General features: G+C 32.4%; 10 protein-coding genes, 5 long non-coding RNA genes and 1 pseudogene across 17 annotated transcripts; 12 read left to right on the forward strand and 4 right to left on the reverse strand.

Moving 5' to 3' along the window:
* The first annotated feature begins 17,226 nt into the window (after positions 1-17,226).
* On the forward strand, positions 17,227-19,034 carry LOC25498443 (dof zinc finger protein DOF5.1). Its single transcript, XM_013593358.3, has 2 exons — positions 17,227-17,544; positions 17,711-19,034. Exons 1-2 carry the CDS (start codon positions 17,491-17,493, stop codon positions 18,701-18,703), a joined length of 1,047 nt encoding a protein of 348 aa, XP_013448812.1. The 5' UTR covers positions 17,227-17,490; the 3' UTR covers positions 18,704-19,034.
* Positions 19,035-31,682: 12,648 nt separating this feature from the next.
* On the reverse strand, positions 31,683-37,781 carry LOC25498444 (U-box domain-containing protein 13). Its single transcript, XM_013593359.3, has 5 exons — positions 37,420-37,781; positions 36,537-36,653; positions 35,345-35,821; positions 33,518-33,797; positions 31,683-32,901 (listed from the first exon to the last, which is right to left on the reverse strand). The coding sequence occupies exons 1-5, from the start codon at positions 37,684-37,686 to the stop codon at positions 32,138-32,140; spliced, it is 1,905 nt and encodes a 634-aa protein (XP_013448813.1). The 5' UTR covers positions 37,687-37,781; the 3' UTR covers positions 31,683-32,137.
* Positions 37,782-41,618: 3,837 nt separating this feature from the next.
* On the reverse strand, positions 41,619-45,105 carry LOC25498445 (uncharacterized protein At3g17950). Of its 2 annotated transcripts, XM_013593360.3 has the most exons (4): positions 44,991-45,105; positions 44,617-44,735; positions 44,196-44,345; positions 41,619-42,248 (listed from the first exon to the last, which is right to left on the reverse strand). In XM_013593360.3, exons 2-4 carry the CDS (start codon positions 44,626-44,628, stop codon positions 41,964-41,966), a joined length of 447 nt encoding a protein of 148 aa, XP_013448814.1. In that variant the 5' UTR covers positions 44,629-44,735; positions 44,991-45,105; the 3' UTR covers positions 41,619-41,963. The 2 variants fall into 2 exon arrangements, with proteins under 2 accessions (XP_013448814.1, XP_039683225.1); XM_039827291.1 differs by lacking the exons at positions 44,617-44,735; positions 44,991-45,105 and having other exon boundaries at positions 44,196-44,510.
* A 9,396-nt stretch (positions 45,106-54,501) lies between these two features.
* On the reverse strand, positions 54,502-55,667 carry LOC120577191 (uncharacterized). Its single transcript, XR_005643262.1, has 2 exons — positions 55,571-55,667; positions 54,502-55,097 (listed from the first exon to the last, which is right to left on the reverse strand). It is a non-coding gene; the product is annotated as an uncharacterized lncRNA (long non-coding RNA).
* A 6,102-nt stretch (positions 55,668-61,769) lies between these two features.
* Positions 61,770-62,732, reverse strand: LOC120577142 (uncharacterized). The gene is made up of 2 exons (XR_005643196.1): positions 62,602-62,732; positions 61,770-62,351 (listed from the first exon to the last, which is right to left on the reverse strand). It is a non-coding gene; the product is annotated as an uncharacterized lncRNA (long non-coding RNA).
* A 7,009-nt stretch (positions 62,733-69,741) lies between these two features.
* LOC120577133 (uncharacterized) lies at positions 69,742-70,426 on the forward strand. The gene is made up of 2 exons (XR_005643186.1): positions 69,742-69,848; positions 69,941-70,426. It is a non-coding gene; the product is annotated as an uncharacterized lncRNA (long non-coding RNA).
* Positions 70,427-73,244: 2,818 nt separating this feature from the next.
* LOC120577139 (uncharacterized) lies at positions 73,245-74,219 on the forward strand. Its single transcript, XR_005643193.1, has 2 exons — positions 73,245-73,384; positions 73,712-74,219. It is a non-coding gene; the product is annotated as an uncharacterized lncRNA (long non-coding RNA).
* Positions 74,220-79,497: 5,278 nt separating this feature from the next.
* LOC120577115 (uncharacterized) lies at positions 79,498-80,582 on the forward strand. Its single transcript, XR_005643146.1, has 2 exons — positions 79,498-79,634; positions 80,111-80,582. It is a non-coding gene; the product is annotated as an uncharacterized lncRNA (long non-coding RNA).
* Positions 80,583-85,335: 4,753 nt separating this feature from the next.
* On the forward strand, positions 85,336-86,831 carry LOC25498453 (macrophage migration inhibitory factor homolog). Its single transcript, XM_013593369.3, has 3 exons — positions 85,336-85,533; positions 86,208-86,408; positions 86,509-86,831. Exons 1-3 carry the CDS (start codon positions 85,423-85,425, stop codon positions 86,557-86,559), a joined length of 363 nt encoding a protein of 120 aa, XP_013448823.1. The 5' UTR covers positions 85,336-85,422; the 3' UTR covers positions 86,560-86,831.
* Positions 86,832-91,419: 4,588 nt separating this feature from the next.
* LOC25498455 (UPF0481 protein At3g47200) lies at positions 91,420-92,903 on the forward strand (the record flags this gene model as incomplete). Its single annotated transcript, XM_024770917.2, has 1 exon — positions 91,420-92,903. A coding segment is annotated over one exon (762 nt), but the record flags the coding sequence as incomplete, so codon positions are not given.
* A 3,315-nt stretch (positions 92,904-96,218) lies between these two features.
* LOC120577165 (involucrin) lies at positions 96,219-97,949 on the forward strand. Its single transcript, XM_039828251.1, has one exon. The coding sequence runs from the start codon at positions 96,307-96,309 to the stop codon at positions 97,936-97,938; it is 1,632 nt and encodes a 543-aa protein (XP_039684185.1). The 5' UTR covers positions 96,219-96,306; the 3' UTR covers positions 97,939-97,949.
* A 100-nt stretch (positions 97,950-98,049) lies between these two features.
* LOC25498456 (UPF0481 protein At3g47200) lies at positions 98,050-99,793 on the forward strand. The gene is made up of 2 exons (XM_024769378.2): positions 98,050-98,677; positions 98,921-99,793. The coding sequence occupies exons 1-2, from the start codon at positions 98,072-98,074 to the stop codon at positions 99,638-99,640; spliced, it is 1,326 nt and encodes a 441-aa protein (XP_024625146.2). The 5' UTR covers positions 98,050-98,071; the 3' UTR covers positions 99,641-99,793.
* A 15,922-nt stretch (positions 99,794-115,715) lies between these two features.
* LOC25498458 (UPF0481 protein At3g47200-like) lies at positions 115,716-117,216 on the forward strand (annotated as a pseudogene).
* A 3,838-nt stretch (positions 117,217-121,054) lies between these two features.
* Positions 121,055-122,084, forward strand: LOC25498459 (putative UPF0481 protein At3g02645). The gene has a single exon (XM_013593376.3). It carries the CDS (start codon positions 121,059-121,061, stop codon positions 121,695-121,697), a length of 639 nt encoding a protein of 212 aa, XP_013448830.2. The 5' UTR covers positions 121,055-121,058; the 3' UTR covers positions 121,698-122,084.
* A 3,841-nt stretch (positions 122,085-125,925) lies between these two features.
* Positions 125,926-127,503, forward strand: LOC25498461 (uncharacterized). The gene is made up of 2 exons (XM_013593378.3): positions 125,926-126,102; positions 126,585-127,503. The coding sequence occupies exons 1-2, from the start codon at positions 125,926-125,928 to the stop codon at positions 127,272-127,274; spliced, it is 867 nt and encodes a 288-aa protein (XP_013448832.1). The 3' UTR covers positions 127,275-127,503.
* A 5,450-nt stretch (positions 127,504-132,953) lies between these two features.
* LOC25498462 (uncharacterized) lies at positions 132,954-136,340 on the forward strand. 2 transcript variants are annotated; one of them, XM_013593380.3, is made up of 2 exons: positions 132,954-133,764; positions 135,483-136,340. In XM_013593380.3, the coding sequence occupies exons 1-2, from the start codon at positions 132,997-132,999 to the stop codon at positions 136,125-136,127; spliced, it is 1,413 nt and encodes a 470-aa protein (XP_013448834.1). In that variant the 5' UTR covers positions 132,954-132,996; the 3' UTR covers positions 136,128-136,340. The 2 variants fall into 2 exon arrangements, with proteins under 2 accessions (XP_013448834.1, XP_013448833.2); XM_013593379.3 differs by having other exon boundaries at positions 132,956-133,764; positions 135,453-136,340.
* Positions 136,341-144,179: the final 7,839 nt, after the last annotated feature.

Here is a 144,179-nt window from a genome sequence, read left to right on the forward strand (position 1 = left end):
ACAACACACGTAAAGAAAGTTTAATCTAATTTGCACACACCTGTTGTTTTAAGCTTCCGACATTATTGGCCAATTCTTCGAATAGCTCATATGTACTTACATTTTTCCTTAAATACCGGAATTTTGGAGGTGATGTTGGTAGAAATTATGAGATGGCAGCATCTCTCACACAAGTATAAACATTCAATTAAAAAAAATATATATTAGAGAAATAAAATATAACAAAATCAAAAGGTAATATTGGGTTACTCTTCAAAACAAAATGAGTATTACACACAAAGGAATAAATTTTTCCAGCAACCTTTATAAATAACAATTATAAACTATCCTAAAAAGAGTTTGGAGAATAGCAGATTTAATTGCTCCCCAAAAGCTATGAAAGTAACTTTGGCTAGAATCCCTAAGACTAGGACCTATCGTGGATTCTTACTGTAATATTCACATAGAAGGTAAGGGCAAAAAGTATTTTGCCACTTAACACAATAAATGCATGTAAAGAGTGAAGTATAAAAAACTATAAATAAAGAGGAAGAATGTAAAAAGAACCTTTGAATTCATTAGTTCCCAAATATTTTTCAACAAGATCGATTCAGAATTTACCGCTGTATTTAAACTTAAAGTGCAAGTAAAGTAAAACAACAAAATATAAAACAAAAGCAAAGAAATAATGAATGCATAATGAAAATGGTCAAAAGTTTCGTTAAAAAGAAAGAAATATCGACCTTCAACTATGATGCCATGAATCTAAGCCATTAAAACAGGCTATGCCAGATTCTTTTGATCAATTTGTCGTTCCATGAAGCTCATTCACCATCTGAGCCCAATTACTTGGTTACACAAATTGTATCTTTAAATCAAAAGTGTTTTTTTGAACAGAAAAAACAATATTTGGTGGTATAACTAAGAATAAACCAGAAATAGAATAAGATAAAATAAAACTTTTGAATTCAATTCAGTCAACAAAGATATAGATTTGGAATTAATTAGAATTTATATATTTTAAACATTCAAAGTTGTGGATATGGGTATATTTTAGAAATGGAATATGATTAATTACGAATTTTAAAAAAAAAAATATATAGGTCATCGTTTTTCTTTGACTAAGGAATCAGGTATGTTTTTAATAAATTGACTAAACTTTAAATGAAACAGATGGGCTAATTGTTTAGAACTCACTAAAAATATGAATTTCTTGGTCTCTCATATTTTTAAAGAAGGAAATTCCTGTGCAGATGGTTTAGCTAGCCTAGGCTTAGATTGCAATGAATTTGTTTGGTGGAACTATCCCCCTACTGTCATTAGAAGTGAAGTTGTTAGAAACATGTTAAGGATGCCCAATTTTAGAGTTACTAGCTCCTAGTCTAATTTGTTTTTCTGCTTTGCTTTCTTGTACGTTTCTTCCTTTTATTGAATGAATTTGGGTAGTGTGCTTTGCACTACTCTTGTTTTAAAAATAAAAAAAAAATGAAATCAATATTTTCACGCTTAAAGTCTATATTAACATTTTCATACGGGTACAAATTAGTTTCCTTGTTGGAATGAATCAATTATTTTTTTTAAATAAACTAAATTAACCCACCTCAATTAGCACTTGGAAGGAGGAGTAGCACACTCTCAAATCTCAAGCTAATACCACCAAATCAACCCAAATGAATTTCGTTGGGATGAATTAATTAAAATTAAAAGGAGACTAATTTGTATCCCGTACTAAATTTAGTTTTTATAATAATCAAAGCACATGAAAGGGTAAATTTTCTGATTTTTGAGTTTGGCTAGGAACTCAAACTCCTTAATCTTTAGCTTAAACCGGTTGAATTATCCAACTTTCAGATAATTGCTTTAATGATAAGTTGTATTAGAAGTGCCTCTAAAAATTGCAGTAGAAGAGGGTAATTTTTTTTTTTAAGCAAATTAATTGAAGTGCAAATGTGTTATTCTATACTAGCGTTGTGATGGACATTCTTTTATTGTCTTAATGCATATAAACTACAAACAATACTCTCTCTATTCCTTTTTAAATGTAGTTTTATAATAGTAATGCCAATTTAAAGAAGTGGATGTTTGCAACTTTTTTTTCTCCTATTATACCCTCATTTGATCATCCAATAAATTCCTATTTTTTACACAAAATTTCTCACATAAATTTAATGTACTATCTTTCTCTCATAACAAATAATTGTTAGTGACTCTCTCCTTCTCCAACAATTTTCTTTTTTGCACACATTTTATCTCAATCCCATAACAAACAATTATCAATAATCTAAGTATTGTACACATATTTTTTAATAATTGTTAAGCAAAATAAAATTTATTCCAACTTCACATTAATCAAAGTTATGAAAAATTTAAATTTATTTGAAATCCTTTAATTGAAAGCATAGTAGTCAATAGCGGCCGAGAGTGGCGCTATAACATCCGCGCGTAGCGTAGCAACAACGAGTCTATGCGCTAATCGTTGCAGTGGTGCCGAATGAGATAGCGGCCGCTTCAGCAGCTATAGTGGCGTAGCGGAGTGGAGCGAATTGAGGCTGCTTCAGCCGCTATTTGATTTTAGTTGAAATTTACCAAATTGACCATATTTTTAAAATATTTTGAATGGTGTCCCAATTTCTAAATTGATTTTAGGGGATTTTGGTGATTCTTAAAAGCAAATTGACTCTGTTGAATGGTTTCTATGTTCTTTTCTTCTTCATCTGTTTTCTTGTTTTATGGTTTCTCTTGTCTTTATGATTTTTTTTTATTTGTTCCTCTATCTTTTGTTTTTTGATGTTTTGTTTCATAAATGAGAGATTTGAGTGTTATATTTAATTTTATATTAAAGATAGTTTTGTTTTAGAAATATATAAGTTTGGTTATATTGTTACACAAATACTTTGGAAGCACTCTTCCAAATACTTCCAAACACAAATACTTTGGAAGGTTCTATTGTTACAAATGAATGAGTGCTGACAGGTTTTGGTGTTTTAACTCAGACGTTTTACGTTGAATCCTGGTATTTGTTTGATATGTTATAACATAGATATCATCAAGGCAATTTTTTGAAATTGAGTACAAACACTTGTTCAAATATAGCCCCTTGGAGCCAAAATGTTAGAATTTGCATTAATTCTGGAAATATCAAATTCGTTGGGTGAGCCAATTTCAAACAATGAACCTACCTTGTTTTGAAAAAAAAAGTTCTCTTTTAAATTAAAATGCAATTTTTTATTCTTTTGAAATATAAAACCCTAAACCATCATTGTTTAACAAGTGACCAAGCCCTTCAAATACTCTATTGCTCACAGTAAAATAGTTTGCACCTCTTCTCTCTCAATGTTCACCTAGCTTTACGATGAATTAACACAATGGATTTGATCAATCTCTTGAATCAAAATCCTTTCCTCAAATTATAATCCCTCAATCTCTTAAGTTGATTCATAACCGTTGGAAATTTTACTAGTCCATTAATTCTTATATAATAACTCAACAACTATCTATCTCTAACTTAATTTGTAAGTCAATCAGATTTCCTACATCAGATTTAATAACTATGGCTAGTAGTTAATTAAATTACAAGATCAATTTATATAACTAAGATGCTAGGGCAAGTAGTCATACATAACCATATAAAATGCATTAAACTCAAGTGAAACTCAATAATACTAGGATTCCATTGATGTAAGAGGGAGTTTATATAAATCACGTGAATACAACTTACACTAGATTCATCTCATGGCTTTATCAAAAAGGACTTAGCTACTCATAACTAAGACAATCAATAACAAAGGATAATTGAAACATACATAAATTAGGACCATTTATTACTTGGCTTGAGATCCAATGCGTGTTCCTAGGTCCTTGGCTGCAAACTATGCTCTCAAGTCTCCAAAATTTCGAACCCTTACTCGAAATTCACGTCTGGCTTTTATAGAGGCACTTTTATAATGCTTCCATCGTGCCACGTTACAAGTCCAACGTCCCACAATACGTTCATTAATCATATGTCACATCTTCATTAAGGGATACACCTTACATATATATGAACGTAACACACACTTTTTACTTGTGAGGATTGTGTTAGGTATATAGTTCAAACACAATCATGCTATTGACTTGGAATTTATGAAATATTACTTGTATTTAGGAGTTGTTTCATATTCATGTTATGATCCTAGGATAGTTATGAATGTGAACCTTGCAAAGCAATCTAGTTTTATCATGCATGCTTTAAGTTTTCAAATTATTTGATTTATTAAAAAAAAACTTGAGAAATCTATTATGCATTCAACATTAAAGTGTGAGAAAAATTATATTTTGAGTCCTTTTGTCTGAGGAGAAATAAAGTTCTAAGTTGGACATAGTTAATTAGTGCCAAAAATCATGTTGATTTCCATATCACTTATTGACTTGTTTTGCAAGTAATCTAGGTAAAAGCCCACCAATTTACTGTAAATAGATAGCAATTATAGTATTAGGCCAGGAAACTACTATTATCAATTTTTAATCACTTTTTGTAGGTCTTTAGTTTGATTTACAAAAGAACAAAGAATATGTGTTCAAAGCAATTCGTGGGGAGAGCCAAGGCAAGCTAGAAGCGAGCATCGACAGAGAGTGCCAAGTGTTTATGAGCTAGAAGATTTGCAGAGCAAGCTGGGAGAGAGCATGGACAAAGAGTTCTAGGGAGAAAGGCAATAGGAGCTTTGATGGGCGAGTAACATTTCACCCAACAAAGTATGGCAGTTTTATTGACTTTCAAGATAAGATGGCTTTTACCTCCATTTGAAGAAGCATTTTATCGATCAACAGGAAAGTGCACTAAATCGTACCAAATAATAAAGTAGGAAGTTAATCTTCTCCACTGGGATTTTCGTTAAACTCGGTAATTAGCGGAACTTATTTAGAAAAAAAATAAAAGAGAAAAGACCAAGTGGTTGTAGGCTTTTAATTGTGCAGCCCAATGCGAGATTAGGTTTGGCTGATTAAGATGTTTAACAACGATTAAGAATCCTTGAATCCTCCGTCTTCTTCGTTGGAAATTAAATTAAGAAATCATTCATTTACAACTTGTCTTATGTTGGATTTAAGAAAGTAGAACATAACCCCGTTAAGGATCTGTGGACTTAGCTTTCCCCACAATTCACCCTTGCAAATTACAAGGGTCCCGAAAGATGAGTTATAACCCTAAATTCATGCTTAGATTCAATTATATTAAACTAAGAAATTCACTTTTGTTTTGTTCGCATGGAGATAAGGGTTGTCAATCCTAATATTGCTCCATCTAAGATTTTGATAAAAGCAGACATATACAAATTAAATCATAATTTAGATTATAAACTGAATAAGAACTTTAGTAATGGAATCCATCAAATAAGAAGGAGTTCATAATGGAACCCTAATCAAATAAGTTTAGTTGCTCATGGCAACTGATATCATTACAAAACAATAGAAAACATGTTACAGACAACAACAGGAAGATGGAGATCCTCTCCATTGAAGCTCTTGATGCTTTACCCTTTCCTTGTACCGCTAGCTTTTTGAATGAATAAAATAGTGTGTGATGGTTGTAACAGCTCGATTTTCGCTAGATTTATTTTAATTATTTTCATATGTGTTTGTGTGTGATTATTTATCATTGGGTGCATTTTAATGAGTTTTAGTGCAAAAAGGGTAATTTGGTCATTTTGTGAGTAAGGGTAATTTAGTAATTTCATGGTGAGGATTATTTTTAGATTATCTTACTAAGTTACTAGTGTGGTAATTAGTTGTGAGCCGGTAAGTGATCATTACTATTATTTTTACCGTGAGTGGATAGAAACTTTGGGAGTTAGTTTATAAGAGTTTTGAGCCCATTAGACTTTAAGGGTTAAGCCCAATAGTGTGGACACTATTTAAGCCTTAGTCTTTAAGAGAATTCGGGTTCACATTCATTTTACAAAATTTTGAGACGAGGTAGAGAGAGAAAGAGCAAGAGAAAGGGGCAAGAGGAAGAGAAGAGGTTGTAGAGAAAAGCTTGAAGAACCAAGAGGAGCTAGAGATTCTAGGAGCTTAATTGAAGCTTTGGCTAGGGTTATTGCTTATTGAGGTAAGGGGGTTAAATTTCAATCATAATCTTTAGTTGTAGCTTCTTCCCCAATTCTATGCATAAGTGCTTATTTGTGAACTTAATTGTTGAAATTCGTGCTCTAGTTGTAGTGATATGTTTCGGTATGAGAAATTGATAATAATTGAATTGTTGATGTAGAATTGCATGCTCAAATGAAATAGAAATTGGTACTTTGTGAATTTTGTTCAAATTGGTGATATATGTTGTTGTTGTTGTTGAATTGTGTACCTATTCATGATTATGTAATATGATTGTTGTTGTTGTTGATGAAATTGTAGAATTATGACTTGAATGATGTTGTGATATAATAGTAATGAGGAATTATGTTATGGGTGTTAGAGATTACATGAGTTTATTCATGTTTGGTGTGTTGTTGAGTTTTGATGAAAATGGTGAATTAAGTTGAAAGTGGTGTCGATGATTTTTAATGAATGAAACAAGTTTATTATGATGAGTTCTGGTATAATGATTTTCTGTTTTTGGTTGTTGTTTGATAATGAGGAATGGTTTGGGAGAAAATTGGGATTTTGAGTAGAAGTGATTTTAAGTATTTTTGGGAAATAAGTGATTCTGGGATGAGTTGTTTTGGAGATTTGAAAATACAATTTTTCAGTAAAATATGATAGGATTTATTGAATAGGGTTAACGATTGAGTTTTTACGGACGAAACGGTAAAACCGGGAAAAAACTAGGACTGCACAGAGCTACAATGCATGTCACTGGCTACTGCCTGCCCACGCCAGGGCACAGCAAGACAGCCCCTCATGGGTGACTACTTTGTTGTGCCTTCGTTTGCGTGCTGTCACGACTTTGGTTTTTGCGTTTTTGTGATTTTTCTCACATTTCTATTTTGAATTGGCCTTTGGTGTAAACATGAAAGTTTTAGATAATTTTGTTAGTTTTCCAGTGGCTTTGGTTTGACTTGAAAATGATTTTTAAATTTTGAGTTATGATGAAAACACTCCAAGGAGGTCTTGGTGAAATTTTATGAAAATTCCGCATAATCATTTCTAAGTCAACCCAAAACTTATAGATTGTTTCCAAACTTCAAAACTTGTGTACTATTAGTTCAATTAAGGTGTTTAAGAGTATTTAACCTATGTTGTGATAGATCTACTTGGTTTTGTTTTGAAAATGAATTGGTTTTGCGTTATGAGTAAAACGATATGAACTTTGCAAAACTTTGAGATTTGAGTGAGTTGGCCTATGAAACGTTGATGTATACACTACTGCGCTCATATACGATTTGTGTATATACTTAGTGGAGGTTTCCCAACTTGTTTGTTTTGTTTTGTCGGATAACTTGGAAAATGGTAAAATGATATGAACATGTCATATCGTTGTGAGGTTGATGATTTTGTCGTGGTCAGCCAGTGAAATGCACATGTATATTCAACTACACTCTTATGTGATCTAAGTCTATACATAGTCGAGGTCCTAGAGTTTATTTACTTGGTTTTGGTTCATTTGTCTCAATTATTTTAAAGTTGTAAAATGAGAGACGAACTTTGTTGAAAATAATCTTTAAGACCTAATACTTGGCAAATCTTTGGTGGATAGTTGGTTATGTTTATATGAAGATATGTGAATGATTGCTAGATATTGAATATGATATTTTATCATGATGTGATGTATTTTCTCCTTACTTGGATTTGTGAGAAATTGTATGGAGTTGTTGAACTATATGATATAGTTGATGTTGATTAATGCATACATGTTAATTATGATGATGGTGATTTTGATGTTTGTTGATAATTATGATGATGATTATGTTGATGATAATGTGGTGATGACTCTTATTTAAATTGTGACTTGTTGATTGTGTGGACGTAAATACTTGATAATGCAATTGTTGTTGGAGTTGATCAATGTAAATGGAGATGATCTCTTAAATTGACTTCTAATTTGCCTTCTGTTATACCCTGTTTTTGGACCTAAAAATACTGGGCCCAATTTCATTTCAAACTTTGTCAATTATCAAATTTCAACTGTACAGTTCAATTTGTCTCTGCCTCGCAGTGTTTTCAATCGCATTTTTACCTATGTTTTTCTTGCATAAAACCTTTCAAAATATCTTTACTTGTCTTGTAAGTCATTCAAAAGTGTCTCTGAATCATTACATTGCTTTTTCTACAGTTTATTTCAAAATTTGCAAAAAAGTCATAACAGAAGGGTATTTTGGTCATTTCCTGCAGTGGGACCCATTTTCATCCTTGTGACTGTCTCTGAGTCTTTTCAAATTGTTTTTTTTACATTCCATCAGTAAACCTTGCTAATTTCATTTCAAATTTGCGTCTGAGTCAGTGTCAGGTCAATTTGAATCTGTTTAGGTCATTTTTAGCCCTAGGGGCATTTTGGTCATTTCACATAAAATTTTGGCATGGGGAGGTTACTTTGAAGTACCTCATTTAGGCCATTGGTTCGTTTTAGTCCGTTTTGTCAATTTTATTTTTGTTTCACTTTACGTTTGATCAAATTACGTTTTTTATCCAATTTTATTTTTTAATTGCATTTTGGTCCCTCAAGTGAGGTCCCAAAATTGCATTTCAGTCCAAATTTCTTTCTATTTGCATTTTAGTCCTTTTTGTTATTTTCATATTAGTCCCTTAATTTTTCAATTTTGCAGAAAGGTCCCAAATTAATTCTAAGTCCAAAGCCGTGCCATTTTCTTCTCCAAATCCAGGTGTCCTGTTTTCATTGGTTCAGATGTACACTTGTCAGCTATAAAAGCAACACAGTGGCATTTTTTTTGACACGTTTTTCCATTCATCAAGTGCCAACTCATAAACACAGAGTCACACTCTCTCTCTTGTCAGTTACAAATCAAAACAGAAAAAGCTTCAACATTCATCAATGGCGTAAACCTAACCTTTTTCAGAAACAGAAACTACACAAATTCAAGCTATTTTTCATGGATTCTCAGTGATTCTTTGAAGAATCATCATCATTGAATCAGTATCTTCGCAATTCAAGGTGCGAATTCGCCAAAGGCAAACTCCAGCACCGATCACGAAGATATAGTGAGGAAGACGAAGAAGAAAGAAAGACAATGAAGGTTTAAACCGGCGAAGAAGACGATAAAGCAAGAAGCCAGCAAGAACACCGGTTTATTTCCGGATTCAAAGCCAAATCACATAGCATCAGAGATTGAAGTTTTCCGAAGAAATACGTAACAGCGTCCATCGAAATTCAGGTAAAGAACTTGAATCTCTCTTTTTTTTCTCAAGCATAAGAACGAAGGTGAAACGATGTAGATTCACAGGCAAAAACGTTTTGGTCCAAAAGATTGAGAAAAACAGTAAAACAGTTTCAAAATCGAAGCAAAACCACAGGATCTACACCGTTTAAGCCTTTGAGTTCCTTCGTTCCTTTCAAAAACATCTATCAAAGTGAATCAACAAAGATCTGTGCCAGATTCAAAGAGTTTTTACCAAAAATATTGAAACCCTAGCTTTTGAAACCGCAACATAAAAGCGCAGATCTACGTTGATCCACGCCTTGCATGTAAAATCCAGTGCCATATTCGTGTTTAGGATGAAAAAGGATATCTGAAAATGTAAGTTTTTTTGAAAACGGTGAAGTTCGTTCAACTCCGGCGGCGGCGCCGCCACCCTTGGGCGGCCGGCCACCACGCCGGAGGATCAAACCTCACCGGGGAAGATGAAGATCTTCCGTGTTTTCCAGAATCCGGGGAAAGGTGAGAGGTGAGTAAAGAGAGAAGAGTTTAGAGAGAGAAGGACTTAGAGAGAGAAAGCCAAGTAAAAAATGAAATAAACCGGAGCTCTGCTGCTTTTATAAGCCAGTGAACCGGACCGGTCCAAGACCGGTCCAGTCCCTTTGTTCCTGGCCGTTTGATCTAGGGTTTCAGAACCCTGGATCAATCGTACGTCCCCTGTGCATCCGGATCTTTTGAGTGTGGGCTTTGGGTTTGGGCTTAGTCTGTTTTCACGTTTTTTTTGTTTTTTTGCTACCTGCACCATACTTGCCTGTTGTTTGCACCCGTTGTTCATGCTAATTTTTACCAATAAATTCCAAGAAAATTACCATGTCATTTTGCTATTTTTCTTGATAATTTTCAGTGGTATTTTACTTGGAAAAGTTGGTAAAATTTTGGTGTTGATTTGTCAAGGGTTTTTACTATTTTAAGTCACTTTTCTCGCATTTTTTACCCGTTACCTCGTGTGCATAATGTTTGTATTCGTCATGTTTGATTTGCATACTATTTCATATGAATTTTGCTACTGTTTGCTATGCATATGTCACTGTTTTGGTGTGTTGGGTTTTATTCTTGCATCATACGCATTATTCATCACATGTTTCCGGCTTATTTTCATCGTCACTCTATCGTCTTATGCCATACTTTCTTCTATCACTTTATGCCGTATTCTTCTTTTGCCATTTTCTACTAACATTTCCTTTCATGTTGATCACTTCATAGCACTTCATTATCCTCACTATTGTCTTCTTTAGTTTAGTTTTCTCTTTTACAAATTGTAATTCATTTGGTGATGTAATATTTTACCATTGGTTTGTAGCTTGGCAAAGAGGCCATAGAATGTATTTAGGAAATGTTGTAATATGGACTATGGACACTATGACGCACCGACACGCACACACTCACCTTAGATGTATGCATAGGATTGCATGGTTAAATAAGCGTTTAGGTTTTAAACACTTAGAGAAAATCCATCTTTTTCCAAAAAAAAACAATTGAACTTCACTTCAAAAAATTTCATAATAAATATGAAGTCAACACTTCATTTTTTTCTTTTCTTTTTTCTTAAGGAAAATTCAATTCATCTTAACCATTTAGACTTTCTTTCTAATCACTAATCAAACCTCACTTTTTTGCTAAATCTAATGCTCATGAAGCCTCCCAATCTCCTTCTTCAAAACCATTTTCAAAACTTAAAATCAAACAATTAAAACAAAAAACAAGTTTTTTAGCAAGAACTACGAGCGGTTTTGATCCCTTAAAAGGGTACGTAGGCAATGAGTCAAAACTCATCCAAGCCGAAATAAAAATCAAGTCTTACAACTTCTCTCCCCCCATTCTTAACTAAATAAACATCCCATTTTCAAAAGTAAGTAAAAATAAGCGTGAATATAGACTTAGGAAAACGGCTCCTATAGAGGACTATAGTTACTCCGGGTGCCTAACACCTTCCCGTAGTAAAACCGACCCCCGAACTTAGAATCTAAGGGTTTTTTCTCAATTTTTCCCTTCCCAAGAAAAAAGAGAGATATCAACGGTCGAAAGGTACAAGTCCAATTAATGGCTTGGCACCCAAAAACCATGATAACACCTTCAAATGAAAATAATTACACTAAAAACATAGCTAAAAACATCATATGTTATTCCATGACCATCCAACAAAACTGCACTTTATAGTCCTCTATAAATAGCTTTGTAAAACATATTTCTATATCACATTTTAGTTCCATACACTTGTTTTTAGAGACAATGGATACATTGAGGGGGGGGGGGGGGGGGGGGGGGGATTGCACTTCATTTAGAGATTGGTTTCAAGCATCTGGATGTTTCTCCTTCATTCATCTTTGTACTAGTTACTCCACTCATGGGTAACTAATTATCTCTTTGTGCTGTGAATAGGTTTAGTTAGATAGGGTTTCAAAGCAATACTCTTGTTATTGATGATTATATATGATCGATCTTCAATATTGTTTATGATTTAATTATATTTAATGCTTTTTTTGACGTACAATCCAAAAACAAACTTTTGTTTTATAGTGTTTCATCATCGATTTTTTTCAAAGAGATCCGAATTAAATCATTTGTAGATTCTAATCTCTAGGGTTATGTTTACAATCATGTATACTGTCTGATCATATGTCATTAAATTAATTAGCTATTTTATTTTGCATCGGAAGTTTGATACAATGAATTTTGTGTCGTTTCTCATACATGGAAACATACGATGATGAATAGGTGAAAATATAATTGAGTTTTAGAAAGTATATAATCGATCAAGAGAATGAATTGAATGAATAATTGACGACGTCTAATCAATAGGAAAACATTTTATTCATATTTTCAATATTTTTTTATAATATTCCAATCATTGATTTAGAACATTAAATTAGAATATTCTCTAAAGGGCTTGTCGTTCTGACTAGGCAACTAACTAAACTTGTAAAAACAGTAAATTAAAAAGCAAATAAATAGGGGAAGTTTGCAAGTTTGATTTGATTTAGAAATCATTCATTTACAACTTGCCATATGTTGGATTTAAGAAAATAGAACATAACCCCGTTAAGGATTTGTGGACTTAGCTTTCCCCACAATTCGCCCTTGCAAATTACAAGGGTCCCGAAAGATGACTTATAGCCATAAATTCAAGGTTAGATTCAATTGTATTATAAACTAAGCAATTCACTACTTTTTTGTTCGAATGGAGGTCAGGGTTGTCAATCCTAATGTTGCTGCATCTAGGATTTTGATAAAAGCACACATATACAAATTAAATCAGAATTTAGATTATAAACAAAATAAAAACTTTAGTAATGGAATCCAACAAATAAGAAGGGGTTCATCATGGAACCCTAATCAAAGAAGTTTAGTTGCTCATAACCTATATCATTACAAAACAATAGAAAACATGCCTTAAAAGTTACAGAGAACAACAGGAGGATGAAGATCCTATGCATTGAAACTCCTAGGGGAAGTTTGCAAGTTTGATTTGATAGCGCAAAACAGTTGAGTTTATTGTTGAAAATAAAAGGTTTTTAATGTAGAGTTTAGCGGCGATTAGGATTCTTTGAATTCCCTCTATTTTATTTTTGGTATTAATGCAAATAGTTATCAATTATGAAGTAAGAGTTCTATTTAAGTGATTAATTCATAGGATATTAACGTCCCTGTAGATGTCATATTGCTTGATGGACGAAATTGGCAAGTGCACCAAATCGTAACAAGTAATAAAGTAGTAAGTTTACCGTTCTCCACATGGATTGTCATTCAACTTAGAAATTAGTAAAACTTATTTGAAAGAGTAAAATTAAAATATATTTGAATAGAGTTGCAGGGTTTAATTTCCCTATCCAGTGCAAGATTAGGTTCGTGATTCAGAATCCTTTAATCCCCCTTCGTCTTTGTTGGAATTAACCTAGAAAACCATAATATATGTAATGACTACTTATGATTTATTGAAACTCATATTTAAAAACTCCATTAAAACATCTTACGAAAACGTATGTTCCGAGTTAACTTAGTTATATTGTGGCGTTCCCCAAAGAAGATAGTATAAAAATTTAGATTTCAAACATGAATTTCATTAACATATTTATTAAATAAGTAATTATAACTGCCACGAACAAAGAAATACTTTCAGATTGTCAATCCTACTAATTCTATATGGATCAATTTTCAAGATTACCGGAACAAATTCTTAATTGAAAAATCATTAAGCGCAAACAAGAACTATTTTAAATCAGACACAAGAAAACACAATTGAAAGAAAACTTTATTAATTAAATCCAACAAATAAGAAGGGGTTCATCTTAGAAGCCTAATCAAAGAGGTTTACTTGCACATGAACAATCATCATAACAAAACAATATAAAAACATACCCTAGAGAGAACAAGAGGATAATGGAATCCACCATTAGATCTTTGATGTTTGACCCTTGACTTGAAGCGCTAGCTTTCTGAAAGAATAATAATGTGTGTACGGGTCTCTATTTATAGAAAATGATTACTTAGGGGTTAAGAGAAGAAAATTGGAATTTTCCACCGTGTTAGCTTGAAAAACAAGTTGTGGGCAATTATTGCACGTAGCCATGTGCTATTGGCGAATATAGGGGTGCAAGAGGCGCATGAGGCAGCCCCTGTGTGAAATCTTGCGTTTTCATCCTGTTTTCGGTTATTCTTTCGTCTGGAAACTCCTAGAAACTTGAAATGAATTTTCTTCACTTTTTATTGTCTTCAAATACTTTCTAAGAACCATTGATCTTCAATCTTCATATCCTTGATCCTTCACGTGATGTCCTTCATTACACTTAAAAAACCTATGTAGTTGCATGATTTAGGATAAAAGTGAGTTACAACGACTCGAGTGAAAACAATACAATATGTTCCTCAAACCATTGACAACTTATTTAATTATCATCTTGTTGTCTTCAATGGAAAAGAAAAGTACTAAAAACATAGTCAAAAATATCATATGATCATGCTCCGTCATCATTGCTCCTCAATAACCCTAAAGGTTATGTAGGCTATATGGCAAATGGTCGTCAATCCTCTTGGTTTCCATATGCTCTAAAAATTGGGCTTTACCCACAAACGCACAATGAAAAATCAACATTTTGCTATTTTTTCACAAAACCCCCTGCTCCCCGCGCCTGGGGCACGCGCGCCGCACATGATTGTTGGAAACAATAATTTTGTTCCTTGTTTGGCAAACCCAAGGCGCGTAGTTTCAGCTCCTAGTTCGACTTTGCCTTTTTCTTGGACTTTGGACTGCTTTCTTCTTCAAAATTGGTATTAGGACTTGGGACAGAATTCCCACATTTTGTAATGTCTTTAGAGGCCTCTTGAGTCTTTATTCAACGTCTTCCATTTTTTCATGATATGTCTTGATTAGCCGAATTACATGATTTTTCAAGAGAATATTTACAAAACACCTAAGAGTTCCTTAGTTTAGGGAAGAACTAGAATTACATGACTTGATATGAAAACATTACAAAATGTCCCTTAAACCATGAGAAACTTCCCTAAACTCCTCTTTATTGACTCAACTCACTACTAAAATGACTGAAAAACTTACTGAAAATAACGTAAGAAATGGTTTTAGTTTGTTCTTTGTTATTTGTGAGCCACTCTTGTATCACGTTGATGCATAGAGTGGACTTTGTAGTTGAGTTTAAATCTTAGAAATCACTCAAAGATTGTAAGCACTAGTTGATTCTTAGAATTAAGAGAGTGTCTCCATTTTTGTTATTACTATAAGGACGATCACTCGATCCGTGATTAAGAGGAAGTGAGCGGAGGTTCTCATATCTAGGACTAGGAGAGTCATAGGTAGAAATTGCACGGGTAGTGATTAAGTGACAAACTAGTAGACCAAGGGTTTTTATGTAAGCTTTGAATTGATACTACTTTAGTGAATTTCCTCCCTAACTTGGTAGCCTCCAGATGTAGGTGAAGTTGCACGGAACTGGGTTAACAAACATCTTGTGTCTCTTTATTTCCGGCCTTATTTATTATTAGTCATCTGTGTTATCTCAATGTCTTGGCATCATTCTTGACAACACACTTGTCTTGACATTGTTTATAAGATCTTTATTGCGTGCTAGAATTTCAATCTCATCTGATTATATTTTTGAAATGATTACTCACTTCGTATGCTCCCATATGACTACTTGCACACTACTCTTTGTTCGGTTGGATAATAGGATGACAACTCTTGAAGAGGAGTTTAAAGACAAAGAGAATGAGTAATTGGCATGCCACCTTCACAGTAGATTTACATTTAGTTTACATTATCAATAAATCTATTATATTACTTATGCATGTGACATTTCAATTTAAGTTCAAAGCCACTTTTGTACAATGTGACAAACTATTTTGATTGTACTCTTTAAATTTTCATGATATTCCCCAAGTTCATTTATGTTATTCCATGGGTTTATTATGTGATAGAATATTATTGAATATTTATGGATTTTTTTTTCCATACACAGTAATACTTCCAAATCAACCTAATTGAGATACTAACAAATTTGATCTAATAAAAAATCCCTACAAAGGTGGCTACAAACACTTTGTAGAGACCTTAATACCTAAGCATGAAGTCAATTTCAAATCTAGTATTCTAGTAAGAAATATTCTAAAAATAACAAGACGTAAACTACAATATTTGTTTAACATAAAGCTTTTATTTTCATGTTGATTCTTTCAAAGATCTATTTAATAAATTATATCCATATAATTTTTCCAAACTAACTTATTCTTTTTTTGTCCTGTAATACATTGGATTTTTTTACCCATTCTTTATACATTGGTTACAAAACATTCATGCAATCATTGACCAACCATTAGTAACTAATTTACCCATTATTATTATCCATTAGATGAACAATTGCAAGTTGCAAATAGTTTACTTAATTATAGTGGGTCCCTACACTTACCTCTAACTATATATTATGAGAAGAAAAAAAAGTTAAAATTGAGTTTGACTGATTTGTTCACATGGTGGCGCGTGAATTGCAAAGGAAAATAATTTCCATGCAAAAAGAAATTGAAGAGTGGGGAAGGGAACAGACGAGACCAAGAAAAGGTTCACTTGGTCGGGACACACTAAAAGCACAAATAGACCACCTTTATTTATTTCATTCCAATTTTCCAATATATATATAAAAAAAAAAAAAAAAAAATCATTAAAAATATGAACCACATTCTTTACCTTAATCTATCATTCATTCACCAACTAATGTTATACTATTTTATAGTAGAATCATAATTAAAGTTTTGTTGGTCATTCTACCTCAAATTGCTAGCATAATGTATAGGTTGGTCAGCATACACAAAACCCTACCTTTTTTTTATTGAATAAAGATCGGTAGACACCTTTAATATATACACTTCTTTGTACCACTCTTGAAAATTTCAGTTAATCAAAATATGGTATGTGTGACCATATTTTTTCAGTTGTGTGACCAATATTTAAAAGCTGAAAAATGTGGTCACGCAACTCGAATGCGCGTAACCACTGTTTTTCCACTTAGTTAACCAAATAAATTCTGGAAAAATAGTGGTCACGCAACTAAACAAATATGATCACACAGACCATATATTTAGTTAACTGAAATTTTTTAGAATGGTACAAGGAATATACACATTAAGGATGTCTACTTATCATTGCTCTTTTTAATTTTCTCTCTTATTATAATAAAACATGACATATCAAGCTCAATACTTAGCTTTTTTCATGCACAAGGAGGGAGAGAAAGAGAGAGAAGCACTATAACAATCTCTTTTTCTAAGCACACTGTACTTACAAGGCATCAAAAAAGAAGCTTATGGGTTAAGAAACATCACCTTCTCAAAATCCTGAAAAGCAATAAAACAAAAAGAGAGCTATCGGGGAATGGGAGGGAAAATAATTAACTAGGAAAAAAAAATACATGAAATTTTATATATAAGTACTCAAAAGCATCTTCCTTTATTTTTAGCTTCTCATCACCACCTCCTTAACCCTTTGATCCCTCTCTTCTTTCTTTCTTTCTTGCTTTCTTGCTTTTTCTTTCTCTCTTCTATGTTCAACTCAACCACAAACAAAACACACACACAATCTCTCTCTAACTTGTTGAAGTGATTCTCTTCACTATTCTCTCCCTAAAAACCTTTCAACCTTTACAAAAGATAAAGCTCTTCAAGAGGAATAACCATGGTTTATACTTCTCTCCCACCATATATGGATCCAGCCAATTGGCATCAACAGGTAAATCAACAAGGGTTCTTCAATTAGGTTTCATAAAGAAAGGAAAGAAAAAAAAAACTCAAAAGATAAATATTCGAGCTTTACTTTTGTTTATACCCTTCTCTTGAATATACCAAATATTTGATTTTATGTATCTTTACCATTAATTTTATTTCCTTTTTTGCAGCAACCAAATCATCAAGTTGCCAACACTAGTGTTAACACTCCTCTACTTATTCCACCACCACAGCCTCCACCATCGAACCTGACACCATCGCAACCTCATGGAGGCTCGATCAGGCCAGGTTCGATGGCAGATAGGGCAAGGATGGCAAACATACCTATGCAAGAGCCTTTACAAAAATGTCCAAGGTGTGATTCCACCAACACAAAGTTTTGCTACTTCAACAACTACAGTCTCTCGCAGCCGCGACACTTCTGCAAGGCTTGTCGAAGGTATTGGACAAAGGGTGGTGCCCTTAGAAGTGTCCCGGTTGGCGGTGGTTGCCGAAGAAACAAAAGGTCTAAATCAAGCAGCAACAACACCTCCAAGTCGCCGGCTAGCTCAGACCGCCAAACTAGCTCTACAAACAACTCTCCTGCCGTACTCAGTTCCCCAACGCCACCACCGATGAGATTCATGGCTCCTTTGCATCATCTTGGAGATCACCTCAGTGAAATAGGACTAAACTATGGTTTTTCTGGTCCAATGGGAGGTGTTGGAGACTTAAATTTCCATATCGGAAGCTCTTTAGGTGGAGGCGTTGGTAACGGTGGTGGTTCCGCTTCGATTTTACCTGTTAGTAATTTTGAGCAATGGAGGATGCCACAAACTCATCAATTTCCCTTCTTGTCAACTTTAGAAGCTTCTTCTTCACATGGATTGTTGTATCCATTTGAAGGTGGTGGTAACGGTGGTGGTGCTAATGATCAAGGCCATGCATATGGTGGTGTGTCTAAGGTATTATCAAATAATTCTAGTGTGAAAATGGAAGAGAATCAATCTAGACAATTCTTGGGAATGATCAACAACAACAACAACAACAACAATAATAATCCTAATAGTGAACAATTTTGGAGTTCTTCTGCTGGTGGTGGTGCTAATAATTCACCTTGGACAGATCTTTCTACAGCTTATAACTCTTCTTCAGCTACTACAAATTCCAACTATAGGACATAGCTTTATTATGCTCTCTTTTGAAATCTATGTTTTCTTTGTTCTTCCCTATTATTATTATTAACCCCAAGACAAAGTTTCAAACTACACATATATGGTTTAGTACTTTGATTTATTTTAAGATAGAATGAAAACCCTAGGGATGTTACTTAGATTCTTATTTTTCCACTTTTGAAGTTTTAATCTTTATATTTTTATGTTTCATTTTCTTTCTTTTTTTTACTTTAATTTTTCTTCTAATTATTAGGTCTAGGTTATGGTCTGTATGAGAATGTTTACTATAAGGAATATTAATATTGTGAGTTGAAAATTAAGAATGAATATTATTGTAGTAGATGAAAAATTATGTTTGTTCATTGGTTATCACTTATCACAAATCTATGGATTATTTTTTTTAATTTCTAATGGTGAAACATTTAAATTGAATGAAAATGTTTATGGTATGAATTTTTTTGTTGAAGGTGTTTCATTGTCAAGAAGATTTGGAGGATATAATGTTCTACACTGAAAACCGCAAACACCAAAATCAAATATATTCTGAATGTTGATTTCAACGCAATTTTTTTTTCTGAATCGAATTTTGACTGGTCTTAATCAAAATCATGAATCATTGGTTGGTTTGGTTTTCATAGTCAAATTGAGCACATTTATACTGTTCTTTTTAAGATTCAGGAATTTCCTTGTGAACAAATAGTAATAAAGCATGAGTGGTTGTTAAAGAATGTTAATTTATTAAATTTAATATTATAAACCCATGTTGTCTTTCTTAGTATATGTGTACATTTCTTTCTCATGTACATTTGTGGTGAAAAAGTGTTATTTTATGGCGTTAAAAAATGGATTTTATGTTAATTTTTTCTTTCAGAAAGTTTATGTAACGACGACAGAAACTTTTTCTTGATGTTAATATCAAGTATCATTATGCCTTTAAATATAATTCTCTAAAAAGATTGTTTTTTCAACTTAGTATGTTGTTTTATTCACTTGTTTTTTATTTTTAGCTCTTTTGGTTCTTAAACTGCTTTACTAAGCATACAAGAATATATCTAATCCAATATGCAAGAAAACTTTTAAGTTTTAACCATTTTTCTAATATAATTAAAGACAAATATGTGTTGCTTGTTACGTACATGATGCTAGATATATGAACTTTTACCAAACTGGTGTGGTCCAAATGGTCCAAAGACTAGATATATGAACGTAAGTTCTTGTCTTTTAAATATGTGATCACGAGTTTATTTTCTATAGTTCATGTCTATGTAATTCACCATTTGAATTTCTCAAGATTCCTAAATGATTAGTCATGTTAAACAAATATTTATATTTGCTACAGTGAGTTTAACTAAGTTGGTAGAGACAATGTATAATAAATGTAAAGTCTAGGGTTCGAACTTTAACCACCATAAAAATATATATATTTATGTTTGATTTTCAACATATTCCGTAAATGAGGTAATATTTTAAGGGTATTTCTAATATGCACCTCTTAGAGATGGTCTAAAGGTGGACCATTGTCAGTTTTTAATAAAAATTGTATTTTATAATAATAAAAAATAAAATAAAAATATTTTACTAAAACTTATAAGGTTCACCTTTGGACTTAGTTCATATCAGACGAACCTATGTTTAAAATATTGTTTGTTATTAAATATGAACATCTTTTTTCAATTGGACGGGACTCTTCTCTCTATTAGTTGCCCAACAAAGAATATTTTTTTGACAAAAAACAAACGACATTCATTCATTTAAATTGATAGAGTATATTGATGTAATACAAATTTGCTAAAAACAAAAGGGATGAATCTATGAACAAACTCACATCATCCATGTTAATAACATAAAACAGCAAAGTACATAAGCCTACAAATATGACTATATTAAAATCTCCGAAATAGTCATGCCTTCGGATCTGCAACGTTGATGACGCCAAAGTCATTGGTTGGATCTGCAGTGGATCGAAGCGGATCTGACAATCTGAACCGATCAAACACTTAAACAAGAGGGAAAAGACAAACAACGTCACATAAAGACGACAAACGAAACAACGTCGCACTAAGACGACGAAATCACGAAAGAAAAACCTAATCCGATGTGAAAATCATTTATTTAAATAAAAGAGAAGGAGAAAAACGATTTAGAGAGGTGATTTGGGTTCAAAAATTAACCCTAAACCATCCTTCTTTAATAAATAAAGGAGAAGAAATTAAGGTTTTAGTTGACGATAAAAGAGTGGGAGAGAGATATGCTATGCGCCCAACAAAGAAATTTAACAACCAAGAGGTTAATAATTGATAACTTTATCACAATTTAAAGACTTTAAAAGTAGTTGAATGTTTTCATGCAAATATACCTTTATCATGTTTAGGGTGTGAATGAAAGATTTACATAGTACGTAGTTTAAGAATTTGAATAGTAAATTAATTAATCATTTTACTCAACAAAAAACAACCAAAATATCCCCTCAAAAAACAACCAAAACATAATTTCAATTGGTTATGATTACCTCATAGTCAATTAACTTGAGCAATTATTTGACCAATCAGTGGCGAATTATACATAGACCCCTGCTTGGGACAAACTCCAACAACCTTCTCATCAAAAGGTTGTACTTGTCATATTTGCAGTAAATGTTTAATCAAATTTAGAATTTTCTGTTGCATTTTCATGAACAGGGTAATATTGTAGGATTCTTATTCTGCTAAGGTGTCATTTAATTTGGACCACTTGAAGAATTGGTCTATACGGAACCTTCTCCTAAACCCTAGTGTTGTTTTTACATGATAAGAAGCTCTTGATCATAAGAGTTTGGACACAATATTTGGCCACACTCATATAAATAAAAGTACAAAAGAAAAAAAAAATTAACTAATGTTTATTTTTTCAAATAACTATATGATATATATTTTGATGTGCGTTCAAATCTCATGTGCAATTGTTTATGATCATTCAAGTATTTTTCTTATATGATACTCTCTACATCTCAAATTATATGTCGTTTTATAAAAAAATATTATTTTCAATTATAAGCCGTTTTACAATATCTTCATTAATGTTATTTTTTATATTATATCATTAATTATTTATTATTCTCTTCTTTAAATTATATAATTTATCGTTTTCATATCATTTATTAAGAATGATATTGTAAAACAATTAATAATATCTATTTTTCATACAAAATTAATTATATTTCTTAATAAGTATGAAATGTTCAAAATGTCTTATAATTTAGAACGAACGGAGTAGAAGAAAAATGATTGTGATGTTTCATCCTATCCAACCAAAACCAGCTAGAGATAACTAATTGAATGAAAGCCAAATTTAGTACTTCAAGAAATTGCAACTGTTGTATAATTCATGAATGATTAAATATATTTTTCCAATGGAGATTCAAATCTCAGTTTCCAATTTAATATATAAAATGTTTGAATACTGTAACTTAACAAATCCTTCTTGAGTTTAGTGACTTCCAACACAACAGAGAATATTTATATCATTAAAAATTGAACAAGTAGAATTTTGCATGAGAGCAAGCCTTCCCTTGCCTGCTTTTCCTTAAATATATAGTAATCAAATATTGAGCATTTTTGTCCCATGAAAAATGATTTTAGATTCCCCATTTCTAAATTCAGCATATTATTCCTTTTGTTAAACAACTTTCAATAATTATTTTCACAACTTACATTTTTGACATAAAAAAATATTTAAGAAATCAAGACCTCTAACTTTTGTCTTAAACCATTTGAACTATCCAACATCTACGTAGAAATCTAGAGCTATTCAAGTAATCTTGCAGTTCACTGAATCATCGTGTTAACGATGACCATATGAATAGTCTTTTAAGTGCTTGAGATCAATTGGCTATGCCTTTTTTTGTTCAAAGGAATTCATATTTAAGAAGGGCCAAATCTTCAAGCCAAACGACATCAATATATCTCAAACAACTTTGACCAAAATATTATGTTTTTTTGGTTACTCCAAAATATTATGTTGGCTAAAATATGATTTTAGTCCCTGAAAATATGCCTCGTTTTGGTTTTAGTCCTTGTAAAAAAAAATTGTTTTTGGTCCCTGCAAAATCTTTTGTTTTTTAAAATAGTCCCTGGAGGGACTATTTTCAAAAACAAAAAATTTTGCATGGACCTTTTTTAAAAACAAAATATTTTGCAGGGATCAAAAACTACAAAATTGGTTCAGTTATAATGTGCCACCTATGCAAACCATCACAAAAGTGGGGTCAGGGACTATTTTCAAAAACAAAAAATTTTGCAGGGACCAAAAACAATTTTTTTTTTTACAGGGACTAAAATCAAAACAAGGCATATTTGCAGGGACTAAAACCATATTTTAGCCTATTATGTTTGATTGAGTTTTGGATTGCTCACCATTTTCACCATGATTGTATATAATGTTTTATATAATGGTCATATGTAAATTAAATCTTTTAAAATATTTTTTGACAGTACAATAAATTTTCTCTCAAAATATGTAAAATAAGTTTATACCAATGTTTTTTTTTTTTTGTGGTGGTCGGGGTTTGAATCCTGGACCTTGCATATATTAAGCATTATCCCTACCAACTAAGTTAAGCTCACGACGACAGTTTATACCAACGTTTAATCAAGTATCACTATTTAAATATGTAATAATACTATTTTTTTAAAATATTTGTACAAATATCTAAATCGCAAGATCTAATTAATTGGACGTCTATGTAAATTTTTTTGTGCCGTTAATACAAAAAATTAAGTTATTTAAATTATTGTTTCGTAATATATATTTTATGTCGAATAATTTTATTTTTTTGAATGAGCGTCGAATAAATTATTAAATATCATTAATTTTGAAATCATATTTATTTTCAATTCATTTTATCTATATTTTATTATACTTGATCTACAGAAGAAGAAAAAATATATTCAAAAATATTATAATTTTTAAAATGACAATTTTGGATAAAATTACAAAACTATTTAAAAAAAAAATTATTAAAAATAAGTTTAAAGAGTAAACCAAAAAAGTGTTTTTTTCTCAAAAAATAAAAAGAGAAAGAGAGAACTGTTTGTCAGTATATTAGTTGGACTTGGACCACAAAAAAGTAAGAAAAAGAACCTTGGTGGCTGTTACCGGATCTCCTTGCACACGCTCCCATGCAGCATGGATATTTGTGGCTTTCAACATTCATGATGAAAGTGATGAATGGAGGCATTTGGATTTCTTGAAGTTGTAAAAATGATTTGCATTGCACACAAAATTACATGCGTTATGTCATATTTCTTTTACCAAAGGTATTTAACAGTCCAAATAAATGAATCCATTAGATGTATAGCTGCATAATTAAGGTGCACTTAATTAGGGTTGAGTACTCCTTGTACACCTTTGAATAAAATTCTTTTGATTAGTAGAAGACCAAAGGAGAGATTACCCTTTCTCTTAGGGTTTTGATTTATTAAAAAATGAGCACATAACTTATGAAACAATAGAATATAGGCAAAATTACATTTTTAGTCCCTTAACTTAATTTCAGGTAACAGTTTAGTCCTTTATCTTTTTTTCATTTCAGTTTGGTCCTTTATCTTTTTTTTTTTTCAACAACAAAAAAAAAAGTTACAATTAAATATATAAATTTAGGTTTGAAAAGTCCTAACTACCCTTGCACATGGAAGGGTAGCAGGCTGACATTTGAATAACATCTTAGATTGAAGGGTACAACATATTTGAAACTGTTTCGGAAAAAATGGATATACATGCTAGGTCAAAATTTGGATCTTCAATTGGTGTTGATAATAGGTGAGGCGTATCCATGTAAACAAATTTGGTTCTGGTGCTAAACTGATCTTATATTGGGACTGAATTTAAGATGCTCCAACTTGTTGGCTTCTAGGTATGAATTGTTAAGTCTCATATCATGTATAGATAAGTAAATGTTGGACTTTTAGGAGAGGTGACTCATATTTCTAACGCTTTAAGGTTTTGGATGAAGATAGGACATCAACCTCTCTTATAGTCATGGACCAATGATCTGATGTTGCTTCCGGCTTCCCTAGACTCCCGGACAAATGATATTATAGCTTTTGGTTTGGTCCAGGTATAGGAAATTTTTGTATATGCTTTTTGGTTGCAGCATGGTCTGATCTCCACGTCGGAAAACAAGAGTAGATCGTGAAAGTGTTGCAATCACAAGTTCTACTGTGAAGTTTTAGCTAGAGGGAATTGATGGAAACGAATGTATCATTCAAGATCAATGTGGATATTGTGTTGTTGGTTGATAATGTACATGTTGAAAAAGTCTCACATTGCTTAGAATTGTAAAGGAAGATGGAGAGCGAAGCTACGTATTTGAGATCCTGTTCTTCGTTACAACATACACCAGTCGGAATCACTTTAAGCTTGTATCTGAATTTTTTCTTTCCCCTTATATCCTTCTCTTAATATGTTGTAAGACGTAGTTACGTATTTACTTTGGAGGGCGTGGGTGTATTGCGGCCAGTGGGTGTTTGAGAGTAGTCTATGTGTTGTAAAAATTTATATATATTGTTATTCTTCGATTATCGTTAGGCAATGGTCGTGGTTTTATTTTCTTATTTTAGAGTTTCCAAGTTATGTTATTGGAAAAAACTCAAGTCCCACATCGGATAGATAGAACTCTTGATAAGAGTTTATAAAGATGGGGAACTTCTCACCTTACAATCCAGTTTTGTAAAGATGAATTAGACACAAAATTTTAACATGGTATCAGAGCCTATTGATCGAGTCATCCACCATTGCCCAAGAGTGTTGGGCGGGAGAGGGTGTATTTGTTTGCCTTTGTTTGTTGCTTGTTTATGCTTTTATGGGTGGTATAGATAGAGTGACATTTTTATGATCTTTACTACTTTTCTCCCTGCATGTCTTGTGTTGAACAATAAATTTGAGGATAAAAATAACATTTGAAATCAAAAACTATAAATTGTAACTTAACGTCAAAATGTATTCTTGGTAATTCAAAATTAATTCTATCCATCTAGAATCAATTTTAACACTTTCAAAAGTGAAATCAAACATACATCACTGACATGACTTGGTCTGAATTAATGAAAATACTAGATGACTTTTGCATTTCAAGAAATTAAGTCAGAAGAATATAAATAAATTATTATGTATACTATAGAGTGCATGAGCTTTAAAGCTTTCATGAATAAATAAGAAAAAAAGAGAACTGATTGAGATTCAAAGCAGTGATTCCTCACGTTCCTTGTTTTTCAATCATATACACATGAGCCAGGAATTTTGATATTGTTACCCATATTATCATTAGTTAATTGAATACACTATATTTCTTAAAAGGAAATAATTGTGTTAAGATTCCAATACCTCGCTATAGCTACTTTCCTAAATTGATCAATGGCATGAGTAACCCCAACTCAACACATAAAGAAGATAAAAGATATATAGGATAAGAAAAAGGAAAATTAACCATCACTAGCTCATTTTCATGTCTTCTATCAAAGATAAAGTTGCTTACATACTATGTCTTACATATATGTGGCACAAAACACATCTTGTAATTGATATATATAGTTCTATATTAGATCGTCACCAAATTTTTATATCCTTTATTACCCTAAAAAGGAAGTGTCTTTTATCTTAATTAATCTATAATAAACCTATATTTTTATTATTTTCAAGTGGTAAAGGTTAATTCCTTAAGTCAAGAGCGAGATTAATCTTTTGTGATATACTGTTTTTCTTTCTTGTGTTGGCTTGGTAGTATTGACTTGGAACCTAAGAATGTGCTCCTCCTCAAGGTCTCAGGTTCGATTCTCTCTGGTGCCAATTTAGGTGGGTTAATTTAGCTTCTTCAAAAAAAATTATGGATGACAAAACTCTTTTTCAATAGTTTGAATGTTTAAGATTGGATTCAAACCCGAGATCACGAATTAAACTTGAAGAATACTTGGAATATCTTATCTAAGCACAATTAATGGATTAAATATAAATCAATAATATTAATTTCATTGTGTGAATAACCCTTTTAGGCCTTAAGCTATATAATAGAGAAAAAGGCATGTAACAAAAAGAAGGAAATGCTATTGACCAAAGAGATTCTTTGTCACATTTCTCCTTTTTAAGTCAGCATATGGCAATGGCATCCTATGAAGCATCTAGCAGACTTCCTTCCAATACTCCATCTTTAAACTTAAAAAAAAAATCACACTGAAAGCTGAATGCAAAATATTCTCCAATATTAATAAATGTATAGTTATTATTGATTCTATTCTATGTATATATAGTTATTTTGAAACGACGTGCAAGAGTGAGTAAAAGTTAAAAGATCACTTATTTAAAATTAATTTGGAATAAAGACGTTTATTCCCTGCAAAAAGCTTATGATTGAGATCAAATTTTCAAATTATATATCAACTTTTTAAAGTCTGAAACTCATTAAGGGGGATTGTTTGAAAATAATTATATATTATCTAACATTGAAAATCTTGAGTAAAAAAAAAAAAACATTGAAAATACACTTTGAGAGTCAAAATGGTTCGTGCATGGTTTTAATTCGTCACAACAAGATTAAGAAAGAGCACAAAAAGAACAAGAAAAAAAGGGTTAAATAAATTGATACCTAAAAAAAGTGTGACATATTTTAGCTAAATAAACCCTCTCATCAAGTAATGGTAAAGATGAGAAAAAGAGAAATTGGATACATCTAATCAAATAAAATTGTTCCGTCATGGACTCAAATTAATGTATATATTGACTAACTTTAAACCTAGAAAATGTGGTTCGTAATAGATATCAATTTTCAAGCATGTATATGTGTGCATAACTTTTGCAAAGTGGCTTGTCGTGTTCTTCATATAAAAAAACAAATATAGCACTCAATTATTTTCGTCCCTTTCATTTGAATAAACAAGTGAACATGATTTTGTTGTCATGCTGTCCTTCTTTCAATTATATATGATATAATCTAAAGAGTTGTAATAATGTTTGATGTGGAATTTTGGGTCGTAAAATTTGTTTAGTTTCATATGCTTTTTGCATGGGATATGTCAATGGAAGCTTGCGTTAGCATGCACTAAATCAGAATTTCTTGGCAAGGAATGTTTATCCATTTTTCCGTACATGAAGAAATATGCAATAATTTGTCAAAAATAAATATGAAATATATATATTCAAATACCAACCCTTTTTCCCAAACTTTTCCTCTTGGAAAAATATCTCACATTCTACAAAGTTCTGGAAATTTTTTTATTTTTCTTTACTTTAATTTTTTTTGTTATACTATCAAAACAAACTTTTTACCATATATATTTTTTTTTTGGTGTCGGGAGTTCGAACTCCGTACCTTGCATAAATCTATTTTTACCGTATATCTTAAACTCATTATGCAACCCTCAAATATTTTAATAAGAGAAATGATATTTGAACATCCATTCTGTGACAACTTTTGCTACAACTTTATCTCTCATACTCACATTATTTTTTACTTTATCTCTCTATTGCTTTGATTTTCGTGCAAATACCTATTATTTCTTTACAAATTATAGTTGTCCTCATAAGTTGTCAATTAAAGGATGTTCAAATAACACTCTCTTTTAATAAAGGGTGAAATTTTAAAGGATTTATGTTGAAGACAATAAATAGTAGGACCGTATTTCAATAATTTTCAAAATAGATGGACTAAAATTTGCATGGAAAAAAACTAGAGACTCAAAATTGAAATTATAACTTCATGGAAGAAAGGGGTATCAAGAATACTACAACCATCCCTTCAAAAAAAAAAAAAGAATACTACAACCATAATACAAAGGAATTCAATGGAAAATCAATATATTTCTACAACCACTAGGCACTATGTTTCTACACATCATAACCCCCAATAAATACACTATACAGGATTGATCATTGACCACTAATCATAGTACAAACAATGTTTTGTAAATTTAGAGGGCCAAAATTGCTATTTTTTTAGGGGACTAAAATCAGAACATTTTAAAAGTTAATAGATCAAGATAACTGCTTGATATGATCATCATCACCACAATGGTGGTCCGTTTCCGTAAAACATTACATCATCGGACACAGATATCGGATACGACACTGACACGCCGATACAGCTAATAATTTGAAGAAAAAAAATCACATAATTCAGTGTAATTACAAGTGTCGGTGTCGTATCGGTGTCAAACACGATACATGTCTAACACCGAAACACGCCTAATCTGAAAAATATGTATGTGCTTCATATCTCCAACCAAACACACCATACTAGTTAACCAAAATAAATGGGATAATTTCTTTTTCCTTTTTTCCCAAGACTTAAAGTGCTGAATAGTAGAAAGTTTTTAATAACATCATCTCCCTACCCCCACCACATTACAAACCAACCACTTTAATTTTAATTATTTCCAAATCTCTACTACTTTTCTGCAGGTTCCAAATAGGTGGCTAAGGTTTCAATTCCATCAAAACATAAAACGCAACACTATTGATGCTCATTATCTCTATTGATCCCTCTTCTCGACCTTTTGGCTAAGATCAAATGTAGTCTCTAAGACTGAACTTTAATATACTCAATAAAATCCCCTACAATGGTCACTTGTTTGCAAAGTTAAAGTCAATCTTAATCCCCCAAATTTTGCCCACAACACAACATTCTAGATCAATGCCAACTTTTTTTTTCCTCTTGATTCTACACCTAAGGAATGGCAACTTTATGTGAAGCTGTCCAAGTATGCTTTTCTTCCCTCTTGATCATAATTGAGAAGTGTTCCTAGAAGATGAATAAGTGTTAGATATGTGTTATATTTGTAAGGTTGATATTCAAAGAGCTCACATGTGGATTTAAGCGAATACCAAATACCAGTTTAAGGATCCTAACTCCCATTTGCACACAATAATTTAAAAAAAAAAAAAAAAAAAAAAAAATTGGATGACATTTCTAATTTCTAATCAAAAGATAACTATAACACATGTTGAATTGAATATCAAAGAGTTCGCACGTGGCCCACCACTGTTATTATGAATTAGGGTTTCTCTTCAATCATCAATTATAGATTTTGTTTAAAATGATGAATAGTTGATCAACTATTTTATAACGGATGAATTTAAAATTGATAAACTAGTTTGCAGTGTTTTGGTAAAATTAGCGGTTGAATTAGTTTCTAAATATGGATTGACATTAAAAAAAATATTTAATTAATATTTTATTTTATTCAATAAAGATTATAGTGGTAAGCTTGAAAGAGAAAATGATAAGTAAGATTTAAGTTATAATCTTTGAATTAGATTACTAAAAAGAAGTACTATAAATTAGTAAAAATAAGTTATAAGTTTGTGAGAACATGATAGTTTCTGAACAATTTTTTTTTTAGTCATATGAACATATAAGCTATACTAATATCTATCAACAAAATGTTGTGAATAAATAGAGATAAAAATTGAATCTCAAACCATATATTTAACTTGTGAATAAATGGTCACTTTGTGACAGCGATGTGCAGAGTCAGGGACTAAAGTGACCATTTGCTCATTTGTTATTACACTTATTAGTCAACCTTACCACACGCATCATGTTAGTATATTTATATATGGACCCAATTCCGAACAATAATGTCATTGACATCTTGCTTTAGCTCTCAAAGACATTCATTCATGTAATAAGAATAATATCAACTAAAGCAGTTTTATTCAAGCATCTTATCCTTGAAAGATGAATCACGTAACCATGCCCCCACGAGCAACAATGATTCTATAACATACTATCTTTGTTGAAATCGACATCTAGGCTTGTTTGATTGTTAATAAATTCATCAACTAATAAACTTCAACTTGCAAAAACAGGTGGAAAATAATATCATGTATTGTGCCAATTTGGTCCCAAATTTGTGAATGAGACATACCACCAAAAGACAAGAATCTTATCAATTAGTAGTCTCATAGAGAAGAATATGAGGCTAAAAAATTGTTAAAGGGACATTCAATAGCAAAAAAAGAACTGTTAAAGGGACATTCAATAGTAAAAAGGAATTCCAGTAGTTTTAGAGGAAAAAGTTATAAAATTTCTTTCTTAAAACATATATCATAGGTCCTTTTACGTTACGCCACATCTCAACTGGTGTTTTTTTCCCAACAAAGGAGGCTATTAAATAACAATCATGATTAATTTGTAGACTATCAACTTCATAAATAATCACATCGCCTTGTCCCAAGACTCGTGATTGGGAGGCTGTGGACTGCCAATATATAATTAAGGGCACAACACCATCCAGAAGGATCTAAAACGGTCTTAGGCGCGGCCTCCTAATGGCGTCGCCTCAGAAGGCTTCTAGAAGCATCTAGTACACTCTAAACATGACTTAAGGCCCAAGTTATTTGGGGCCTAAGTCACGGAAATACAAGCCCACGAAAGGCAAGACATAAACAGACTAACCTTAGTTCTAGATATTGCACTCACTACGAGTACAATTTGTATGTTATTTTATTTTTTTTAATTGCTAATAAAGACAAAATATTCAACATCAATTTCAAATAATCCTAGGTATTGATGATTTGGTAGTATAAGGTAGTAAAATATAGTTGAATGGAAAGAAATGAGATATCATCCATCGTTTAAAATCTCATTAAATTACTTCATTTCATTCCACTCTACACCAATCTAAACATAAACATTAACGGTTTTATTAATAAAAAAACAAAAGAGGTATGTGGCGTTGATCACCCTCACATTTGCTCTTCTGACTTCTTGTTTGATTAACTGTTGGAGAGAATGGAGTATTATGCATTTTATTTTACTTTACCAAAGGATTCACCAAGTCAATTTGATGATTTAAACAGTTCAAAATTTGAAAGTTAATTCATACCTACACAAGCATATGACTTTTCACTTGCAAAGTTAAGTCACTTTGCACCTCGAAGTTTATGCAACAAAGACACATTAAATAGAGACATCAACATTCAAATCATCAGGAAAACAAAAACATAGATAAAATAACACTTCAGTTCCAGAAATCTTCCTGTAATGAATCTCGATGTCACACACATGCAACCTCAACTATTCTTGGGAAAAAAATTATACATAAATGAAATTTCAATGCAAATGATGGGTCTCTAAGAAGATAACCCAAACAAACACTAAAATAAGTAATCATGGGCACCCAATATTTTTAAACAATGAAACAAATAATTGTTCCTTAACTAAAGTCAAACTGTTGCCTTAACACTTGCTACGAGCTTTCCAACAAAAGTGATTAAATTCAACAAAATAATTGGTTGACTACTATCAAATTTTCCTTTTAACTAAAAAATAAAAAGGAAATAGTGTTGATCCTTTTCTAGTAATCTACTGTTAAGTCATATCCTTCACTATCTATATCAGCATCAGCAATATACAGAGACAACAGCAGCATCAAAAACCTAGCTGACAGTTGCCAAGTATATTAACAATGGTCTCTAAATGTCCAACAGCTCAAGAAGTTGTGCAGCTTTTCGCTTACCCCTTTCTGAGCCGTTTTTTGCCAGTTCCAAGAGAGGATTGATCACTCCGGGTGAAGTGACGGTCGATCGGTGTAGTGAGTTTCCCCTACAGAGGTGCACAAGCACTGAAGTTGCATTCTCTTTGTTCTTAGAAGATCCATTAATGATTAATTCCACCAAAGTGGAAATAGCATTGGTAGATACAATTGCAGCTTTTCCATCAGGGTGGCTAACTATTATATCCATGATTGCCAATGCCTCATCCCTCATCTCCCCCGCCATTAACATTTCAATCAACTTGGGCACAATACCGGCCCTAATAACACGGCCTTTGTTCCCATGGTATAAACAGAGTTTGAAAAGTGCTGTTGCAGCATCAACTTTTCCTCTTTGACTTCCTTCGCAGAAGAGAGTAACTAGTGCCTCGATTGCTCCAGATGCACCAATTGCCACTTTGTTCTGATCCGCAGCAGAGAGGCTGAAAAAGGTGGCTGCTGCATTTTCACGAGCTGCCATACAGCCATTTTTTAGCACATGAAGGATTCCTGGCAAAGCCTCAGAAGCCATGATGCGCTCTTTATTTTCATCGCAGATAGATAGATTGAGAAGAGCAGTAACAGCTTGCTCCTGGGTGATAGCATCAGGCACATAGAGGAGAACAACAAGGAGGGGTATAGCACCAGCTTCACCAATCAACTTTCGATTTTGACTGTTGTGTTTGGCAAGAAGACGGAGCTCCCCTGCAGCAAAATGAGGATAAAGAGACTCAATTATAGTAAAACATCAGTTCAAAATGTGGAAGGATGAGGCTATGAGAGATACTAACAAGTATTATTCTCAAATTAAAGATGTTAAAAAGACAAAATAATTCCTTTTACTACAAATTAAAAAGATCCCTTCATTGGAAGAATGGAACACTGCAAACAGAAGAATCCTATTTCATAGTTATGTTCCTCTCACAGCAGTAGCACCCACAGAGCCAGCAGTCTTACCCCTCAAAGACCACAATCTCTGCTCGAAAACCCCCTTCTTCCTTTAACTATCCACAAATCCCTTCAATATGCCCATTTCTAGCATTAATCAATCTAATAAAACCTTAAATTTAATCTATTAAATCCAAATCATTTTGTTGTCCTAAAATAGATGGAAAAATTATTAGTTTCAGTTATTTGGAGAAAAGAAGTGACCATTGTGCAATCGCAGATTGCATTGAAATTTGTTAAGAATCAAACATCTAGCAAACTGTCTCTACAAGATTGAGTTGGTTCTTTGGGTTTAACATCCAGTGAATATGTGTAAGTGCGCGCAGGAAAGAGAAAGGGAGTGAAGAATAAGTGTGTCTGGTACAATGCTCACCTGCTGCATTACGCTGATCCTCAACATTACTGCAAGTAAGTTTCCTCATTAAGGTATCAAGATTTATCAATTCAGAATAGCCGTCTGATGTTTCCTTACAGAGCCAGAAGTTTCCTACCCTTCTGGGTGGTTCCACTCCATTTGCCTCGCACCAATTTGAAATCAGGCTGTATAAAGCATGGTTAGGTATGAGGATGGAGCTGGAAAGAATCTGCTGAGTGATGGGACATGTTCGATGCCCTGCATCAAGCCATTTCTTTATGCAAGCTCGTTCATATGTCTGCAAAGAGGGTGAAGATTACAAAGTTTCTAAACATGAAAAATTTGTAAATAATATCATACAAGTCTCTTCTTTAAAAAAAAATTGGTTTCTAATAAAGCACTGCTATTAACAGACCTATAACTAAGGGCAGCGCCTCTTCTTTGATTATTTCGGTGTTTACTATTTTTACTGAACAGTTACATGACTGTTCTACTTACCTCATGACAGTGCAGAGAAAAAATGAATTTTGAAATCTAAAATATACTCCTGGATTTCCAAACAAGGAAAAAAAATTAAATAAGTTGACTAAATCCCATGGAGAAATAAATTCTCAGGGTAATTTTTCTTGCCTCAAACATTCTTGGAATCTGGTACCGAATCCCAACTGTCGTTGTAATTATCAATGCTATACCATAAGCGCATTGACAGTTATTCTCATAGGCATTAAAATAGAAAAATATATCCAAATTTTATATTCTACCAGGATGTCAAACTGTTATTTTTAGAACAAATTATTGTTTCAAATTTAAGATTATACATAACGTTGTATTACTCTTACTTTCAAAAGGAAAGGAGAAAAAAGAAGCAAAAAACTGGTATTTTATTAAGAATTTACAGTAGTAACTTATATTAGTGTGTAAAAAAATATCCATTTGGTCTCCCATGTATATCTATCCATAATCCATTATACAATCTATTGTATAAGGTAATCAGATCTTCAACAAACACATGGTTATTTTTATTCTATTGTATCAAAGTATTTTAGTTTTGGAAAGTCAATATAACTAGAATAACTAATGATATGAGCCTTGATCACAGACACGACGACATGCTAGTAATATTATAGGCAATATTAAATGTTTTGTAGCAACTGATAGTTGACACTATCAGATTAAACTATTATTAAATTTATTTTTAAGTAATACAACAATAAATAAAGCCAATAATCAACTGATAGTCACAGGTTCAAGTCTTGGAAACCGCCTCTTGTGTAAAAAACAGAGGAAGACTGCGTACAATACACCAAAATGGTAGGACCCCTTCCCGAACCCTGCATATGCGGGAGCTTTAGTGCACCGGGCTACCTTTTTTTTTTAGTTTTTTAACAACAATTACAAATACAAGATTAATAGAGGATAACCCTCAATAATTTTTCTTTTCTGTCTTTATAGCTCACTGTATTCAAGCTCTCAATCATTGACCTAGAGTACTAGAATCTTCCTATCAATTTTTTCAAGAGTTATGTTCTTCATTGTTCTTGCAGTTGCTTACAGAGAAATATTCTTGGTTATTGATTGCTCTTTAAAATTTATAATTTAAATCCATAGGATCATGTAATCTTAACAATACAAAAGAAACAAAACCAATAAGTACTTCTAAGCTACTGTTCAGAAAAATCGCATGCCATAGCACAATGGTTTTTGACTTTCAAAATACTAATTGCCAAGAACCTAAATCTATCAGCAAGTTATGAGATATCTAAACTTTTACAAATATTTAAAGATGATAGAAATAAAAACTAATTATTGAGAAAATAAATAAGCAATTAATTCTCAGGTACATACCTGCCCTGTGGAAATGATAACAGGATCTTTCATTAGGTCAAGAGATATTGGGCAGCGAAACTCCTCTGGCACAACCGGTGACTGACAACCTGATTTCACACATGTCTCGTCAGTATGAGGAGGCAAATCTCCACTCAACAAAACCTGTGTGCTTTTCTCAAAACAACCACCTCCATTGTTTTCAGATTCCTTCAACAAAAACTCTTCAATTTTTTTCAGCACCATTGACAACCTCTGCGCACTTTTCTCATAACAACCACCCTCATCAACAATCATCTTATGTAGAGCCAGTGACTCTTGTTTGATATCTTCCACACTCACATATTTTAGCTTTTCACAGATTAAGCGTAGGGCAGCTAGTTCAGTATTCACATCACAGCTCTGGTTATAGATAGACAACAGATGCTCATAAAGCTCAAGACCAGGTGGATCAAAATGCTCTTTGGCCCTTCTAAACTGAGAAAGTACAAGTGCAACCTGATGACAACAATAGAATCAGAGAATCAATACCTTGAAATTGAAGAAGAGGTAGCAACTAGCAATAAACAAATAAGAAATCAAGGACTTGTTTGGTTTGAGAAAAGGTTTCATACATTCATTTTTAACTTAAAAACCTTCATCTTATTTTCATTTTGTTTTATCAAACCCAACACAACCTAATGTGCTATGAATGACACTTCACTACATTGTTCATGAAATCAAGGACTTCTTAATTTGCAGCTTTTGTCCCTCGGGTATCATGATTGTCAATTTTGGCCCCGAGTTTCAGTTGCGCAAAATCCAATCAGTAGAAAAAGACGGATGTGGTCTAACCCCTCTTTGACTCACTATCTATGCGGCGTAGGAAAGCAAGGCTTATGCATATGACCCTAGTCGTGATACCTGTGATGTTCGTGTGTGCTAAAGTTGTCTATGTGAGTGTGGTGTTATTCTTTGGCCATATCAACATACCATGTTATACCAAGTCAGCGCACAATGGTCACACAGACTCCCAAGTCCCAACATTAATACTTGGACAGTTAATACACAGAGGGACAAAATGGTAACCCAAATTCACACAACTAGAACCAAATAAACCAAAATTGCACAATCGTGATACCTAGCAAACTAGAGTGCAATTAAACCTATATGAAAATACAGAATCACACACATTTCAGTGTAGAAAAATACACTAAACAATTAAAATATTCACCTGCTCCTTGAGCTCCTCAGAAATATCAAGTTTATCACATGAAACCCCACTTATAGCTTGTTCAAATTGAGAGGCGAGATCACTGAATTTGCACTTAATTTTCTCCCTCTCCAATATCTACAATACCAACAACAAAACCAATCAGAAAAGAGGAAAAACAAAACAAACACTACGGGCCTGTTTGCATTGCCTTATTTCAGCTTAGCTAGCATATATTTTGTGAGACTGTTTGGGAGAACTTATGAAAACAGCTTATAACAATTTTCATAAGCTCTTTTCAACTTAGTTCCATAAGTTCTCCAATATAGCTTATAAAAACAATCTATGAAGCACAGACACTCCTCAGATTAAGCATGTCCCGGTGTCCGACACGCGTTGGTATCCGACACCGACTCATATGATTACACTTAATTATGAGATTTTCTTAAATTATTAGCCGTGTCAGCGTGTCCGGATCCGTGCTTCATAGAAAACAAGTTAACATCATTCTATCTTTTGCTATAAAAATAGCTTATGCAAGCTTATACATAAGTGCTTATCATGATAAGCACTTATGCTATAAGCTGCAAACAAGCTGTTTATCCAAACAGAGCATATATCATAGTTCTAAATTGCAACCCTAAACCACAATTACGACCGCAATATAACTATTTTCGATATTCTTACCAACAACATTGCAAGCACAATTATGGCTGCATTAACACAGCATCTACTTTTACTGCATGCAAATGCGCTATCTTATCTTATATAACATAACAAACATGGAAATTAATTTAAATAAAGCTCATAAAATAGAAAAATCATAAACCCTAATATGAACAAATAAATGATTAAACAAATTAATTGAAATTTAAATTAATAATTTTTCCAACATTGCATATACCATATAAAGCTGACTCGATTGCGAGCAAAAGAGAAGCAATTCCTTAGCAGAGAGAAAAGCATGTTGAAGCGAAACTAGGGTTTCAGAGGGAACAAAAACGACGTCGTTAAGGAGGTGATGAAAGAGAGGAAGAAGGAAATTGATTCTACGGCTGAGATCAAAGGATTGGGTTTTGATTAAGGGATTGAAGGTGGAGATTTGAGAGATTTCGGCGGCAATGTCGATAAGGTTGTGGAGATGAACGGTGAAACCCTTAGGTTCCGCCATTCGGATGAGATGAAAGTAGCTGCAGCTGTGTTGTTTGTTTGAGAGAGAGGAGAAGATGGAGAGGGAAATGGGGTGTGATACTGTTTACAGCTGGTTTTTCAGTGGGTCCTACCCATTTAGATAAGTTTGTGTATTTTGAATGAGTTAAAAAAGTGCGTAAAAAATTGAATGAGAGTTAAAAGAGTGTGTAAAAAAGTTTTACACAGCCTACGAGCTTTTAGATTTAGCTTGAATTTAGGCATGCATATGGGAGAGTTTGTTGTTTATTTGAACTCCACATGACTAGAAAGATTAGTTATGCGAAAAAATAAATATAATATACTATTTAGCTAAGGTTTTCTCTAATAAGTCTCATTTTTATATTTTATGTTTTTGAGCAATTAATTTTTTTTTTAACAAACAAAAATGATATAGGAGTCTCTTCAGCATAAGGTGTGCTAAGAAGACCACTAAAAATTTACAATGTCAACACCTGAATGCAAATACAAATTAGCTTATGTCTAAGCACAAAAGCGGGCTCGACCACCACATATGAGTACCAACATCAAAGCTAGCTTTCTTGGCTTTAAGCCACCATAAAGAATATTAAGAATTTTTTTTTTTTTAACAAGTTAAACTAACCCCCTCAAATTGACACCAGAGAAAATCGAACTTGAGACCTTGAGGAGGAGCGCACTCTCAAGTCCCAAGTTAAACTAACCCCCTCAAATTGACACCAGAGAAAATCGAAATTGAAGCATAGTATTTATTTTCTTTCTGCGTAAATAATTTGTTGTTACTCTCATCCCACACAATTCAAACACACAGTAACCAAATCAGTTGAAGAAAAGACTGTCGCGATTTCAAAATCTTAAAACTATGATGAATATAGGAACAAAATGTTGAAAAAAATAAAGAGTAGGGAAGAGGAAAAAGGACGCAACGATATATACTGGTTCCCCTTCTAACTTAAGGGTAGTTTGGTCTCCTCACACCCCGTGAAGGATTTTCACTATGTTAGAATCTTTGTTATAAAGTAAGTCTCACCCCAAGGCCTATCTAACAATCTTCCTAACAATTACAAGATAGCACCTCACTCTATCTACAACAAGAATCTTCACCAAATCCTATGATGAAATTCTCAAAACAAAACAAGATAACATTCCATTATCTTTAACAGAAATTTCTGCCAAATACTAATGAAAATCTTACAAGCAATGATTAAAGAAAATATTGTATGGTTGTATTATATCAATATTACTTTTCAAATGAATATAACGTAATATTCAAAAACCTTTTTGGATATGAAAATATAAACAAGGTTCCACAAAATGGAAATTTGAAAGTTTTTGTGAGAAAGTGATATTTAATCTTAGATTTCTTGAATATGAAAGTTGGTTGTTTTTTTATTGATATGAAACATATTTATAGAGGCTTTAGAAAATGTCCATGAAGCAAGGAAAACATTAAAAGAGACTCCACGGTCAAAAGGAACATGTTTGAAATCACACTGTTTTATAAAAAATGAGTTTATATATGTGGCTACCGATTGTCACTTTCTGGTAACCGACTACACTAAGACCTTACCTGGAATTATAGATGAGGTGGTAGCCCATAACACTATGATGTAATCGATTGCACACACTACAAAGTCAGTTTTTCATAATTTTAAAAGCGCTTCGTACAAACTCTAATATTTAACTTAGAAAATGATTTGTGATTAAGTTCAAATGAATTTCTGAGCATTCTAAGTTATATAAATGTTGAAAGTGGTAAATCAAAGATAAAATCCATATACTTACAAAGATTCACACTATATAATTTAAAAAATCTTCATCTTCAGCTTACCTTCATCTATTGCCACCATAGTTTTCTTCTTTTGTGATGTGAGTTTATTGTCATCAAAATTCAGTCAAGTCTAAGAAGGAAATCTTTTTCACAAATCATATGACTTATGAAAAAATAATAGTCAATTTGTGAGAACATCTACAAATATATTTTTTTTTATAGTTGGGTGGGTTTAAAGAACGTGGATCTCACATTATTATTGACCTTTGTATGTTAGAATAAATTAGTTTAATTGTTAGGATTGAGTATTTGTTTTCTTACCATCATATTGGCTTCGGAAATTTCAGCATGTATTGTTGGCACTAATAGTGATCTCAAAATATGGATGGAGAATATCTTAAATCATATCCTTTTATTTGTATTATCTTAATTTTAGCATTTGAATGAGTGGGCCTTAATTTTAGTATTTTCTCTATTTCTAGTCTATGTATAACTTAACCACTCACACAAACCCAACAGATAATATTAAATTAAAAAAGACATTTAAGTCCAAATGTAAAAGAAATACGATGTCCCCTCCAAATCTCGCAATTTGGAGGGAGAGAAAATGGGTTTTGGAAGAGTTTTGCTCCCCTCTCCCAGTAATCGAAACAACATGTTCAAATTTACAATAATATATCGTCTCTCTTCCATTCTCATTCAACCAAACACGCCCTTAAGGAATCATGACATTTTTGTTTAGCCATTCCAAATCTCCTTTTATGTACAAAACAACTTAACACAATTGTTGAGTTGTCCGAAAGTCAGAGTGCACTTCTGACTCTATGCAGTTGCTCTAGAGATGTGGGGTGGAATTGTTGAACCAAAGTGGATTTTAGAACGATGTCTAATGTCTTGATAATAACAATGTATAAGAGAACAATTGGACACCCTAATGTTTGTTCAAGTGTGCTCACATAGAAGCGAAACTCTTAAGTCAACAATTCTGGCCCTGAATAAGCATGCTCTGAACATAGAAGCGAAATTGTGATGCTCGAATCAATCTTTGATGACAAGACTTTGATGGTCAACAAAAAGTCAAAGTTTTTATCAGTATGCATCAAGACATGAAAACAAGCCTTGATATCAAGACAAGCTCCGAAGGATAAAGTCAACGATCAACGCTTTGAATATTATCTAACCAGGTTTGTCCTCTTCTAATTGAACGTCCTTGTCTAAGCTCTGCATTACGTTTGTCCTTGCTGAATTAAATAAAGAACACATTGTAGAAAAAGACAAAACTCTTACAAGACAGAGAATGCAACGAATCATCCAAGAGAAGCAAAGAAATTCTAAAGTATTGTTCAACAAAATTATACATTGGAGGCAAAGTTTTCAAACATGAAGAAAGCTCTTGATGCGCTAGAAATCTTTTCAAATGAAAACTCTATTCATTTATCCTATAAATAACCTTGAACATTTGAAGAATATACACAACTACACACTTTCAAAAACTGTTTAAATTTCAAGCATAAAAACATTTAGAAAAGTTCTTACAAACTTTCAATCTTAAAATTTCTTAAATATTTAGAAATTATTTAAGATTAATTTAGTTTACCACTCTTTATAAACTCGTAGAAGTTCTCAAGAAGAAGTATGAAATCTTAGACTCATGATGTACGTGTCATCACCACTATGAGAAGGTAATATAACAAGTTCAAAATAAGGTTTAAAAATATTGAGTTGCATTGTATTTATTGCAAACAATCAACTGTCTGCCCTAGTACTAGTTGATTTTGAACTTCCTCTTCACAACATATAACAATTCTTTTTAATTTTTGATTTAAGGCAATTTTGCATTACCAGAGATGTGCTCACCCATTTAAATAAAAGAAAAATAAATTACTTCCCATCATTGTTCACCACCAACAATTATAAATACAAACCAAAAAATCACTTGCATTGCTTATAACAAAAAAAAAAAAAACAACTTTCACTCTAGATACAAGATAGAGTATGTAACTGCAATAAATTGTGAAGCTTCAAATTCATCATTTGTGTCATCTATTTATCTATTTAAATATGAAAAAAATTAAATAAAAGAAATTGCATTCCATATTTTTTTTTTTTGGAAGATATATATTTTATTGCTATCATAAAAAATTAAAGACAATGTGGCACATAACTGAATACAAAATATAACATCCTAATAATAATGCCTTTAAATTTAACTACCAAATAGAATAATATCCGGAAACAGGTCTATGATCCTAAACATGGTTTTAAGTCAGCAACCGCAGTTTCCCCGCGATATAAAGGTTTGCAATGTAACCGCAACCACGACTACAAGAATAATTTCAAACCATGATCTAAATGAAATATACTAAAATGAGTAACAATGGATCATCATTTATTGATTTGTTATCTACACTAACTAGAAAAAACTATTGATGTTCAAATTCTTTGCTTCAATCTTGGCTACCAACAAAGTGTGTGAGGTTGAGTCTTGAATACCAGAAAAGCCATTTGGTCTATAAACTTGTAGGAAATTGAATTCTTCTGTAAGTACTTGCAGCTTTTCTTTCAGCTTCAAGGTAATGACCAAGAGAATGAGCATCATTACCATTCACTGCATCAGTGCTAAGGTTACAACAAAGTGAAAACAACCAAGGTTTCTGCTTGTGATTCCTTTTGTTATCGTTCGAGGAATCCATCACTCTTCCTCTACTTGATCTCCTTGAGAGTTGTAGGAAACTCGAAACTCGAATGAGGTTGCCTAGTGTAATGCTCTTGTCATGGAAGAATGATCCAGTGGACTGTACAAAAACATGTCAAGTGAGTTAGGCAAAATGTGACATGAATGATGCTATAAACAAGTAAAATACATTCCAAATCATGATGGGTTAACAGAAGTACACCATCGTGATTTCGTCAATTTCACCGTCAATCTTTTTTTTTTTTTTTTGAAAACTCGGTATCCGATCCAAGGACCGACTAATCCGAGGGGACCAATCTCACCGCCTACTTGTGGGGGCCCCGTTCTAAGCCTGGGCAAAGCTCTGTATGGACTTGCCCACCGAAGTTGGCACCAAAGGGGAATCGAACCTGTGACCTTGAGAGGAGCACACTCCAAAATCCCAAACCAACCACTAGGCCAACCCCAAATGGGTAATTTCACCGTCAATCTAAACATGCACTTGGTTGTTGATGAATAAATTAACAATTGATATTCCAACACATTCAAAGATGTGTTATTCGTCAACTAATGAGATTCTTTACTTTAGCATTTAAAGTAAAATATTCATTTTAGAGAAAACAAACATGATTGTAGATAACAATTTCTGTAAAAAAATTGTTACTAAAGAAACATTAAAGGAAAACTGTAAAAGTATTCATGTGATCTTTTGTGTTTGTGTTTTAAAATTCCATTGCTTCTTTCTTACACTTCTCAAGGGTTGTTATCTAAACCATTAAGAATGTTTTTTTTTTCTTCCAAACATCATAGAAGACTTTAACTTTCAACAAAGGAGAAAATAAGAAACCATATACCAACAAAAAAACAATTTTAAAGTAACATCCATGTCACATTCTGTCAAACAATGATGTGCTAGTCCATGCTTTGGACCCCATTGGAGCCAAGCAATTATGTATGTAGCATTTTTGTTGTTTTTATGCCAAAGAAGAGAATCATCTAAAAGAAAACGACAGGAATAAATACCAAATCTTTATGGATGTGTTCATTACATGAAGTTTCCTTTTCCTATTCAATGTTGATTTTTGGACTCATTCTTAAGCTAATAAAAGCTACATCTTCATTAGAGAAATAATGAAACCAAAGTACATAGTCAAAAGGCATGGTTATAACCACAAACCAGGTGAAAGTAATAAAGAGTAAAGTATCTCAAATTTATTACATGCTCACTGCTCAGTAGGAATAGGATCAATAACCAAAAAGGGTATATCATTGTGTTGATGAGAAATGTAACAGTGTCAGAATCATACTTGAGTAGCCATTATTTTGTACTATAAAAGACTGTCAAGAAATATACAAAATAATTGAGAAAATCTCTCTTTCTATGACTATAATTTTCATAAATAACAATACTCAGAATAATTGAAATAGTGTCATCACTGCAATGATTTGGAAACCTGAACAAATATCGAATTAGTGAGATTTTCGAGTCATGGTTCAACCGGTTCAGTCATGGTTGTATCAGATGACCAAAATAATAGAAAAAAAAGTATTTCTAGTTCAACCCGATTCAATCTTGTTTCAATCACGTTCAATCAGACTACAATACAACCAGAATCAAACCAATCGATAAATTGGATCGTTCCTCTTTCAACCGATTGAACTAGCCGATCATTGCAGTGAAAATACAAAATGAAAAAAAGAAATGAACAAAGATATACAAACAAAGTATCATCACTGCAATGATTTGAAAACCTGAACAAAGATCGAGTTGGTGAGATTTTTAAGTCATGGTTCAACTGATTCAATCACGGTTAAAAAGTAGTAAAACAATCGGTTGAACCAACCCGTTTCCCCTTTCAATCGATTGAACCGATTCTTTCAAATTTCTAAAACATTGCATCAATACAATGAAAGTACAAAATGAAAAATAAATAAATTAACAAGTTACAAGAAAACAAAAAGGAATCAAACACTAGCATTAACAATATGGTATCAAACAACCAAAGTGGTCAATTCACACACAAATACACACAAGTTCTTCATTTCTTGAACAAAGAAAAGTACAAACCTGAGTGTCAAGATCTGATGAAGAATAAGTTGAAGGTGTGGGAGAACCAGAAAGCAAAGTACTAAAGGAAACTGAACCTGAAAAATCACCATTTCTCATCACCCCAACTCTAGAATTCAATAATCTCAATCCAAATGGCCACCCTTCTTCCTGAATCAACCCCAAAAACCAACAAAATATAAACAAAACCATAATCTCATAAATATGCTGAAATAAACAAAACCCTCAAAATGATTCAATCAAAAGATACAAACTTTATATAAAATCAACATATATGTATCAGTCACCACATTGTGTCTGTGTTAGAGAGAGAGAGAGAGAGAGAGAGAGAGAGAGAGAGAGAGAGAGAGAGAGAGAGAGAGAGAGAGAGAGAGAGAGAGAGAGAGAGAGAGAGAGAGAGAGAGAGAGAGAGAGATTGTACCTGTTGAGCCATTACTGTCTTTTCTGAACAAAAGGTGAATGTGAGATGAAATAGTATCAACTTTGATTCAAGGAAGTCACTTCAGACTATGAAGTTTCATCTTTCAGATTATGTACCATCTAACAAAAAAAAACAACACTTTAAAAAAGGTTAAGTTTAACAATAAGTATCAACATTTAACATATAACAGCAATGGTATAAATTTGACATTTTTTCTGTTTTGGGACAAGATATGAAACAGACACTTAAACAAACTCAGAAAAGACAGAAAAAAGAGGTTCTTTGGGTCCAAACAGAAGCAGTTAAAGTGCATTGATTAACATTAGAATAGAGATAGTGAGTGAGGAAGTGATAACGTGAGAGTGACTACTTACCAAGTAAGTGTGAAGAATCTTGGTTTTTTATTTGGAGACAATGCACAAAAGATGATGCAAGCAGAGATGGTTTGGAATATTTTGGTCCAAGTTACAAAGATGAGAGAGAGGGTCAAAAAGATGACAACTTGGAGTAAGAAAATGGCATGAGCAAGTGAGATTTCTATTTTAATAATATCCTAACAAAATAATCTTATTTTTTCCTTTATTTCTAATAGTTCAGTCGGCATAGATATTGCATATTATATGCAGAGATTGGGGTTCGAACCCCGAATACTCCACTTCTCCATATTTAATTGTGTGAGTTCAAGCCACTAGACTACTTAAAAAAAAAAAGGAAGACAACAAAAGGACACATTTTTTAATTTAAGGAAATATTAAATAGTGTATTTAAGGTATTAGGTAGAGCGTAGTGATTAATAAGGATTTTTTTTTTTGTTACAAAAATTTTAGGGTGAGGGGATGGTGCCCCAGTCCAAGGCAGGGAAGACCTTCGGACTCAAAGAGCACTTACAAAGGTATTTACATTTACCTCCCTCCAAAGGCATTAGTGGGGCTCGAACCCGGGTTCTCTCGGATTCAAGACCTGTCTTTTTACCACTAGACCAAGCCTTTGAAGTTAGTGATTAATAAGGATTTGGACCACGCATGTACACATAATTTATTTATAGTTTTTTTTTTATTAAAAATATATATTAAGGATCCAATGACTCTAATGGTAATACATTAGTACGAACTCCAATGAAATGTACTTAAATAGATCCCATTAACTTTGCAGAATTATACAAAAGATAGTATTAATAGCAATATTATTTCTTAGGACCAACTTATACATATTATATTACTTCTTTTGATCGTAGGATCAGTTAGTTGCTCAAGAGAGATAATTCTAATATAGTCGCATGTTAACTAATATGTACCCATTTTTTCCCTCCCAATAGGGATACTTAACCGGGTAAGGTCCTTGTTAAGTAAATGACCTCCCATTTGAGATGCTTTTAAGAGAACAAAAATAGAAATTTTGTGGTTGAAAAATGGTGAAAAATGAATAATTTAACTTTTTAAAAGTTTAAAATTGTAGTTTCCAATGTAAAACTAGTATTTTTGATTTTCTTAACAAATATTATCTTTAGGATACTCGTTAGCAAGACCCTATAACTTACAGTTTCATTTTGCCAAAAAAAAATTGTTTGATATTCGTCATTGTGTCACGAGTCGATCTTTATTAGATTATAGTTTTCTTCGATAAGTTAATTTAAGTAGCTTATAATTTATCATTTTTTAATCTCAATTTTATTCGGTAATCTTAATTGATTTTTTTTAAAATATTAATTAAATATATGATTTTTCGTCATTTCAAATTCGTAAGTTAGATCAACATATGATTTTAACAAAGACTACAAATTCAACCAATTAGGTTATCCATTATTAGCTATAAATTAACTTATCAACTATCTATTATAAACTAACTTACGAGTTATTTACTTTCTTTTACTAAATCAAGCCTCCACATATTTTATTATTCTCTAAAATTTTCATGAAATTTTGATACGTATAACGACTTTTATTATTAATGAATTTGACCCTATAATCGTTAGAACTGAAATATGATACAACCTGCAATACTTAGATTGTATAATAATGGCGGCGCTATTCGAGTGAGTGTAAACTCCTAAGAAAATAAGGAAGATAAAATATAATTTTGGGGAAGAATAGAAACTTCTTTTAATATTCAACATAAGCATAGGGTTTCAAGTACGCATTATATAGGATCTAGCTCTTCCCACTTTCATTTTTGCTCCAAAACACCTCAAAAATATCAAAATACCCTCAACGATAGTTAACTGTTGCTCGTTAATGAGAAAATGTTTGATAGTGAACAACAGACCACCATTGGATGTATATTGGTATTTTTAAGGTGTTTAGGAGCAAAAATGAAAGCGAGAAGAGTAATTACCTATATTTTTTTAAGGATGTAATTGCCTATTATATAATGCAAAGTGTAGCATAACAAATTTGTTTAATATGCGTTCTTCAAAAAAGAATTGTTTAATATGCGGAAATGAAAAATAATAGAAAGATAAAAGCAATAGTTTGTTTGTCTCTTCTCAAGTGTTGGACTATTGTTCCTACATTATGTTCTACTTATCATAAAAGCCTTAAGTTGGCCTGATAGATATGTCAGTCGAATGACCGACTATTGTTCCTACATTATGTTATACTTGTCATAAAAGCCTTAAGCTGGCCTGATAGATATGTCACTCGAATAGCCAACTATTGTTCCTACATTATGTTCTACGTGTCATAAATATGTTCTCACCAAATGGTGCATTATATTCCTAGATAACGTTACCATTGTCCAAAAAGTATATTTTTTCCCTTTACTATCACAAAAGGTTAAAAAAGTAATGAAATTTTACTTGAAGGAAAAAGTATAGAAAAGTTAGTTAAATAATATTCTAATTCTTATTATTATCAAATTTATTGTATATACTATCTCGTATCTAAGTGTGCTAAAGGGACAAACACAACACACTTATATCCTCAAGAGGAATTTAGTAATGATTCTAATGTTATGAATGGTTTTTAAACTTATTATATTATTATCAAGTTTATTATATGACCTAGTATCTAAGTGTGCTAAAAGGGACAAACACAATGCACTGATATCCTCGAGAGGTATCTAGTAATGATTCTAATGTTTTAAAATTCCATAAATGTTTAGACTCTTTAATTAATTTTATGAGAGTAAGAACTTTGTAAATTATAAAGAGAGCAAATTATATTCTATTTTTCAGATGCAAAGAGGAAAAAATATGGCTAAAACTATGAAGTTTCTTTATGTTCTAATTTTATTTAGTTCCATGTTTCTTGTTATAAGAGTATCTGATTCTATTCCTTACGTTAATATTGGTCCTTGTGTAAAAGATAAAGATCGTCGAAAAGTTCCACAATATAATATTAAGTGTCGTAATGGAGAATGTGTAAGGATCCGATCTTGAGATGAATGAGTCCTTGCACCAGAAAAAATAATTGTACGATATATGCTAGAATATTTCATGAGCTGTATGATTTAGTTTGTCTACATGCACCAAATAAATTGTATTTTTTTTTTATCTTTGTTTTCCCCTTAATTTCATGTATTTTGAAGTTATGATTTTATACTATAAGATGATGGCAATGAAATTGATTAAGGTAGCTGAGAGTTAAATTTATAATATCTCCTTATCTTGTAAATTTAGAAGTATAACCATGGTCTGTTGATGGCAATTTTCGAAAGTGTACGAACTCAAGGATTTCTTTTACCGTCAAAAATGGATTAATTCCAACCACACCTCTCAGAATTCAAATTCATTACACTTTCTAATTCCATAATGTAACAATAGAAATGTATAGTTATTAATTAATTCTAAGTTTTAAAGAAAAGAAATAAATAGATCTCACGTTTCTTCTTTTTAACGAAAAGTGACAAATAGATCTCACGTGTCACTATTTAATTTTTTGTTAGAAACAGAAAAATATGCATTTGTTGTAATGTTAATGTCACTTTTCCATCATAAAATAAATTGTATAAGTATCGTGCATTCATAGATGATTCCTCTTCATGTATGTAAGTCTAAAATCAGCTCATTCCTTTCTCCATTCTCTATCTCTAAATTTTGGATTTTTTTAGGTGGGTAATAGTACGTGTTAAGTTTTTGAATTTAAATCTTGATAGAAATAAATGATTACTTTTAAAATGATTGTCTTGTAAGGTTTTTTTATCTAATAGTTTAGTGTGTTGAATTTCATCCTTTAAATAAATACATGACAAATTTGAAATTTTAATCTGAACTCAAGAATATAACAAAACATTGTCTCTAATAAGAGAGTTGCTTAATATGACCGTCACGTAAATATTTACACATAGAAAACTAGCATTATTTACTATTAGTGTATTTTATTTTTATTTTTGGAAAAAAATGTCACTTTTCCCTAAAAGAACAAAATGTAACTTTTATTGATCTAACCTAAACATGCGACGGTGAAAATTAATCTTCAAACATAGTTTTATAAAAACATATTATTCTTCGATTGACACGTTTATCCCACTACCTTTTATAGAAAATAATATTAATTTTGAATATTTGCATCACCTATCAAAACATACTATATAATTCTCGTAAGCTTAACTCAATTGATATGGACAATGCATAATATATGTAAGGTATATGGTTCAAACCCCGACCAACACAAAAAAAATAAAATCCATATTATATATTGTCATTTTCTATCTATTTCTCCTTGGTTTTATTTCTCAAAATTCTTAAACATGCCGTTCATTTTTAGTTATTATTATATGAATTTACACATACCAAGACAACCGTTAAAATTTTATTATATAAATAAGATTATTTAAATTTTTTTCTATAATATCCTTAATCAATTTGATTGTATTGGGTCCGAGTATCCCTTGTGCTCCTTTCAATAGATTCATTTTACTTATTAAAAAAATTAAAACTTAGGTGCATTTTCTTTAGATAATTTTCTATGGTTCTTAACTAAATTCATCATGATTTTTTTAAATCCATGATTTTTGCAAAGTTTTTTTATATCTAAAAATATATGATTTTAGTTAAAAAAAACATACGAAAAGCACCTAGAAAATTGCACAGAAGTTTTATCCTTAAAAAATTATTTATTATCCCAATTCAATTATTTCACTTATAGTACTAACAAAGGTAAATAATAATTGATTGTACAATTTTTTTGTTGAAAATAACAAACTCACTTCAATTCTCTCATACCAATTTCGGTAGGCTTTTTTTATTCTTAAAAAAAATGAAAAGTACAAAACAAATTGAAACAATTTATTTTACAAATGTGATAATTAGAAAGATAAAACTTAATTGCCTTTTTTTAGGTGTTTTCCGTGTGATTTTTTTTACATAAAATATACATACCTAGCAATAATTTCTCAAATACACAAATTTCTAAAAGTTTATTATAAGCACAAAAGGTGGATTTTATGTAAAAAACCACACAAAAAGCATCTATGATATACATCTATTTTCTTAATTAAAAAGACAGTATCATATGTGCACTATATAATGAACTTGAAGTTTGCTATATGAATAATACAAGAACAAAAGATAATAGAGTTCTAAGATAAAATCTATAACAAAAAAAAAAAGGTAGAAAATGGCAAAACATATTTCCCAATATTTTCTCGTGGGACTTTTGTTCATTGCGTTGGCCCTAACTTTGGGTAAGAAATATATGAACTTTGATTCTTACGTTCTATTTCTTCTAACATGTAACTATTTTCTTATTTATTTTGCTTGCATGTCGGTTTTTGTAACTTTTCTTACAAAAATATTTTCTTATCAATAGTTTGTTATCTTTGATAATAAATAGTTTGATATAATCTTGTAGGTCGTTGTTAACTAAATATGTTGCCTTCCTTAAAATAAACCTAAATCTGTAGCTTAAAAAATGGATTTTAAATTTTTGAATTTTATTTTTGTAACAGGTCCAACACCAGGTTTGAGTTCATGCTTTCCTTCAGATTGTACAGAGCCAAGTAAATGCACATTAATTTGTGGATATAAAAGTGGATCATGTTTTGGGAATACATGTTGCTGTGAGTCTAGTACATTATCATATCCTTAAAATAAATTACATTATTATAAATCTTAATTATGTATTTTTAGTTTTACTAAAGATCCATATCCGGTTCACAACAAAAAGAATAAACAATCTTGTAAAAAAAAAAAAAAAAAATCGATTATACTAAATAAAGAACATCTTCGTCTAAAGTTTTTAATTTCATGTTTGAAGTATATATATAGTAATAGTAATTCACTTATATTCTCTTACTAGTCGTTTCTTGTTTTGATATTGCGAATTGCCTTAACTGGACGTGTTAGACTAACAATATCAGCCTTAACTAATGATGAGTTCTTCGGCACTTAGAGTTTTTTCTTTTTTTCCTCGGCTGTTAACTGCCGTAGGAACTTCGGAGTTAACTGCAGCCGGTTCCTACTTCGGTAGTTAATTGTTGCAGGAGAATTTTTCGTCTTTTACATGTGTTTTTCAGCCCTAACATATGTGTCAACAGCAATTTTCATCTTAACCGGTGACAATTTCGGAAACTCCACCAAATCATTTAAAGTAAAAAAAGTAGTAAATTATAATCAGGAGGAGATCTTCTCCGTGAATTTATCATCCAATGAAGTCCTTGTCTTTTATTTTTTTCTTGTCATTATAGTTGCAATAATTAAGAATAAAAGAGGAACGTTTTAGATGCACACTGGACCTCTTCCAATGAAAAACTCATGGGAGAGGATCCAAGTTCCTTATTGTCTTCACATGGATTATTATTTTTTTATTAGACAATTAACTAAATTTTTAATAAAAGTAGTAAACTGGATGAATTTGCAAGACTAATTGGTTCACAAATAGGAGATGATCCAGGAATCCAATAAACGAGGGGCTAAAAAAATTTATTGACAAACATTACTCCTCTTAATGGGTAGGATTAGATTTTTCCTCTTAATGAACATATAACATATTATTGCCGGAATGCATATTTTTTATTTATTGACAAACATTACTCCTCTTAATGGGTAGGATTAGATTTGAGGCGATTTCTTAGCATAGAAGATTTAGGAACGGTTGGATTCTTAAATTGAAGGAATCTTTGTAATTTACTCAATAATTTCACAACATATTAGTGGAAAACAGTAGATATTTTCTATACGTAAAAAGGATGTACCCTATAGCGAGGACGATTGGAGGACCTCTATAAATCCAATGTTTATTCTCATTTTCTTTATTTCTTGAAATTTAAGGGTTTGACTCTAAAATTCTCATTAAAGGGATAAACGACACAAGACCTTGACAAATGTGTCAATTTTATAATTCGATCAATGATACCCAGATTTTATGTGTGAGTTATGCACATTTGTTCTAATGAAGGATCTTGGTGGAGCATCAAAGATCTAAAACAAATGTAGGTTCTTTTAACCTCCAAAAGTTTGTGGGGTTGTTTCTCAAGGAATGCTCAAGGGGATTGAAACCAGGATAGCAAAGAAGATTTATTAGGCATGAAGATCAAAGTATTGCAAATTAGCTTGAGATTCTAAGACCTTGGAATCATCTAATTTCAATAGAGTTTGAAGATTTGAGGCTTTGAGGCGATTTCGTAGCATAGAAGATTTAGGAACGCTTGGATTCTTAAATTGAAGGAATCTTTGTAATTTACTCAATAATTTCTCAACATACTAGTGGAAGTCAGTAGATATTTTCTATACGAAAATAGGATGTACCGTATAGCGAGGACGATTGGAGGATCTCTATAAATCCAATGTTTATTCTCCTTCTCTTTATTTCTTGAAATTTTAAAAAAAAAATTAAAGGGTTAGACTATAAAATTGTGATTAAAGGGATAAACGACACATGACCTTGACAAATGTGTCAATGTTACCAAGATTTTATGTGTGAGTTATGCCCATTTGTTCTAATGAAGGATCTTGGTGGAGTATCACTGATCTAAAACAAAAGTAGGTTCTTTTAACCTCCAAAGGTAATTGTGGGGTTGTTTCTCAAGGAATGTTCAAGGGGATTGAAATCAGGATCATAGCAAAGAAGATTTATTGGACATGAAGATCGAAGTATTGCAAGCTAGCTTGAGATTCTAAAACCTTGGAATTATCTAATTTCAATAGAGTTTGAAGATTTGAGGCGATTTCTTAGCATAGAAGATTTAGGAACGTTTGGAAGACAATAGATATTTTCTCTACGAAAATAGGATGTACCCTATAGCGAGGATGATTGGAGGACCTCTATAAATCCAATGTTTATATTCTTTTTCTCTTTATTTCTTGCAATTTAAAAAAAAAAAAAACAAATTTTAAGGATAATTAAAGTTTTTTGAACTTAGAAGAAAATAAAACTACGTATTGAAAATTTTTCTAGGAACGTAATTCCACATTTATTTATGAAGACGAAAAGAAAATTTTGATATATTTATATAGATAAAAAACATGCATAACAATAATACATATCAAATTCTTGTAAAAAAAAAAATACATATCAAATTTTTTAATTTGTATGCATATGAGATTATGCCCTCTAATCCACGAGCTGTGAACTTAATGCTAAAAGTTTGAACTTTATAAAGTTCAAGGGACAATGATCAAATTTCCTCAAAGGTAATTATAGAATAACTATTAGTGTCATTTAATAAATAATAATTTCTTCTACTTTTTAAATTTTTATTTGAAAAAATAAATTAGCTACTCTAATTGAACGATATAGTTTATAAAGGAACTAATCTCAAACTATTGAAAATTATTGGTTGTTATTCCACCATTCATAATACATTTAGCATCAAAAGCCAATTTATTCGTCTACAAAACTCAGATTACTTATTTTAGTCTTAAGAAAAATCAACAAATATGGTTGTAGATAGCAATAATGTCAGTAAAAAAAGAGTTATAAAGAAACATCAATGGAAAAATGTATTTATATTATTTTTTGATAACCAAAATTTATTTTAAATATGAAGATATAGAGTGTGTTAGAGGGGGGGGGGGGGGGGGGGGGAATAACGCTTTTCAATTTTAAAAGAGTTTGTGAAAGCGTGAGTTAAAACACGATTATGACTATCATATTGTGTTTGATTATGATGATATGAATAAAGCAATGAAAGGAAATAAATATTCAAAGATGAATGAGAAGTTCACTGTTGAATCTTATTATACAATTCAACAATCAATACATACGTTCAAGTCACAAAACTAAACTATCTAAAACCAAACCTATTAACAATAAATCACACTCACAACTAACGAACACAAGGTATATCAAGTAATTGTTTGAAGTTAATTTCAACTTTGATTGTGAGAAAATTAAATTGACGAAGTCTCATTAAGAAAATTGAGATTAGGTTTTGGTAAATTGTAAACTCACAATCATATAATGATCACTTCACACAATGAATTCATATACACAAATATAATATGGTTACCTTTATGACATAAATAAGATTAGGAGATTGAAAAATAATAGGAGAACCCCAACACTTAACCGTACAAACTAATTTAGATGAAGGTACTAGTATTGTAGTAGGCCAAAACTTCCCAACAATTTTCTCTTCCTTTATTTATGACATTAGGAGATTGAAAAATAATAAGAGAACCCCAAAACTTAACCATACAAACTAATTTAGACATGATTGCACCAATATGGAATAATCGAAAGCAAGTGCACACGCCAAAGTTTTGACAAAGCACTATAACGATGTCTTGAGACATCTAAAACTTGCTAAGCATGCATGGCAAAGTGAAAGCAAGCCTGAAAAGAGAGTTATATCAGATGGGATGGGATATGAAGAGAGTTGTGTACATGTAGTGGAGGAGTAAATGTTCTGTAGTGGATTAGAATTTGAATTTCAAATTCAGCAGTTAATGCACAAAGGTTAAGCAAATCCCGCCCTCGGGATTAGGGTTTAGGCAAAAGGAGCATGCATTATGAACCTTAGTATTATATATTAAGATAAATATTTCAAGACAACTATAATAACATTAATAGTAAGAGAATATAAATGGATGTATTTAATTGGATACAACTTAAGTTTGGGGCACCCTCCCACCATTATTTAAATCAAAACAACTTTCACCCCAATTCTTGAATGCATAATCCTATGCTACATTGAGTTTTTTTCCTCTTTCACATCGAGGATTTGGAGACATCTTGCTTTCTTTATCTGGCCCCTACTTCCAGTTCTCCATTTTTTCTTTTGCTGACATTGGACATCATAATATCTTCAAACATGAAATTACAACCTTTGGAGGAAGATGTTTCTTATTTAGTATAATGGATCTTTATTTATGAGATTGTTTATTCTTTTTGTTGTGAACCAGGTATCAATCTTTAGTAAAACATATATAAATATTTATAATAATGTAATATTTTTAAGGATATTATAATGTAATTTGTTTCAACAGCAGCACTAATCACAGCAACATTCATTGTCAGAACAATTTGCTTTTTTAGACCCGATATAAGCGCAAAATTCTTTGCATCTAGTAGGATCACTACAATCCCCATGATAGCAGAGTCCTGTTACAAAAATAACATTCACAAATTAAAAATTCATTTTATAAGCTAGATTCTCTCGTCCCTATTATAAACAAAAATCAATATTTTAGATTCATTTATTCAATGATGTATGTGGTCTATAATAAAGATCATATACATCATTAATTGAATGAATCTAAAATATTGATTTTTACTTATAATAGAGACCGAAGGGTGTATATCAACATATAATGTTCTTTAAAAAAAACTTATATAATGTTAAATCTCTAAAAAATATTAAAATTCAGACAAGGTTATATCAAACTATTTTTTTTTATTATCAAATATCACAAACTATTGATCTAAGAAAATATTATCGTAAGAAAAGTTACAAAAACCGACCTGCAAGCAAAAGAAATAAGAAAATACTATTATTATTATTATTATTATTATTATTATTATATTTTGTTAATTACATGTTAGAACGTACGATTAAAAATTCATATGTTTCTTACCCGATGCTAGAACCAACGGAATGAACAAAAGTGCCAAGAAAAGATATTTGAGAATATGTTTTCCCATTTTTCTTTTAGATTTTATCTTAGAACTCTATTATCTTTTGTTCTTGCATTATGCATTGCAAACTTCTAGTTGATTATATAGTACGCATAACGTAGTGTCTCCATTACTTTTTACTACTTTGTCCTTAATTATAAGATTTTTTTTTTTGAGAATTTTTTGTCCTTTCTTATAAGAAAATTTTGCTATTTTCAACTAGAATAATTATTTCTTTACCTAAATACCTTTATTTTTTTCTTCAATCAACAATAAATAACATGTTGAAAACATAAACAAATTCTCTCTTTTAAAAAATAAAATTGTAAAAACAATAGTAATTGCAAACAAATTTAATATAAATATCAATTTTCTTAATTTCTATGATTTTGCCAAAAGAGTCTAATAAATAGGGACAAAGGTACTAATTATGATAAAACTTGGATGTATTTTTTATATATATTTTTTTTGTGTGGTTCTTCACATATTATTCATTTTTGTGCTTATAGCAAACTTTTAGAAATGTTATTATTTGTGAAATCATTCGCAAATATTCCATCCGGTCACTATTATAAGCAAAACTTCACTTTCAAGATGCATTAAATAATTAATGTATCTAAAAGTGAAATTTTTCTTATAATAGTGACCGGAAGGAGTATAGCTAAGGTTTTCCCTTCTAATTATCACATTTGTAAAACAAATTGCTTCGATTTTTTGTCTTTCAAATTTTAATGTACAATCATTTCTTGTTTTGCTAATAATCCTGATTGTTTGAGGGAAAGTAACTTATATCATTTCATTAAAAATTAAATCAGGAATATATATTGGAATTTCATCAAAGATACAAAAGCTAGTACTAGATGTGGCTGCGTTAGCTAATTCATGTGCAACCTCATTTGATTGCCTCCTAATAAACTCGACATGAGAGTTTGTTAAATAGGAACTATAGAATTGGATACTACTGTCCATAATGGAACCAAATTCGGTAACATCTCCTCAACCTTTGTTGAAATAATCAGCTATTATTTTCGAATCAACCTCAAAATCAACGATTGCAAGTTGAAGTTCATGAATCCACCGAATTGCATGATATAGAACCAGGGCCTCCCCAATGTCAACAGAGCACAATGGAGTGAACCATATGGTTTTTGAGCGAACATGGTTTCCTGCTGAATCTCGGATGCATATGTCCAATCTTACCTTATTGCCGAATAATACTGTTTGTTATTATTGCATAGAGTGAAATAATTGAATTGGGATGATAATAGATTTTTTAAGGGTAAAATTTAGATGCATTTCTTGAATGGAGTCATTAAGAATCTTGAGAAATCCTTAAAAAAAAGAGAAATAAAACTAAGGAAAATTAGATAGAAAATTACAATAAATAAAATGTTTTGATATGAGATAGAAATATTCAAAATTCATATTTTTCTTTTTCTTTAAAAGGTAGTTGGATTAACGTGTCAATAGAAGAATAATTTGTTTTGATAAAAATATATTTGAAGATTAATTTCAGGACACGTATTATACGGTCACTAGCAATGATATTTGAACAACCATGTGCTAACAACTTCTATGACAACCTCCTTTTTCTCTCTTCTCATTGGTCAAAAACAATGGAGAGAAAAAGGAAGAGAGAGAGTAAAAATATAATGTAAGTATGAGAGAGAAAATTATCTAAAAGTTATTAAAAAATAATTGTACAAATATCATATATATATTTTTTTACTGAAGTCACCTGTTTAGGTTAAATCAATAATAAAATGACATTTTTATATTTCACTTTGCATTAATTTATGATGGTGAAAGAAACAGTTATAGTGAATAATGTTAGTTTTCTAAAATATCATATTTTTTATAATTTTATTTGTTTTCTTACACTATACGTAAAAATTTACACAACCGTACTGATGAGGATATCTCAATTGTTAGGTGCAATGCACGATCATAATCATCCATTAAGTTATTTGATAAAAGAAATTTCTTAGAAGGAAATCATTTTAAAACGTATAAGGAGTATTATTTATTACGTAATTTATCATCCATGTGTGGAAAAAAGTTATAGTATCATTTATTTCAATCAAAATTTAATTCAATCAAAATTTAAATAGGAAGACTCACTCTTACCACGTAAAAACCCAAAAGTTAGAGAAACAGGATGGAGAAAGGAATAGGCTGATTTTAATCTTACATGTAGAAGAGGAATCATCGATCAATGCACGATGCTATTACTCATGCAATTTATTTTTCAATAAAGATGTAGACACCTTTGTGTACATTTTTTGTACCATTATCAAAATTTTAGTCAATCAAATATATTGTCTATGTGACCATATTTTTTCAGTTGTGTGATCACTATTTAGAAGCTGAAAAATGTGGTCATGCAACTAAAATGCGTGTGACCACTATTTTTCCACTTAATTAATCAAATAAGTTCTGGAAAAATAGTGGTCATGCAACTAAAAAAATGTGGTCACACAGACCATATATTTGGATAACTGAAATTTTTTAGAGTGGTATAAACGGATGTACACATTAAGGGTGTTTAGCTATTATTGCTCTTTATTTTATAATGTAAAAGTCAAACATTACTATAAATGTATATTTTCCCGTTTCTTGATAAACGTCTCACCTATCATTACCAAAAAAATTAAGAGAAATGATATCTGTACAATTATTTTTGTACAACTTTTTCTTTCATACTCACATTATCTTATTCTCTCTCTTCCTTTTTATCTCTCTATTGTTTTTTACCAATGAGAAGGGAGAACGACAAGGTTGTTCCAAACATCTCTCTGTCCTCTCTCTAGATCTCCATTGTCACCCTCCTCCCTTCCAATCCAACCTATATCCGCTGCTGATGTAGATTCAATCGTTGGTGGTGCGATGACTGGCTTGGGCTGTTCGCATCACTCGGCCATCAGTTTTTCTCAGCGGTTGTTTTCTCCATCTTTAGCGTTCATGGTGGTGTTAGTTTGCTGCGTTTTTGTGGTGATTTGTGATGGTTGGTGGTTCTCGGCATAGTTCATGGTGGGTTCCAATTCTATCATGAACCACTGTTGTTACTGCCATTAAAAACTCTAGCCATCAATTAGGAAGTATTGCAAGGGGCGGTTAATTCATACAACCTTGAGTAATTTTTATTTTATTTTTATGTAGTGGTGATTTTTGTTTGTGGTGATGATGTTGAGGAGCTCGTAGGTTGTTTTTCGGTTGTGTTTGTCTGTGGTGTTTTGTGGTAGTTTCTATGGTGGTGCTGATATTGGGTCTTTTGTGGTGGGGCTCGTGGTGGTTTTTGATGGTGACGCTTGTGGTGGCTGATGTTGGTTTTTTGTGGTGATGCTCGTGGTGACTGGTGTTGGTTTTTTTTGAGAACTAATGGTGGTTTTTTGTGGTGGTTAATGATAGTTTTGGTGGTCGTGGTGCTTGTGATGGCTTGTGGTGGTTGTGCTTTTTGTGGGTTTTCTTCTATGAGTTTGTTGATGATGGAGTTTTCAAATACATGGATGTTAAACGGCGTGACTTGTTTAAGGTGCGGTTAGATGGATTTTTGGTAGGTTTGTTGGTTATTTTGGAGAGATTTTTCTACGGTTTGGCACAAGATTTGTTTCTGCTATTGCACAAACGTTTAGAATTTGTTTTTTGGAGATGACTTCTTGATTTGGTGTTTAATTTTTATTGGTTTCGAGGGCTTTCGGTGGAGGGTGTTTTTGGTTTGTTTGTAAAAGTTTGTATTTGATACATGGAGGTTTGTTTGGGTGTTCTGCATATATACGACACACTTTTCTCTTGTATGTTTTTTTAAGTCTCCTAACTTAGCATTCCTTGTGCTTGCTAGAATTCTTTGTGTTTTAAATAAATTTCATTTTAACTTTTTTTTAAAAAAAAAAAACAAAATTGTCCCAAAAATTGTACCATTATTCAAATATCATTACTCAAAAATTAAATCACACGTGAGATATATTTATTTCTTTTGGTTAAATGGAAAAGAAAAGTGACACCTGAGATCTAGTTATTGCTTTTCTTTAAATGTAGAATTAATTAATATGTTTCTTTTGCTAAATTATGGATTTAGGAAGTTTAGAGGTGTGGTTGGACTTAATCCATTTTCCGAGTCTTGCTTTTTTTAAAGAAATTTTATTAAAAGCACATTAGCATACGATCTGTATAGTTGCCAAAATAGCAATTGCTCTCAATTCTCATACACCAGCACAAATTGCAAACTAAATGAAATGTTACTAACTAGGAAGGGTAACACAGATTCAAAACACCAACAATTGAGTCATACTAGTTGGATCCAACTTGCGACAACTAATGAGTGATATAGATAGCTCTTATATAACTATGGGTTGATGCTCTTACCAACAAGGTTGGACTATTAAAAATACCTTAGGTTCCCAAATGAAAAATTACATGTACACAAATATTTGTTAGTAAATAAATATTAGAAATGAAAAATTAATCTCGACTGTTAACTTCTTTTTTTGTGTTGTTATTACAACAATCTGGTTACCATTGCTTTGAAACAATTTGAAGATTCAATTCAAATATTAGTTGAGAGGTACGCAAATAAATAATTATTTCAGTTAACACTAAATTTAGATTCTACCGATCCGTTCTTCTTTAACTAGAGCACATTAAACACTTGATATGATCACTTCAAATCAAGTGTGTGTTGGGTGGGGGTTGGAGGTTTTATGAGTGGCTTTCTGTTGCGAATTCGATGAGAAAACACGGCTATAACAAACTTGATGTGTGGAGCAAGTGATAATCAGACAACCAAAAAAAGTGTATGGAACAATTATAAACACAAGCCAAAAGTAGAAAACAGCGAGAGAGAAAAGAAGAGAGAACACAAAAGAATTTGTTGACCCAGTTCGGTCCAAATTGACCTAGTATGGGGGAGAGAGCAGCCCTCCGTTTCACTATATGATGAGTAACGTTACAAAAGAGATGTCAATGAGTTACAAGAATAAGTCTCCCACCTAATTCTACCCAAAGTCCCAATCTCTTCGCGTAACCAAGAGACTAAATCCTAATAGTGCTTGCCAAGGTGAATCAACCCTCAAACCCTAGTGTTTGTTCCAAAGAGACAAACTCTATACAAATCCTACTTTTGTTGTTGCATTTCTAAACCTTTGTTTCAGCCCCCTCTATCTCAAAGTTTACACTGATACAATGTTTGTACTTCTCTCAAATATAGGAAGATTTCTACACACAACAATACACTAGACATGAGCTACCAACCAAATGACACATTGAAACAAATATTTCTAGGTGCTTTAAGATGTTTCTAAGCTATAACTAACAATATATAAACATCATCAAATAAACCTATATAATGAACATCATCAAAACACAAACCTATAACTAAAAGAAACTTCATATTTGAGCTTAGCCACTTAACTCTTTCACAAAAAAGATCCCAAGAGAAAATCATGTCTGCTGATTCTAGTATTGGTTCTTGTTCTGGACCGGCCAAAAGAATCTTTGGCCCATTCACTTAGGCCCAATACCATCCAAAGTCCAAACACCATGTTTGGCTAAATTACTCGCGACACACCCCTTCCACGCGAGGGGGGGGTGCACGGAACGAAAGAGACTGGTTCAAACGAACCCCAACGTCTCTTTCCACGTTCCCGTAATAAGCTAACAGACGGTTACACTTCCCACGATTTTGTAACCGTCAGAGTAAGGTGTGCCATTACAACGGCTCAGCAGCCCTCCACCTCTATAAATAGGGGACTCAATGCAGTCCCCAAGGTAGAAGCTTTCTTCCTCTAAAACCCTCACTCTCTGATCTCTACTGACTTGAGCTTCGGAGTGCCTGCAAGTACACACCCCCCCATCCGCTCCAAGAAGTATTCTGACTTATTCAACCACCACCGGTAGTCACCTTCTGATAAGGTACAATCAGTTATTATTATTTTTTATTTTTTTTGGTAAAGTAATATAGTGACCAGAAGTTAACCTCTTAGAACAAATAAGTGAGACGTACGAGATTCAAACCCCGATCTCTGTATATTTTATAGTATCTCTACCAGCTGAGTTAAACTCACGTGTTTTTTCCTAATAAAATGGGTAAAATATTTAATTTAAATTAAAAGGGATACATACATACGCATTATCATAACAAGAAATAAATAATTCAAAGACAACTATAGTAACATTAATAGTAAGAGAATATAATTTGATTTATTTAATTAGATACAACTCTGTGAGGGGTACCCTCTCACCATTATTTAATTCAAAACAACTTTCACCCCAATTCTTGAATGCGTAATCCTATGCTACATTGAGCTTTTTTATTTCACATTGAGGATTTGTAGACATCTTGCTTTCTTTATTTCACATCGAGCTTGGCCCTTACTTTTCAAGTTCTCCACTTTTTCTCATGCTGACATCAGACATCATAATATCTTCAAACATGAAATTAAAACCTTTGAAGGAAGATGTTTCTTATTTAGTATAATCGATCCCTTTTTTTTTTTGAGATTGTTTATTCTTTTTGCTGTGAACCAGTATTATTTTTATTTTTTTTATCTTTAGTAAAACATATATAAAAGTTTATAATTAATAATGTAATTTTTTTAAATATATAATAATGTAACTTATTTCAATCGTAGTCACAGCAACATATACCAAAAAAACAATATCCTTGTTTATTTCCCTTACCGATAGCAATGCAACTTTCGTTGCATGTGCTAGGATCTTTACAATCCGAAGGAAAGCACTTTTGTCCTGTTACAAATTCAAAATTCATTTTATAAGCTATATACTTCTATAATGTTAACAACAACGGACAAGATTATATCAAACTATTTGTTTTTATCAAATATAACAAACTATTGATCTAAGAAAATATTATCGTAAGAAAAGTTTAAAAAACGGACATGCAAGCAAAAGAAATAAGAAAATACTATTATCATATTTTGTTAATTATATGTTAGAAGAAATAGAACGTAAGATTAAAATTTTATACGTTTCTTACCCGAAGCTAGAACCAACGCAATGAACAAAAGTGCCAAGAAAAAATATTGGGCTATATGTTTTGCCATTTTTCTTGTAGATTTTATCTTAGAACTCTATTATATTTTGTTCTCGTATTATGCAATGCAAACTTCAAGCTCATTATATAGTACGCATATGATGGTGTCTCCGTTACTTTTGAATTAGGATAAAACTTAGATGCATTTTTTATAGGTTAAATATATTTTTTGATCCTTTAAGTTTGACAAAAATATTGTATTAGTCCTTTAAGTTTTTTAAATTTTAAATATGTCATTTAAGTTGTTAATTTGATGCACTCTTACCATTTTAAGGACCTATTTGATACATAAAAACTTCAAAAAGGTGCATTAAATTAGCAACTTAAAATAATTATTTAAAATTTAAAAACTTAAAGGACTAACCCGGTTTTTTGTCAAACTTAAAGGATCAAAAAGAAGTATTTAACCTTTTTTTTCTTCTTCATGTTTTTGTGTGGTTCTTCACATATAATTCATCTTCTGTACATATAACAAACTTTGATAAATATGTTATTATTTGTAAAATCATCGACAATTATGAGTATTTTATGTAAAAAAACCACACAAAAAGCATATAAGAAAATATAACTAAAGTTTTCCCTTCTAACTATCACATTTTAAAATAAATTGTTTCGATTTTTTGTCATTCAAATTTTAATATACAATTTTTTTATTGTTTTGCCCAATAATATTGTTTGTTATTATTGCATAGAGTGAAATAATTGAATTGGGGTAATAAATGATTTTTTAAGGGTAAAATTTAGATGTATTTCTTTATATCTCTATCGTATGGTTTTTAACCAAAAACACATTTTTTTTATAACAAACTTTGAAAAAATTATGAATTTAAAGAAATCATGGTAAACTTAGCTATGCATCATATAAAAAGTAGCGAAAAAAATGAACCTAAGTTTATTCTTTTTTTAATATGTAAATTGTAATTAACGAAAGGAATACAAGGAATACTCGAACCCAATACAGTCAAATTGATTAGGAGTATCTTAGAAAAAAACTTAAATAGTTCTATCAAAATTAATAAAATTTTAAATTTGTCTAGGTATGTGTAAAATTTCAGAAAATAATAACTTAAAGTGAAAGGAGTGATTAAGAATCTTGAGAAATCGTTAAAAAAAAAAATTGAGAAATAAAGCCAGGAAACATCTTTAAAAAAATCCTGGGAAACATAGATAGAAAATTACAATAAATAGAATGTTTTTATATGAGATGGAAATATTCAAGATTAATTTTTTTTTCTTTAAAAAGGTAGTTGGATTTTTTGAAGGAAAAAAGGTAGTTGGATTAACCGTTAAAAAAATTGAGAAATAAAACCAGGAAACATCTTTCAAAAAAACCTGGGAAACATAGACAAGAAAATTACAATAAATAGAATGTTTTGATATGAGATGGAAATATTCAAAATTAATTTTTTCTTTCTTTAAAAAGGTTGTTGGATTAACTATCAATAGAAGAATAATTTGTTTTGATGAAAATATGTTTGAAGATTAATTTTTGGACACGTGTTACACCGTCACCTATTTAGATTAGATCAATAAATATGACATATTTTTTATATTTCAGTTTCAATTAATTTAGGATGGTGAATGAAACACTAATATACAGTGAATAATGCTAGTTTTCTTAAATGTCATATTTTTTTTTTATAATTTTGTTTGTTTTCTTAATTAATGGGTAAAAATTTTCACGACAGTCTTAATAAGCATAACTCAATTGTTAAGGACAATGCATTGTCACGCTCATTCATTAGGTGATTTGATAAAAGAAATTTCTTGGAAGGAAATCATTTTAAAACATGTAAGGTGTATTATTTATTACGTAATTTATCATTCATGTGTGGAAAAAGTTATAGTATCATTTATTTCAATCAAAATTTAAGTAGAAAAACTCACTCTTACCCACGTAAAAACAAAAGTTAGAGAAAGATTATGGAGAAAGGAATAGGCTGATTTTAGACTTACATGTAGAAGAGGAATCATCTATCAATGCACGATACTATTACTCATGCAATTTATTTTATGATGGAAAAGTCAGTAACATTACTACAAATGCATATTTTTCCCGTTTTTTGTTAAACGTTTCAACTATCATTACCAAAAAAATTAAATAGAAACAAGTGAGATATATTTATTTCTTTTGGTTAAATGGAAAAGAAAAGTGACACATGAGATCTATTTATTAATTTTATTTAAAAGTAGGAATTAATTAATTAATTACTATATATGTTTCTTTTGTTACATTATGGATTTAGGAAGTTTAGATGTGTGTGGTTGGAATTAATCCATTTTCCGAGTCATTCTTTTTTAAAGAAATTTTATTAAAAGCATATTAGCATAAGATCTATATAGTTACCAAAATAGCAATTGTTCACAATTCTAATAGGAAGGGTAATACAGATTCAAAACACCAACAATTGAGTCATACTAGTTGGATCCAAACTGCGAGAACTAATGAGTGATAGATAGCTCTCATATAACTATAGATTGATGCTCTTACCAACAAGGTTGGACTATTAAAAATGCATTAGGTTCCGAAATATTAGTCGAGATCATAAGCAAAATCTGACAAATAATTATTTCAGTTAGCACTAAACTCAGATTCTACCGACTCGTTGATCTTTAACTAGAGCACATTAAACACTTGATATGATCACTTCAAATCAAGTGTGTGTTGGAGGTTTTATGAGTGGTTTTCAAATCCTTTTCTTTGTCTAGACCGGATTTTTCGGTTTTTTCTTTTGTTTTTGTTTCTTTAGGTGATTCGAACACTCCTTTTACTTTTTTCTTATTGATGGATCAAGTATTAATTGTACTTCTCTCATTATTCTCTAATAAAATTCATTTTTTGCTGTAAAAAATACATTGAACACTTGAACTTAATCATAATGTTAAGTTTTAATGGCTTTATAACACATAGCAATAAACTTAGACACATCCTAAGTTTATTTCAGCGAACACACTCACATTAGCATAAACTGAGATACAAATGAAGTTTGAGATTTATGGTTCACTGTATATGATTGGGTGATGCTATATATCACGACAAAATTATCCCGAATTTATCACGAGCGGTCATTTTTATGGTACTAAAAAAAAAAAAAACCTCCACAAGCATATGGCGGTTGCCAACAATACAGGAATTGGTGTTTTACATGTATCAGGAAGCTTTCAGGAAATTATTATTCGTTGTATAAAGCATTTCCCTATATGATTTTAGAAGGGGGGAGAGAACTCACTTAAATTAAATCTATTAAAGTGGATTTTGGAGACAATAAATTTAATAGGTGTTATGCATCGCATAACACACCTATTAAATTTGAGCATTTAAACTAATCCTATATGTGTGCAAAGTTGTCATCGTGAGCTTATCTCAGTTGATATGGACAATGCATAATATATGTAAGTTTCAGAGTTTAAACCCTGACCACAAAAAAAAAAATGTGTGCCAAGTTAAATATTGAAATATATCGACACATTAACCCAACTTGCTTTTAAGGTAGAAATTTTGATTTTGAAATAAAAAGTGATGGAAAGTCTAATTTTGAATATTTCCAAACACATATCCAAACATGTCATACATTATCATTTTGTTTATCTAATTCTCTTTTGTTTTATTTCTCGAAACTAGTTCCAAACCCGTGCTTCGCACGGGTTGAATAACATATATATATATATTTTTTTTAATTTAATTTCGAAGGAGAAATCTTATAAATTACAGAAAATTGTTGTCCTTTATAAATGTGAAAATCAATGTTGCTTAAACCAAAATTTTGCAACACAGAGTCTAAAACACTACATAAAAAATAACATAACAACTATTATATATCTTATCTTATTATTCCTTAACGATAACCCGAACGCAAAATTTTGTCCTAACCTAACTTCTTTGCTTAATTTTACTGTATTAACCCTATTAAATCATCCATATTTAATTTAATCAAAATGTCAACGTTAATTGTTAGGGAAATCAAAATAAACAAATCGCTTCTAATTTTTCTCCATAATTTTACTAAACAAATTATATTAACCCTAGATTTAATTTATGCAAAATGTCATCTCTTATCTCTTATTTATAAACATTAACCCGTGACGCAATATTAACCCTAAATTTAACCTAATTTTTTCGTGTGACTTTACTATATTAACCCTAGATTTAATTTATGCAAAATGTCATATCTTATTTTTAAATGTTAACCCGTGACGCAATATTAACCCTAGATTTAACCTAACTTTTGCGTGTGACTTTACTATATTAACCCTAGATTTAATTTATGCAAAATATCATCTTTTATTTCTAAATGTTAACCCGTGATGCAATATTAACCCTAGATTTAACTTATTTTTTCGCGTGACTTTACTATATTAACCCTAAATTTAATTTATGCAAAATGTCATCTCTAATTTTAACCTAATTTTTCCCTCCACACTTTTGCATTTAATGTTTATCTAAAGTAAAATAAAAGTATGTTCCCAATTATATGTTGTTTTTTTGGAAAGAAATAACCGTTAACCCGTGTCGCTATACTTAACATAATCTGTTACTTATAAATGTTAACCCGTCTTGCTATACTTAACCTATTTTATTTCTTAAAGTAAACCCGAATGCAAAATTTTGCCCTAGATTTAACCTAACTCCTTTGCTTAATTTTACTGTATTAACCCTATTTAATTAACCCTGTTTAATTTAATCAAAATGTTAACGTTAATTGTTAGGGAAATCAAAATAAACAAATCGCTCCTAATTTTTCTCTTTAAATTTACTAAACAAATTATATTAACCCTAGATTTAATTTATGCAAAATATCATCTCTTATTTCTAAATGTTAACCTGTGACGCAATATTAACCCTATATTTAATGTATTTTTTCGCGTGACTTTACTATATTAACCTTAGATTTAATTTATGCAAAATGTCAGCTCTAATTTTAACCTAATTTTTCCCTCCAGACTTTTACATTTAATGTTTTTCTAAGGTAAAATAATAACCTTAGATAATCACGGCATAAAATAAATTCTTCGAAAGAAAAGATGTTAAAACAACGGAACATTGTGATTCATCATAAAATATGTATGGGCTACTAAGTTTATAAATTCAACAATTGGCCTAACTTGAGACAGATTGGAAAAATCGTTGTACGAAGTACATTGAGAAGATGCCGAACTCTGACTTAAGTTATGACTGATGCTTTGCTTACTAAGTCTTAAACTTCTCAACAACCGGATAATGTAGGTTGATGAGCAGCCTCGAACCTGACCAATTGTTACATATATTTGGGTTGTCATTGACTACAAAATGGAAGCAAAGAACTCAAGGTAATTATAGATGGTAAATGATAAAGCTACGAAATATTTTTCCCATAGTGTTACATAAACTATATTCTCACTGCATAAGACATCTTTCAGGTCATTATCAAACTTATACAAAATTTATCATCTTATGCTGACAAATAAGAAAATATTACATTTTATCTTTCAACACAATGTTCGTACACAGTTTCTTTCTAGTCCCAATTGGAATTGTCTTGACAATCTCATGAAGAAGCCCGATGATTTCTCAAAAAAATTACTATTATAAATGTTGGAATTTATACTATATGATATTATATTTGTTGGTGTCATAGAAACATATATGTTTAGTTTTTTTGAATAAGAAAAAGATATTGAAATATAATATTAAAAAATAAAGAAAAGGTTCCCAGCGTGAGTTGAAAAGAGGTGTTTGTGAAATAAATTGTGGAGAAGTAGTTTTTTAAAGTAATATTCAACAACTTCTGGTCAAATCTCATTCCATTCAATTTTATGCGTTCAAAAAATATTCTTTTTTTAGTAAGTACCTAATTGATATTGTGTTTGGCCTAACTTCTCCTTAAAAATGTAGAGAAATTTGAAAAAAGTCGGGTCAAACGATACCTTAATCTCCCACAACGGCAATGTAGAAACAACTGAATTTGAGAGAAAAAATTGAAAAATAGTTAAAAATATAAAAATTGGAAAATAATTAAAAATATAAAAATTAGAAAATAATTAAAAAAATTGGTTAGGATATTTGTGAGGTTGTGATGACTAAACGATATTGAAATTAAATATATAAGTGATAAAAAGATAATAAAATTTCTTTGAAAAAAAGATAAAATTAAATGGAACCTCCTTAAAAAATAAAATGGAACTATTGAAAAAATAAAGTTAAATGGCAGAAAAAAACATATTGAAATATAATATTAAAAAATAAAGAAAAGGTTATCAGCGTGAGTTGAAAAGAGGTGTTTGTGAAATAAGTTGTCGAGAAGTAGTTTTTTAAAGTAACATTCAACAGCTTCTGGTCAAAGCTCATTTCATTCAATTTTATGCGTTCAAAAAATGTTCTTTTTTTAGTAAGTACTTAATTGATATTGTGTTTGACATAACTTCTCCTTAAAAATGTAGAGAAGTTTGAAAAAAGTCGGGTCAAACCATACCTTAATCTCCCACAACGGCAATGTAGAAGCAATTGAGTTTGGGAGAAAAAAAAATTGAAAAATAGTTAAAAATATAAAAATTGGAAAATAATTAAAAATATAAAAATTAGAAAATAATTAAAAAAATTGGTTAGGGGCAAAAATGGAAATTCATAGGCAACCTTCAAAAAAAAAACTCAACCAATTAATAATTTACCAAATTGCCCCTTATAGGGGCAAAATGGTAAATTCAATGGACATTTCTTTTAATAGAAGTATATAGATTCTTAATACATCTTGTTTTTAGTAGTTGTTGTTTTATGATTCATTTTAATTATTTATTATTTCATTTCAACTAGTTACTCTTGGTCGTATATAGTTTATTGACAAAGCAAACATTAAAATTACATTAAACTTTAAAAACGGCAAATAAATAAAAATAATTATAATTTAGTGTATGGATGACATCACATACTCACAATGAATATGTCAAAATCACGATGACCAACCGTGATTTTTTGAAAGATACACTTTGTTGCTTCTGTAAATTAAATCACGGTGGACCACCACCATGATACCAAATATGGGCATAATCATATATCATGATTACTATATATAATGGACTTTGAAGTTTGCTATGCATATATTGCAAAAACAAAAGATAATAGAGCTTTAAGATACAATCTTCACAAGAAATGGCAAAATATATTTCTCAATATTTTCTCTTGGGACTTTTATGCATTGCGTTGGTTCTGGCTTCGGGTAAGCATCTGAACTTTGAACCTTAAGTTCTATTATATATATATATATAGCTTAAAAAATGAGTTTTAAAGTTGTGAATTATTTTTTTGTAGCAGGTCCAACACCCAGTTTGAGCAATGATCCACATATTGATCAAACTGACAGACCATGCATTGCTGCTTATCATTGTTCTGAGAATGGAAATTGCGACAAGTTGTGCCGTGAGATCGGATATAAAGGAGGAGACTGTAATCCAGGGTATTGTTGCTGTGATGTATAATCAGAATTGAATTACATGATTATAAATATTTATGTGTTTTACTAATTATCGAATAAACAATCATATCAAGAAGATGATTGAATAAACTAAATAAGAAACATCATCCTCAAAACTTTTATTTTCACGTTGAAGAAGGTTATATATATCAAGTATACATGTTCATCTCAACAAAAGCAAAAAGTGGACTACATGAAAGCAGTGACCAAACCCAATGTGAAATAAAGAAAGCAAGAGGTATAGACAAGTTACTGTTTTGATGTTGCAAATGTACACTTTTTTAAATAAATAATCCCCAATATTGCTTTTAGCGGCATCAAAATTTAGTATTCCAAGTTATCGTATCCACAAGGACTCGTGCGAAACTAGAACCGTTTAATAAATATTATTGTTTTAAGTAAAAAAAAATGGTTGTTTAAACATGTGGTATGTGCAGTGTAAGAGATGAAACAAAAATAGAGATTGTATTGTCGTGATTAAGCTTCATTAACTGAGCTTCTAATGCCCTTCGATTATATACTCCTTATGTTTAAATTATACCTCCATCTATCCCTATTCATATGTTGACATGTATGCATAATGAAGCGAAATCCATTGTATCAATCAACTTCCGTTGCTGAGCAAAATAGATTATTGATTCCATGGCATATGACCGGATAATTAATATGATTGCAAACCTAACCCTATGTTTAGGCAGTATCTAGACATGATTTAAAATAGATCATTTAGATAAAAATCTTATATCTCTCACTTTCTAAATCAAATAATTATTTTCGAAGTGCACGTCGAAAAAAATATTAAGTAAAAAGTAAACCAAATATATAACGAAATAGAATTCATATATAAAAATGCAGATTAAATATCTAGATCAGATTCCTAGCAGGTTTACCTAATCCTAACAATAGAAAGGATTAGTTTACATAACAATAACCTTACAATGATAAAGTGGTGACCTCTATTTATGGTAAGTGTAATTTCTCTAGGCGAAATGTGTCTCACCTAGCGAATCTGATATTTCTTCATATGGAGGACAACGACCGCTCAACCTCGAAGGTCACTAGTCCGCCTTACTTCGTTGGGCAGATTGATGTTTGCCCAACGAATTTGCTCTTGAATCTCCTTGAAAACCTATCCGCAACTCCTTACTACTAGCTCATCTTGGCTCGCTCACTAAAGGTACTCCGCCTCATATCCTTGTGAGGAACCTCACGACCAAGTTACATTCTTAGCTAACTTTCCTACATGTTAAGTTGCTTCATGGTTAATCTTCCTTGACTAAATTTTCTTGGTGGCTAAGTTTACTTTCTTTGATTTCTTCATAATTATGTAAATTTACTAGCTTTTTCAAAAAAAAAAAAAAAAAAAGTAAATTTACTAGCTTAGTTTCATCATTGCATTCTTTACTTTTTCATTTAGATAAAAAAAAACCTAAAAAATCAAATGGAATTGGGTGAAAGTAGCTTAACAAGTATTAAAACAATAAATTCTTTTAAAATAAAAATATTAAAACAATAAATATTACTCTCTTCGGTCTCACTTTTTATTAATAAGTATTAAAACAATAAATTCTTTAAAAAAAAAGTCTTCTTCTCTCCTTCTCAAACCCTAGCCGTCACCCCTTTCTTCTTCTTCTTCTTCTTCTTTGTTTTAGAGGGGTGATTTAGGGTCAATTTTGACCAAAAAGCACCCCTCTGAATTGTTTTTCCTTCTATCCTAATTGAATAAGTGATTTCACATATTCTCTGTTTTCTTTCCTTTGTTTTTGTGATTTTGTCGTCTCTGAACATCTATTTGTTTTGATTTCCCGTCATTGTGCGGTGTGTTTTTGATTTCCCGTCTTAGTGCGGTGTTTATTTGATTCAGGTTGAAAGATTAACTTTGAGAAAGTGCAGATCCGATCAATGACAATGACTTTAACGTCGTCAACGTTGCAGATCCGGAAACAAATATTCCGGAGACATAAATGTAGTCATATTAGTCATATTTGTAGGCATAGGTATTTTGCCGTTTTACGCTATTAACATGGATGTTGTGAGTTTGTTCACAGATTCACCCTTTTTCTTTTTAATGAATTTGAATTTGTATTGTATTGATGTACTCTATCAATTTGAATGAATGAATATCGTTAATTTTTGTAAAGAAAAAAAAAACAAAGGGGAAAACTATGCACTTGTAGTAATGTTATTGTCACTTTTTCATGCATATAATAAATTGTATGGGTATCGTATCACACATTCATACATGATACTTCTTCTACATGTAACTCAACCAATCTGATAAAAGCAAATTTTTTATTTCTACCTTTCATATTAATGAACCATAACCAAGATATTTTTTTGATTGTCAATCACCTCCTTCAAGTTTGTCATCTTCCCATTAAATAGGACATTGTGTCTCTCCAATTTAATGCTCCACGACTTTGCTAATTGTTGGGTTTTAAGTGTGAGTGGTTAAGTTCAACATCGTCTATGAATAAATAAATTCTTATATAGATATATAAAAGAGATAATTCATACCTAACGTCTTAAGGTTTTGAGTGAAAATATAACATCCCGAACTTTTCGATGTTAGCCAAATTAAATAAGACAATTTCTTAACATTTTTACTTCTAAATGGAAAACAAAGCTTAAAATTTCCCCACTATCGATCAATCCCCCAACATCATGGGTAACTTCTGAGCCATGAAAAAATAGCCTTCGAAATTTCTTTAACCTTGGCGCATGTGAAAAACAAATGGCTTGTGACATGTGTTTATATTTCCGCAAAGCATACCACACAACATTGTTGGTATTTTTATTTTATTTTTTGACAAATTGTTGGTATTTTTATTTAAATTTTGATATAAATAAATGGTTACTTTTTTCTATGCATGAATAATAAATTACCAAAATAATAAATACCACTCCTTCAATTTTAAAATGTTTGCCGTGTAAGATTATTACAAACATATTAATAAAAGAAATATATTATCAAGCTAAACTAGTCCACCAAAACTGATATCAAAGAGAATTGAATTTTTTATCTTAAGATAAACACGTTCCAAAGTCTCAAGTCAACATCACTAGAAAACCCAAGTGGATTAGTTCCATACTTTTTTTTTTAGGGATGGATTAGTTCCATACTATATAATGATCTTGAAGGTTACTACTATGTATGCATATTTCGAAAACAAAAGATAGTAGCAAGAGTTCAAAGATAAAATCTTCACAAAAAATGGCAAACCACATTTCCCAATATTTTCTCTTGGGACTTTTGTGCATTGCGTTGGTTCAAGCTTCAGGTAAGAAACATATTAATTTTGAACCTTAAGTTCTATTTCTTTTAACATACAATTAACAAGATTTTTTTTTTGTTAGCCTAAAGAAAACAAAGAAAAATATATCCTTTTGGTTATAACTAACACTATATAATACTATTATTTTCTTATTTCTTTCTCTTGCATGTAGGTTTTTATAACCTTTCTTATGAAAATATTAGCTTAAATCGATAGTTTGTTATATTTGATCAAAAATAAAGTTTGATACAATCTTGCTCACATCCTTGTTAACATATAAAAGTCTTTAGCTTAAAAAATGAGTATTCAATTTGTGAATTTTTATTTTTGTAGGAGGACCAATGCCATATTTGGTTGATGGGTGCTATAGCTATCTTTCAAGATATTGTGATAGTCCTAGTAGTTGCGAGGCAACGTGCACTCATGAGGGATTTGACAAAGGAGTATGTTTTGGAACTATTTGTTGCTGTCAGTATAATTGAAATAAATCACATAATCATATAATTTATATATGTGTTATTACTCAATATCAAATAAACAATCTCATAAAAAAAAAGAGATCCAATACACTAAATAAAAAACATCTTCCTCCGAAGCTTTTATTTTCACATTTGAAGCATGGAGAACTTGATAGCAGTGGACAAGCTCAATATGAAATAAAGAAGCAAGAGGTAGAGAGAAGTGGGACATGTGCAACTCAAAGACAGGGCAAAGAATTATGCACTCAAGCTACCTTAATTGTCTTAGTTATGTCTTGTTTTGTTATTGCAAATGTACCCTTTTTAAAATAATAATGTATCCTATTTTAATTAAATAATAAAGATTTCTATGAGAATATGTGTTGAGTATGCTACATGTGTTGATCATGATGGGTTTTTTAAGACTAGCTGAGCATTTTCACTTCTATCTTCTTTAAACTAAAAATTCAAAACCCCAATCTCAATAAACCTTGAATTTACAAAAACCAACAAATCCCTAAATTGATTTTGAGATTCAGTTGACACAAATTAGGAAATGTCAATTATTATTTAGAATATAATGAATTATGTTTTGGAGTTTTTATTGTTGTTCATCATTCTCTTTTTAAATCATTTATAATGATGATGCTGAATGAGGACGAGGAGCGAAGGAGAAACAAGACCGTGGGAAACAAACAGTGGTGGACGTAGAACCCCCTAGGCACGCATGTGTCCAACATGGTGATGTTGGTGCTTCCTCTTCAGTCGTTGGAGGTAGTATGACTTGGGTTCCGATTGTTGTTGCTACTACTTCCATGGTGACTCAGATGGTTGATGCCGAATCCATCCCAACTTTGTCATCTAACTCTTTCAACTTTGCTCTGGATAATGTTACTGATCATGTATCTCAAGGAGAGTTGCCCCGTCCGTCTAGCCCGGTGTTGGAATTTGTTTCCCCTGTAGCGCATGATGACATGCATTATGTGGAAGAGGAGCAGTTGCAAATGGAACTGCGTGAGGTGGTGGAGAACCCCAACGTTTATGATGCAACTACTGCTCTTTCTGATGTCGCGAAGCAGGAACAGTCAAGACAGCGGGAGCTGGTGGAGAGTCCTAAGGTTTTTGATGCAACTGCGACACTTACATACCATGTAGCGCACGATGATGTGCAAGAAAGGTCTGCTGAATTGGTTTCTTCTGCTTCTTTTAGGGAAGTTTCATAGATTCTTCAAGATCATCATTTTGTAGAGCACGATGACATGCAATTAAATTCCCATGTTGATCCTCTTGCAGTTCGGCCCATCCTTGTTAAAGCAGATATTGTCACCAATATTGAGGCTCGACCATTGGAGGTTTTCACCGCTTTTGAGTCATTTGCAGCGACATCAGGCAATTTGATTTCAAAAGCTTCAGTAGTAATTTACAGTAACCCAAGGATTCAGCAAGATATGGAATTATGGCACAATATCCGTGAATATGATAAAAAGTGCACTGAGGGGCCTTTCACGTAGGTTTTAACAAAGAAACAGAAGCAATATCCTGTTTCTTGACTTCATCATTGTTGGCGTTGCGGTGGACTAGTCGGGAGTTAACCCTCTTATTTGCGAGAGGAGATTTTTTCTAGGGTTTGTTCCTCAGAGAAGTCACCACCGATCCTTCCAGACCTAATAAAGATGGTTTGAAAGTTGGTTGCTACTGCAATAAAGAAGGAATTTTTTGTTGGTCCACCGCGGTCTGTCATGACTTCTTTTCCACTAGAGGGGTGGTGGTGGTGTGGCTACACGTGCTCCTACGCTCAAGTCATGAATGGGAAAGATAGTTAGACAAATGTTAAGATACATAGTGAGACACCTCACCCAATGATATGCATTGGTATTTATTGTGGATAAAAATGACTTTTGGTTGTTAGGCCTTCACCTAAAAAGTCGTCCTCAAAGGACACTTGTAATGATCTATGGACAATCACCACATTGGATCCAGAGTGGACGGTCTAGATCAACGGGTCGGACCGCGATCCAGTGGGATCTAGCGTGTGTTCAGGATATGGGTCCGCCCTGCGTGGGATTCTAGTTAGGCTTGAATCCTAACTTGGATTGGGCCCTGACCCAATCTTGAATTATATATATTAACCTATTAATTTACACCCACCTAAAAATGTTACGGTGTAAATTAACAAGTGTGCACTTTTTCATTTTGATAAAAAAATCATTCAACTTTATTATATAAAACTAGTAACTAAGATTTCGTTTTTTTTTTTGTTTTTGAAGAAACTAAGAGAAATATATAAAAGAGATAATCAGTCCCTCAAGCACAAGGTGTTGCAAAGGGAGCTGAAAAGAGTTAATTACATTACAGTAAGGCTAAAATAGCCATAAATCAAAAACCAAAACAGACTTTACAAGACAGACTGTAAACAACATAAAGGTTTTTGTCTCCAAAAGGGATAATCAAAAGCGAACGTGATGTAGTTAGCTTTCAACCACCAAAACGTTTGAAGTTTAACCCTTTCAAAAAGAGCTTCCAAATGATCAATTTGGTTTTGGAAAATCCTCAATTTGCGATCTTTTCATATAATAAATAAGACCGAAATCCAAATAATAGTAAAAGCTTTCATACTAAGATTTCGTTTTTATAACTTTCATTTAAATGTTGTTAATTTTCATCCACTTTGCTAATCTACACTCACATTATTAAAACATTGTAAACGTTAAACAACATACAAAAAATATAAGTTGGCTTATAAACAAAAACAAAGAAGAAAAACTTCCTTGCAATTATAAATATCCAATTTAATTTACACCTACCTTACTAATTTACATCTACTTTGATCAAAACTTACAAAATTATCATAGATTCCATAGTGACTTAAAATAGTAAAAAATGGTTTTGTTGTCCAAATAAAAATATGCACACTTATTAATTTACACCTTAATGTTTTCAATGACACATGTCTTCAATGCCTTCCGCGAAAACTCATCATCAAACATGTTGATGGTCAACCTGAGATACGAAAACATCATGTTGATGATCACGTGAGAGTGTTCTTCGGTTTAGCTGGACAAAAGCTTTGATATAATGCAGATCAAATCAATAATTTTAACATTTTTAACGTTGCAAATACGGAGGTATTAATATTTGAAACACTTTAATCTCGCCATATATTTAAGCGTTGTCATATTTGTAGACATTTTGTCGATCTATATACTATTAATCAATATGTTGTGAGTATGTTTAGTAGATTGATCCATTTTGATTTTAGCAATTTTTAGTTTGTATTGCTCAATCGATGTATTCTATCCATTTAAATGAATGAATGTCATTGTTTTCGTAAAACAATAATAATTTGGCAACTATCCATATATTGGAAGAAAGAACTACTATCCATATATTGGGTTAGCGTGCTTTAAATAAAATTTCCTTATAAAAAAAAACTCTTAAAATGGATTAATTCCAACCACACGAAATCCATTACCCTTTATTTTCTTTGTTTTTTGGTAGATAATCCATTACACTTCTCAGTTAGTGTTATTTCATTTTTTTTGGTTACATCAGTGTTATTTCATTTAGCTTGTAAGTTATGCTTGTGTATGAGAACAATTTCAATTTTTGACAACTATGCATATAATGTGCTAACGTGCTTTTAATAAGATTTGCTTATAAAATAAAAATTACTCAAAAAATGGATTCATTCCAACCACACCTCTAAGGAAGGAAATCCATCACACTTTCTTTTCTTTGTTTTTTGGTAGATAATCCAAAAGAAACGTATAATGTAAACAGAAAAAAAAAAAAAAAGTATATATAGTAAGGAATTCTTACTTTTAAAGAAAATAAATAGATCTCACGTGTCACTTTCTTTGGTAACAAATTTTCTTGACATGGTTGTTGAAACGTTTAACAAGAAAAGGAAAAACAATGCACTTATCCAAAAATAATATTTATTCATTTAAATAGATAGAGTATATCATTCAACATCGATAAAAGCGTAAATATGATAAAACAACAAACAAACTCACATTATCAAAAGTAAACGAAATATTCATGTCTTCAGATTTGCAATGTTAACGTTCAAATCATTGAGTGAATAACAAATTTTTCAATATAACCAAATGAGCACCACAACAAAACAATAAATTAAACAATGCCAACACAATGCTACATTTAGACAACGAAATCACGAAGAAAAAATACGATGAAATAATGAAGCAAAACGTAGATCTACATGAAAATCACTTACTTTAATTGAAATAGAGTGAAAAGGATAAAAATGACTAATTTGGGATAAGAAATTGACTCAAAACCACTCTCTCAATCGAAAAACTATAATAATTTTACTAAACTTCCATCATAAATTAATGCCAACTGATTTATAAAAAAAAAAAATATATGACACTTTTACTCAACTAATCTAAATAGTTGACAGTGTAATCACTACAAGAAATTGTGTTTTAGAATCAACAGAAAAATGGATGCTAATAAGCAAATTGCAGACGCTAATTGCTGTTTGCGTCAGTGTAGACTCCAAAAAGTTGAGGACAATAATAGCTTTAATTTTTTTTTTTGAGAGAGACAATAATAGCTTTAATGCTAAACACTAGCTTCCATTTGACGCTAAATAGCATCTATAAAGTGGACACTAAAACGGCGCTACACTAGTTAACATTCACTAATTATGGACGCTAAATCAATGACACGGATACATTTTTAACCGACTTAAAATGTCTCATTCATTAAAAAAAATAATTCGATAAACGATAAACATTTTACTAAAAACCATCATTAAAATTCCAAATAAAATGAAGTAACAAGCATTCACAAACCAATGACTTAATAGTTATTACTTATCACCTCAAAAGACATCTACCTATTAGAGTAACATATTACTTGTTAAATTGAATTAAACAACTCCAACAAACCTTATTTATCATTCCAAATATAGAAAAATATAATAGGATGACCATAGTTACTTGTGAATACATGAATTTTCGTTCTGTATACAAAATCTATTCTCAACAAGATAAAATAACAAGAAGCATCATTGCAGGATAATCTAGAAAACACTATAATCCAAAGTAGGATTATAGTATTTTCATGCCCTGGTATTTTATCTCGTTGGATGGTCTGAGAAGGGGTAAAAAAAATAATCTTCAAACATTTTGACAAATAGTTATTTAAAATTTTCTCTATCGTTTGTTATTTCAAAAAGGAATTATCTATTAAAAAAATTGGTTACAAAAATTAGACGAGCTCCTGGTGCTCACCAAGGTCGGGGTTAAGACCTCAAACTCAAAAAGAGCGTTTATGAAGATACTTATAGATCACTCACCAATGATGTTTCCACATTGACAACGACAATTTAACACATGAAATTGCGTGAGTCAAATCTATATATCAATTGAGTCAACATATATTGATAATTATCTATTAAATTTGATAAATGCTATTGTGAGTTTGATATAATTTAAACTGAAGTTAATGAAGGATAAAAATGAGAAAGAAATAAATAATTATAATTAAAATGTATGATTATATTTAAAAAGACCTTACTTTATGTATATATTTGGCCTCTTAAAAAAATTGACAAAATAATAATTAAATTTACATTGAAATTTGAAAAGAAACGGATACAGTATCATATGCATACTAGTATATATATAATGAACTTGAAGTATGCTATGTATTGCGAGAGCAAAATATAACAGAGTTCTAAGATAAAATCTAAACAAAAAAAATGGCAAAACACATTTTCCAATATTTTCTCTTGGGAGTTTTGTGCATTGTGTTTCTCCTATCTTCAGGTAAGAAACAACAAACTTTTTCTCTTTTTCTTTTTGCTAATAAGAAACCTTTTTTTTTTTTTTTTTTTTTTTTTTTTTTTTTTTTTTTTTAAGAATGCTAATGAGAAATATATGAGCTTTGAACCTTTAAGTTCTATATTTTTTATAATATACTTTAACAAAAAATAATAATAACGTTTTCTTCTTTTCTTTCATGTCAGTTTTCGTAACTTAGGGAAATATTTGCTAAGGTCAATAGTTTGTTATATTTGATAAAAAAAATAAAAAAATAAGTTTGATACATTTTGTACGTCGTTCAATTTTTTTAATAAACAATTATATTAGTAGGGAGTACAAGGGATACTCCAACTCGATACAAAAAAAGGTGTTAAACAATTACATGTTTTGAAGACGATCGTGTAAGTCGTTGTTAACATTATATAAATCTATATCTTATAAATCGAGTTTTAAATTTGTGAGCTTTATTTTTGTTGCAGGATCAACCCAAGATGTGAATTACTGCTCTAAACCTTGCCCTAATACTTGGGAATGCGACGCAAAATGCCGTAGTCAGGGTCAGGGAGGAAGCTGTATGGGAAACTTTTGTTGCTGTCAGTAATAATTGAAGTAAATTACAATATTATGAATATTTATAAGTATGTTTTCCTATGGAGAGAATAAATAACTCATTAAAAAAGAAGAATAATAAACTAAATAAGAAACATCTTTTTGCAAAGCTTTTATTTTCATGTTTGAACCATATATATCAGTCATACATATTGTGATGTCTAATCTCAGCAGAAGAAAAAGAAAACAGTGCACAAACTCAATGTGAAATAAAGAAAGCAAGAATTAGAAAGAAGATGGATCTGTTCAACTTAAAATTAACAGGATATTTCTTGTTTTTTTTTTTAAGAACGGATATTTCTTGTTTTGATACTGCTAATATACCCATTTTCATTAAATAAATGTACCTCATTGTAAACTTATAATTTGTGTACAATAAAATAAACTTATAATTCAATAATAAATATTTGTATATGAATTTCGGTTGAGTCTAATTGAAATCCTTCGACCAACACAACATGCTACTATGATATGTTGATCATATGTTTTTTTTTTACGGACCGGCTAAGTTGTTGATTAGCTATTATATTTATAAATCTAACGTTAAATTGTACTTCCCCGTTTTTACGATAAGAAACAATAAATTTTTTAAGTTCATTAAATAACTGATGTACATAGTCTATGTTTTAAACTAAATACATCAGTCATTGAATATCAAAAAGTGAATTGTCTCTTATGATAAAGACCGACTAAGTTTTTTCAAAAATTCCCATTTGAATTTTTTTTATTTGGGATGTTTTTTACCCAAGAGAATATCAAAAATCATTTCGAAATTGATATATTTATCATTTCTCATTTTCACTCGATAATTTCTTTTAACAAGCAAAATGAATTATTGAAATACATGGATTACTCTAACCCATATATAACAAGAAGAGTACACATGAAGTGAAAGGCAAACAACATATTACAATTCAAATCGAAAAAACAGTAGCCTACTTCTATCCCTCCCTCAATACAAACTGAACCCTCTTTTCCTTAAAAAAATGCATCACGCAGCACGAATGTTACACATAAAGCTCATATGAGATTTTAGATTTCTGCTCTTCGCCCTGTACTTTTCTCTCGCATCCAGTTGAAAAGACATTAATGCCCTTGTGCTAGTTAAGTCACGCACCATTGGCATGTGCGCGAGTTAACTCACGCAGCTTGACCGGTGGTCAGAACTGAAGAACTCACGTTTTTGGACCGTGTTCAAAGCATTTTAATTGGTTTTGCACGTTTTTGTTAAGTTATTTCACGTTTTTTTACTATATTTATGGTAGATATAACCTATGTTACAATCTCCCCCTATAAATACACCTCTAAACTTCCCCTTTTCCACACCATCTCACATTCTCACTCTCTTCCTCACTCTCTCCCCCTATGAATCTTCTTCCTTTCCTTGCTTTTCTTCTTCTTTATTTTGGTGTAAAAAGAGAAAGAATGATAAGTAGTGGGAATGCTAGGGAAAAGATAAGTAGTGAGCAGCTTTCTTGGGGAAAAGAACCAGATTGGGTAAAACTAAATGTGCAGATTTAGTTTTACCCTAAGAAAGCTGGTTTTCTTGTGGATTTCTTTTAGTTTTACCACCAGAAGCTAGGTTTTCTGGTGGTTTTTTTTTTTTTTAGTTTTACTCCAGGGAAGTCGGTTTTCTGGTGGTTTTTATTTTTTCGCAGATTTAGTTTTACCCTATTGTAAATGTAATAAGAATTATATTAATAAAATGTAATTTATATCTATTATTCTTGTTTCTTTATTTTCGTTAATTCTTGCATTTATTTTATGATTGCGTATTGAATTAATAAATTCAAATAAAGTAAATAAATGAATTAGAATAAATTCAGCGTGAATTAGAATAAAAATTGTGTATTGAATAAATTCGAATAAAGTTACGTATTAAAAAATCGAAGAAATGCCTAATTAAATTCAGCGTGAATTCGTATAAAGTTGCGTATTGAATAAATTTGAATAAAGTTACGTATTAAAAAAATCGAAAAAATGTCTAATTAAACTCAGCGTGAATTCGAATAAAGTTGCGTATTGAATAAATTCGAATAAAACTTACATTACTTTACATAAACAACATGTATATCAACTATATATGTTATCACATCAAATTCCTTCATATAAGACGAGTCATCACATAATACATGTTTATAAATATGCTCTATCATTACATTATATTACATCACATTACATTCGGGAATGTACCTTCCACCTACAACAATTATCATACCTTTGAATGGGGTAAATTCAAACTTGCTAAACAGCAGGACTCCAACATGCGTCCGACATTCCCATTGTTCCATTCAAAAGATTAAATTATTGTTAAGTTTGGTTCAAATGACGATATTCAAGTGTCAAAAGAATGAGGTCCATTCCTTGACACTTCAATACCTTCATTTAAACCGGCATAACAAGAATTTGATCTCTTGAAAGGAACAATAGAAATGTCGGATGAATGTTTGAGTCTTGCCGTTTAACAAGTTTGAATTACCCCATCTAGAGGAAGACAATTGTTGTAGTTGGAAGGCACCTTCCAACTACAACAATTATCTTACCTTTGAATGAGGTAAATTCAAACTTGTCAAACAACAGCTATCAAGCATTCATCTGGAAGTTTTATTGTTTCATTCAAAAGATTAAATTCTTGTTAGGCTTGGTTTAAATGATGGTATTCAAGTGTCAAAAGAATGAGGTGCATTCCTTGACACTTCAATACCTTCATTTAAACCAGCCTAACAAGAATTTAATCTTCTGGTGAATGCTTGGGAACTGTCGTTTGATAATTTTGAATTACCTCATTCAAAGGAAGACAATTGTTGTAGTTGAAAGGTGCATTTCCCTACCTAATCACGAACTTCTGGCGGAATCAAAATTTTGATGATATCTTCAGTTGATCTCAGCAACGTTACCCGCATATCGATCCACTAGAACATGATGTGCTCCCAAAACATGCTCGTCGCGTTTTCGTCGTTCGTTAATTCCACCCAAATGAATGATACTCTTCCCTCGTCGAGCGTTGAACGTTTATATCGAACGTGTTCCACCCTCCTTGTGTCTCCGAGGTTGACTCCCTAGTTGAATTCATTCAGTTCATCATTGAGACCTCTTAACGATACACCAAGGCACCGAACCTTCAACCTCTGAGGTTCTCCGTCGTTGAATTGTGCATGAACGTCGATCCACCCGACCATTGCTTCAAATCTACACAATAAGAAATTAAAAACAATCAATGAAAAACTCATTCAAACAATGAGCCAAACACTTGGAGTGCAAATTATACATAAACCCTAAAACTCATAACTACAACATTAACATGCAAACATCCAAACACAATTAAGCAATATAAATCATTTACATGTAACATTTTATCAATTCTTGCAAAAAAATCAAAATTTAAACAAACCTTAATTCTAAAACAAATCTCTAAAACTCAAAACTACAACTTAAACATGCAAACATCTAAACATTTAAGCAACACAAGTCATTTACATGTAAACATTGTATGATTTCTTGCCAAAAACATCAAAATTTAAACAAACTCTAAATCTAAAATTTTTATAATTTAAGAGAAAAAATCTAACATATAAACATACAAGGTTAATGGTGTTTGATTATGAAAACTTACTTGTTATTGAAGTGTTGTTTGATTTGAACTTTGGATTTGGGTGATTTGAGAGAGATTTTTGAGATTTTAGATGAGAAATGAGGAAATGAGGTGTTCTACCTTGTTTAAAACAACACTTAGCGTGAGTTAACTAACGCGGCGTTAGTTAACTTACGCAGCGTTAGTTAAGATGCATAGAGATTAACACTTGCGCTACTTAACTAGCGCAAGGGCATTTTAGGTATGGCTACAGGGCGCGTGTGTTTTGTGCATGGGGAAGAGCAGAAATCGAGATTTTAATATGTTCCACCAGTTCTACAACGAATAACCAACGTAATTGTGCAACTTTGTGAAAAACTGTTATTTGCCACAACACTTTAACTGGTAGAGGTTTGAAATTGATGGTTGATGAGATTGAAAAATAGAGGTTTATCAGTAGAATTAGCGACAATATATATACTCATGAAACTCAAATTGTTTTATGTGTAAATTAAATCCCATTTGTAGTTTAGTCCCCAAGATGTTGCACTGAGTTGGACTACACATAGACTTCTTACATGTGTAATAACTAAAAAATTTCTCGATAAAAATATTAGGTGTTGTTCTTGTAAGGTAAACATTTTAAATTTAATGTTCTGTTAATTTTACTCAGCTATATGAAAATTTCATAATATATGTAAGTTTTATGGTTTAAACCCCATACATCTCATTTATACATCGTAAGAGGTGAATTTTTAGCTAATAAATTACTTGATAAAAAAAATATCATAATAAATTGCAAGAGATAAATGAGATGATTAGTTAGTAATTTCTTTTTTTAAAAATAATTGGTAATAATTTAATCATCTCATTTATTATGGTGAATAGTCATACAACTTATCTTTGTGAGTTTAACTCATCAGTTGATAGGAATAATACATAATATATTTATGGTTTGGAGTTCAAACCTCGACAACAACAGAAAGAAAATGTCACACAACTTTAGCGCAATTTAATGCATTTTACGAAAGAAAAAAAAAAGATGAAATAGAAATTTTAAATATTATGATAAATTGTAAGTAGCACCGAGGAGTAGATAGAGACAAAGACATGTTGCCTACCTTTGAGGTAGACTATCCAAATCCATAATTCAAATAACAGGTGTAGGCGATGTTAAAGTTTTCATGAGTGTGTACAATTCACAATCTCAACCATTAAAAAGATAGTGAACACTTGAGGACTCTAAAATTTTGTTTGATTATTTGATACATATTTATCATCCAATTATTTAATATCATTTTTTGTATTTAATTGTTTTAAAATAATTTTTTTTTAAAAGGTATTGGTATCAAACAAAACTCCTAGTTACCAAATAATTCTCCTAAAATGATTCAATCATTTTATAAAAAAAATAAAATAAAATCAATCATATATCCTAAAATAAACTTGAAAATAAATTTTATTCAAATGGAGAGCCAAATTTAATTTTATCCTAGAGAACTATATTCAAGGTCAAAGAAAGAAGACTAAAAAGATAATAAAAGTTGTGTGGTGGTGGTATTTGCCATGTGAGTGAGATAAAAAAGAAGCAAAGAGTGAAGTGAAGTGAAGATGCCTTGTCTCACCCTTTCAACAAACGTTAGCTTTGATGGTGTAGATATATCTTCCATACTCTCTCAACTCAACTCTACAATTGCCAACATCTTGGGTTACCCCAAATCTGTATGAACACTTTTCCTTCTCTCTCTTAAGCCTCCCTATTTGCATGAATGTATGCATAAATTATTGATTAGTTTTATGGTCAAATTATGGCCTTGTGAAAATATGGATAAAAATTTCATATATAAAAAATTGGAAAGTTTGTGAATCAGTTTTATTTTTATAGACAAATGTTACTAGTAACCAAAGTGGTTAAAATAACTAAATTTAAAGATGAAATTTTTGAAAGAATCTGAGTTCAAATCTTGATTGAAACAATTTTTAGTTAGCTTTTGTTTACCTACCTCCCTCTTGAATTATAGATTATTATATAATACTCTCACTTAAGAATCGAAGAATCGGAGGGTTAAAACAAAATCTCTAGTATATAAGTTATTTTTCCTTCAATTTGAACCTTAGCTATTTAAATCATTTGGCTACTTCGATTCATTTAACTTAAAATTATATTAACTTAGTTAATGAATATTTAACCCCATTTTTATCTCATTTTAAACTAATCCCGGGTTCAAATACAAGGGAGCATTATTATCACACTTATTATAACAATTTCAGATTATATCTTTAAATGTTAATTTTTTAAAGCTGAAATAATGTTTTTTTAAGTGTGCTATTTCTTTGTTCTATACACGTGATATGAAGTCTATCTTCAATTTTCATTTATAGATATTAATTTGCAGTATGTGACGGTTTCATTAGAAGGATCAATACCAATATGTTTTGGTGAAACTGAGGAGCCAGCAGCATATGGTGAATTTGTGGCTATTGGTATTCTCAATCCAGATTTGAACAAGAAACTAAGTGCTGAAATTGCCTTAGTTCTTCACACCATGTTGTTGGTGCCTAAGTCACGTTTCTACTTAAAATTCTATGACATTGAGGTTCCCAAATTTACAGTCTTGAATTGTTTCTAACTTTTAAACAATGCAACGCTCTCAACTTTATAGTATAAGAGAGCTTCATTTGTTTGTTAATGTGCAGGGCTATAATTGTGGACTGAATGGGGGTCTCATGGTGGTTGAAACCAAATGATTCGGACAAACTTGTGGACAGATTGACTCGCTAAATTGAGTGCTTTACTTTTTCATGAGTTCATGATCATGGTGGTTGATCTTTTCCGAGTGTTTGGGAGAAATTTTGGAAACCTAAAGAGCAATTTCCAACTTATTTTATTCATGTGAAACTTTTGCTTTTTGTCCACAAGCACTGCTCTGTTCAGTTCTTCATAATTTGATCCATATTGTGAGAGGAAACTTCAGTTGCTTGTATTTACACTCTCATTTTTCTAATACAAAAATTTATTTACTGAAGGATAATTTATTTGATAATTTCTCAATCCGCCCCCTATATTCTCATATGCCTTTCAAATACACTATCAGAAGGGTCCTCCCGTTTCGATAGCTAATGAGGAACAAACTGAGAAATTATTAATTAATTTTATGGGAAAATAAGTACGAAATATATCCAATAGGAAAAATCAGACTTCATACATTACAATAAACATACTTCTAAATCTAATCAACTTTCACTAGAAGAGAAAGTGATAGTTTAAGGAATCGACATAACTCGAGTGTTTCAATCTTTTGACTATTGCAACAATTCTAAGGGTCAACAAATTTCACATCAGACTAATTTGCTCAGTGGATTAAGTATAAGAATGCCTTAATGGCCATCGAGTGTTGCTAAGGACTCGCTAAGAAGTCTTCAAGTTACTACTCTCCTCCTGAAATGTAAAGGTTGGTCAGGAAAGACTAATGACAAGAATGTAATAAAACTTCATATTGATTATATAAGACGCAATATCTGCCTATTGTTTCCAAGGAGAGCCCAGAGGACCATCCGCATTGGATCCAGAGCAACCATACAAGTGAAAGATACACCACACTTTTACCCAAAACCTTAAGACAATGGGTTTATGGGTCTTCTGTGATCTACCTCCACTTTTCTAAGTAGTGTGGTACTTTTAACCCACAGTTACTACACAAAACAAAAATACATTTACAGAAGTGGAGTAATATGGAAAAATAGCATACTTTCATAGTGTATACAATGACAATGCATATCCATAGGTCTTTGTTAAATAAACATCTAATTTGCAGCTTATAGCACAAGCACTTATCATGATAAGCACTTATCTCTAAGCTATTTCTATAATAAATATGTTTTGAACAAGTTGAAACACTTTAGGTCTTGGAGAACTTAAAAAAATAAGTTGAAATAGCTTTTGAACAAAACTGTCATAAGCCGCTTTCATAAGTTATCCCAATTAGTGTCACAAAACTTATGTCGTACAAATAAATTCAAATAAGTCAATCAACAAATACCCTAAATGGCTAAATCCAACTATAAATCACAAGGGCCATAGAATAATCAAAATCATAAGGTTAAAAAAAAATCCTCACTGTGTAATTTCCATCAAAACAAATATAAGTCCCTTCAATTGGCGGTGGAGGCTCCGGAGAATATTCAGAATCTTTCAAATAATGTTTGTAATGTCTATAATAAGGTGGTGGTGGTGGGTATGTTGCTGTTGCCATAGCAAAAATCTTATAGCAATTTTAATTTCAAAAGCTGCATCATTCAATAGAAACATAAAAAAATTAAGATATCCGTCTATAGATTTAATTTGATCAAAAAATAACGTCCATTGTACCTGAGCGCAAAGAACATGTTTGGAAGGCTACGCAATATGAAACCCAATTTTTTAACACCATTACGAGTAAAATAGACAACAAACTAATATATAACAATAAATAAATAAATATATAACCATATATCCTTTTTATATATATATATATATATATATATATATATATATCTTGTATAAATAGATTCTTTATATCTAATCCTAGCTAACCTGAAAACCTTACTTCAAAAACCCTAATCCTTAAAATCTGGCGCCATCAAATTCAAATTTGAATATTAAATTTCTCTCTCATGCCACAACCTACTAACCTGCATCCAAAAAGCAATGCATTTATTGTAATATGTTTTCAAAAAAATATGTTGCATAGATCAATGGAAAAAATATGTTAAAACAGTGCAGAACAGTGCTCAATGTGCAAGGTATATTTTTAATGAAACATCATTTTCGTATGTGCTTTTCTCATACCTTTCTTCTATTCCATCGCTCATTCTTTTTTTTTTTTTACAATCCATAGCTCATTCCTTCTTCTTTTCTTGCAAGAGTTTTATGAATGAAAATAAGATCTCATCTCTATGCTCACTCACAACACTGAACCAATTTTTTTCATTTTCCTCTCTTTCATTTCCCAATGGTCTACTTCCTCTGATAATTTCGGCAACGTTGTATTGTTCTATGGCTATCCCTGTAACCTCTGATGTCTAAATCAAACCAATCAATACCAGAAACCACCATGAGAATAGTGAGACTGAGCGCAAGAATTATCAGATTGAGATGAGGACCTGAGCGGTTGAAGAAAAGTAACAAGACCTCTATCATTTTACAATTGCCCTTACTCTGTCAAATTATATAACACACAAATACTTAGAGAAATTCTTACAACTTTCAATCTTAGAATTTTTTAAGGATTCTAAAGTCATTTGCACTTTAACTTTCTTACACCTATGGTTGAATATCAAATGTAAACACAATCTTATTTATTTGTTTAACTCTGATTGCAGAAGTCTTTTACTTGTGTGTTTGAGCAAATGGTGTATCTTACTTGTGTGTTTGAGCAAATTGTAATCTATTGAGATTATAGTGCAAGGGGACTTGACTTACCTGATCAGTTTGTTAGAGGAATCAGGAAAATCGCTTGTGTCGACTCTCTCTCTCTCTCTCTCTCTCCCTCCCTCTCCCTCCCTCCCCCCCCCCTCCCTCCCCCCTCCCCCCCTCCCTCCCTCCCTTTGTGTGTGTGTGTTCAGACCTTGATAAGAACTATGCTTCTAATAGATTATGAACTGTTTTTGATAAACACTCGTAAAAGTTTTTGAAAAAGCCACACAATCCAACACCATCTTCTTGTGTTTTTCTCACCTTCAATTGACATCAGATGGCATGGTCTGTTGCTTTACACTTAATTGTGTGACAAATAAAAGATCATGAGAAAAAAAATCATGTCTACTTCTGGTACAACTTCAGGTACTAATAATCATGTTGTTAGTCATGATTACTGTAACAAAAATTCCCCTGATGAAAACAATTACTCTGCTAAACCTCCATCCTTTAATGGAGGTTCTGCATAATTTTCTTGATGGAAAAACAAAATATACATTCATATGATTGGTGTTGATGATAAGTTATGGAACATCATTGAAGATTGTGTCCGTTTTCAAGTGAACTCTGAGGGTATGATTCTTGGTAGAAAGAGCTTAATTGATGCTCAGAAAAAGATTTATAGAAAGCATCATAAACTTCGTGGTATTTTGGTTGAAGTTCTTCCTCACTTAAGAGTACATTACAATTGTTGATTGATCTACTGCTAAAAGATAACCATGTTTATCTTTGAATTTGATTTTTGTTATTTCAATTATACCCTAACAATAAAGATATCTATATAAATGTTATATTTTTTGTGTTATTAAAAAAAAAGAAGTTTTTATTAAATTTGTGATAATGTTGGTAAAAGATAAACATATTTTATTACTATTTACATATAATTTTAATCAAATTTTAAATTTCAAAAAAAAATTCTTCATAATTTACACGTGTTAGCACAGTAAAAAAGATTGACACATTGAATGTCTATCTGAATGCTAATATAGAGTAAAAACAATATTTTGAACAAGAAATTTTGTTGGATATTGTAATGTTCCTACCGGACCAAGATCCAATAGAGTAAACCCAGACTATCCATGCCGAGTATCTATATATATGGTGTGTCTCATCAAAATCAAAAAAATTATATTGACTTTAGTGTTGGAGTGTCTTAATGTATATTTATAGGTACACCCATCACATTGGTGAATGATTTGCTCCAACAACAATAAAAACTCAAGTTGAAATTTCATAATTTTCTAGTAACTTAATTTAGTCTGACTTAAATTTGATGTGTTGAGTTAAAGTGATGACATGCCAGTTATCAATGCCGACTTAAAAATCAAATTAGCCAAAATTGAGTTAAAATGTCAGTATTTGACATGTTTTTGGTGTATATTACTTTATTTATAATATTTAGTAATAATTATTCCAATTAGTAATTAGTTAAATTAATTTTTTTTTTTATGTTTCTTCTAAATAATAATAAGATTAACTATAATATAGCAATAATTTAATATAAAAAAATCATGCACATGTAAGATATTTATTATTTATAAACTTACATAATTTGTCACTGATGATAAAAAAAGAAGGGACTCCTTGACAAAAAAACCAAGCAAGATGTATAAAAAGAAAAATAATCCAAGCAAGAAATAAAAGGAGAAGCCGCATGGTACACATAGTTAAATTGTAGAACAGTGAAAGCAAAGATACTATTTCCATGAATTTTACTTTTCTTGTCCATCGAGTAAATTTGTTCTGAGGACAAGTTACTTTAGTAAAAAAGAGGACAGGTATAAAAAATCTATTAAAGTGAAGTGTGAGATTTTTTTAAAGGTTACTTATCTTGTTCATTAGGTAAAGGTTTGAGAGCATGAAAATCTAAAGCACTACACTGAGCCTATATTTTCGTTAAGTTTGAAAGATCAATATATCCCTCAACCATTATATTGAATGAATGATGGCATCCCAAACTACCCTTGAAAGAGAAGTTGTGGAGCTACAAAGGTACATAGATACAAACACTACTAAAAAAACTAAATTTAGTGAGGGAAAACGTAAAATCCCTCTCTAATTCCATCACTAAATTTTGCGCCCAAGGAATTTGTGAGGAATTTCATTTTTTCCGTCACTAATTTCCCTCGCTATTTTGCTTTTTCTAGTAGTGAAATCCAACACCCGAAAGTTCACGACCAAAGATACAAAGGGTGGCAGAGTATGTCGGATTCGGAAATAGAAATTTTTTTGCCAAGCATTACTCACCCAAGTTGGTGTCAATAGGTCCTATCCATCATGGCAATACAAATCTGAAGTTAGGAGAGAAGTACAAGCTTATGTGGGCAGCAAAATACATCAAAAACACCAGAAAAGTTCAGAAGGATATGCACAACAAGATTGCTGATAATATTGATGAACTGAAGGGTCATTTTAGTGACGATGTTTTAACTTTAACCGGAAAGTCTCTTGAAGGCTTTGGTAGCATTAAAGAAAAGCTGTCGTGGATGTTGTTCGTGGATGGATGTTCTTTGCTGCATATCATGGATACAGCCAAGCTTCATGAACCAGGGCAGATGAATATTAAGCTTGATCAACGGAATCTTGTGATGATTGATGTGGTTTTGTTGGAGAATCAACTGCCTTATGAAGTACTCAAGCTATTGTGGAAAGATAACAACGAGAATGAATTGATAATGACCATGAAAAATTTCCTCGGCTGTCATCTTTGGGCCACACCAGATAATAAGAGGAACCAGAGGTGGCGACGCAATCAAGAGACTAGCAATATGGTTCCAGACAGAAAAGGAAAAGAACAACATAGTGTATTAATAATGAATGAATCAGAGACACCCACGCATCTTCTTGATATTACGCATCTTCTTGATCTTTATCGTAATATCATCCTCGGTACTTCTAAACCCAAGGTAGAATAGAAATTAGAGAAAATGTAAAATTTGTTACAAAATTTTTTATTTTAAAAATAGAAACAGATTTTGCCTTTTTCTGTTTCTAAATTTGCTACGCGTTATTATAATTACAAAGATAAAATAACACTAGTTTTAAAATATTTTTATTTGCAAAATGTAATATTTATTATTGTAAGAGGAAATAAATTTTGAAATTTTATTGTTATGATCCAATCTATTTCCGATTAAATTATAGATTAAAAGCAATAAAGCTAACAAAGAGATATGGAGTATGAAGAGTTTAGATGAAAACGTCAAGATGACGACATACAGGAACATACAAAATCTAAGAACTGGAGGAATAAGACTTGGATCAAGCAAGACACGAAGTCCAAGAGACACGAAGCAAGACACGAAGTCCAAGTCATCGACATCGCAGTAAATGAATAAGACAAGTATTCATGGAAATGGCAACACACGAAGTATTGGTTCCAAATTATCCTGACAACAACAACAACCATTTAAGATAATTTTTGTGATAACTTCCTTTTTCTCTTTTTTTATTAGTAAAAAACAATAAAAGAGTGGCAGCCATGAAAAAACTCGCACATCTTAAAGGAGGAAGAAAACATCTTAAAGAAGGGGGAAATGGAGTTGAAGGCAATGGAGGTCATCGTGTTAGACACGTCCATGATGAATGAGAGTCGACGTTAAGTTCATGAAAAATATTGTAATAAGCTCAAAGAAAAGTAGGGTTTTAGTTAAGACAAGATGTTGAAGTATTATTAAAATTTAATTATATGTAGTATGAATTTATAAGATACATTATTCAACTAGCTGTTATTCAACTAATTGTTAGTCAAACTAGCCGTTATTCAAATTAGTCGTCAGTAAGATACATTATTCTTAATCATTTTTAAGTCCGGAAAATAAGAAGAAGAAAAATGACAAGTTAACAGATATTTCCTCCCATAATTCAAAGAATAATCAGACTTCATACATTGTAATAAACATACTTCTAAATCCAATCAACTTTTCACTAAAAAAGAAAGTGATAGTTTAAGAATCCGCATAACTAAGTGTTTCAATCTTTTGACCATTGCAACAAATCTAGGGTCAATGAATTTCAGATTAGACTAATTTGCTCCGCGGATTAAGTATAAGAATGCCCTAATCGTCATCGAGTGTTGCTAAGGACTCGTTAAGAAGTCTTCGAGCTACTTCTCTCCTCCTGAAATGTAAAGGTAGGTAAGGAAAGACTAATGACGAGAATGTACAAGCATTATATAAAAGACGCAGTATCTGCCTATTGTTTCCAAAGCAAAACTAGAAAAACAGGGGAGAGAAAGGTTGCATCAGTCAACAAAAGTGCACCAACTATAAAATCTTACAAATTAGACCAATCAAGTTTCAAATGAAGGTTGTCAAGCTGGGAGGATTCTCTCACAAATGAAGGTTATTTGAAGGTGACATGTGTGTTGTAAAAGGAAATCAGTCTAAATAAAGCAGAAAATTATAAATTTTAATGACATGCTTCTGTTTCAGTAACTTCTACTCTTACCTTAGTACACCCCGAAAGAATGAACTAGTTTAAGGATTCTGTAATCCATGAATGCCTCGTTTGGATTAGCTTCCATTTTATAGAAGTTTCTCAATTAAAATAAGTCAGCGGTTCTTGACTTACAGAAAAGTGCTTATATGCTTATAGACACATACAAAGAAGTAAAATAAGAGAGCTTCTAAAAAAAAAATTAGATGCAGAAACTAATTTCGAATTATACGGAATGTTGTGGTTTAAAAAACTCAGGCATCATAAGATTCTTTTCATAGCTCTTTTCCCATAAGAGCTTCATGAGAATTCTATCTAAACCTGGTTCTATATCAGACTCTAATAAGAACTCTGCTTCTGAACTGTTTTTGATAAACACTTAGAAAAGTTTTAGAAAAAATCAACACAATCCAACATAAACTTCTTGTATTTTTCTCATCTTTAATTAACATCAGAGGACATGGTCTGTTGCTTTACACTTAACCGTGTGAGAAAAACAATCATGTCTACTTCTGGTACAACTTCAGGTACTAATAATTATGTTGTTAGTCATGATTAAAATAACGCAAATTCCCCTGATAAAAACAATTACTCTACTAAACCTCCATTCTTTAATGGTAAATGTTAGTCTTGATTACACTAATATAGAATAAAATAAATATTTGGTACAAGAAGATTTGTTGGGTATTGTAATGTTCCTACTAGACCATATCTAATGGAGTAAACCTAGAATATATCCACGTCGAGTGTCTATATATATGGTATTTATCATCAAAATCAAGAAAATTATATACTTTAGCGTTGGAGTGTCTTTAGTATGTATTTGTAGGTACATCCATTCAGTGAACTTCTAAAATAATACAACATATAACTTATATATATTTTGATAAATTGTAGTTTAATTTTTTTAATGATCGACTTTATGTATTATATAGTTTAAATTTGTAATAATCGACTTTATGTTTATTGCAATTAATAAGATATTGTATATAATATGATTTATATATTTTAGTTTATTTTGATGACGTCCACCCCAAATTTTTTTGTCTGACTCCGCCACTGCACCATCACATTGATGAAGGATTTGCTCCAACAACCACAAAAACTTATGTTCGAACTTCATAATTTTCTAGTAACTTAATTTAGTCTCTTAAAAAAAACGGATAATCAGCCAAGTTAAAGTTGACTTAAATTTGATGCGTGGAGTTAAAGTGATGACATGGCAGTTATCAATGCCAACTTAAAAATCAAATTAGCCAAATTGAGTTAAATTGTCTGTATTTTGAAATGTTTTTCGTCTATATCACTTTATAATTCTAGTAACACTATTCTAATTAGTAATTAGTTAAATTGATTTTTTTTATGTGTCTTCTAAATAATTATAAGATTAATTATAAATCGTAGTGATAATTTAATATAAAAAATCATACACATGTAACATATTTATTATTTATAAACTTACATAATTTGTCATGGTGATAAAAAATAAGGGTAAATTATACTTTTAGTCTTTTAACTTAATTTTAGGTAACAGTTTGGTTCTTTATCTTTTTTCATTTTAATTTGGTCCTTTTTGTCCATTTTCATATACATTTTTAAGCTTAAAATTCATGATTTTATTTTCTTATTGTCTTTCAGCCTTCAAATCTATGATCATCGTCTATGTTTGCATAAGAATATTAGATTTTCATATACGTTGATTAGGTTTCTAACCCTAAGGAGTTTTTTTTTTTTTTGAAAACTAATCCTAAGGAGTTAAAAGCTGGACCGTCATAAATATTCCTAAGGGTTAAAAGCCCTCTAGAAGGGTTTAGGCGCCCTATAGAAGGGACGATGGAGGTCTAGGCGCGTCCTCCTCAGGACGCCGCCCACCTCGGCTTCTAGAAACCTCTAGAAGTCGCCCTAAACCGCCTAAGTGAGCTAAAAAGACTAAAAACCCTGCTTTCTTAGAGCTTAAGTCACGCAGGAAAAAGCCCATTAGCAGGCTATAAATAACCCCCTTGGGGTCATTCTAAAAGGATGGATTATTCAGTCTAAAAACCCTAGATTAGAACCCTAGTCTACGATTCTTAACCCTAGAATCCTTACCGTACTTTTTCTGCAAGTACAAAAGCCAAGCAAGATTTTTTTTTTATTTGTGGGAAAAAGACAAGAAAGATGTTCACAAAAAAAAAAGCAAGCAAGATGTACCAAAAATAAAAAAATGCCAAGCAAGAAATAAAAGGAGAAGCCGCATAGCACACATATAAGTTAAATTCTAGAACAGTAAAAGCAACGATCGTCTAGACCAAAAAAAAGAAAAAAAGCAACGATCCTATTTCCATGAATTTTACTTTTCTTGTCCGTTGAGTAAAGTGATGGACATTATATAGTTTGTTCTGAGGACAAGTTACTTTAGCAGTGAAGAGGACAGGTATAAAAATTGATTAAAGTTGAAGTGTAAGATTTTGTTTTAAGCAAGCATATTTACTTATCTTGCTCATTAGGTAAAGGTTTGAGAGCATGAAAATCTAAAGCACTACACTGAGACCATATTATATAATATATGCATTTTCGGTAAGTTTGAAAGATCAATATTCCTCAACCATTATTATATTGAAAGAATGATGGCATCCCAAACTATTAAAGAAAAATTTGTGGAGTTAAAAAATTCAAAGCAAACACCCCGAAATGCACGACCAAAGATACAAAGGGTGGCCGATCATCTCAGAAATAAAAAAGATTTTGGGAAGTATTACTCACCCAAGTTTGTGTCAATAGGTCCTATCCATCATGGCAGTACAAATCTGAACATAGGAGAGAAGTACAAGCTTGTGTGGGCATCAAAATACATAGAAAACATTGGACTTATTCCAGAGGAACTACACAAAAAGATTGCTGATAACATTGATGAACTGAAGGGTCGTTTTAGCGACGATGTTTTAAATTTAACGGGAAACTCTCTTCAAGGCTTTGGATGCCTTGAAGAAAAGCTGTCGTGGATGTTGTTCGTGGATGGATGCTCTTTGCTTTATATCTTGGAGAAAGTTACGTTGTTTAATGACCCAAGGCCTATGGATATTAAGCTTGATCAACTGGTTCTTGTGATGATGGATGTGCTTTTGTTGGAGAATCAACTTCCTTATGAAGTACTCAAGCTATTGTGGAAAGATAACAATGAGAATGAATTGATAAAATGCATGACGAGTTTTCCCAACTATCTTGAGATCTTACCAGATGAGGATGAGTCACAGTCAGAGAAGGAGAAGGAAGGAGAAGGAGAACATAGTGTATTAATACCAGACGAGTTGCAATCAGAGATGGAGGAGGAAGGAGAAGGAGAACATAGTGTATCAATACCAGACGAGTTGCAATCAGAGATGGAGGAGGAAGGAGAAGGAGAACATAGTGTATTAATACCAGACGAGTTGCAATCAGAGATCGAGGAGGAAGGAGAAGGAGAACATAGTGTATCAATACCAGACGAGTTGCAATCAGAGATGGAGGAGGAAGGAGAAGGAGAACATAGTGTATTAGTACCAGACGAGTTGCAATCAGAGATGGAGGAGGAAGGAGAAGGAGAACATAGTGTATCAATACCAGACGAGTTGCAATCAGAGATGGAGGAGGAAGGAGAAGGAGAACATAGTGTATCAATACCAGACGAGTTGCAATCAGAGATGGAGGAGGAAGGAGAAGGAGAACATAGTGTATCAATACCAGACGAGTTGCAATCAGAGATGGAGGAGGAAGGAGAAGGAGAACATAGTGTATCAATACCAGACGAGTTGCAATCAGAGATGGAGGAGGAAGGAGAAGGAGAACATAGTGTATTAATACCAGACGAGTTGCAATCAGAGATGGAGGAGGAAGGAGAAGGAGAACATAGTGTATCAATACCAGACGAGTTGCAATCAGAGATGGAGGAGGAAGGAGAAGGAGAACATAGTGTATCAATACCAGACGAGTTGCAATCAGAGATGGAGGAGGAAGGAGAAGGAGAACATAGTGTATCAATACCAGACGAGTTGCAATCAGAGATGGAGGAGGAAGGAGAAGGAGAACATAGTGTATCAATACCAGACGAGTTGCAATCAGAGATGGAGGAGGAAGGAGAAGGAGAACATAGTGTATTAATACCAGACGAGTTGCAATCAGAGATCGAGGAGGAAGGAGAAGGAGAACATAGTGTATCAATACCAGACGAGTTGCAATCAGAGATCGAGGAGGAAGGAGAAGGAGAACATAGTGCATGAGTTGCAATCAGAGATCGAAGAGGAAGGAGAAGGAGAACATTGTGTATCAATACCAGACGAGTTGCAATCAGAGATCGAGGAGGAAGGAGAAGGAGAACATAGTGCATCAATACCAGACGAGTTGCAATCAGAGATGGAGGAGGAAGGAGAAGGAGAACATAGTGTATCAATACCAGACGAGTTGCAATCAGAGATGGAGGAGGAAGGAGAAGGAGAACATAGTGTATCAATACCAGACGAGTTGCAATCAGAGATGGAGGAGGAAGGAGAAGGAGAACATAGTGTATCAATACCAGACGAGTTGCAATCAGAGATGGAGGAGGAAGGAGAAGGAGAACATAGTGTATCAATACCAGACGAGTTGCAATCAGAGATGGAGGAGGAAGGAGAAGGAGAACATAGTGTATTAATACCAGACGAGTTGCAATCAGAGATGGAGGAGGAAGGAGAAGGAGAACATAGTGTATCAATACCAGACGAGTTGCAATCAGAGATGGAGGAGGAAGGAGAAGGAGAACATAGTGTATTAATACCAGACGAGTTGCAATCAGAGATCGAGGAGGAAGGAGAAGGAGAACATAGTGTATCAATACCAGACGAGTTGCAATCAGAGATCGAGGAGGAAGGAGAAGGAGAACATAGTGCATCAATACCAGTACCAAATGAGTCACAGTTAGAGAAACCAACTCATCTTCTTGATCTTCAACGCAAAGTCATCCTCACTACATCTAATTCCAAGGTACAATAGAATTAACAATAAAAAGTACTAAAATAAATTGAAATAACAAAAGAAATTAGAGACAAAAAAAATATTTGGTTACAAAATTAAGGACAGAATTAGAAACGGAGTAATTTGTCTTTTTTGGTTTCTAAATAATCTTTCCTTTGCAAAATGTGATATTTATTATAGTACAATACAAGCAATTAAGTATAATTTTGAAATTTTGTTATTATCATAAGTTAGATGATACAATCCATTGGAAATAAAAGCAATGAAGCTGCCGACATGAAATGGAGTCAGAAGCTTCTTCAAAAAATAAAGATATGGAGTCGGAAGCTTCTTCAAAAAATAACGAATTGGAAATGGAAGCTTTATTATAAAATAATGAAATGGATTGGGAAGAAATCAAAGCGATATGTCGTACCGTTCACATACAGGAACATACAAGATCTAAAAGCTGTAGGAATAAGACTTAAGACAAGCATGACACAAAGGCCAAGAGACATAGATTTCTGCGGAGGATGGTTCGCTGCAGAACTGACTCTTCCTATGATCATTGTGACCAACGGTTCAGCCCATATGTTCCTCAACCTGATAGCATATGAGATGTGTCCAGATTTTGAGAACGATTACGAAATTTGTTCTTTTCTAGCTTTCATGGACTCGCTCATCGACCATCCTGAAGACGTGAAGGAATTGAGATCAAATGGGATTTTGCTCAATAAACTTGGGAGTGATGAGGAAGTTGCCCATCTTTTCAATATCATAAGTACTGACTTGGTACGAAACACATACATATACCATGACGTTAAATGGAAAATAAATGATCATTACTGTAATAAATACAAGACTTGGATAGCGCAGGGTTTTCACACTTACTTCAACAGTCCTTGGGCCATTATTGCATTCATTGCTGCGGTTGTCGTCCTTGTTCTTACTTTCATTCAGACATGGTTTACAATTCACCCGACTAGCAAATAAAAGTGATTCGTTATGACAATGTTGTTTTCATTATGGCACTCAACACTTCTCTGTGGATTGTGTTGAATTTTTTTAATGAAATTTTTTTAGGTTAAGTTTGCGTGTACGTTTTAGCTATGAGTATTTCAAAAAGAAAGAGTGCCTTTATATTTCTACTGTGTGTTTGAATTGAAACTTGAATAAATTAATATTCTCACTGATGATCTACGTGTTTCTATATTGTTGAGATTATGTTGATTTTGTTTAGTTGAGTTATTTAATTGTGTTCATCGACATTGCAATAAGTGAATAGACTCAAGTGGGTTCATAAGACAAGTATATATTATAGGTTGGGTATTCATAGACATGACAAAGCACAAAGTATTTTTGTTTATGTTATGAATCATGGAATCCTAGGGATAAAGATCATAGTGATCGATCAGCTAGAAAGAGAGCATAGGTCTATTAATGTGGGAGATACACATAGTGACTCATAGTAGAGTAAACTAGATTAGATAAAAGAAGAATAGAGTACACTGGTGAGGGTTATTTATAGGGGTGAGTTAGTCTAACTAACTCCTAACCTACCAACTAACCATAGTTTACATATCAACTAACTATGGTTTACTCACTATACTCTAATAATCTCAGGGATAAAGATCATATTGATCAGCTAGAAAGAGAGCATAGGTGTATTAATGTGGGAGATACCCATAGTGACTCATAGTAGAGTAAACTAGATTTGATAAAAGATGAATAGAGTACAATGGTGAGGGTTATTTATAGGGGTGAGTTAGTCTAACTAACTCCTAACCTACCAACTAACCATAGTTTACATATCAACTAACAATGGTTTACTCACTATACTCTAATAGTCCCCCTCAAACTCAAAATGGGAAAATTCACCAATTTGAGTTTGAAAATACAGTGAAAATACTATGATGAACTATACTGTAGACCAAGTAAACTAGACGGTGAACTAAGTAAAACAAAAACTAATGGGAAATGATGCAGCCCAATGCAAAATTATAATCTGTCCATAGCCCATTTGCAAGGAATTTCCAGTAGGTACACATTGCCACTCCCATTGTGAAAGTTCCAAAACATCGTAATGAAGGAGAAACGCCATGTTGCTAACTGAACGTACTTTACCAAAATAGCTTGTACCAAACGTGCTTTTCAAAAATCGCTTTTCCATAATCTGTAAAGTGATTAGTCTTCTGTAAAGAGAAACAAGATAACGGGATAATCCTCTTGTGCAAAACGTGCTTCTTCCAGAAATAGCTTTTCTGAATGAAAAATAACTTATGCCAAAAGCACTTTTCCAAAAAACAGCTTTTCTAAAAATCGAAATTCTGAAACGCACTTTTGTGATTCTGTGATTGTCCAAACGCAAGTCTGAACGGAATCAAAACAACTCATACCAAACGCGTTCTTCCAATAAGCACTTCTCCAAAATCCGATTTAAAATAACTTCTTCAAAACGTGCTTATGTAAAGCTTCTTTAAACTGGAATGATGAATCTGAGATGATTGAAACACGAATTTGCGATATCAGAGAACAATACAAAGCCGCAAACAAGGAATCTCAGATCAGAGAGCTAATTTACGATGTAGAGAGGAAGAAGGAGACGAACGCCAAAAGGCTCAAATCTTGTTGTGTCGAGTATCAGAAAGAACGATACCTATGTCGAAAATGTGCCACCGTGAATAACCGTTTTCCTTCCTCTATCCCAAGGTATCCACCACAAACGGAAGGAACGATATCAGAGAACAATAAAAGCAGAGAACAGTGAAGACAAATGTGTTCTTCCGCCGGGATCGAATTCCACAATAAACTCGTCATGTAATGTGAAAAACAAAAGTTTATTGTTGTCTGAGGAAACCAGCGGTTCAGTCTGTTTTCCAATGAACAACCACAAAGCCAAAGGCTTCACGGCGGCGACGCCGTAAACAGAGCTCCTCAATCTCACCGGTAAAGTTGTGATGAACTCTTTCGACACTTCAGAAATAACGAAATCAGAGTCGCGATTCTTCAATTCAGGTTCAAGAACTTCCAATTTCTCATCTTCTTGCGATTCAATGAACACACAATCGTCTTCTTTGACGATGTTGCAGCAAGGATCGACGATTACGCAAGAAATCTCACCAATCTTGATGAAAATCCATCAAATTTTGGTTTGATTGAAAGGTTAGAAACCGGTATGATTGGAGAATCAAAACTGCCGAAAAGGACGCAATCTTGAGAAGTTGAAGTATCCTAAAATGCAGAAGTTGCGAAAACCGCATCATCAAATTCTTCATCTTCGTGGAAGCGGAAGCATCATCAACTTCATCCCTAGGGTATCACTCTGATACCATGTTATGAATCATGGAATCCCATGGATAAAGATCACAGTGATCAGCTGAAAAGAGAGCATAGGTGTATTCATGTGGGAGATACACATAGTGACTCATAGTAGAATAATCTATATTTGATAAAAGATGAATAGAGTACACGGGTGAGGGTTATTTATAGGGGTGAGATAGTCTAACTAACTCCTAACCTACCAACTAACCATAGTTTACATATCAACTAACTATGGTTTACTCATTATACTCTAATAATCCCAGGGATAAAGATCATAGTGATCAGCTAGAAAGAGAGCATAGATGTATTCATGTGGGAGATACTCATAGTGACCCATAGTAGAGTAAATTAGATTTCATAAAACATGAATAGAGTACAATGGTGATAGTTATTTATAGTGGTGAATTAGTATAACTAACTCCTAACCACCTAACCTACCAACTAACCATAGTTTACATATCAACTAACAATGGTTTACTCACTATACTCTAATAGTTTACGAAATAACCTACCAACAAAATTCAACTGAAATCTAATCACTAGCTATGAAAATGACAAACTTGATGAATAATTTCTTTATCAACTTCAGCACAAACATTTTTTTAAGGAAACTTCAGCACAAGCTTTTTCACATTTAAGTGCAATAGAAAAGCGGAGAAATAGACACCTTAGTTCCCATCTTTGAACGAACTTAAAAACAAAAAAGTCCATTATTTTAAGGCTCAAGTTGTCAAAAGTAGTAAGGTAACAATGACATTTTATAGATTTGATGAAATTAAGAGACTTCATATATTTTACAAGAGTCAAAACTCTGTCAAATTCAAAAGCATTCGAACACCTAGAAAAATTCTTATAAATTTAGTATCTTAAAATTTCTTAAATGTCGGAAGTTTCTCATTCTTAAAGTTAGATTACCACTCTTTGAGATCTGAAAGTGTAAACACATACATATTTATTTGTAAACTCTAAGTGTAGAATTCATCTTGTTGAGGCAAAAAAGTCTTTGACTTGTGTGTTGGGGCAATTATGTGTTGGAGCAACTGTAATCTTCTGTGATTATAGTGAAAAAAATCTCTTATAAGTTCAAGGGGACTAGACTAACCTTGGATTCTGGGGTGAACCAGGATAATTTTATCTCTCTGTACTCTCTCTGATTATCTTGCTTTGCTATGTTTTGTTTAAACACTTTAAAAGATTTTCAGCAAAAATCAATACAATTCAAACCCCATTCTTGTGTTTTTATCATCTTCATATATTATTACTGTTAATGAAATAGCATCAATGTTCGCAAAAAAAAAAACGGAAAACAACTTTAATGTTGCTGCTATAATTATGTTTATGAAGTTTCTTTTGAATATAGAAAGACGATCTAAAGGTTGAATTTTTTTATGACATCTTACTGGCATATTTAGAACTTTAAAATACAGTTTTCCACCAAAAAAATAGAAATTTTCCACAAAAGTATGATTAATTATGAATTTTCATTCCTTGTAATTAAGAATTTTTTAAACAATTTATAATTAATTCATTCCTCGTTTAAAAACTCTAAAATTTTATGGTGAAGATTCTTATGTTGTTATAACTATGCATAAATAATCAGGGAACAAAATTTAACACGTGCCTATATGCTTACTCAGAACGAAATTGTAATTTTACTCGGAACGAATTTTCATTACGAAATTGTAATTTTGTCGGTAAAATTTTGTAAACTCTGATTGTAATGCTTACTCAGAACGAAATTTTGGTGTCATTAAAAAAAACATTTAGATTATATTTTTTGTTGTTGTTATATTACATTATTGTCGGTGTCGTTAAAATAGATAATCATGGTTAGTGTGATTTTTTATAACTTGAAAACAACAAACATTTATATTTTTTTAGTTTTAATCAAAATCAAAATTTCATAAAAAGAAATTTGATGGGTGTTACTTTGTAATTTTCTTCTATCACTCTCCGTTGTGGTTTTTGTATTGGGATAATACTCTAAACTTCGTATTTTGGTGGGTGGTTCTCTTTTGCACGTTTTGTGTGAGATGAATCACCTTGTGTGATCTACATATTCCATTTTGATTTGTTCAAAAACAAAATTCATAAAAAGAACACCGTTCATAATATTCAAATGTTAGCGCAATAAAAAGAGCGGAAAGACGAGCACATGAGTGCCAATCTTTTCGCTAGTATATATAAAGAAAACTACCTCTTTCAGCACTTTTGGGTTGGATTTTTCTATTCAAAAATACCCTTAATTTTCAATACAAATAACACATGTAACAAATAGATAAGAATAAATTTAAATATTAAAAAAATATAACAAATACGATATGAATTTATAAATGTCCAATTTTTTCCTTTATCTTTTAAAAAGTGTAACAAACTGAATAAGTATATTTATACTAACTTTTTCATTATTCCAATTATACCCTTAAACAATTTTTTTCTATAATAAAGATTGTTGTTAGTGTCATTAAAAAAATAATTTAGTTTAGTTTAGTTTGTTATAACTTGAAAACAATAAACATTTATATTTTAATTTTAATCAAAATCAAAATTTAATAAAAAAATCACCGTTCATAATTTTCAAAACTTACCGCAATAAAAAGAGCGGAAGTGTCCGTCTTTTCGCTAATATATATATATATAGAGAGAGCGCAATTGTGCTTGTTTTCGCTAATGAAGTAAGGCAACAATACCATATATTTAAATCACATTCATCTCAAATTTTTATGTGTATCTTGTAACACTCTGTTTTCACGTTTCATGTATGTAGTTGCTGCACACTCTTGTTTATTTGTTTTAAGTATTTTAGAAATGCCCATAGATAGTAAAACCCATGGGGAAAGTTTCTCTCGGAAAAACATGAACCTGAATCGTATTTTACAGTTGATTAGATGTGCATTAGATTTTTTTTTTTTTATTTTTTTTTAATTTTTTTTATGAAACTATAAGAGTGTGCTTGGATGGGAGAATATTTTGAGGTAATGTAATGTTTTGAGGGGATTCAATTATTTTGAGGTGGATTCAAACAATAGAATTCATCTCAAAGTAGTTAAATTCCTTCAAAACATTACATTCCCTCAAAACATTTCCCCATCCAAACATACCCTAATGAAATATATTAACCAAGGTTCTTAGCATTTCCCGCACAAGGAGTGCCAGAAGAGGATTAAGAGAGAAAATTATTTGTACATCAGAAAAACAAAAAAAAAAAAAAATCAAAGCGATACAACCACATAACTGACACACTAAAACACAAAGAATGAAGCTAAATATTAAGTCCCAAACACATAAGGAGATTAAGCTACCACATATGGTAGTTAAAAGCAAAATTAAGGTGATTTGCTTTTAACCACCACAAGGATTGAAGCTTAAATTTATCTAGAAGAAGTTGAAAAGGATCCCCTTTTTGTTGAAAAGCTCTAGCATTTATGTCTCGTAAAATAGTCCAAACACAAGAGAACCAAATCAAACGAAAAGCATGACAACTGTTTCTTGAGAAACCACCTAACGATCGAAATTGAAGTAAGTGGTCCTTAACATGAGTTGGCTTGACTGAAACCCAACCCAGCTAATTGTAAATATCTAATCATATTTTACCAAAATAGTCGCAAGTCAAAATCTCATGATCAATATTCTCTTCAGAGCCGCAATCACCCGAGCAAAAATGATTATTCGGTTGAAACACCCTTCTCCTGATTAAGTATATGTTGTTGGAAGACGGTTACGCAATAAGCGTCAAGCATAAATGTTGAATTTTAAAAGGACCTCTTTGTGCCAAATGGTTTTTGGTTGATCGTTGTCTAAATGTTGATCTCGATCCCTTGCTGTTAAATAGTTGTAAACACTAGTAACATTGTATCTTGAAGAGGCATGAAATTGCCAAATCCACATATTATTCACATCAGCATGCAAAGCAGTGGGTGATAAAAGCACACAACACTCGCTCTCTAGTTCCTCCTCCCAAGACAACAATCTCCACTATCATTTCCAAGCCACACCACCCTCCCCCAACCTATTCTTCATAAAACAACCTACTTATTCAGCAAGGTCAAAAATGCGACTGAATCTATTCTTCAATCCTCCCTCCATCCAAGTATCCCACCAAAACAAAGTACATATTCCATCTCCCACGTAATGTCGTAAGTAATCGATAAACAACCTACTTACCCCCTCTGCGCCACCCTTAATACTAATCAAATTTTCCACCACACTGAAGCTACTTTTCCTCCATCACTGATAGTTCCACTTTCCTCACCATACCTCGTTGTTGAGATTCGATACCACAAACAACCTTTTTTTCTCGCTCAACCTCCAACACCACTTAGTGAGTAAAGACAAATTAATCTATCTAATCCTTCTGACCCTCAGACCTCCATCCTCCATTTTTAAGAAATAATATCTCAATTCATCCAAGATATTTTCCTAGAATCCTCACTCCCCAACCCCCCAAAAAAATCAATTAAAAATATATTAAGGAGAATAAATCATACATGCGGGAGCATTGAATAAGAAAATAAAATAGACAAGTAGAGATGACATAATAGACTTCAAAAGAACCAAACAGCCACCCAAAGTTAAATATCTACTCTTCCACCCAATAGTTTATAATTAACTCACTCAAACAAGGGATTCCAAAAGTTAAATTTATGGGACTCACCACCAATAGGGAGACCCAAATAAAAGAAAGGTACACGACTAGTTTTATAATTTAACACTATTGAAGCCTCAGTGAACCAGGTATCTGACACATTAATCCAACAAGCACGCTTTTATGAAATCTGACCTTGAGGCCTGAAGTCACTTCAAAAAATATGAGCAAAGCCTTTAAAGATCGGATATTTGCCAAATTTTTATTTCCTACTAGTAAAGTGTCATCGACAAACTGCAAGTGAGAAATAATAACATTGTATGTCTGGCCAACCTTGTAACTTAAGAATAAACCAGCACGAAGTAAAGCATTCATCATAAAATTAAGGCCTTCCACCACAATTAATAAGAGAAACAGAGAAAGTAGGTCACCTTAGCGCATACCTCGTTCTAGCTGTAACTCGTTTGTTGGCAGTCGCTCACTAGCACAAATGCAGACATTGTAGTTACACACTCCATGATCCATTTGCACCATAAAACAGGGAAATTCAGTTTGGTCATAAGATCATTAACGTAACGTGAATCAACAAAATCAAAAGCCTTCTCAAAATCGACTTAAAAAGGATAAACTTGTTTTTCAAGCGGCAAGCACCGTCTACATTCTTGTTTGCAATTAAAATACCGTCTAGAATTTGTTTGCCATGAACAAAAGCTGGATGAGACTTTTAAATGATGCTTTTGATGGCACAACGCAATCTATTAGATAGCACCTTAGCCAAAACTTTATACATACACCCGATCAAAGAGATCGGTCTGAAGTTTGACAAACGTTAAGGGTTTTCCATCTTAGGAATAAGAGCGATAAAAGTACTATTTATTCCTTTAGATAACTTCTCATTCCAATGAAATTTAGAGATGAAGCACATAATATCATCTTTAAGCTCAACCCAAAAATCCTTAATGAAGCCAAAATTAATTTCATCAGCCCCCAGACTCTTAACTATCGCAGTCCCACAATGCCTGCTTCAGCTCTTCAATGCAAAATGGTTTTGTTAAAAGTCCACCTTGGTCCAGATTGAGAGTTTTGTAAGTAAGATTTTCCACAATAGGCCTGTCCAAGTTTGTATCGTGAAAGTGATTATCAAAATGATTAAAGATTGCACTTCTGATATCAGTCACTCCCCCGATTTGCAGCCCATTAACTGAGAGAGAGACAATTGAGTTTGATATTCTTCTAGATGACATAATACCATAAAAGAATTTGGAGTTAGCATCACCTTCTTTTTGCCAACTAATTTTAGATTTTTCATTGCATGCTTGTATTGAGCTTAGACAAAGAGAGCAAATTTTCCGAATATGAGTGAAGTTCCTTAACCTCTTTTGCCTCAAGAATAAAATCTTTACCTTTAGAATCAAGTATTTATATGCTTATGTGAATATCATTGATTCTAGCATCTAAATTTTGAGTATGATTTTAATGCCAAACTTTGTGACTACCTTTGATCAGTTTTAATTTTTCCTTAAGCACATACTCTCCCCAACCTGACACTTGCAAAGAATGCCACTTGTCTTGGACAAAAAGATGATAAACTGGAAGATCACCCCAACATTTTAACATACGTTGCAGTCCAGATCTATACTTCTAACAAATCAAACGGATCAGAACGGACTTATCAAGCATCCAAACGCCAAGGAGTTTGCTCAAAAGGGATTTTGCTCAATTCCCTTGGGTATCTAAAGGAGAATCTGCATGGTAACAGAGGGAGGAAGTACGGTACTTAAATTCTAGAAACAGTAAAAGCAAAGATCCTTTTTTCATTAATTTTACTTATTTTGTACATTGAGTAAAGTGGTGGACATATAGTTTGTTATGAGGACAAAATACTTTTAGTAGTCAAGATTAGGAATACAATTCAATTAAAGTGAGCTGTAAGATTTATTTTAAGCAAGCATATTTACTTATCTTGTTCATTAGGTAAAGTTTCAAGAGCATGAAAATTTAAAGCACTACACTGAGCCCATCTATATGTAATACGCATTTTGATTTATGTTTTCGTTAAGTTTGAAAGATCAATATCCCTCAACCATTACATTGTGTTGTGAATCCGATTAAAACTCACATCAATGTAAACAAAGATGTGTGGAGCAAAAGGGAGTGGTAATCTATGAGTAAAGTGTCTCCAAGCAACAACAACAAAAACAGCCCTAGTCTAGTGTAGAGCAACACCACAAGAGAATACAAAGCAAACAAGATAAGCAAGAAAGGAAGAACAAACACACCAAAAAGATTGTTGACCCAGTTCAGCCAATATGGCCTAATCTGGGGGAGAGAGCAGCTCTCCAATCCACTATAATGAAAGTGTTACAAAGGGTTACAAGAAAAATAGCTTGCAAGCTTACACAAGAACAAGACCTAGATTCTACCCATTTGTGTTTCCCCACTCTCACAATATGAACCCTAAAAGAGAAGATACTAGAGGAAGCTTTAGATCCTTCCAATGGTGAAATCTCACTACCCAAGGTGTTTACATTGTTTTTCCCAACCCAAGAGATCCTCTCTACAAAGACACTCAACCCTAGAGTTCCCTCCTTTGTAATCCAAGTTTCTCTCTCTAAGTTCTTCTCCAAAATCTGCACAAGAACACTTAAATACTAGCCTTCCTCTGATAAAATCGTGTCACGATTTCCAGATCGTGTCACGATTTGAACGTACGTCCCAAGGTATGACCAGTTCTTATCAAGGATACTTAACGAGCAAGTTTGAAAATCGTGTCACGATCTCCCAAGATCGTGTCACAATTTGGCACCCTGAAAACCAGCTCACGGCATCACGAAATCGTGTCACGATGCCAAATTCATGTCACGATTTCTCTGTTCTTCCAAACCACAAATTTGAAGCCAAATCTCAACATTTCTCCACCTTGACTTCTAATTTGGTGGTGATGTCAGTTTAACCATCAGCCACCATGCTGCTCTCTCCAAAAGGGAATTACTCTTCGACAAATTTGATCAAGTCCAAGCAATGCTTGAACCTTGATCTAGTCCAAGCAATGCTTGAACCTTGATCTAGGCAATGACTTGGTGAACACATCCGTTGGATTCTCTTCCGATGCCACTTTTTCAACCACAATCTCTTTTGATTCAATCATGTCTCTAACAAAGTGTAAGCGAATGTCAATGTGCTTTGTCCTCTCATGATACACTTGATGATTTTCCAAGTGAATGGCACTTTGACTATCACAATGTATCTTCACACATTCTTGAGTAATTCCTAACTCACCCATCATCCCTTTCAACCATATGGCCTCTTTCACACCTTCAACAAGTGTGATGTACTCCGCTTGAGTTGTAGATAAGGCCACCACGGATTGTTGATTTGCCTTCCAACTAATAGTCGTGCCATAAAGAGTAAACACAAAACCCGATAAGGATTTTCTAGTGTCCACATTGCCCGCATAGTCCGCATCAACATACCCCTCCAAAGCGTCTTCATCTTGAGCTGCTCTTGTGTACTTCAAACCGCCCTTCAAAGACCCATTCAAATACCTCAATACCCACGTCAATGCTTGCCAATGCACAATACCCAGATTCTCCATAAACCGACTCACAATGCTAACCGCATAAGCTAAGTCCGGTCTACTACAAACCATTCCATACATGATGCTTCCAACCCCACTTGCATAGGGAGTACCTTCCATCAATTGCTTCTCATCCTCGGATTGAGGACATTGTTGTATGGATAACTTTGTGTGGTGCCCCAAGGGAGTGCTCACGGTTTTAGAGTTTGACATTCTAAAACGCTCCACCACCTTCTTCAAATAACTAAGTTGAGATAAGAAAAGTTCGCCTTTGTCACGATTCCTCAAGATATCATTTCCAAGAACTCTCTTTGCCGGACCAAGATCTTTCATCTCAAATTCACCATTTAACTTTTCTTTGAGCTTCATAATCTCATCCTTGCTAGAGCTCGCCATCAAGATATCATCAACATATAAAAGAAGGTAGAGAATGACTTTCTCACTCTTCTTCAACATGTACACACAAGAATCATATCCGCTTCTCACAAAGCCGGTCTTCAAAAGAAATTCATCAAACCGACGATACCATTGCCTAGGGCTTTGCTTCAACCCATACAAAGATTTCTTCAAAAGACACACCTTAGATTTGTCCTCCACAAAACCTTCCGGTTGCTCCATGTAGATTGTCTCTTCAAGGTCACCATGTAAGAAAGCGGTCTTCACATCCATTTGTTCCAACTCAAGATTGAATTGATTCACGATAGTCATAAGTATCCTTATGGAACAATGTTTCACCACCGGTGAAAAGATCTCGTTGTAGTCGATCCCCTCCACTTGAGTGAAACCCTTGGCCACAAGTCTTGCTTTGTACCTTGGACCTTCAACACTCGGAATACCTTCCTTTTTCTTGAAGATCCACTTGCATCCAACTACCCTTTGGTGATTAGGTAGCTTCACAAGTTTTGAAGTTTGGTTCCTTACCAATGAATCAATCTCTTCATTCACCGCCTTCAACCAATATTTGCTCTCTTTGCTCTCAAATGCCTCCTTGAAGTTTCTAGGCTCCAAGTCATGCACATCTTCAGCCGCATTTAGAGAAAAACACACCAAGTCCGCATAACCATATCTCCTAGGAGCCGTAATGGTCCTTCTTTCTCTATCTCTAGCCAAGAGATAATCCGGATTCACTACCGGTTGAGTTTCATTTGTATCGATGTTGAAGCTTCATCTTCTACATCTTCTTCTTCTTCATTTGGAAGCTCCACCTCAAACTGAGTTTTCTCCACCATTTTCCGGTACTAAAGTCTCTAGGTCTTTACACATCATCCCCATACGGGTCTCATCGAAGGTAACATCCCTACTAATCAAGACTTTTGATCCTCCAATAGATTCCAATTTCCACAACTTGTACCCCTTCACACCTTCCGGATAACCAATGAAGACACATGATGTAGTATTTTTGCATCAAACAATTGTAAGTATTTATATCGTCTCCTCAGGGACAAGTGCGATATCGCGGACCGTTCAACACCATCATTCTAAGTTAAACGATAATTTGTTGTTTGTTTTAGTAACTAAATTGCAAATGATAAAATTGAGATTAATAGGGCGTGAAACTTGTTAGGATTAGAGTTCCTTGATCAAGCATCACACATAACCTAATGACCATACATGGATTCTTGCTTTTCGTTGATATTATCACGTATCCCTCGACAACACTATTCGTGTCCAAACAATATTGTGAAATCAATTATATCATTCAATCGTCGATGTCTCAAACTATTGAATGATTCAAGAGTCGATCTTATCGTTCAATCGATGATTTCTCAATCTATTGAATGATAAGAAAGCTTTAGGTTTGGATACACAAAGTGATTATCAAAACATCGATTCCATGTCTAGAACCTATGTTTCGATAGATGGTTATTCTAAACCTAGATTCAAAAGTATTTCTCAATCACAATTAAATCAAAGATAAAGATTAAAGTGCAAGAATAACATCAATATCAAATCAAATGCTAGAACCATATATTTATAGATCAAAAGATTACATGTTAAGCTAAGATCAAGTACCTCTAATGCCAACAAAGGAGATTTAGCTACTCATTGTCATGGAAGCCTTGCAAGGATGAAGTGAAAGAGAAAGATCCATTACACACTTGTTATCTCTCAACAAAGTGATGTAGAATTCACTTTCTATCACTCCCACTCTATAAAGCACAAGCCCTATCTCTCTCTCTAAGAATATTACAAGTGAAAAGTATGAAAAACTCAGAGAAAACTAAGTATATCAATGAAATGGTTGAGTGGGCTATTTATAGAATTCTGACTCTGCATCAACTCGCCTCGCGAGCTCATTCATTCGCCATGGCGAGTTGAGGTTCCTTCGCCATTGGGTTTGTGCCACGTCAGCTGTGAGAGGCTAAACCGCCCTAGCTCGCCTCGCGAGAAATGCACTCGCCATGGCGAGTAAGCTCGCCTTCCACTAGCCATTGCGAGTTGGTGGCGTGTAATCTTTGTTGCATTCTGGAATTGCTCGCCTTTGAAGCTCGCCATGGCGAGTTGGAGGCGAGTGATCTTCATTTTTCAGCCTCTTTGTACTTTTCTTCATTTTCTTCTCTTTGCTTGATGTCTTGAGTTCAAATCCTACACAAATGGGTGAAGTAAGATAGATAAAGCGTAAAAGGGCAATAATCACTTATTTCTCGGCTTTTCCCTCAATAACTTGCAAAACAAGTCACAAAAGTGCCTAAAATATATCATTTAAAATACAACTTTCTAGCACTTATCAACACATTTCAAAGCTCTAGGCTCAAGCTTGTCTTGCTTGATATGCCATATGCCAAAGCTCCGAAAACCTTCAAAGAGGAGTAATCTGCCGGTTTCCCACTCCATACCTCCATAGGTGTCTTGAAGTCTATGCCCGTTGATGGACATCTATTGATCAAATAAGCAGCCGTTGTCACTGCTTCACCCCAGAAACTCTTAGGTAACCTAGCTCCTAGAATCATGCATCTCACACGCTCCAAAAGAGTCCTATTCATGCGTTCAGCAAGACCATTTTGTTGCGGTGTTTTCGGTACGGTCCTATGCCTCTTGATTCCTTTTAACCTGCAAAACTCATTAAATTGCTCTGAAACAAACTCCAGGCCATTGTCAGGTCTTAAACCTTTTAGTTTAGTTCCCATTTGATTTTCTATGAGAGTGTGCCATTCCTTAAACTTTTCAAATGTGTCACTTTTGTTTTTCAAAACAAAGACCCACACTCTCCTAGAATAATCATCAATGATGGAAAGAAAATAGGAACCTCCCCCATGAGTAGGAGTCTTGGAAGGACCCCAAAGATCCGAATGCACATACTCAAAAGGCCTACTAGAATGATGCATGCCACTACCAAACTTCACTATATGTTGCTTGCCTAGTATGCATTGCTCACAAAATTCTAGCTTGTCCAATTTATCTTTCCCTAGCAAATCTTGTTTAGCTAGTTCAACTAAATCTCTTTCACTAACATGCCCCAACCTCAAATGCCACAATTCAGAATTATTATGAGATGCAACACTAGCTACCGATGCATTACCAATTACTATGGAACCATCTAAAATGTATAAACCATTCATTTTAGACCCCTCAACCGTAATCAATGCACCATGCGAAATTTTACAAACCCCATGCTCAATTCTAGTGCAATAACCTAGACTATCAAACATGCTTAGGGAAATTAAATTTCGCTTAAGTTCGGGAACAAACCTCACATCCCTTAAAAGGAATTCACGGCCATCAAACATCTTTAGACGAACGTTGCCCATGCCTTGGACTTTGCAAGCTTTGTTATTTCCGAGTCGAACAACTCCTCCTTCTTTTAGAGTCAAAGTCTCAAAATATTCCTTTCTAGGACACATGTGGTAAGAGCATCCCGAGTCCAAAACCCAACTCTTCTCTAGTTCCCAACTTGTAACCACTAGTGCACCCGCACTCTCATAACCTTCTTCATTTGAAGCCTCCGCAACTTGGACCGAAGGACTACCATCGCCGCCCTTATCCGGACAATCCTTCTTGAAATGACCTTGCTTGTGACAAAGAAAGCATTTATACTTTGATTTTTCAAAGCCCTTGGACCTCGACTTCCCCTTGCCTTTTCCTCTATGCTCATTCCTCTCTCTTGCAACATTCAAGCCTTCACTACCTTCATCAACCTTCAAGTCCTTGAACTTGGTCAATTCCTTGGTTCTCAAAGCCGCTTGGACCTCCTCCAAAGTAGTAGTGCCCTCCTTACCATAAATGATGGTATCCTTAAAATGCTCAAAAGACTTTGGTAATGAACAAAGTAACAACAAAGCCTTATCCTCATCTTCCATGTTAACTTCAATGTTGACCAAATCATCAAGAATCTTGCTAAATTCCGTCAATAGCTCCGAGATTGATTTAGACTCCACCATCTTGAATGAATAAAGTTGTTGTTTCAAGAGTTGCTTATGAGCTAAAGATTTCGTCATGTACAATAACTCCAACTTAGCCCACATCGATGTCGCGGTAGCTTCTCTCGCGACATCCCTTAAGACCTTATCTCCGAGACATAAAACAATAGCACTCTTTGCCTTGTCTATCATCTCCTACTTCTCTTCTTGTGTCAAAGTTGCCGGCATAGCCGCTTCACCCTTCAATGCTTCTACACACTTTTTATGTGTCAAAACCGCTTGCATCTTAATCTTCCACAACCCGAAATCATTACTTCCGGTGAACTTCTCGATGTCCCACTTTGAACCCATGATACGAACTACCAATAACGCCTATGCCCCATGGTGGGCGCCAATTGTTGTGAATCCGGTTAAAACTCACACCAATGTAAACAAAGATGTGTGGAGCAAAAGGGAGTGGTAATCTATGAGTAAAGTGTCTCCAAGCAACAACAACAAAAACAGCCCTAGTCTAGTGTAGAGCAACACCACAAGAGAATACAAATCAAACAAGATAAGCAAGAAAGGAAGAACAAACACACCAAAAAGATTGTTGACCCAGTTCAGCCAATATGGCCTAATCTAGGGAAGAGAGCAGCTCTCCAATCCACTATGATGAAAGTGTTAGAAAGGGTTACAAGAAAAATAGCTTGCAAGCTTACACAAGAACAAGACCTAGATTCTACCCATTTGTGTTTCCCCACTCTCACAATATGAACCCTAAAAGAGAAGACACTAGAGGAAGATTTAGATCCTTCCAATGGTGAAATCTCACTACCCAAGGTGTTTACAATGTTTTTCCCAACCCAAGAGATCCTCTCTACAAAGACACTCAACCCTAGAGTTTCCTCCTTTGTAATCTAAGTTTCTCTCTCTAAGCTCTTCCAAGCTCTTCCCCAAAATCTGCACAAGAACACTTAAATACTAGCCTTCCTCTGATAAAATCGTGTCACGATTTCCAGATCGTGGCACGATTTGAACGTACGTCCCAAGGTATGACCAGTTCTTATCAAGGATACTTAACGAGCAAGTTTGAAAATCGTGTCACGATTTTCCAAGATCGTGTCACGATTTGGCACCCTGCAAACCAGCTCACGGCATCACGAAATCGTGTCACGATGCCAAATTTGTGTCACGATTTCTCTGTTCTTCCAAACCACAAATTTGAAGCCAAATGTCAACACATTGAATGAATGATGTCATCCCAAACTACCCTTGAAGAAAATATTGTGGAGCTACATAGGTACATAGATATAGATCAAACACCCCAAAATTCACGACCAAAGATACAAAGGGTGCCACAGTATCTCAGAAATAGAACAAAATTTGAGGAGCATTACACCCCCAAGTTGGTGTCAATAGGTCCTATCCATCATGACAATCCAAAGCTGAAGATAGGAGAGAAATACAAGCTTATGTGGGCAGCAAAATACATCAAAAACACGGGAAGAATTAAGAAGGATCTACACAAAAAGATTGTAGATAACATTGATGAACTGAAGGGTCATTTTAGCGACGACGTTTTAACTTTGACCGGCAAGTCTCTTAAAGGCTTCCGTAGCCTTGAAGAAAAGTTGTCGTGGATATTGTTCGTGGATATATGGATGTTCTTTGCTGCATATCTTAGAGAAAGCCAAGCTTCATGAACCAGGGCAGATGAATATTAAGGTTGATAAACTGGTTCTTGTGATGATGGATGTGCTTTTGTTGGAGAATCAACTCCCTTACATAGTACTCAAACTATTATTGAAAGATAACAATGAGAATGAATTGATAAATACCATGAAAAATTTCCTCAAATGTCATCATTGGACCACACCAGATAATAAGAGGAACCGGAGGTGGCGAGACATTCAAAAGATTAGCAATATGGTTGGACAGTAAAGGAAAAGAACAACATAGTACCGTATTGATTACGAATGAGTTGGAGACATCATCAAAGAAGGAGAAGGAAATGGTTTCAAAAGGAAAAGGAGAAGGAGAACACAGTGTATCAATACCATTACCAAGTGAGTCCCAATCAGAGACACCCACTCATCTTTTTGATCTTCAGCGTAAACTCATCCTCAATCCATCTAATTCCAAGGTACGAAAGAAATTAGAGACAAAAGTAAAATTTGTTACTAAATTTTTGTCTTATTAAAACTTAACGACAAAATTAGAAACAGATTTTGCCTTTTTCCGTTTCTAAATTTGCTACCATTATTATAATTACAGAGTGGAGGTGCAAAATGTAATATATATTATTGTAAGAGGAAATCAATTTTTAAATTTTATTGTTCTGATCCAATCCATTTTCGATTAAAACATAGATTAGAGAATATGAAGCTTCCAAAGAGAAATGGTCTAAGAGTCCAAATGAAAGCATCTCGATTATGACATACAGGAGCATACAAGATCTAAGAAAAGTAGGAATAAGACTTAAGTCAAGCATGACTCGAAGTCCAAGAGACTTGGATTTCTCTGAAGGATGGTTGATTGCAAAGCTAACTCTACCTGAGATCGTTGTGGACGACTCATCAGCTACTACTTATCTCAACCTGATAGCATATGAGATGTGTCCAGATTTTAAGAACAACTACAGAATTTGTTCTTTTGCAGCTTTCATGGACTCACTCATCGACCATCCTGAAGTTGTGAAGCTATTGAGATCAAAAGAGATTTTGCTCAATTCCCTTGGGAGCGATGAGGAAATTGCCGATCTTTTCAAAATCATAGGTACCGACTTGATACCTAATACAGAAACATATTTCAGAGTTAGAGCCAAAATAGATTATCATTACCGTAATAAATGCAAGACTTGGATAGTGCTGGGTTATTATACATACTTCAGCATTGCTGCATTTATCGCCCTTGCTCTTACTTTCATTCAGACAGTGTTTGCAATTCACCCGGCTAGCAATAACGGTTGTTAGTTATGACAAAGTTGTTTTCGTTATGGCACTTCTATATGGATTGTGTTGAATTTTTTTAATAAATTTTTGGGTGAAGTTGGCGTGTACCTTCTTTAGTCTTGACTATGTGTATTTATAAAATGAAGAGTGTCTTTTTGATTGTGCTGTGTATAAGAATTGAAACATGAATTTTCATATTTCAAGTTAATTTATTCAAATTATTATTCTCATAAACGATCTACGTGTTTCTATACTGTTGAGATTTTGTTGATTTTGTTTAGATGAGTTATTTAATTTTGTGTTCATTGACATTTCAATAAGTGAATAGATCGAATGAGCTAATAAAACAAGTATATTAAGAGTATTAGTAGACATGGGAACAAACAAAGTATTGGTTACGAAACAACCTGACAACAAAATTCAACTTAAATCTATTCACTAGTTATGAAAATGACAAACTTGATGAATCATTTCTTCATCAACTTCAGCACAAGCTTCTTCACTTAGTTTTTTCTGTCTTTTCATCGGTCACAGAAGAAAAATGATTCTATAATTCTAGACTAACATATATACCTCTCATGGAAAATTGTACAAATAATTCATGAATTCAAGAATTGATTTATTTATCAAAATTATTTAAATTCATGTAGATAGTAAAACCGATGGAAAAGGTTTCTCTTAGGAAAAGATGAACCTGAATCTATTAGGTAATTAACTAGAGTTGATATAGATGTGTTATAGTTCTTTTTCATGATGTTTTGTACGTTAGTCTACTAAGTGTTATGATATGATCGAATAAGAGGAAAGCTAAATATTATGATGGAATTTTCAACCAATGGCAAGAAGGTGGTGGTGGTGGGTATGTTGCTGTTGCTATAGCAAAAACTTCGTAGGAATTTCGATTTCAAAAGCTGCATCATTCAATTGAAACATAAAAAATATTAAGATATGCGTCTATAGATTAAATTTAATAAAAAAATCATGATTAAAGTATATAAGTTCTAGACTGCGTTGAGAGAAGGCGGTAGCTCTGTTAGGGTTTCTCCTTCGGGTGTAATTTGCAGTTTTCTTGTGTGCATCATTCATCTTTTTAGGTGGTATCCATAAACTATCTTAAATCTACTAATAAATTGCTCATTTTCATTGGTTAATAAGTAAATTACCCATCATTTTTTCAAAGGTAATCTAAAAAAAACCTCAATAAAGTGCTCTTTGTTGAAAAGGGAATTCCAATAGAAAGTCAAAATTGGAAATCACTAATTCTTTGGTCAAAATTAGATGTGTGTGCTGGAATTTCAATTCTGGTAATCTAGTGCTTTAAGATAAAAAAATGAAATATACTATTGCTTTCAATTTGCGGTTACGTGTTTACTTTACTACTCTACGAATAGTTTCAATTGATTATGAAAATTGCAACACATATGCAAAGGCTTAGAAATACGAGTAAATTATATAAATATCCTTTACTAGTTAACTGTCGATGGTTGCAGAACCTCTCTCATCCATTATTCATCTCATCTTACAAATTTTTTTTTTAAATCTCTTTAAAAAATCCAACCAAATTAATTCAACAAAATCACAAGTAAGTAATTATAATGCTATTAACTTACATTTTAGTTGTTATAAATGTTTTTATTTTTTTGTTTTTGAGTAGATTAACATGTTATAATTCATTTTTAGAGTAGATGTTATTTGATTAATGTTGTTATAATGTTTGCAAGATGTTTATGTTATAATTTAGAATTTTAGGGTTTTTTTATTTTATTTTGGTGTTTTATATTTATTTTTTTATTTTAGTTTTTTAGTATATTTACATGTAAGAGTATATGATTTATTTTAAGAGTAGATATTAGTTGAATAATTTTCCAATACTTTTTGCATTTTTATGTTTTTTTTTAGAGTATCGGTTTTTTTTTTTTCTTATGATTTTCAAGGTTTATGTATAATTTGCACATCAAGTGTTTGATGAAATGTTTGAATGAGTTTTTCATTGATTGTTTTTTATTTCTTATTGTGTAGATATGAAACAATGGCCGGGTGGATCGACGTTCATGCACAATTCAACGGCGGAGAACCTTAGAGGTTGAAGGTTCGGTGCCTTGGTATAACGTTAAGAGGTCTCAAGGATGAACTGACTGAATTCAACCAAGGAGTCAACCACCTGAGACACAAGGAGGGTGGAACACGTTCATTATAAACGTCCAACGCTCGACGAGGGGAGAGTATCATTCAGTTGGGCGGAATTAACGAACGACGAAAATGTGACGAGCATGTTATGGGATCACAACATGTTCCAGTGGATCGATATGTGGGTAACGTTGCTGAGATCAACTGAAGATATTATCAACAGTCTGATTCCGCCATAAGATCATCATTAGTTACCGAATGAATGAACCTACCAGCTACAACAATTGTCTTCCTTTGAATGGGTAATTCAAACTTGCCAAACAGCAGGACTCCAATATTCAACCGACATTCCCATTGTTTCTTTCAAGAGATTCAATTTTTGTTAGGCCAGTTTAAATGAAGGTATTGAACTGTCAAAGAATGTACCTCATTCTTTTGACACTTGAATACCATAATTTAATCCCAACCTAACAAGAATTTAATCTTTTGAATGGAACAATGAGAATGTCGGTCGAATATTTGAGTCCTGCTGCTTGGCAAGTTTGAATTTATCCCATTCAGAGGTAACACAATTGTTGTAGTTGGAAGGTACAAACGTTCGGTATAAACGTCTAAGAGAATACACCTTCCTACAATAATTGTCTTCCTTTGAATGAGGTAATTCAAATTTGTAAAACGGTAGGACTTCAGCATTCGATCGACATTTTAAATGATGGTATTCGGTTTGTTTGAGGAATCAGGATAATCGCTTGTGTCGACTCTCTCTCTTTAAACCCTAAACCCTAGGTTGATAGGTAAAAAGATTGGGATATATGTTCTTGAAGGAAGATATACACCAACTTATTTGAGTTGACGTATATCTTCCAAAACCTGTATTCTCGCAAGGTCAATTGTATGTTGCAATATCAAAAGTTATATCAAGGAATGGTCTGAAAATTTTAGTACTTCGAATGTGGTGTATAAAGAAGTTTTCTGAAATTTGTAAACATGAGAAACTTCAAATATAATTGTATTTATTATTATAACATTAAAATTATAAGTTGGGTAAGTACTATCTAATTTTGCTTCTGTCTATTGCATTTACAATGTATATGACCCATGTTGTATCACGGGTAGACCATCTAGTTAGGTTTTTAATCCCAAGGAGTTAAAAGCCATGCAAGAAGTACCAAAAAAAAAAAAAAAGAAGCAAGAAATAGAAGGAGAAGCTGCATGAAACACATAGTTAAATTCTAGAACAGTAAAAGCATTGAAGCAAAGATCCTTTTTCCATGAATTTTACATTTCTTGTCCATTGAGTAAAGTGGTAGACATTATATAGTTTGTCCTGAGAGAGGACATGTATAAAAATCGATTAAAGTGGAAGTGTAATATTTTAAGCAAGCATATTTACTTATCTTGTTAATTAGGTAAAGGTTTGTGAGCATGGAAATCTAGAGCACTACACTGAGCCAATATTATATAAAAGGCGTTTTGATTTATATTCATTAACCATTATTATATTGATTGAATGATGGCATCCCAAACTATTAAAGAAAAATTTGTGGAACTACAAAAATCAAAGCAAACACCCCAAAATTCACGACCAAAGATACAAAGGGTGCCACAGTATCTCAGAAATAGAAACAATTTTGAGAAACATTACACCCCCAAGTTTGTTTCAATAGGTCCTATCCATCATGACAATACAAATATGAAACCAGGAGAGGAGTATAAGCTTATGTGGGCAGCAAAATACATAGAAAACAACGGCTTTATTCTAGAGGATCGACACAAAAAGATTGCCGATAAAATTAACGAACTAAAGGGTCATTTTAGCGACGATGTTTTAACTTTAACTGGCAAGTCTCTTGAAGGCTTTGATAGCCTTGAAGAAAAGTTGTCGTGGATGTTGTTCGTGGATGGATGTTCGTTGCTGCATATCTTGGAGAAAGCCAACGTTGATGAAGCAGGGCACATGAATATTAAGGTTGATCAACTGATGATGGATGTGCTTTTGTTGGAAAATCAACTTCCTTATCAAGTACTCAAGCTTTTGTGGAAAGACGACAACGAGAGTGAGCATGAGGAAATTCCTCAGCCGTTGTTATTGGGACAAACCAGATGGGTCACAGTCAGAGAAGGAGAAGGAAGGAGAAGGAGAACATAGTGTATCAATACCAGACGAGTTGCAATCAGAGATGGAGGAGGAAGGAGAAGGAGAACATAGTGTATCGATACCTTAACCAAATGAGTCACAGTCAAAGACACCCACTCATCTTCTTGATCTTCTGCATAAAATCATCCTAACTACATCTAATTCCAAGGTACAATATAGAAATAACAGTAACAAGTACTAGAAGAATTGAAATAACAATCAAAATTACAGACAAAACTATTTGGTTACTAAATTTTTGTCTTTGAAACTTAGACAAAATTAGAGAGTTTGCCTTTTTCCGTTTCTAATTTTTGTCACCATTTCAACTCTTTGTATTAGTTTTGAGTCTATCTAGCATTTTGAATTTATTTTGTCATCATATAAGTACGATGGATCATTCTATTTCTGATTAAAACATAAGACTAAAAGCAATGAAGCTAACAACAAGAAATGGAGTCATACGAAGAATTTAGAGGCCAACATGATGACATATAGGAACATACAAGATCTAAAAGCAGCAGGAGTAAGATTTAAGTCAAGCTTCACACGTAGGCCAAAAGACATTAATTTCTACGAAGGATGGCTTACCGCAAAACTAATTCTTCCTGAGATCGTTGTGGACGACACTTCAGCCACTACTTTCCTCAACTTGATAGCATATGAGATGTGTCCTGATTTTGAGAACGACTATGGAATTTGTTCTTTTGCAGCTTTCATTGACTCACTTATTGAAGATCCTGAAGATGTGAAGGTACTAAGATCAAAAGGGATTTTGCTCAATTCCCTTGGGAGTGATGAGGAACTCGTCAATTTTTTCAAAATCATAAGTACTGACGTGGTTCCTAACAGAGAAATATATTATGAAGTTAGACGCAAAATAAATGAGCATTACAGCAACAGCTACAAGACTTGGATAGCGATGAGTTTTCACACTTACTTCAGCATTGCTGCGGTTATCGCCCTTGCTCTTACTTTCATTCAGACATGGTTTACGGTTTACCCGCCTAACAAATAAAGGTGCTCCGTTATGATAATATTGTTTTTGCTACGGTACTCTTCACTTCACTGGATTGTGTTCAGTTTTTCAAATAAATTTTTTGGTTAAGTTGGTGTGTACCTTCTTGAAATGATTTATGTGATTCTATATTGTTTTCGCTATGAGTATTTTAAAAATGAATAGTGCCTTATTCAAATTAATAATCTCATTAATGATTTATGTGATTCTATATTGTTGTGATTATGTTAATTTTGTTTAGATCAATTATTTAATATTGTGTTCATCGACGTTACAATAATTATATCGCAGGTTATTCATGGGGCAAAACACAAAGTATTCGTTACAAAACACAATATATACTCCCTCCGTTCTAATTTATAAGCAAAAAACACTAATTCACACTTATTAAGAAAACTAATACTTAGTGACTTGAGATATCATTTTTTGTGTTCTCCTTGGAATAAGTTTCATGGAAAGATGTAAAAATAATTCTCATTGGTTAAAAATTATGGAGAAAATGAAAAGGAGAACAAATTGAATGTAATTTGCATTTAATTTTACATTGGAAAAGGTGATTTGTTTGAAAAAACATAATAATAGCATAAAAGTTGGTCCTTTTTGTTTATATTTTGAGACAAAGATTATGAGATTTTTTTGCTTATATTTTAGGACGGAGGGAGTATTTATGATAATGTCAGACATGATGAATCATTTCTTCAACTTCAGCACAAGCTTCGATTAGTTTTTTTTCTTTTCATCGGCCATAGAAGAAAAATGATTATATATTCTAGACTCATATATACTTCTCATGCAAAATATTGTAGAAAAATTCAGTTAGCTTGTGGCGCAAGTCAGTGTAGTGTGTTCCTTCTCCTTATCTTTGATCATTTGTGTTTCCATATCTTTTGTGTTATTCTTCAATAGTACAAAAAAGGTAGCAATATATAGATCACAAATGATCCAATATCTCTACCAAAAATTCATCTGAACACATAATAAAGAAAGATGTGGTCATGACAACATTGGTATCCTCAGGTATACACAAAGACATTAACTAAAACTTCATTAACTTTGTACTCAAAAAAAAAAAAACTTGATTAGCTAACACTTCATTCCCATATCTTCACCACAAAATCATTGTTAGACCATCCCCAATGGTTTTTACCATTCAACACCACTTTTTCAATTTCCAACACTCCACATCATTTTCTCTCTCTTATTCAACACTCATTCAACATTTACCCTCTCCAATGGTTTTTCATTCAACACTCTACCCCACCATTTTTTATCTCTTATTCTTATTTAATTTTTGTTTTTATAATTACATAAAATTATCGATTATAATTAAATTAAAATAATACAATTAACTATTTATTTTTTAGTATTTTTGGAAGAAAAAAAAAATTGTAAAATAATTTATTTTTATTTTCTTAATTTAAAATGCAAGTACAACAAATAAGATTAAAACTTCACTTAGTTTGCTAATAGAAAGATAATAATAGTGAAAAATTTGGTTTTTTTTTTTTTGTGTCCAAATCAAATGATCCAAGTCTCTATTTATAGAGAAAAAAAAAATCATGAATTTTGGTATTATTTTATTTTTTTTTTGAATTAATTTACAACGAAATAATTGAGGTCAAATTATTAAAATGATAAAAATTCGGACAACCAATTAAAACGCGCCACCTGTCCTTATCTATCCAAAAACCGTTTCTCTCCGCATCTCTGACCGTTCACGCGCCTTGTCGGCGCGTGTGATACACGCGCCCGTTTTGGGCCAATTTGCTTGCGCCACGTGGCATCCGTAGCAGGATTAATTGGTGTTGAATGTATTCATCTTCTCTCTCTTCTTTTCCCCCATTCAACACACATTAAACAAACCATTGGAGACAACAAAGGAGTTGAATGGCCCATTAAACATACCATTGGAGATGGTCTTAGTTGATGCAATGATTTCATTTCGTGCCACAGTAGTAGCTGCTAGTCAAGTGATTGATACATCAGAGGCACGTCTAATCTACTATTTTGACATATTTCTAATCTACTATTTTATAATTAATATTTAATAACAACTATTTCTTTGTTTTTTATCATTATTATCATTAATTTTTTCTTATTTTTTAATATAAATAACATTGCAAATAACTTCGTAATTTTTTCTTATTTTAACGCATAACAGGTCTGTTGTGAGTTATCTTCTTATCTTCTTATATATTAAAGTTAACCCGTAAGCTATAATTTTAACCTAAATCACATTGCATAATTTTACTGTTTTAACCCTAATGCTCACACCTAATCTCCTATTTTCATGAACAACCCTAATGCTCTCACCTAATCTTCTTATCTTCTTATATATTAAAGTTAACCCGTAAGCCCTAATTTTAACCTAAACCCTATTGCATAATTTTACTGTTTTAACCCTAATGCTCACACCTAATCTCCTATTTTCATGAACAACCCTAATGCTCACACCTAATCTCCTATTTTCATGAACAAAGCAAATCGGCATCGCTTTATTTCCCCTATTTCTTAAAAAAAATCGCCCTATTTCTTCAACAAAACAAATCGCTCTATTGGAATAAAAGGATTTTGAAAGATTATAGCAACATTTTTTTTTGTTAATATTACACTTTTCATCCAAATTTGAACTGAACTCTCTTTGTGAAATATCTACCACAAAATGCACCAGAATTTTGCAATCTATATAAACAGGTGGAAGAAACATTTCAACAAACAGTTAAAGGGTATCATTTACGGTAAAGGCCAAATATTCGATAAAAGGAAAATTATTTAAATAAAACATTTTACATGTTGAGGTTAAGAATGAACTATTTTTAGGTACATAATATAACATTAACATATAATTTTTACAAAAGAATGAAGTAACATTTTGTAAAAAAAAAAAAAAAATGAAGTAACATACCAATAATATAACATTGACATATAATTTTAACAAAAGAATGAAGTAACACACGATTGATAAAAATTAATATTTTTAAGGTGAATAAGTGTGGTGTCTGAGGTTCGAATTCCAACATCTGCATATATTTGGGACCACATATTTTATTCTCTTTGATATGCATTGAGATTTGTTTTTGTCTACTTCATCTACAGTGTATATGACCCGTGTGGTAGCACGGGTGGAAAGTCTAGTATATTAAAATGTAGCCCGTGGAAAAACGTTAATTAGGAGTACTCAAGCTATTGTGGAAAGATGACAACAAGAGTGAATTGATAAAAAGCATGAGGAGTTTTCGCAACCATCTACACATCATACCAGATGTGTCACAGTCAGCGAAGGAGAAGAAAGGAGATGGAGAACATAGTGCATCAATAGCAGATGAGTCACAATCAGAGACAATACCCACTCATCTTCTTGATCTTCAACGGAAACTCATCCTCACTACATCTTATTCCAAGGTACAATAGAATTAACAATAAAAAGTACTAAAATAAATAGAAATAAAGAAAGAAATTAGAGACAAAAATATTTGGTTACAAATTTAAGGACAAAATTAGAAACGGAGTTTGCCTTTTTCTGTTTCTAAATATTATTTCCTTTGCAAAGGAAGTATAATTTTGAATTTTTTTTAGGGTTAAATAAGTAAATGGTCCTCCTAAATATATCAACATTTAACTTTAGCTCCCTTAAAATATTCTTTAGACTTTTGGTTCTTCAAAAAATTTTCATTTATGAAATTAGTCTCTGCTCTACATTGAGTATTACATTAGAACGGGCACTAATTTCATATAGATTAAAAATTTTAGAGGGATCAAAAGCGTAAGGAATATTTTAAGGGGGCTAATATCAAATGTTAGTATATTTAGGGAGACTATTTACTTATTTAACTCCTTCTATTATCATAAGTAAATGATCCAATCCATTTTTTATTAAAACATAGACTAAAATCGTTGAAGCTACCGAAATGATGAAATGGAGTCTTAATATTCTTAAAAGAATGAAGATATGGAGTGGGAAGCTTAATGATAAAATAAAGAAATGTATTGGGAAGAATTCAAAGACAAATATCCAAATGTTGACATACAGGAACATACAAGATCTAAAAGCAGTAGGAATAAGACTTAAGTCAAGCATGACACAAAGGCTAAGAGACATAGATTTCTGCGGAGGATGGTTCTCTGCAGAACTGACTCTTCCTATGATCATTGTGTCCAACAGTTCAGCCCATACGTTCCGCAACCTGATAGCATATGAGATGTGTCCAGATTTTGAGAACGATTATGGAATTTGTTCTTTTGTAACTTTCATGGACTCGCTCATCGACCATCCTGAAGACGTGAAGGAATTGAGATCAAAAGGGATTTTGGCCAAATGCCTTGGCAGTGATGAGGATGTTGCCAATCTTTTCAATATCATATGTACTGACTTGGTAGCTGACCCGGAAATATACTTTGAAGTTAGATTGAAAATACATGATCATTACTGTAATAAATACAATACTTGGATAGCGCAGGGTTTTCATACTTACTTCAGCAGTCCTTGGGCCATTATTGCATTCACTGCTGCGGTTATCGCCCTTGTTCTTACTTTCATTCAGACATGGTTTACAATTCAACCGGCTAGCAAATAAATGTGATTCGTTATGACAATGTTGTTTTCGTTATGGAACACATCACTTCTCTGTGGATTTTTAATAGGTTGAGTTTTTTTATTGAATAAATTTTAGGTTATGTTTTCGTCTACGTCTTGACTATGAGTACGTATTTCAAAAATAAAGATTGCCATTTTCTTTGTGTTGTGTGTTTGAATTGTAACATGAATAAATTAATATTCTCATTGATGATCTACGTGTTACTATATATTGGTGCCATTATGTTGATTTTGATTAGATGAGTTTTTAATTTTGTATTCATAGACATCGAAATAAGTGAATAGACCAAATGAGTTAATAAGACAAGTATATATTATAGGAAAATTTGTCATCTTAGTCCCTGAATTTGTAAGGATTTGTCAGAATAATCTTTGAATGCAAAGAAATTGCAAAACAATACTTGAATGTAAACTCTGTTAGTCAATTTAGTCTCTGGCGTTAAATAAGTATGTTAACGATGACATGGCCTCTGATGTGGCAAGATGGCAACTGATAGAAAATTAACAAGTGTACTTATTTAAATCGAGTGATAAAATAATTCGTTTCGACAAGGACCATATTAATCTCTACATAGCGAGAACATTAACATCAAGATATATCTAAATGGGGGTTGCCTTAGGCAAATTGTTTGAGTGCAATTGTAATTAAACGAAAAACTGGAATTCAAGTTGGTTTAGAAATAATATGGAGAAATGACTAGGTCATTCGATTCATTTGTTCATCACTCGTTAGCAATCTGTTTCTTAAGTTTACGAACGCTGTAAATTTTACGACAAATTAACAAAATAGCTTAGGTCAATCCCGTGATCGAAAGCTCTCTTTTTTGGCTATAAGTCCCTAATCACTTGGTGAACCTATAATAGTAAAAGGTTTGAAGTCCGTTAATTTAAGTATCACAACCTAACAACTCTCTATCCCTAGATTGTATGTTAGATTTGAACAATATAAATATGTCAGAGTTACACGTTAGTGTCAATAGTCATATACACTCTAGAATCAGTTATGTTGAGTCAGAATCATAAAAGCATTAAGAATAATTTATACTGAATAAACTAGAATGACAATCTTAAAAATTAAGAGTTACAAGTTACATTGTACTAAGCTAGAACAGAATCATCTCTTGACCTAATCACAAAGGATTTAGCTACTCGTGGCTAAAGCACGAATAACTAATGTAAAGGAAATATTCATTACATGAATTTGACAACCGGCTATGAGTTTTGATGGCCTCCCACCTTCTTCTCAGATCTCCAGCTCCAAAAAACAGTTTCTGTAACACCCCGTTTTCCCAACATATAAATAATATAAAATAAATCAGAGTTCATCGCAAATAGGATGTCACATTTCGTTCTTCAAAATATCTTTTAACACAAATAGAGTTAAATTCACTATTTATTTAAACAACTGCTTTCAATAATTCAAAATAATGTCGTAGCGAAAATATTTAATCTTTAAGCATTACTTGGCACTAAGGCCTCAACATCAACAACATAAATAAAATCCACCTAAAAGTGGTCCAACATCAAATTATAAGAAGATATGTAACAATGGAAAATAAAACACATAAGAATCCTCATGCCGTTACGTATCAGAGCATGACTTCTATGACGAAACGAGAATTCAACTCACATCAGCTGTTACTTCTGAATATCTGCATGTTACCCACGTAGAGGTGACATTCAAACAGAAGGGGTGAGATTTCACATTTGATAATAATAAGCAATAATTCATGTAAAAGAATTTAACAACACAAAACAGCAGCAATTCATCATTAACAATGCTTCACATAAGTCGAACTACAAATCATCAATTAACTTCACTCAACAGTACAACGACACGACTTAACAAATGCAATGCAATGCAATTATGCATGTGGTACCAACAGAGCTACAACTCCCTTCGCTAATGCCGTGATTCGGCTTTGACAGGCTACAACCTCCTTTGCTTAATAAATCACCAATACAGGCCATCGTGGTGCCAATCCAGGCCATCATAATTAAAATGAAATGATTATGTAATGACACAATTAAAATGCAACAACAGCAACATCTACTTCGCATCACAATTTCACTATTAATCAATATTATTCTTCGCAAATAAACAATAATTTCATTCACACAGTTATAATTACGAAACTCAAGCATGCATACCTTAATTGAACCCCTTAATACTCAAGTTTGAAGTTTAGAAACCAAACCATAGGTATTGGAATGACTTGGAAATAATTATGCTAAGATTCTTTAAAATTTCCCCAAGACCTACTTGAAGTGTTTTCATCATAACTCAAAATCCACAAAACATTTTCATGTCAAACCAACGCCATTGGAAAGATAACATAATTATTTGAAACCTTCATGTTTACACCAAAGGCCAATTCAAATCAGAATAAGGGTGAAAAAGCACGAAAAATCAAAAACCGAAGTCCTGACAGCACGCAAACGATGCCACAACAAAACAGTCACCCATGAGGGCTGTCTTTCTGCGCCTAGGCGCTGGCAAGCTGCACCCAGGCGTGGGCAGGCAGTAGCCAGTGACCTGCGGTGCAGCTCTGTGCAGTCCTGGTTTTTTCCCGGTTTTACCATTTCGCACGTAAAAACTCAACAGTTAACCCGATTCCAATTCTGTTTTCGCCTACGCATTCTATTCAATAAATCCTATCATATTTTACTGATAAATCATATTTTCAAATCTTCAAAACAGCTTATCCCAGAATCACTTATTTCCCAAAAACACTTAAAATCACTTTTATTCAAAATATCAATTTTTGACCCCATTCGATCCCAATTTGATAGGAAACATTACCTAGGGTTACTCTACAACCTAAACATCAACTTTCACATTAATTCATTGGATTACTTACACTTTCAAGAATCAAATTGCAATTCAAAACCCTAACTTCTTAAACATCACAATTATCAACAACATCAAAGTTAGCCCCTTTTTCAGAATTATATAACTCATATTAAAGAAGGTTAGTCCCACCCTTACCTTAGACTAGATGAACTTTGAATTCTTTAAGCTTTCCCTTGCCCTCTCACAATGCTCTTCTCTTCTCTGACTTCTCACTTTCACGTTTCCACCAAAAACTGTTTTACATGTCTGACTCTTCTTTTCCTAACCTCTCCTTATTCCTAACCTAACACATTCCCTCTTATTCCAATTTTGCCCTTACTGCCTCATTATTCTATTTTAATTTTATTCCTTCACTAATAATACTATAATAAGCTACTAACATTCACTAACACATAACACAAAACATCGCGCATCACCATTATTCACATAAATTATTCAAAATGACACTAAACTCGATAAAATAACTAAATAATAAATTAGGGTGTTACAACTCTCCCCAACTTAGAATATTTTCGTCCTCGAAAATGTACCTCATTCAAATAACTTTGGATACGACTCCAGCATCTTGCTCTCCAACTCCCACGTCAAACTTTCACCAGCCACTTCTCCCCAAACAACTTTCACAAGAGGCATCTCCTTGCCTCTCAGCTTCTTCACTTCACGACCTTCAATCCTCCCTAGTAAGGTCTCGATCGTAAGATTGTCTCTCACTTGCACATCATCTCTTGGAATCACATGAGATGGATATGAAACATACTTTTGTAGTTGTGACACATGAAACACATCATGTAAGTTCGAAAGATGCGGTGGTAAACCCACGTTATACGCAACCGCCCCAACTCTTTGCGAAATCTGATACGGGCCAATAAACCTCGGAGTTAGTTTCTTTGATTTTAGTGCCCGTCCAACACCGGTAAGAGGGGTGACTCTCAAAAACACATGGTCTCCTTGAAACTCAAGATCCTTCCTACGCTTATCATGATAACTCTTTTGTCTACTCTGTGACGCTTTCATCTTTTCTCTAATCAACTTAACATTTTCATTAGTCTGTTGAACAATGTCTGGTCCCAGTACCACACTCTCACCGGACTCATCACAACACAACGGAGTTCTGCATCTCCGACCATACAACGCTTCGAACGGTGCCATTCCAATGCTAGAATGGTAACTATTATTGTAAGTGAACTCGATTAATGGAAGATGACTATCCCAAGATCCCCCTTGCTCAAGTACACAAACTCTCAACAAGTCCTCCAACGACTGAATTGTCCTCTCCGTCTATCCATCTGTCTGCGGATGATACGCCTAACTCAAACTCAACTTAGAACCCAACGCCTCCTACAAACTCTTCCAAAATCTAGAAGTAAATCTTGGATCCCTATCTAATACAATACTCGATGGAACACCATGTAACTTCACAATCTCACGGATATAAATCTTTTCCAACTGAGATACAGGAAAATTGATGTTAATCGGAATAAAATGAGCCGACTTCGTCAGTCTATCCACAATTACCCAAATCGCATCATGTCCTTTTGGAGTATTCGGCAAACTCGTCACAAAATCCATGGATATACTATCCCACGTCCACTCTGGAACATCTAAAGGTGTCAACAACCCAACAGGTTTCTGATGTTCAACTTTCGACTTTTGACAAATTAAACACGCATACACAAATTGTGCCACATCTCGCTTCAACCCGGACCACCAAAACAACTTCTTCAAATCATGATATATTTTTGTAGCTCCCGGATGAATACTCAAATTATTTCTGTGACCTCCCTTCGGAACCAAATGAGGTACTTCAAAGTAACCTCCCTGTTGAAATTTCGTCTAAAACGACGAAGACTCTCGGCTTTAAAAAATACGAATAAAATGGGTAAAAACAGATAAAAGTGATCAAAATTTGGGGTATGACAGGCAGCATCTAGACGCTCATTTATGCAACTTTTGTGGCTCTTATGTGTGTGGGTGTTATGGACTGAACGTAATAATAGACAGTTTAATAACACCAAAATTTCTATTCATCAGATATTCGAAAAGGTTCAAATTCATTCTTATTGGTGGATGAATGCAGCAAATGCAACTTTTGTATTAGGGGTTCATAACTGACTAGCTTGCCCTATTCTTTGTTTGGGTATAGGTTAGCTGACCCTTTTCTTTTTTCTTTCATTTTGACCGAACACTTTGTGTAATAATGGTCGCTCTCTTTTAGCACATCTTGTGCGGAAGTAGCGACATTTGATTGTTAATATAAGTCTCATTCTTGCTTGTTAAAAAAAAATTAACAATTATTTCTCAGTTTTTATCATCAACATCATTTCTTACATTACCCCTAAAAAAATCATTTCTTACATTAATTTTATCTTATTTTTCAATTCAAATAACATTGCAAATGCAATTTTTTACGCATAACACTCGCTTGGATGCATAACCCTGTGCAGAGCATGGACCCGTTAGGACTTAAAAGCCAAGCAAGAAATAAAAGGAGAAGCCGCATGGTGCACATAGTTAAATTCTAGAACAGTAAAAGCAATGATCCTATTTCCATGAATTTTACTTTTCTTGTCCATTGAGCAAAGTGATGGAGATATAGTTAAATTCTAGATTAGTGATGTCCAGTTCGTTACGAGGACAAGTTACTTTTTTTAGTAGTGAAGATTAGTGATAAAACTAGATTAAAGTGAAGGTGTAAGATTTTTTTTAAGCAAGCATATTTACTTATCTTGTTCATTAGGTAAAGGTTTGAGAGAAAAAAAATCCAAAGCAGTACAGTGAGCCCATATTATATAATATTATATAATACACGTTTTGATTTAAATTCCTCAACCATTATTATATTGAAAGAATGATGGCATCCCAAACTACCCTTGAAAAAAAAATTGTGGAGCTAGAAAATTCAAAGCAAATACCCCAAAGTTCACGACCAAAGATACAAAGGGTGCCACACAATCTCAGAAACAGAAAAAACTTTGAGAAGTATTACTCACCCAAGTTCCTGTCAATAGGTCCTATCCATCATGGCAATACAGATCTGAAGTTAGGAGGGAAGTACAAGCTTATGTGGGCAGCAAAATACATTGAAAATACAAGACTCAATCCACGGGATCTACACAAAAAGATTTTTGATAACATCGATGAACTGAAGGGTCATTTTGACGATGATGTAATTTTAACTTTAACCGGCAAGTCTCTTGAAGGCTTTGGAAGCCTTGAAGAAAAGCTGTCGTGGATATTGTTCGTGGATGGATGCTCTTTGCTTTATATCTTGGATGGATGTTGTACGTGGATGGATGACCCAGAGCCTATGGATATTAAGGTTGATCAACTGGTTCTTGTGATGATGGATGTGCTTTTGTTGGAGAATCAACTACCTTATCAAGTACTCAAGCTATTGTGGAAAGATGAAGACAAGAGTGGATTGATAGAAAGCATCATGAATTTCTTCAAATATATTTTGGCAAGACCAGGTGAGTCGCAGTCAGAGAAGGAGATACACGTGGTTCTAAACGGAGGAGAACATATTGTATCAATACTAAATGAGTCACAGCTGGAGACACCCACTCATCTTCTTGATCTTCTGCGTAAAATCACCCTCATTGGATCTAAACCCAAGGTACAATAAAATCTACTAACAATATCAAAATTTTATAATTGTCCTTTTTTAATGCCATGATCTTCTTAATTTTATGTGATTAGTTATCATATTTAACGTTGTTTCGCATATAAAATAGAATATATATTTAATAGAAACACTACATCTACTACTAATTATAATATAATAATATAATAAAATCGTACTCAGGCAAAATTTCATAATTATCATTTTTTTAAATCTTGATCTTATTAATTTATGTGCCTAATGGTAATCATAATTATTAACTTCTAAGTTTAACTAATTCCCCTATATATCATCAGAATTACTGACAATTTTGTTTCCAATTTCACACAAGTCTAGCTAATTCCATATATTCTCTTTCAAAAAAAAAAAAAAAACTAATTCCATATATTTGTTAATTTAGTTTTATTTTTTTTGTCTTATCATTTTTAAACCAAGCCTAAAATTAGTTCCCTATATTTTGCAAATAAAAAAAACTCAATTTATTTCTTCTTTATTCTCTTTCTTATCTTATTCCATTTATCTATTGCTACTATAAGAAAATCATACTCTAGCAAAAAATTTATAGTTATCCTCGGTTAAACTAATTTCCTATAAGCAATGTATTATGACATAAATATAGAAAAACAACTTATTCTCGTTTTTTTAATCTCTTAATCTGACTAATTTTTCTATAACTTTTTTTAATATAAACGCTATACTAATGTTGATATTCTTAAATAATCGTTATTTTTCAAAATCTCAAAAAAGAAAAACAAAAATATTACATCGGATACTAATAGAAACACATGAAATTTGATTTTGGGGATATAAACACATAAAATCTGCAACGAGTGCGGTGCAAATATTTAATGGTGTTTTGTATATAAAATAAAAAATATTTAATAGAAACACTATATTTATGTTGATATTTTAAAAATAGTCACGAGTTTTTAAAAGTTTATCATATCGACTATCACATAACGGTACACAAAAAATTTCTTCTGCATATATAAACATATAAAATCCTCAATGAGTGGGGTGTAAATATTTAATGGTGTTTTAAATATATTCATGGGTTTCCAAAATTTTATCATATCAACTTTCCAAAATATATAAAATCCTGCATACATTAATGTTGATATTTTAAAAATATTCATGGGTTTCCAAAAATTTATCATATCAACTTTCTCATTTAGGTATATAAAAATCTGTTTATGCATATACAAACACAAAAATCTACAACGAAAGCGCCGCCAATATTGAATGGTGATCTGCATATAAAATAAAAAGTTACTTAAAAGATGCACTACATTAAGGTTTATATTTTGAAAATAGTCATGAGTTTTCAAAATTTTATCATATAGACTTTCTAATGTATCTAAATAAAAATTTGTTTATTCATATATAAGCACATAAAATCTGCAACGGGTGCGATGCAAACATTGAATGATGTTTTGCATAGAAAATAAAAGTTATTTAATAGAAATACTACATTAATTTTAATATTTTGAAAATAGTCATGAATTTTCAAAATTTAATCATATCGACTACATAAGCATTTATTTTTGCATATATAAGCAAATAAAATGCATATTTATTTTGAAAATAGTAATGAGTTTTCAAAATATTAATTTAAGTATAATTATGATTTTTTTTATTATCATAAGCAAAGATGATCCAATCCATTTTTGATTAAAACATAGACTAAAAGCAATGAAGCTATTACTTCTAAGGAAGCATCAGAGGAGACAGGTCCACAAAAATTGATTAAGAAGCTTCTTCAAAAAATAAAGAAATGGAGTCAGAAGAAGAAAGAGTTCAAGCTGATTACGTATAGGAACATACAAGATCTAAAAGCAGTAGGAATAAGAGTTAAGTCAAGCAAGACACGATGGCTGAGAGACTTAGATTTCTCCGCAGGATGGTTCGCTGCGAAACTGACTCTTCCTGAGATCGTTGTGGACGACACATCAGCCACTATTTTCCTCAATAAGATAGCATATGAGATGTGTCCAGATTTTAAGAATGACTACGGGATTTGTTCTTTTGCAGCTTTCATCGAGTCACTTATCGACCATCCTGAAGATGTGAGGGAATTGAGATCAAAAGGGATTTTGCTCAATTGCTTTGGGAGTGATGAGGAAGTTGCCAATATTTTCAATATCATAACCACTGATGTGATGACTAACATAAACACATATCATGAGCTTAGACGCAAAATAAATGAGCATTACTGTAATAAATACAAGACTTGGATAGCACAGGGTTTTCACACTTACTTCAGCAGTCCTTGGGCCATTACTGCATTCCTTGCTGCGTTTATCGCCATTGTTCTTACTTTCATTCAGACATGGTTTACGATTCACCCGGCTTGCTAATAAAGGTGGCTCGTTATGACAATGTTGTTTTCGTTATGGCACTCATCACTTCTCTATGGATTTTTAATCGGTTGAGTTTTTCTTAATGAATAAATTTTGGGTTAAGTTTGCTTGTACATCATCATGACTATGAGTATTTCAAAAATAAAGAGTGCCTTTTTTCCTGTATTGTGTGTTTGAATTGAAACATGAATAAATTAATATTCTCATTGATGATCTATGTGTACTATATTGGTGCGATTATGTTGATTTTATTTAGATGAGTTATTTAATATTGTGTTCATACGAAAGCCTATTAATGCTTAATTAGACAAGTATATATGATGAGGACTGTTATATAGTACGAGTGTTTTCCATACGAATTTTTACCGAAGTCTATTAATGCTTACTTTCCATGCGCTCAATAGTGCACGTAGAAAAAAACATTAGAACTGCAACGAAAAGTTTAATGATCAGGCCACGCCAATTGAAAGCAAAATCTGAGAATTATAATCTATATAGCATCCACTTCATTTGTGACAATATCAATGAATCATAGATTGTGGCTAGGTTGTTGTTACTAGGTTGAAATAAAATTCTACATTAAGGTTCTTACTCTTTAGCAATTCTTACTTTCGTACTTCTTCGAGGTTCTATAACATCTCGTACAATGTACTCATAACTATTTCTGATTATTGAAATGTGATCAGATATTGTGCCCCCACTAATTCTTAATTTTTAAAAGGGAATTATTTTTCCCCCACTAATGTCGTGCTCCCGCTAGTCTCCAATAGTGCCTCCACTATTCTTTATTTAAGGGGTAAATATTTACATAGAAATCGACATCTTTTAATTATATGATCACTTTAGCATTTAGGTCATAAAATCTATATGATTCACTATTTATAACATACTCAATGAATACACATTCATAGGCTCTACTAGTGAGTTCAACTCTCTTGAGGTTCAAAATCCAAATATAACCTAGACAATCCTAAGTACAAAAAATAAGACATGTTGATTTGTGTTTTCTTTAAAAATTTCTTAATTAGAATTTTTGTTCTTAGACTTGGGTACTCTATCCAACATAAATTTCAATTTTCGTTATGAAAATTAAACATATCAAGCATATCAATTTTTTTTCTTTTCAAAATTCACTGATATGATAAAATATTATTCTATCATTTCTAGTTTATGTGCTATCAAGTTCGCTTATATCATGATTTATTAAGTTTAGAGATTCAAATTCTCTAAACACTGATTTATATGAACTTCTGGTTCAAATATCTTGATTGCAAAAAACAAAATTGTCTAATCATATAATTTTGGAATTAAGTCTAAGTTACTCATGTTTAAAATTAAACGCTTTTTCATATTATAAATTTTGACAAGTCAAATATTAAAATCACACAACTAATAATTGTTTGCCTGTGTTTTTGGCAAACTACATGCTAGTTCTGATTATTACAAGCGAGACCAAACTAGAGATCTCATGAGCATGTTGTGCAAGCTTGCCCCACGTTTCCACTAAGGAAACCGTTTCCAAGCTTGAAATCATGCTTTCCCGCCTTCATTGTTTGACTTTGACGCGATCTCTCTTCAGCCTTGCTTTGTCGAAACTCTGATTATGCGCTTTAGGATTGATTTCTCGTCGAAATTCTTTAATAGAAATGAGAAAGTCTTTGATTCCTGCAAAGTAAAAGATCAACCAAATATTGAGCATATTAAATGAGCATGTTGAATTTACAGACTAACAATAATATAGAAGGAGAATTTAATTTTGACCATATCATCAAAAACGTAGTCTTAATTTTATACGAAACATTTGGAACAAAATTCTCCTATAATTTCTAGTTCAAATTTTATACATATAACAGGGACTATTTATATGGTAAATTACCCTCCTGTTACACGATACATTCCAACTGTTCAGAAGCTTTAGACAATTTGTTTCTTATTATGAGAATTATATAAAACTAAGCATAAGCATTTCATCACATAAGTAAGTGACTTTAAGTTTCATCCGAAAAACATTAGTTCATCAAATAACAACATCACATTATTTCTTTTCCGATCCAAGTTTTTTTTTTTTTTTTTTTAACAAACTAGTTACAAACCCGTGCTTCGCACGGGTTGAATAACGTATTTTTTAAAAATTTAGCTCCAAAGGAGAAATCTTATAAATTACGAAAAATTGTTGTTCTTTATAAATGTGAAAATCAAAGCTGCATAAACCAAAATTTTGCAACACAGATCCTAAAACACTACATAAAAAATAACATAACAACTATTGTAATCTCTTATTCCTTAAAGTTAACCCGAACGCAAAATTTTGCCCTGGATTTAACCTAACTTCTTTTCTTAATTTTATTGTATTAACCCTATTTAATTTAATCAAAATGTTAACGTTAATTGTTAGGGAAATCAAAATAAACAAATAGCTCCTGATTTTTCTCCTTAATTTTACCAAACAAATTTCATTAACCCTAGATTTAATTTATGTAAAATGTCATCTCTTATCTCTTATCTCTTATCTTCTTATATATTAAAGTTAACCCGTAAGCCCTAATTTTAACCTAAACCCTATTGCATAATTTTACTGTTTTAACCCTAATGGTCACACCTAATCTCCTATTTTTATGAACAACCCTAACAAACAGTTAAAGGGTATCATTTACGGTAAATGCCAAATATTCGATAAAAGGAAAATTATTGAAATAAAACATTTTACATGTTGAGGTTAAGAATGAGCTATTTTTAGGTACATAATATAACATTAACATATAATTTTTACAAAAGAATGAAGTAACATTTTGTCAAAAAAAAAAAAAAAAAAGATAAAGTAACATACCAATAATATAACATTGACATATAATTTTAACAAAAGAATGAAGTAACACACGATTGATAAAAATTAATATTTTTAAGGTGAATAAGTGTGGTGTCTGAGGTTCGAATTCCAACATCTGCATATATTTGGGACCACATATTTTATTCTCTTTGATATGCATTGAGATTTGTTTTTGTCTACTACATCTACAATGTATATGACCTGTGCGGCAGCACGGGTGGAAAGTCTAGTATTTATAAACGTTAACCCGTGACGCAATATTAACCCTAGATTTAACCTAATTTTTTCGTGTGACTTTACTATATTAACCCTAGATTTAATTTATGCAAAATGTCATCTCTTATTTCTAAATGTTAATCCGTGACGCAATATTAACCCTAGATTTAACCTATTTTTTCGTGTGACTTTACTATATTAACCCTAGATTTAATTTATGCAAAAATGTTATCTCTAATTTTAACCTAATTTTTCCCTCCACACTTTTGCAGCGTGAGTTGAAAAGAGGTGTTTGTGAAATAAATTGTCGAGAAGTAATTTTTTAAAGTAACATTCAACAGCTTCTGGTCAAAAGCTCATTCCATTCAATTTTATGCGTTCAAAAAATGTTCTTTTTTTAGTAAGTACTTAATTGATATTGTGTTTGGCCTAACTTCTCCTTAAAAATGTTGAAGCAACTGAATTTGGGAGAAAAAATTTAAAAATAGTTAAAAATATAAAAATTGAAAAATTATTAAAAATATAAAAATTAGAAAATAATTAAAAAAATTGGTTAGGGGCAAAAATGGAAATTCATAGGCCAACCTTAAAAAAAACTCAACAAATTTGTAATTTACCAAATTATCCTTTATAGGGGCAAAATAGTAAATTCAAGGGACATTTCTTTTAATATAAGTATATAGACTTGTCAATTTATCAATATCAATGATAATCAGGTATAATTGGAGTTTTTATTCACAATAAATTTAAAACAGATCTAGAGTTGTGTGTATGAATTTTTTAGTGTTGTTGTTATAACAACAAGCACTTCATTGTTTGAGTCGAGAGTATGAAATCCTTCTTGTATTTAAGGACAACAGAATCTCAATAAGTAATTTCTTCGGTAGACATAGCAGTCGAAACGTCTTAAAATTGTTGTTTTTGGATTTCCAAACAATTTTATTTGGATTTCCAAATTCTATTTTGAAATAGAATATCTGCTGAAGTTGTTACTAGGTTGAGTCACGACTAGGACCCTCTCTTTAAGAAGTTTAGTGGCACTGCCCAAAGTTGTGCAAGGCAGACAATCAACAACTTCGCATCCAGAATAAAACAAGCTCACCTACAACTGTGCGGTTAACTACTGCAGTGTAGAAAATCGTTCGAGATTTAAACCTCCAATATGGGACAAAGACCATTCTTTTAATAATGAAACCACTTTAATATGGTATTATTACCACTTTAATATGGTGTTGAGATAACTCAAATATGGTGTTACCACCATTATAACTTTAATTTTTCCAAAATATCAATATGACACTACGACCACTCAAATATGGTGATACCACCATTTTGACTTTTTAATTTCTACTCAAATAGAAAAATATTTATATAGTATTAAGATCATTCTTAATTCCGACGGAACATTATTATTTCAAAAGGGACCATGATCTTAAAAGTACTCTTTATTCCGAAGGGACATACTTTTGAAGGGATTATGTTTTAAGATCTTTCTTAATTCCAAATGGACATTATACTGAATAGGGACTAAGGTCTTATGAAAACTCTTAATTCCGAAGGGAAAGAAAAATGAGACGAGGAGAAGAATAGCTCGCCAACACAAGCTGGAGGGAGAAGAGAGAAAAAGTTCTCAGCAACTCAATAGAAACTCTTTGGTATGATTTTTGAACTGAGTGGAGTACTCTATTTATATAGAGATTTTGTAACTGTTTTAGCAAAAATTGCGGCAACAGTTAATCTAATAGATAATATCAAAAGGGAACTTATCCATTAATCAGTTCAACAACACTTGTGGATAAGATAAAAAAGAAACAAATCCATAAAAGTGAAGGGAACTAACTCATTGGATTTGAAGGAATGAAATATAAGAAATTCAATTAAATTCTTATTCTTATTCTTATCACAACCACCATAAGGTAAATTATGGGAAGTGATATTCACGAATAAAAATAATAATTACTATTATTTTTATCATTATCAAGTATATAAAATTAAATACCGCAATTTAAACAGTACTAATGTGTGTGCTCTATTTTATGTGGGATCCCACATTCTATTTTTTCAATTCACACAACGTTAGATCAAAGTATAATTACTTGGTGTTTATTCTTCCAATTTTTCTTCCAACATCACACCAATGTTCCAACAAAAACTATACTATACACAGTCTCTTTTCAACTCGGCGGTGACGGCGGCATACACCAGCAACCTGACGTTATTGTGACAACATCATGGCGTAAGATTTAACCATCATGAAGTGGTTATTTTCGATCTCAGTGATGAAGTTTTGCTCATTCGAAATTACGATATCTTCATAGTCGCTGTTGTTTTGGGATCTTCAACCTCAAAGAAGCTAGATCTTAATCATTGTTCTTGTTTTGGAGGTTTTCAGGCATCCGTGAATATCCGTATGCAAAATTCCTGTACTAAATATCATTTTCCATTTATGATTTTCATAAAATCATAGACATGACAACACACAAAGTATTCGTTTACGAAATAACCTAACAACAATATACGATCACTATTTATGAAAAATGATTATATATTCTAGACTCGCATATATACTTCTCATGCAAAATTATAGAAATAATTCATGAATCTGACAAATGATTTGTAAATGAAAATTATTTAATTGTGGTATATATTAAAAAAAAATTATAACCAAATGCGATAATATGGATATACAATTAAGAGTAATAGAAAAGTGGACAAATGCGTTTGTGTTTCCGCTAGTACAAGGCAACAATACCATATTTAAATCATATTCATCTCAAATTTGTATGTGTATCTTGTTACACTCTGTATTCACATTTCTATATTCTCTAAGTTGGCGTTGCCATTGACGCAGTTGACTCGGAAAGGACAAGCTTATGTTTGTGATGTTAGGTGTGAGAAGAGTTTCCAAGAGTTGAAGAAGGGGTTCACTTCAGCTCCAGTGTTGATTTTTCCGAATCCGAAGGAATTGTTTGTTGTGTATAATAATGCTTCTAAGATGGGTCTTAGTGGTGTGCGCTTATGTAGAATCGTCAGGTTTTGACTTATGCGTCGAGACAATTGAAAGTGCATGAGAAGAACTATCCAACTCATGATTTGGAATTGACGGCAATCCTGTATGTATTGAAGATTTAGAGGCATTATCTGTATGGTTCTAAGTTTTAAGTGTTCAGTGACTACAAGAGTTTGAAGTACTTGTTTGATAAGAAAGAGTTGAATATGAGGCAGAGGAATTGGTTGGAGTATCTTAAGAATTTCGACTTTCAGTTCAGTTATCATCCCGGGAAGGCTAATGTTGTTGCTGATGGTTTGAGTAAAAAGACTTTGCATATGTCTGCTTGATGTTTAAATAGTTGGAATTGATTGAGCAGTTTCGAGATTTGAGTTTGGTAAGTGAGTTGACGCCGAATGGTGTGAGGCTAGGAATGTTGAAGCTAACAAGTAATATTTTGGAAGAGATTAAGAATGGTCAGAAGGAAGATTTGGAACTTGTGGCTCGAGTGGTGTTGGTTAATCAAGGTAAAGGTGGGGATTTTAGATTGGGTGAGAACCGTGTTTTGATGTTTCGTGATTGAGTTTGTGTTCCGAATGTGGTTGAGCTTAAGAGACAGATTTTGGACGAAGGTCACAGGGGTAGTCTGAGTATTCATCCAGAAGCGACTAAGATGTATCAGGATTTGAAGATGTTGTTTTGGTGGCCTGGACTGAAGAAAGAGATTTCAGAATTTGTTTATGCTTGCTTGGTTTGTCAGAAATCGAAGATTGAACATCAAAGACCGTCAGGTTTGATGCAACCGTTGATTGTGCTAGAGTGGAAGTGAGATAGTATCTCTATGGACTTTGTTGGAGTGTTACCAGATATTGTGAAGGGTTTTGATTCGATTTGGGTGATTGTTGATCGGTTGACGAAAACGGCACATTTTGTTTCTATCAAGACCGGTATGTCTGTGGCAAAGTTGGCTGAAATCTACATTGAACAGATTGTTAGGTTGCATGGTATTCCTTCTAGTATTGTGTCGGATCGGGATCCGAGGTTTACTTCTAAGTTTTGGGAAAGTTTGCAAGCTGCTTTGGGAACTAAGTTGAGATTGAGTTATGCTTATCATGCCCAGACCGATGGCCAGACTGAGAGGACTATTCAGAGTTTAGAGGATTTGTTGAGAGCTTGTGTTTTGGAGCAAGATGTCAGTTGGATCGAATGTTTACCGTTGATTGAATTTACTTACAACAACAGTTTTCATTCTAGTATCGGTATGGCACCGTTTGAGGCTTTGTATGGTCGGAGGTGTAGGACGTCGTTGTGTTGGTTTGAGTCAGGTGAAAGTGCTTTGTTAGGACCGGAAGTTGTGCAAGAGACTACGGAAAAATATAAGATGATTCAAGAGAAGATGAAAGCGTCTCAAAGTAGACAGAAGAGTTATCATGATAAGAGGAGGAAGGACATTGAATTTCAAGTTGGTGATCATGTGTTTTTGAGAGTGAACCTTGTGATTGGTATTGGACGTGCTTTGAAGTGTAAGAAATTGACTCCTCGTTTTGTTGGACCTTTTGAGATTATTGAGAAGGTTGGGGTTGCAGCGTATCGGATTGCGTTACCACCGTCTTTGTCGAATCTTCATGATGTGTTTCATGTGTCTCAGTTGCGGAAGTATGTGTATGATGCGTCTCATGTGATTCAAGTGGATGATTTGGAAGTAAGGGATAGTTTGACCGTTGAGACTTGGCCAGTTAGGATTGAGGATCGCAAAGTGAAGCGTTTGCATGGCAAGGAGATTGTTTTGGTGAAAGTGATTTGGGTTGGACCAACTGGTGAGAGCGCCACTTGGGAATCGGAGAGTAGGATGAAGGTTTCGTATCCGAAGTTGTTTCCTTCAGGTAATTTTCGAGGGCGAAAATTCTTTTAGGGGGGAGAGTTGTAACAGCCCAATTTTCGCTAGAATTATTTTTAATTGTTTTAATGTGTGTTTATATGTGCTTGTGTGTGATTATTTACCATTGGGTGCATTTTA

The sequence above is a fragment of the Medicago truncatula genome, chromosome 7 (genome assembly GCF_003473485.1).
Source record: "Medicago truncatula cultivar Jemalong A17 chromosome 7, MtrunA17r5.0-ANR, whole genome shotgun sequence".
NCBI classification, from domain to species: domain Eukaryota; kingdom Viridiplantae; phylum Streptophyta; class Magnoliopsida; order Fabales; family Fabaceae; genus Medicago; species Medicago truncatula.

What these genes read in the sequence shown, in the direction of transcription:
- LOC25498443 (XM_013593358.3), top strand. Translation starts at nt 17,491, where the DNA reads ATGGTTTATACTTCTCTCCCACCATATATGGATCCAGCCAATTGGCAT. An exon ending in CAGCCAATTGGCATCAACAG is followed by an intron (nt 17,545 to 17,710) that starts GTAAATCAACAA and finishes CCTTTTTTGCAG; the next exon opens with CAACCAAATCATCAAGTTGC.
- LOC25498444 (XM_013593359.3), bottom strand. Translation starts at nt 37,686, where the DNA reads ATGGCGGAACCTAAGGGTTTCACCGTTCATCTCCACAACCTTATCGAC. An exon ending in CTGAGGAGCTCAAGGAGCAG is followed by an intron (nt 35,822 to 36,536) that starts GTGAATATTTTA and finishes TGTTGTCATCAG; the next exon opens with GTTGCACTTGTACTTTCTCA. An exon ending in GGATCAGCGTAATGCAGCAG is followed by an intron (nt 32,902 to 33,517) that starts GTGAGCATTGTA and finishes ATTTTGCTGCAG; the next exon opens with GGGAGCTCCGTCTTCTTGCC.
- LOC25498445 (XM_039827291.1), bottom strand. Translation starts at nt 44,387, where the DNA reads ATGGTTTTGTTTATATTTTGTTGGTTTTTGGGGTTGATTCAGGAAGAA. An exon ending in CATCAGATCTTGACACTCAG is followed by an intron (nt 42,249 to 44,195) that starts GTTTGTACTTTT and finishes GTTTTTGTACAG; the next exon opens with TCCACTGGATCATTCTTCCA.
- LOC25498453 (XM_013593369.3), top strand. Translation starts at nt 85,423, where the DNA reads ATGCCTTGTCTCACCCTTTCAACAAACGTTAGCTTTGATGGTGTAGAT. An exon ending in TCTTGGGTTACCCCAAATCT is followed by an intron (nt 85,534 to 86,207) that starts GTATGAACACTT and finishes ATTAATTTGCAG; the next exon opens with TATGTGACGGTTTCATTAGA. An exon ending in TAAAATTCTATGACATTGAG is followed by an intron (nt 86,409 to 86,508) that starts GTTCCCAAATTT and finishes GTTAATGTGCAG; the next exon opens with GGCTATAATTGTGGACTGAA.
- LOC120577165 (XM_039828251.1), top strand. Translation starts at nt 96,307, where the DNA reads ATGATGGCATCCCAAACTATTAAAGAAAAATTTGTGGAGTTAAAAAAT.
- LOC25498456 (XM_024769378.2), top strand. Translation starts at nt 98,072, where the DNA reads ATGGAGGAGGAAGGAGAAGGAGAACATAGTGTATCAATACCAGACGAG. An exon ending in TCACTACATCTAATTCCAAG is followed by an intron (nt 98,678 to 98,920) that starts GTACAATAGAAT and finishes CAATCCATTGGA; the next exon opens with AATAAAAGCAATGAAGCTGC.
- LOC25498459 (XM_013593376.3), top strand. Translation starts at nt 121,059, where the DNA reads ATGATGGCATCCCAAACTATTAAAGAAAAATTTGTGGAACTACAAAAA.
- LOC25498461 (XM_013593378.3), top strand. Translation starts at nt 125,926, where the DNA reads ATGAGGAGTTTTCGCAACCATCTACACATCATACCAGATGTGTCACAG. An exon ending in TCACTACATCTTATTCCAAG is followed by an intron (nt 126,103 to 126,584) that starts GTACAATAGAAT and finishes ATTAAAACATAG; the next exon opens with ACTAAAATCGTTGAAGCTAC.
- LOC25498462 (XM_013593379.3), top strand. Translation starts at nt 132,997, where the DNA reads ATGATGGCATCCCAAACTACCCTTGAAAAAAAAATTGTGGAGCTAGAA. An exon ending in TCATTGGATCTAAACCCAAG is followed by an intron (nt 133,765 to 135,452) that starts GTACAATAAAAT and finishes ATTAAAACATAG; the next exon opens with ACTAAAAGCAATGAAGCTAT.